This window comes from Castor canadensis, chromosome X (genome assembly GCF_047511655.1).
Source record: "Castor canadensis chromosome X, mCasCan1.hap1v2, whole genome shotgun sequence".
NCBI classification, from domain to species: domain Eukaryota; kingdom Metazoa; phylum Chordata; class Mammalia; order Rodentia; family Castoridae; genus Castor; species Castor canadensis.
In genome coordinates this window covers 19856617-20000795 of record NC_133405.1, presented here as the reverse complement: position 1 = coordinate 20000795, position 144179 = coordinate 19856617, and the positions used below count along the sequence as shown (strand labels likewise).

General features: G+C 40.6%; 2 protein-coding genes across 9 annotated transcripts in view; both read left to right on the top strand.

Annotated features, from left to right (window-relative positions):
• Nucleotides 1-9209, top strand: part of LOC109674374 (zinc finger protein 449-like) — a 15223-nt gene extending 6014 nt beyond the window's left edge. Inside the window, exons 5-6 of the mRNA XM_074062203.1 lie at nt 1554-1637; nt 8873-9209. Coding sequence (XP_073918304.1) covers nt 1554-1637; nt 8873-8877 — 89 coding nt within the window. The 3' untranslated portion in view covers nt 8878-9209. The remainder of the gene's footprint in view (nt 1-1553; nt 1638-8872) is intronic.
• A 70546-nt stretch (nt 9210-79755) lies between these two features.
• Nucleotides 79756-134963, top strand: LOC109695920 (integrator complex subunit 6-like). 8 transcript variants are annotated; one of them, XM_074063681.1, is made up of 18 exons: nt 79758-80252; nt 80383-80460; nt 99843-99992; nt 100781-100870; nt 101103-101286; nt 101542-101670; nt 104135-104298; nt 106793-106945; nt 109601-109733; nt 122156-122250; nt 123268-123378; nt 125607-125825; nt 126731-126854; nt 127928-128070; nt 129672-129906; nt 132305-132679; nt 133495-133588; nt 133938-134963. In XM_074063681.1, the coding sequence occupies exons 1-18, from the start codon at nt 80142-80144 to the stop codon at nt 134044-134046; spliced, it is 2697 nt and encodes an 898-aa protein (XP_073919782.1). In that variant the 5' UTR covers nt 79758-80141; the 3' UTR covers nt 134047-134963. The 8 variants fall into 8 exon arrangements, with proteins under 8 accessions (XP_073919788.1, XP_073919787.1, XP_073919782.1 ...); XM_074063683.1 differs by having other exon boundaries at nt 79759-80252; nt 129672-129774; XM_074063684.1 differs by lacking the exon at nt 99843-99992.
• Nucleotides 134964-144179: the final 9216 nt, after the last annotated feature.

Here is a 144179-nt window from a genome sequence, read left to right as displayed (position 1 = left end):
CACTGAAGAGAAACCATTTGCATGTGATCATTGTGAGAAAAGATATAGGCAGAGATCCAGCCTGATGGTTCACATGAGAATCCACACAGGGGAGAAGCCATACAAGTGTAGCCACTGTTCTAAAAGCTTCAGAAAGAAATCGGGCCTTATTGCACACCAAGCTGCACACTTTAGAGAAGAATTCCCTGAGCACGTCGAGGTACCTGGGTTCTGCACAGAGTGACAGTAACTCCTGAGAGCCCACCGTTGCGGTGGGCTGTCTTGGCAGAGCAGATTTGTTTGAGCTCATTGCAGAGAAGAGCTTTGCACTTAGCTATTTTTAAAACCCACCTTCCAAGGCATATAAATTCTCGAGCATTCGCCTACACTTGCCACCATCCTAGACTTGATTTTCTGGGCCTGGGCACCCTTTGATTAGCTGTTTCCAATGACAATGATTTTGTCCTGAGCCAGCCGCGTTCTAGGCGTAAGTAAGAAGCATGCACACGGTGCTGTTCCTTTCAGAGCTCTGGCCCCCATGCCAGTAACACCTGCTCTGCTGCTCTGTACTATTGGCACGGATAAAGTTCTGACCTGTAAAGGAAATACACACCCTCTTCCCGTTCCAGCCTCTTCAGTTCACTGTCTGAGCAATGGAGAGATGCCATGTTGAACCATGGAGACAAGCACTTTTCTTGATTCCTGCCACAGCACATGCCAGAGTCACTCACTGGCTTTGGTGCAGCCTTGGCACTCTGCTTTTGCATCTGCATCGTTTGATTCTTTAACACGGTCTATTTTGGACACGTGGACGATGTGACCAATTCCTAACTGCTATGAAGAGCAGCATACGGCACCCACAAATAAATACTGTGACCATTAAGTGGGAATGAGTTGACATATGGGCCCTGCTTTGGAGTAAGATTCCAGCAGATAGCAGCCTATTGTATTGCCTTTCTTTGACATTGGAAATAATGATAGCACTCAGAGTTTGTAGTTGTGACTTATGGCTAGGTTTTGTCACCTTCCATCAATGTGAGGTTATGTTGTTTGTGATTTTGCCTCGGCTTATTGTTGTACTTTTCATCTCATTCCCTCCTTTTTGCCTCGAGGGGCAGACAATGCTGAACTTTCCCTGTCAATTTTTGGCTATATTGCCTTTGGATGAATAAAGGAGGTTCCCTCTATTTCTGCCTTGTGGTCACCTTATATTTTTAAAACTCTCTTATTTGATAATGGACCAGGGAAAATAAGGGTGCTCTCACAGGACCCTTTTCAAATTAACTTACATGAAGACACTGAGCATGGTTTTGAGAAGAGGTGCAAGTGGCTCTCGTGAGCGCACACAGCTGGCCATGGCACCTCCCTGGCCACAGACGTTGGGGAAAAGTCTGCATTTCAGGCAGAGAGCAGCAATTAAAAACACGTTAGTGGACTTTAAGACAGGAAAGCCAGTGTGGCTGAAATAGAGTAGTTTAGGAAAACGGAAAGGAGCCAGACCACATAGTCAGCAAATGGAAAGTTCTTCCCAATTCACCTATTTTACAGTCCCTCCTCTTGTAACTGTCTTGTAGCTGTCTCTGAACTCCTTTGCTGTGGCCTCAGAACCCGAGTAGCAGGGATGGCAAAGGCATCTGGAGGAACTCAAAACCTGGCAGGTAAGAGTGTTCACCAGCACAACCACACCAGTTAACCAACAATATTGACAAAGACAAACATTTCATTACTCTATGACCCAGAAATAAATAAAGAATGATGGAATTACATGAGATAGATCTCGGATATATCTCTCTCGTTCCCTTCTTTCCTCCCTCTCTCCATCCCTCCTTCTCTCCCTCTCTCTGTCTCATCTATATACATTTGTTTGGTGTGGCTAGATACGATATCTATGGAGGACAACTTCAAAATGCATTTACCTCCAGATATAAGCAACCACAGATTCAATTGTCCATGTGCCTATGAAAATTTAACATGTCTAAAGCTGAGTTACTGTTGTAATTTTTCCCTTCTTAGTCTTTCACATCTCAAATTGGCAATGTCATCTTTCCTACTACACCTTGCCTCCAAGGTCTGCAGGGAAGGAGCTGCTTCCCCATTTGTCAAAGCTGACAGTCAGTCCTTCTGTCTCACTGCAGAAGCAGTGAGCTTCACCAGAACAGAGCACAGCATAGACATTCAAGAAGTTATATTCAAGTTGAACAGACTCATGAAATTAATATTTGAATAAATGTGGTTAATAAATGGAAACAAATAAACAAATAAAAAGAAGTTATAGTCAATTCCCAAGGGAGAGAGGAGGGAGGGTGAGGCTCCACTGTTTTCTCCTAAACCAGTCTGAGTTTTCCCATTGGTCTGCATTGGGAGAATGGGTCTCCAGTCTCCTTTCCCTTCAGTTGCCCATTGGGGCATAATGCTCATGCTGCATGTAGGTTGGGGATGAGGGAGTTACCTCCTGTGGGCAGTCATAGCATGAAGAAAGTGAGGCAAAAGAAGAAAGAAGACAGCAGAGGTGGCAGTTTTAAATATGGGGGCTTACCTCCTGGTTATGTCTTGGCTGGCTTTCCCAAAATGTTGCCGGGTGGGTAGTCTTTGAAGGATCTGGTAAGAAAACTTCTAGGCTTGTGCATCCTTCAAGAGAAGAATTCAGGCAAGATGTGAAAATGCAGAGAAAGTGACAGTAAAGTTTATTGAAGGTGAAGGGAAGGCACTGCAAGAAAAGGTAGCTGTGGGCCCTGGCCAGGTGGGATAGAAGCCTTTATAAATTGAAAGGCAAATGGTGGGAAAATTTTGGTTCGTTTTGCAGGATGGGCTATGGTGATTGACAGGTTTGATTGACAAGGTCTTGCCATACACCCTGCAGCACTCTGTGCATGCACTTAAGCTAGCTCTCAGGTATTTTAATTACATGTGTGAGGTGCAATCAGTATTCATGTTTTAAGCCTAAGGCTTTTGCCTGAGGTAACTGTGGGCAGAATATCCTTAAGGCTTCCCTGCTTACAATTTACAACTGCAAAGGACTCACAATTGAAAAGAAATTTGCAACTGCAAAGGGTAGCATTGGGCTGAGGTAAAGAGTTTAGCATGAATTGCACTGAGAAAAAGATTCCTGGCACCAGCCAGAGTCCCAAAATCCCTTTTGCTAGTCTGCCACAGTTCCACCAATTAATTTCAAAGCAAACAGCACTACAAGTAAGTCCTACCAGAGGAACATATGGTAGATAGCCACTTAACTCTAGAAATCGAGTGGTTCCGGTTTTAGATACAGATGACTAGCTATTTGCCCTCTCTTTCTTGTTGGTCTCCCTGCCTGGGTTATACATTGGCACAACAATACTAGCACCTCCCTCCTTGCACTGTTTGTGGGTACTAGCGGCATACACGCCTTAAAGCCCTTAGTACCATGCCTGGCCCAGACAAGCAATCAACACACATTAGAATTATTATAATTCAGCACACAGATACCACCCACTCAGCAAAGCATCTCATGTTTCATTGGCCTCCTACCCACCATGTGCAGGTCTTCACCTTCTCCCATCTCTGTGCGTCCCCAGAGAGCCAGACCTGGGGCAGGGTTCCAAGAAACAGTGAGCCAGTTAAATATGTCTCCTGCTCTCCCATGTAGGATAGATAGTCACTCTTTTCTGCATAAGAATAGATGGTAAGGAAAATTTGGGATGTGACCTCAGCAGGCTGCCTGCACAAAGGTTCCCCTCCCTTCCTCTAGGACCAGACATATGACTTGTCCACTGGCTTCAACTACAGGCCTGTTTGAGGTACAAGACCAAATTCAACCTCAAATTTAGGGTTTTTGTGTCTCCCAGAAGTTGAAAAAGGCCTCTCACAAGGGCAAAGGCAGGGTGATACAGACCACAAGGCTTTTTGCATCTAACTTCCGTGTGTTGGCAGGAATGGCTTCCTGATTTGGACCAACAGAGTTTGTGGCATGGATGGGTAGTAGCCTTACTCTTAGGGACTCAGAGACCCTTCCCCCACAGCAAAATGACTGCACCCTCCCTACCAGTCCCTGCAGTCTGGAGCACGGGTGAGGGGAGCAGAGCCCTTCTGAGGAGGCTCCTAAGCATGGAGGACAAGGCAACTCACCGGGTTGTACCTTGCAGTAGACTCTGCTGCCCTTCACTGGAGTCCCACCTTTTCCTCCTCTGGAAGAAGGCTAGAACCCGGCTCAGGAGCCTCAGCATGGTGCTGGCACCTGTGCCCTTGCAGCTGAAGCACAAGGCCCCTGCTGTCTAAACGCCCTCAGGTCATGGACCCCAGCCTGTTTGGATCCACCAGTCTGTCTGCAGCTCTTCCTGAGTCCCTCTGAGAAGGGACTTGGGACCAGACAGATAGGAGCACCTCACAGGACTTCCCCCATTAACCTTAAGTGCCCTCTCCTGAGAGGCAGGGCACAGGCTGCCCCTTTCCTCTGACCAGTGCTCACGTGGTCACCTATGGCCAATAAGAGATACAGGCAGGGAAATATAGCTCCTCCCATCAAAGCTGAGGGCATCAACAGCAAGGTCTCTAGAAAATGGCTTGGGGAATGAACCCCTGGTGTGCTCAGGCTGTTTTTTTTGGGGGGGTGGGCGTTGGGGATTTTCTGGGAAAGCAGAGGTCTGGGTTGGGAGGTGTGGCAGAGCCTGCCCCAGGCTGTATAAACAAAACTCCAGCATGATGCTCAGCATGAGGACCAGCCACACGGTGGGTGCTCACTACTCTTCAGGAGGGCTCTTATGGCGTCCTGTGGGCGGATCACATTTTAGGGACGTTGAGTACCTGTCTTTTGTACTAGGACTCCCTTTATAGACCCTACTAGTAATAAGTAGATAGATCGTCGCTATCACTTATCCATTGTTATTACGCCAGTTACTCTGCTGTATTTACTCACTTAGTAGATACTTGTTGGCTACTGACTATGAACCAGAGACACAGCTCTGGGCACTTGGAATTAGAGAATAAAACCAGAAATTAGCTTGGTCCTGCAGTGGCAATTTTTGCACAGCAGGTGGGGGAGGGTGGGAAGCACAGCCTCTCTGAAGGGAGAAAAGCATCACCACTAGTGACATACTTGGTATGTTGAAAGATAATGAACACAAGGGAACCATGACAGAGTGAGGAGTTCCAGGGGCTGCAGAGGGAGCTGGATTGCATTTTCAAATAGTGTGTCAGGGTAGGCATCCTTAGCGAGCAACAGAAAGAGGTCTTGCTTTAGCCAGGAGCCGTGTGGAGGAGGAACGCTCTGGAAATACGGAGCAGCCTGTGCACAGAATGTGAGGAGAGAGTTGTCTGATGCGTTCAAGGAAAAGCTGAGTGAGTGCAGCAGAGGAAGTGAGAGGTAGAAGAGTGGGAAATGTGAAGGTGGAGGCCGGCTGTAGGGAACCAGGCTGTGTAGGACACCGTAAGTTCTTTGGCTTTTCCTGTACATGATGTGTAAAGTCCCAGAAGGATTTGGAGTCCTAGAGGGGTCCCTCTGGCTCTTGGTGGAGAGAAGGCTCTAGGGGGCCCGAAACATGGAGCCAGGAGCCCTACTGGGAGGGACCTGCTGTTGCCTATGACTGCTGTGCGTCAAATCTGTAGGTCGCGTTTCTGCTGCAGGGAGAAGAGGACTCACAGGTGCAAACAGTGATCATCTGGTTGAGGCGTTGGAAAGGGAGGGGGCCCGATAACCAGGTGAGAGCGGAGCAGGACACCATGTGAGGTCCACAGGGAGGGGCTGAGGTGCCCTAGGCAATGGGTTGGAAGTGTCCTCTGATCACTGTAGGGGATCACTGAGGGTTGAAGGCATGGATTTGGGAGCAGTAGGTCACTTGGTGAGCAAAAAGAGGGTGGCCTGTGCTTTCAACAGGTGTCAGCATGAAAAACGTGAGAGAGGTGGTATTGGTAACAGCTACGACTTTAGAGTATATGCTTGGTGCTGGGCACTGTTCTCAGCCGATTACGTGTGAAAATAACGTAAGAGTGGGCTTATTATTGTTTCTTTTTTGGTAAATGAGGCCCCTTGTCTAAGGCAGAAATGGGATTTTTGGCCCCAACATCCTGTCTCTGTCACTGGTGCCCATAAGTACAGTACCACACTTAGTGGCCTGAGCCTGGCTACCTGTTCAGTGTAGACACTCATCCTTCTACTACTTTTTCCCTTCATTCAAGAAACACTCTCCATAGAGAGGTAAAGTCCCAGGGAGAAGGGTAATTAATGGATCAGGATGAGGCCAGATGTGTATCTGTGACCATTCAGAAACCTGATGGAAGGATGAGCTTCACACAGAGGGAGGTAACAAGGATCGTAATCAGGGCCCTAGAGTGCAATTCTGAGGGTCTATGAATTACACCAGACACAGTGTGGGTCAGAGATTTTCTGACAAGAGGGCTCACCTGCTTCATCAGATTTTCAAGGTCCACCTGCACCACAGGTCCGCAGAATGAAAGTGTGAACTTTCACTGCTCTGGGCACTGGGGACACGGTTACAACAGTGTATGAGAGGCAGCAAAATCTGTTGCTTAAAGGATGCTTTTAGAAAAATAACAGATAACACATCTATACCTCTTATAATAACTATTTGTAAAACTCATGGACAAAAGGCTTGTATCCTGAATATATACATATATAGTTACAATGCAATAAGAAGACAATTTAGTAAAATTGTGCAACAAATTTGAATAGGCACTCAACTGAAGAAAATACACACATGATAAACAATAATCTAAAAGTGTGTTCAGCCATCATTAGTTACTAGAGGAAAGGAAATATAAATGTCAAGGCCATACCACTCACTACAGGGCACTAAAAAGTATACAATTAAAAACCCCACTTTAGCAAGTGTTGGGAAGCAAGTCATACCCTGTTCTGGGGGGAACGTGAAATTACAGCCACCACGGAGACTGGTGTGCCAGACTCTTGAAAAGGTGAACAATCTCACAATATCCAGTCATTCCATTCCAATTTACCAAAAAGAAAAGAAAAATCATCACAGAGGCTTGCCCGTGAATAGTCAAAACTTTCCATGCTGGAAGAACACCTGAGTGGTAGATCAGTTTCCTAACTTGTGAGGCCCTGGGTTCAATTCCCAGCACCACAGAAAGGAACCAAAGCAGCTTTCCTTGTAATTGCCAAAAGTTGGAAGATACATCAATGTGCAAATAGGTGAATGGACTTACAAAGTACCGTACACCCATACCCTGGAACAGTATTCAGAGTTTATAGGAAAGAACCATTTGACAATTGCAACTAAGTATATGAATCGGAGCTCCTCAAGGAGACAACAGGCCTGTCCAGTGGTTTGAATGCAAATGGGGGTAGGCGCAGAGCACTGCAAGGGAGTTAGCAAAGCTGGGAGAACTGGAGGGGCATGAGGAGGCCAGAGACTTCAGGAGCTAGGGGAACACTGCCCAGAGGAGAAAATGACAAACTTTTTGCTGGTGAAGTGGGGCAGAGTGGGAAGCACAGCCTCTTAGAGTCTGCTCAGACCCAGTTACTTCCTGCCCCCTAGGACAGCGACATGTGTCTGCCCTAACATGGAGCCATTGCTTAACACAGACCCACCTGAGGCCACTTTACCAAGCCAGCAATCCAGAAGGAGGGAACATTTTGTGCCCCTAGCTTTCCTGTTCAGTCCGATACTGGAAATGCAAGCTGGTCACATGTTGTCTCTGCAGACAGCAGAGCACCCTGGGCTCCCCATGATGGGGATGGGGGGCAGGGAAAAGCATTGTCACCACAGCAGTCCTTGTGTACATGACCAAAACCCCTAACTATTTAATTTGAGGAATTAAGCGTTAACACCAGAAAAGGTGAGTTTATCCCAAGTAACAAGCAGAGACCTGAGGAGCAGAAAGGTCTTCTAACTTCACCTTTTTGGGAAGCTCAGCCATGCAGATAGATTTTTAGAGAGAGCTGTGACAGCCTTTTAGAGGATCATAAATAAGATCAGTGTTCAGAGGGCTGTCCCCAGAGCTGCCTGAGGTTAAGCCAGGACAGTAGACAGCAAGCAGGTCTCTCCTCAGTGGGATGGGGAGAGAAATGAATGCAGGAGACATGATGACTTGCCAGGGGCCAAAGATAGTGGCTCCCTGCTCCTTCTGCCTCTCCCAAGGTTCACCAAGGACACAAAGGCGACCAGTTCTAGGGCCCCAGGCCTCATGGGTGCAAGATTCCTCTCCCGTGTCTGGCACCTTGCTTACCACTTCTACTCCATCCATTCACTGTGCCAACCTTTGTAGAGGACACCTAGCTTCTGCCTTGGTCACACTGGGGGGTCAGTGTACAAGCTGTAGGGATAAGGAGGGCTAAGAGAACTTAGCTGAATTTCTGGTTCAACCCTTGGCTTCTGCTTGGGCACAGATCTGCACATGATCTCAAAGTCCCTGAGGACTTGAGGAACTGCAGTTGAGGAAATGCACTTAAAAACAAAACCCCTCCCAACCCAGGAAACCTCTCTACAAAGGTACCAGAGAAAGAAAACAATTTTCTTATTGCATATGCACCAGAGCAGAACGTGGGGTGCATCACAGGCCCTTCTACAGAGACGCAGATAGAAAGAAACCTGTTTTACACAGCTAAACTGAAGGATACAAACATTTCTTTGGGTAGCTTTTGAGCTTGGAGTCAGGTGAGTTCAGCCCATTCCTTCCCTGGGAGCTGGGGGACAGAGCTTTACCTTTCCTTACCGTTTCCAAATTTCAAAAGGCTGAACCCCAGGCCCTGCAGAAACCATTTCTGAGTTGAGAGCCTGCCAAGAGCTCTGCAAAAAAGTTGCATCCATTTGAAAGAAAGCCTGAAAGAAAAAGATAAGGTGGGGAGAAGCATCTTCTCTCATTTTCAACAGGGAGAATTAAGCCTCTCCATTTAAATTTGCATTTCCCCCTTCCCCTACACTTATTCCTTTTCCTGCTGCAGGATGAATGTCACATGTTTGATGGCTTCTTCAGTACAGGAGACTGAATGACCAGCTCCTCTCACCACCAAAACAAAGGAGATGGGCTCTCTAGTCACCTCTCAGAGAGGTGTGACTTGTTTGGGACCAGATTTGGATTGAGAGAGGGAGCACACTGAGAAGATGATGTGATCCAAAGGGCACTGGGTCAGGTGACAGAGTGGTGTCACTACCCTTCCCCATGACCACCTGAGCACTAAAAACAGCTGGTATCTTTACTCAGCCCACCTTCGGGGACAAGGCACACACCATCTGAACATTTGGTTCTTCCCGTTTTATAGACCTCTGAGAATTACATGGCTGTGGATTCAGGGGCTGATCTGTGAGTTCCAGGACATTTTGTGTTTTGGTGTTAATAAAGTTTACTGTCACTTCTGGCATTGACTCCAGCAATGTTTTCTGCTGTCTTTGGACCTGCAAATGCTCTCTGGCCTGTTCAACGACCCTAGATGAATAAGATGCAGAGTCCTCTGCGTGACGGGAGAGCCACCAATGGGGGAAAGAGGGTAGATACACTGACCCTAGGATTTCAGCTCCCTCAGAGAGCAGGAGGCAGTTCCCTTGGGAAAATGGGCGTAAAATCCAAGACCTGCAAGTTCACATATCAAGGGGACTCAGCAACCCGTGTCTTCAAACAGAGAAGAGCAGCTTTGCATGCGTTAAATATAAACGCAAGCACAATGTCCTGCAGGCTCATCCATGTCGTTGCAAATGGCAGGATTTCATTCTTGTCATGGCTGGGTAGCATGCTGTGTGTACAACTGCACATTCGCCCTGTGCATTCACCTGTCAGCGGCATTCAGATGCTTTCTCTACCTGGCTCTTGTGAATACTGCTCAACATGGAGTCCAGGTTCCGCCTCAGGATCCAGATTGCATTTCCTTAGGCTATATATCCAAAAGCGGATCATAAGGTCGTTCTGTTTTTAATTCTTTGAGGAGCTTTGATATTGTTTTCCATAATGGCTGCTTCCCACCAACAGCGTGCAAGGCTCCCTTTTCTCCACTTCCTGCCAACGCCCGTAATAGCTTGACTTTTTTGACTCTGGCCACCCTAACGTGTGTGAGGTGATGTCTCGCTGTGCTTTTGATTTGCATTTCTGATGTTGAGCACCTTCGCACATACCTGCTGCCATTTGTCTGTCTTTGGAAAACTGTCGTCTACTCAGGTACTTTGCCTATATTTACTTGTGTTGCTTCATTTTGTTGCTATTGTGTTATATCGGTAATTTATATATTTTTATAGTAACTTCTTATCAGATGTACGCATTGCAAACCTTTTCTCTCGTTCCCTAGGTTGCCTTTTTCGCTCTTTGGAGTTTTTTCTTTGCTGTGCAGAGGCTTTTAGTTTGGGGAAATCCCATTTGTCTACTTTTGCTTTTGTATGTTTTTAGGTTGACATAATCTCATTTGTCCAATTTTGCCTTTGTAGCACTGTTTGCTGCAAAAAGCAGACTGAAATCAACACGGTGAGTGTAGGAAGTGCTTTGCGGTCACGTTGATGAGTTAATTTCCTGGGCCAAAGTCAGGCAGCTTTTCACTCTGCTTTCTCCGAGGAGCTTTGTGGTTTCAGCTCTTATGTTTAAGTGTTTAATCCACTGAGTTGATTTTTGCACGTGGTATGAAATAAGGATCCAATTTCATGCTTCTGCTTGTGAACATTCAGTTTTCTCAACACCATTTATTGAAGAGACTGTTTCCCCATTGTGCCTTCTTTGTGGCCTTTCAATGATAGGTTGACTACAGAGGTACAGGTTTAGTTCCGGGCTTTCTGTCCTGTTCCACCGGTCTATGTGTCTGTTTTCATGACAATGTCATACTGTTTTGACTAGTGTAGCTTTGCAGTATTCTTTCAAATCAGGACATGTGATGCCTCCAGCTTTGTCCTGTTGATTTACATAGCAGTTCTTTAACAAGAAACTCTGCACAGATGAGTGAATGTTTGAAAAAAAGAAAGGAAGAAAGAAAGAAACATTGCCAAGAAAAGCTAGAGCTCTGTGAGCAATTAACTGTCTGAAGGGGGAATTACTCACAATGAGACTGTGGACAAGAACCGAATGGATCCTTTAGTACAAGAAATGCATGAGTGGGGCGGGGGGACGATGCTCACTACAGGATCCCAGCACCTCCTGGAGCAGTGCACCCATCCCCGCTTCCATTAGAGGGGCCACCGAAGGGAGGGGTGGGGGAGAGAGCACTGTAGCAGCACAACAGCTCTGTGTTCACAGGAAAGCAGACTCTCTTGTGTGTGACACGCATCCAACGTTTCATCGTCAGTCTCTTTAAGGAGAAGGCGCCCTCCCCCCCTCAGCATAGCAAGTGGCCTTCCCAACCTTAGGCCTGTGAGTGTGGCCCACCCCCAGTCATGTGACTGTGCAAATCCCAGGGATGAAGGGGCTCCAGGGCTGTGCTCACAACCAAAAGTTGGAAGGATTTTGTGCGTGTGTGTGTGTTGCTGGGGTTTGAACTCAGGGCTTCATGCTTGCGAGGCAGGTGCCCTACTTGAGCCGCACCTCCAGCCATTTTTGCTTCAGTTATTTTGGAGACAGGGTCTCACCTTTTTGCCAGGACAGCCTGGACCACAATTCCTCTTATTTTACACTTCCCACTGCCATTGGGGTGACAAGCATGTGCTGCCACATGCAGCTTTTTTCCATTGATATGGGGTCTCGCAAACGTCTTTGCCCAGGCTGGCCTGGAGCCATGATCATCCTGATCTCAGCCTCCCAAGAAGCTGGGATTACAGGCATGGATGACCAGGGCCCATGTGGAAGCTGTGTTTTGTACACTGGATGGTCAGGAGGCTGGGAAAGGGGACATAGGTGATGTAAGACACACAGCCTCTCTGCCTGGGATGCGTGGTCAGAGCATTCTCTAGAGCAGCATTCATGCAATCTTAGAGAGGTGACAAGGTGCAGCCACTCACCCAGTCCCAGCAACAAGGTCATATCAAAGCAGGGAGTGTCCTCTTGTCCTTGTCGGCCAACCTAACTCACTTGCGTTTTCCTCAACTTGGAGAGGGAAGAGCACACGGTGTGCGACCGCCAGACTGTGATGGCGACAGGACAAGCAAGTGGGTATTCCAGAGCAGAATAGAGGGCAACTCCCACCAGGGCCTCTAGAGAGGGGTAGACGCTAGCACTTTCCCTGTCAGCCAAGGTCCAGTGGACAGCAACCCTCTCCAGTGCAGGGCTGGGAGCAGCAGCAGGAGACAGAAGGTTCCAGCCAGCTACCCATCTTTTGAACAGAGGCTTGAGAGAGCGGCGAGCTGTTGTTTGTCTTGATCTGATACTAGGTTGGAAAGCAAGGGCAGGTGCCGTTCTCCATATCTGGATTGTTCTCAGCACCATGGCCAGACACACCCTTTAAAAATCCAGCTTGTTAGAACAAGACTCTCCTGGATCTGTCCTCATGGTGAGTTTTGGGTTTGGGTCAAGACTCATTCTTTAAAATATTTGCTGACACATAAAGTTTCACCCTTGGGCCTCTTGCGCAGGCAAACCTCTCTCCTGGCCCTCCACTGGACAAGCCTTCGCCTGCCCCTGTTGGACTGACAGCTCACAGCAGAAGCACAATGGCACACCCAGCCTTCTGCACTTTCTCCTGGGGTGGCTCAGACGGAGAGCGGGTATCTGGTGAATGACTGGGTCATCCAGGACCGATCCAGCCACAGTTTCCAGCTGCCCAGGGCAGAGCAGCACAGACTTCACCTTCCCCCTGGGCCTGGTGCTTGAGTGGGAAAACAGGATGCTCCTCTCTTCCCAGCAGGCCTGTTGGCTCTGACCCTGGACCTTCTCCTTGCATAAGGACGCCCTGGCCTTGTGAGGATATTGGATGCTGCCCACACATGAATGTACCCAACCTTGTCATCTCACAATGCAGCCATCTCCCTTTCCTCGCAGGGAAAGCAGGGGGTGACAAGGGCCCCAGGTGTGGAGAGCAACCAAAGGAGTGCAGTCACCTGCACTATGCTCCAAATGTCACCCAAATGGAGAGCTGACATTGAGTCCCCGGAGCAAGTGGCCAGACCTCAGGGATTCAGGGGACCAATCAGGGCTACAACTTGTTCCTTGGGCCTGAGACTGAGAAACAGTCTCCCTGCAGGTTGCACCTGACCAGCCTTCCTCTTCCTGTCATGCTGATAGTGGCCTGCACCAGTCACACACCCTGGCCACACACCAGTCACTGTTTTCCACTCAGCCACCTAGAACCAGGCTAGACCCTGAGTCCTCTCCCAGTTCTGAAGAACAGTTCCTGAGGCTCCAAGACCAGACTGACCCATGTCCTGCCACCAAGGTCACATCAGAAGACTACTGTTGTGACTGACGTGTCAGCACTCCCTCTCCCTGGCCACCAGAGTCCATCTGTAGCAACCCAGACCACTCTTCCACTAGCAATACCATCGCCCACAGAAATCAGGGGACCCTTCCCCCACATTTGCATGCCCTCCTCCACAGACATGCTGACTCATGCTCCATGTCCCCAGTGACTGGAAGTCAACAGTGCTCCAGAACAGGCTTCAGGACACTGTGAAAACGGGCTCCCAACCTATCTCTTGACTCCTTTCCACAGTCACCCTGAGGTGGGACCTGGGCACAGATTCCCCGGTGGGCCACTTAAAGGAGGAAGTCTCAGGGCACTCCAAGGGTTGTTAGAAGGCTCAACCAGAAGGCAGGTGACACTCCTACCACCAAGGAAATGGTTTGGGGTATTGGGTGGAATGGTCACCTCCAGGGCAACGTTAAATCAGAAGAACCTGACTGCCCAGACCAGCAGAGCTGCAAGATGGCCTCCCTGTTCCCAGAGGCCTGGGCCCAAGTTTCTTTGTTCAAATAACACACATTAAAAAGAGAGGTCAGGGCACCCAGAGGACATAAAGATAGGACTGGCAGGAAACTCCATTCAAAGTGTGTGGCACAAAATTCCGAGGATGTTTACAGGGGAGCAGCACAGCCCGTGTGAGCACATGTGAGCACAGCCGCTCTTCAGGCAGGTGTTCCAGCCGCAGTGTGGCATCTCCCATGCTTCTGTTCCCTTCCACTCCAGGCTTTTGCCTCTGGGAGCTCAGAGGCTGGCTGGGGTTCAGCTGCAATGCTGGGATCACTTTTCCCTGACGTCAAAATAAATAAAATGTCAGACCACCTCGGGAATTGCAGCAAAATGAAATAAAAACAGAGGCTCTGCAGCTTCACGCTGGCTCCTGCTTCCCTCCCTCCCTCCCCAGGCCCTGTCAAAGCCTGGGGCATAGCAATGACTGTCTCTAGCTGAAGGCCTCAGCAGCATCCTCCCTTGAGCCTTCAGCTGTAGTTCAAGGAGTCGCCAATAGATGTCGCGATTCTCTTTAGCACTGGGTGCACTTGTGAAGCAAGGAGCATTTGACCGAACAGCTCTGACAACGTTACTTTTCTGTAAACGAGTAAACCATCGAAAGAGACACATGGATTTTCAAAATTGACTCGAGGTGCAAGAGTTAGCTAAGCACTTGAGATGCAGTTACGTGCTTTTGATTCCTACACACTGCAACAGTGAGTTAAAGAACAATTGGGAGCAGAACCCCCAGGGGCAGCAAGGTCTTTTCAGAGCCCCACTAAGTCACTGGGAGATGGGCAGCTCATGACTGGAAGTAGGCTCAAGGCAGAGTAAGCAGGCTTCAGAGGAGGAAATCAGCTGGGTTTGAACCCTGGCTCTTCAGGTTATGAGCTGGTGACTTTGGTCAGGTCCCTCACGCTCACTGGATTTCACTTTCCTCATCTGAAAAATGATGAATAATTCCAGGTTTCAGAGGCACCAATGAAAGAACGCACGGCAGTAAGTGAACATGCAGCACAGTCGTGCCTGGACTGGTTTCCTAGGGCTGTGGTAAGAAATGACTACAAACCTGTGACTTGAAAGATGGAAATGTATTCTGTGAGTTCTGAGAACAGAGGTCTGAAACCAAGGTGTCCCTAGGGCCACGCTCCTTCTGAAGGCTGGAGGAGGGGCTCTTCCTTGCCTCTTCCAGCTTCTAGTGACTGCCAGCAGTCTTCTGCCTCTGTCACCACATGGCTTTCTTGGCTCTGAGCCGCCGTGACTTTGCTATTCTTATAAGACATAAGTTATGTTGGATTTAGGGCCCACCCTGATCCTGTATGATCTCATTTTAACTTAACTACTTATGTTTACAAAGACCCTATTTCCAAATAAGGTCATTAGTTTCATGTTCCAGGTTGGCATAGACTTGGGGAGGGGAGGCCTTCAGCCCGCTACAGTGCCTGGCACATGGAGGTAAATGAATGCTAGTCTTTATTAGCTATTAGCTGTATTCATGGCCCATTTAGAGGGTGTCTCGGACATTCAGAATGCAGCAGTGTAGCGGTGCTCTGGGGCAAAGCTTTGTCATTAAGTATAACGCTCTGCTCCTAATGAGATCGTGGGAGCATCACTGCACCTCTCTGAGTCTCAGACTCGTGACTGAAGGAATGAGAGTGTTTCACTCCCTCCTGCAGGCTGCTGGGATTAAACGCTGCTGCTCAGTAACAGCGCCTGCCACATAGGAAGGGCTGGCAATATGCAAAACAGAAGTGCCAGGCTGAGGGACCACTCTTCCCAACTACCACTCACCCCAACCTGTCTGCACTGGTGTCAGCCTAGGTCTCACCTGCTGCACTCAGATGCAGGCACTGAAGCCTCAAGAAAAAGAAGGGAGAAAAAAAAAACCACACGAAATAGGGGAGATTCTATCCATGGACATTTTTTCTGGTTTTGGGAAAAAAAGTCATTCTGGCTTCAGTGGTTGTCCTGCATCTTAGACAAGCAGGGCGGGGGAGGGGGGCCTCCCTGAGTCCTGCAGTCTGCCTGTGCTGGTCTCCAGTGCTGCTGGAAACCTCTGGAGTCCTGCTGTGCCTGAACCTTTGGCTTCCTGCAGCCTCTGGAGGAAGTCTTGGTGCTTAGTCTCCTCTTCTCACAAGGTCCTCCATATGAAAACTTAAGAAGGGCTTGGCCACACTTCTGCCCCAACTCTGTTCCTTCCTGTGATTCGGCCTTTTCCCCTGCCAGGGAGAAGGAGGCCTTGGATTGTTGTAAGCTGTTTCCTGTCCTTGCTTCCTGAGAGCTCTCCACACCAGGCCCACTTATTCCTCACTTGTATGTTCTGTCTTGCCAGTAAGGCTCTGGAGCTAGGCTTGTTTTAGTGCAAACAATTTTGAATCCCAGTATTTTAGAACCCAAAAATAATCTTTATTCCTTTTTTTCTTTGAGTTCTTATTAGTTTAATATGAAAGGAGAATCACAAAGTGGTGGTTCTTGTTGAAACTGGGTGGTAGTAGTGAGTAATGTAAATGGGAGCTTGTTATACTGTCCTTTTAGATATGGTGTGTGCTTGAGAATTTCCATAATGAAAATGGTTAACACACACACAGGGCCATAACCGAATGGTTTTCAAGCTCCTTAAAAAAACAAAAAAAAAAAAAGAAAGAAAGAAAAAGAAGAGGAAGAACAGCTGAGTGCTGGTGGCTCATGCTTATAATCCTAGCTACTTGAGGGACTGAGATCTGGAGGATCAAAGTTCAAAGCCAGCCCAGGGAAATCGTTGGTGAGGCACCCCCATCTCTAAAATAACCAGAGCAAAATGACTGGAGGCATGGCTCAAGAGATAGTGAACCTACCTAGCAAGTACAAGGCCCAACTTGCACACACATGTTTATTGCAGCACCATTTACAATAGTCAAGCTTTGGAAGCAGTCCAGATGTCCCACGACTGAAGAATGTTTTAAGAAAATTTGGCATATATACCAATGGCATTTTATTCAGCCATAAAGAAGAATGAAATTACGATGTTTGTAGGTAAATAGATAGAACTGGAGAACTTCTTGTTAAGCAAAGTAAGGCAGGCTCAAAAAGTCAAAGGTTGCATGTTTCCCCTCGTATGGGGAAGTTAGACCTATAAATTAAGTGTGTATATTGATAACATATATGATCATATATATAATACACATACTTATATATATTATTAGTGAGTCTGTCTGAGGAGACTACTGGAGGCAGGAGAGGTAAAGAAAATGTTAGACAATGATAAATACTGAAACGACCATCTATATATGAATATAATATAATGCACTGTACGGTAAGCTGTTGGATATTACAAGAGCACAGTGATAGAGAGTAAGTAATGGGGGAGGGGTTAATTTGAATAAAGCATGATACATACAGGCCTGAAGTACCAGGATGAGCCCCCCTTGGACTATCAGTATACACTTTAAAAAAATGAAATGCAGGAGGGAAAAGCAGATCTTTTCTGGGGGGTGGGTCCAGTGGGAGGTGGGTGGGCACAAAGAAAGGGAGAATGAGGGTGAATATGGTGGATGTACTTTGTACCCATATATGAAGATAGAAGAATTAAATTGTTCTAAGAAAGGGGCAAAGGAGAAGAAGGAGAAGAATGGAGGGGGTAAATCTAAGATACATTGTAAGCACATAGTAAATGTATACCCCTGTATAACTATTCTATGCTAACAAAGTATTGTTTAAAAAAATACAAGGCCTTGAGTTCAAACTGTAGTGATGCAAAAAAAAAGAAAGAAAAAGAGAAAAAGACTTTTTATTTAAAAAAAATCTTAGTTGGAACCATAGTATATACACCAAATCAAAGGCATACTGCTCCTGCTGAAACCAGGGAGAGATTGGTGACTAAATTCTTGCCCTGTGGCCTTGCATCCCCAAACAGCCACTTCTGTGGTTCTCTGTGCTTGCTTGGCACACAAAGAGTGGTTCAGGACCAGCAGCAGCAGCACCTGGAAGCTTGTGAGACATGCAGACTCTGAGGCCCTCACTGCAGATTTCCTTAGTTGGGATCTACATTTAGCTGTGATCAAGTACATATTAGAGTGTGAGAGGCATGGTTCTGTGCAAGCTTGGTGCTCCAGACGCTGAAACTCACTGACATAAGTGAACATCTTTATTTTACAAACGGCTATTGGTTGAATGTGATTTGTTCCCTCCAAAAACCCATGTAAGAGTTAAATCCCTGTTGTAGTGTTAAGAGAGTAAACACTTAATCCAACTATTAATGGGTAAGACCTTTGGTGGGAGGTAATTGGGATTAGATAAAGCCATTGGGATAGGAGTCCCCCATGACTGAATATTAGTGGCTTTGTAAGAATTAGACAAACAGAACCTGTGTATACGCCCTCTCTTTCTTTTTCTTCCTTCCTTTCTTTCTTTCTTTCTTTCTTTCTTTCTTTCTTTCTTTCTTTCTTTCTTTCTTTCTTTCTTCCCTTCCTTCCTTCCTTCCCTTCCTTCCTTCCTTCCTTCCTTCCTTCCTTCCTTCCTTCCTTCCTTTTCTCTCTCTCTCTCTCTCTCTCCCTTTCTTGTTTTGCTGGGGTGACTCCCTGTCTCTTACCATATAATGCCCTGTACCACCTGGGAATTCTGTCAGCACAAAGACCATTACCAGATGTGTTCCCTTGTACTTGGAGCAGAACTGTGAACCAAAACAAACTTCTTTTCTTTGTATTGATTTACCCAGCCTGCAGTATTCAGTTGTTAGCAGCAGGACATGAACTAATACACACATTCACTGAGGCTTACCATAATGAACATAAAGTCATACAGCTATTGAGTAGGCAAGCCAAGGTTGTAGCCAGGTTGCATGACTTTCAGTCCAGGAATTGTCATTTCTGTCAATTGCACTCCATGGCAGATTCCCCTTTGGTCCCAGAGGCCAGACTCATGCTTTGCTTCAGAGACCTAGCCCTGGCCTTATGCTTGCCTGGTGCCATGACAGAGCCCCTGTCTGATGTTTCTGCAGCTAAATGCATGACTTGTTTCCTTACTGTCTTAGTCAGCTCAGGCTGCTACAACAAATTACCAGAGATTAGGTGACATAATCAATAAGCACTTATTTCTTACAGTTCTGGAGGCTGGAAGTCTCATATCAGGCTATCAGCATGGTTGGTGCTGGGAAGAGCTCTCTGTCCATTTCATAGATGGCTGACTTCTTGCTATCATCACATGGTAGAGAGAGAGATAGAGAAAATGCTCTTCCATGTCTCTTATAATGGCACTAATACCATTCATGAGGGCTCCACCCTCACGATATAATCAATCACCTGCCAAAGGCCCCACCTCCTAATAGCGTGACATGGGGGGTTAGAATTTCAACATATAAATTGGAGAGAGTTGCAAATGCAAATATTCAGACTTTAGCACTTATTCAACACCAAGTTCCTCCAGAGCTGGGGTCCCCTCTGCTTACTTCTTCCTCAACACATTGCTCACCCTAGTTCTTGCTAGACTGCTTTTTTGATGAGTCTGACAGCTAATAGGAGAAAGTTAAGGAGAACGAGCATTTAGAATTGGGAAGTCCCAAGGTTAGCTGGAGCTCAAGGTTGGGATTCCAGTTCCTGGCAAGAACGAGGGTAAGCAATGTGGAGGCTGCTATCCGCTTTTGCTTTCTGGTTAGATTTCTCACAGGATATGTGATCACTACCTCCTTCTGCTTCTAGAAAAGCTGTCAGGCATGATGGCTGCCACTGACACCAGACATTCTAGCCTTGTTCTTCTAAAGACCATTTTAAAATATATCATTTTTAAATGGAAAAGCTTAGTTTCTTGATATCTGATCCCAGAATCACTGCCATTGAGGCTAAGAATGCTTGATATAGCCATAATCTTGGGTCACACCTGCCTGGTTATGTAAAACAAGGAGTAGAGGTTTACAGTGGCTGCAGCGTATCATAATTCAGGATTTCAAGAATGGAGGCCTCTATAAAGACCCGGTACCACGTAGCCAGCAGCAGGCTAGCACCAAATATTTAATTGGACTCTATGCTTATCTGAGATGCAATGGTCTGTCTACGGCCACACCACCCTGAACGCACCCGATCTCGTCTGATCTCGGAAGCTAAGCAGGGTCGGATCTGGTTAGTACTTGGATGGGAGATGCAATGGTCTACCAATCGATGGAGGTGAGGAGGAAGGAAATAAATCCTGGATCTTCCCTCTCCTGGGCTTCATTCTATGAAACCTAAACTTCTGAGTCCTGATTGCTTTGCCTGACAACTCTCAGAACCTACTAAGAGAGACTGAGAAGGAACCTAGGCATTTATCTCAGCATGAATGGGATACAGGTATGGATCTGAGGAGGAGCACCCTACATTTTGAGAAGATTTGAAGGTTTTTGTTTTTTGTTTTGCTGTGGTTTGCTGCAGATGAGTGATTTATACTAAAGAATTGCTGTGAGCATTTCCAAAGCTCAAGTACATGTGCGTCTCCAATGCTGGAAATAAAAATAGAAGGCTGACAGCTTTTGAATGTTTATGGGGTTCTTTCTTTTCCTTTAATGACCGCAATAATACAGAATCTGAGCATGCAAGATGAATTACTGTGCTGGGAAGTAAGGCTTGAAGGATTAACTGGGGTAAGTTCTTCCTAGCTACCAATCAGCTATCAATCAGCTATCAATCAGCAGAGTAAAACGCATCCATCTGCCCAGTAAGGTTTTAAAATTTTGAGATAAATCCTAAGAGATTTCAGATATCACTGTTAGGTTTAAGCACTGAAAGCAGAGTGTGACTTGGGAAGTAGACTGGTTAGAGTTGTTTGTGTCCCTTGATGTCTGTGTCAGGTTATTAAAATAACATGGAAGTGGTTGCCGAAATCTCTATAGCCCCTGGGTGAAGTTGAGAAATAGTGCTTCCTTAAGAATAATTTTTCCAGCCCTCTATAAATTATTTGGGGCCACTAGTATCCCAGGGATGTGATGGAGTAGTATGTGATATTCTGGAAAAATTCTTTCCTCACGACTGGAGCCCTACCCACTATGAAAGACTTCTTTTGGTTTCCATGGATCTGAAAAGGTATTTGTGAAAACTGACTCTGTTCTTGCAAAGCTTCTTAAATGTCTTAGATTAAGGATATCAGTTCTGAACTGGGGCTGTGGCAGGGGAGGGAGCTTGCCAAGAAGGACAAGGGTCAGGAGTGTGGGAATAGGTTAATTAGGTCCTCTGCTCTGGGTCTAAACCAGGGTGAAATCGAGTAGCTGGCCATGGCTGCAATTTTCATACGAAGCTCAAGATCTTCTAAGATCATCAGGTGTTGACAGAATTCATTTGCTTGAGGTCTTAGGAGTGAGGTGTCTGTTTTCTTGCTGGCTGTCATCCAGGGCTCACTCTCAGATCCTATAAGCCACCCACAGTTCCTGGTCACGTGGCCCACATATGCATTTGCATTAGGGTTGTCTGCTTCCTTCAAGACCTATAGGAACAAGTCTCTGAGTTTCCATATCTGCCCTTTTTTCTGTACATGATTTGAAGTCAGGGCCTCAAGTTTGCCAGGCAGGCACTCTGCCATTTGAGCTACATTCCAGCCCAAGTTTCAGGCCCACCTAGGATAATGTCCTTTGAAAAGGTTTTTATTTTCATATATTCATTATACAAAGGAATTTCATTGGATATTTCCATATATGGATGTAATGAACTGTGATAATATCCACCCCTTTATTACTCTTTCTCATTACCCCTCCCCCATTTTTTACAATATTTTTTGAGACAGGGTCTTGCTAAAAATAGCCCAAGCTGACCCAGAACTCATATTCTTCCTGCCTCAGCCTCTCAAGTGCTGGAATTACAGGTGTGCATCACCTTGCCCAGTTTTTTTTTCTTTTTCAGTACTAGAGATTGAACTTGGGGCCTTGAACTTGTTAGGCAAGTGCTCTACCACGTGACACATGCCCCTAGTCCTTCTCCTCCTTCTTCTTTTTTACAATTTTAATGTGTTTAATTATTCTATTTTCATATATACATATAATGTAATTTAATCACCCTCTCCTGTTGCCCTCCCTCCCCGTTGCTGGTCCCTCCAACAGCCCCCTTTTTATATTCATGTCATTTTTTCAGGCCTAAGTGGGCAAACATGATATATGTCTCTCTGAGCTGGCTTATTTCACTATCATGATGATCTCCATTTCCCTCCATTGATAATCTCCTCTTGATCAACTCAAGATCAACTGGTTAGTAACCTGATCACTGAGGTGAATCTCATATTCCCCAGTTTTTGTCCACACTCAAAGGGAGGAACTTACCCATGGTATGTACACCAGGGAGCAGAAATCTCAGGCACTTAGAATCCTCACAGCCTCACTGACCTAATCTAAATTTGGAACATTCTAAGAGCTAGGGAATGAATTGCTCCTTGCACCTCATGTAATACAAGAACGTTGTGATTTGTCAGTAAAGTTCCCATTTGCACAACAGCCTCAATGCTTCTAGTCAAATTATCTCAAAGGACTTGCAGATCCAGCCCTCAAATGGAGGAAAAGTTTTGTCCTGGGAAGCTGGGGAACTGCATACAACAGTTCCTCGTTCCTAACATTAACTAGAGTCTGCAAACCTAGGCCCCGTGCCTCCATAAGCACTCAAGCAAGAACAACGTGGGTACTGCACACTCTTACATGGCCGCTGTAAGCATCCTCAGTGATAGCTTAAAGCAAATATACAGAAAGACACTTTTTCTCTTCAGAGGAGTGGAAAGCCCTATTATCTTGTTGTTATGCCAAAATATATACCATGAACTTACGATTTAAACCATCTTGAAGAGTCCCATTTAATAGCATGAAGTACATTCACAATGTTGGGCAACCATCACTAGTTCCAGAATATTTTCATCACCCACAAAGGATATCCTGTATGCATGAGGCAGTCATTTCCCTTTCCCACCTCTAGCAACCACTAATCTGCTTTCTATCTCCATGGATTTGTTCATAAAAATAGAATCATACAATACGTATGTCCAGCTTCTTTCATTTGGGATCAGGTTTTCAAAGATTATCCATGTTATACCATATATCAGCACTCTGTTCCTTTTTGTGGCAGAATAATATTCTATCATATGGCTATATTACATTTCATTTATCCATTTATCTATTGATGGACCTTCTTTGGGATATTTCCACCTTTGGTTCTAGTAAATAGTGTCGCTATGAACATTCATGCTCATTGTTTTGTTTGATACTTATTTCCAATTCTTTGGGGTCTAAACCAAAGAGTGGAATTGCTTGGTCCTATAGTAACTCTATGCTTAATTTATTTAGGAATCACTAAATAGTTTTCCCCAACAACTTCAAACTTTTACACTCTACCACAATACATGAAGTTTCTAATTTCTCCACATTTTCTCCATCTCTTGTTAGGTTCCTTTTTAATGTCAATCCTGGTGAATGCGAAATGATATTTCCCTATGGTTTTGAGTCACATTTCCTTAATGATGAATGGCATGGAGCCTGTATACTTTTTGGTTATCTGTATATCTTCTTTAGATAAATATCTACTCATATTCATCACTCATTTCTTAATTAGTTGTTTGTCTTTTTTGTTGTTAAGTCGTAAGACTTCTTTCTATATTCTGGACAATAGACTATTCTCAGATCCACACTTTGCAAATACTTTATTTTGTGCTGTGGGTTGTTTTTTTACTTTATTGATGTTGTCTTTTGAAGCACAAGTTTTAAATTTTGACGAAGTTAAATTTATCCATTCTTCCATTTGTTGCCTATGCTTTTGTCCTAAAAAACCATTGCCAATCCAAGGTAATGAAGACTTACCCTATATTTTCTTCTAAGAGTTTTATGGTTTTAGCTCTAATGCTTGATCACTTTTGAATTATTTTTGTGTAGTTCTTAAAGCAGGTTTTCAGCTTGATAGTTTTGCAATGTGGACATTCAGGTGTCTCAACACAATTTTTTTGAAAAGAATACTCTTTCTCTATTGAATTGTCTTGCCATCTTATTGAAAAGCAATTGGTGAGGATTTATGGCTTTACTTCTGAACTCTGTATTTTACTCCCTGTGTCTATTCTTATGTGGTTACCACACTGGTTTAATTATTATTACTGTGTAATAAGTCATGAAAGTGTGAGTTCTTGAAATTTGGTCTTTTTTCAAGATTGTTTTGGTTGTTTGGGGGTATCTCTTGCAATTCCATAAATTCCTTTTATCTTAATGTATGTGAGCCTAGTAATTCATTTTAATGAGACAAGGTCTCACTAAATAGCCCAGGCAGGCCTCAAACTAGCAATCAGTCTCAGCCTCCCAAGTGCTGGGATTATAGGCATGTAGTACATGCCCTGCTAGTGATTCACTTTTGAATTAATTTACAAAACTATTTGTTTAAAACAGTCTGAAAATTGAAAAGCCTGACTCTTTGCCACAGGGAGTTTGTGGAAGTGCAGTGCTACTTAAGTGTGGTACTGGGGAGTCTGGGAAGCGACACTGTGATATTTTAGGCTTAGAAGAACGTGAATCCCAGTACCTTAGTGCTTTTTTTTTTCAATCCTAGTGAATTCTATGTTACCAACTTTTCATGACTAAATTTCTTAATGATTTTCAATCTATTCCACATTCACCTGTCTTCCTGGGCCCAAGCATTAAGTTCTTAATCTGTTTTGACCATCAGAGTTGTTCAGATTGTCATTCCACTGCCTCTGGAGGATTATGTATCCTTATAACTCAGCTGTCAATATGTGGCTTTTCTGTGCCTACCAATACTCTTTTCTCCCCTTATGTCCCAGATTGGCAAGTTCCAAAGACATTCAGAAAAACACACAACAAAAACTTTCCATCCTGCAAGTGAAATACTCATCTTCTACATCTGTACTTGTGAGTGTGACAGGTACCGGATGTAATAGAATTGGCTATTGGCATTTGATTCTTCAGCTATGGAGAAGTGTGCTAATGGCCACTGCACTCATGGAAGACTATGCCCTTGACACAATCTTTAGTTGTCTCAACACTGGGCAATGGTGGGATCAGCAGGCATTGTCAGCACCAGGAGACATGGACAGCCACGGTGAGTAGGAACTGGATCTGAAAAGAAAAACTGTTCTTTAGAGCACATGTGAGAAATCCCTGAGGCTCACCCAAAATTACTTAGGGGGCAATGGGGAGGGGATCTGGGGCATCATCAAAGCGCATGGAGGCTCAGACAGAGAAGTATTGCTTTGAGTTTATTAGTTCTATGACTCTATTTTTATCTCCATGTCAGTGTCCTGGGGAACACAGGTTACACTTTAAGAGATTAACTGGGTTGAAATATTTTAAGAAAGTCCTATTTTTTTCCATGCTTGCTCAGCTGCTGAACTTAGAATGGTGCCTTTGGAAACCTCTCACAAGCTGTAAAGGTATTGGAAGCACCATAAAGAAGTTTTTTTTTTTTTTTTTTTTGGTGGTACTGGGGTTGAACTCAGGGCCTCACGCTTGTTAGGCAGGTGCTCTACCATTCCACCAGCCCTTTTATGTGTTGGATATTTTCAAGATAGGGTTTTGCTTTCATTTTACCCCGGCTGCCTTTGAACTGCAATCTTCCTGATTTCTGCCTTCTAAGTAGCTAGGATTACAGGCATGAGCTACCTGCATGCAGCAAGAATGTTTTTGAGATTGCTTTGTTATTGTTATTTGGTAACTGGAGAGGTGCCTTTTATTGGATGTGTATAAGAGTTAAGTCAGGAGTTATCATCACTATTCTTAAGAGAGCATATCAAAAATTCTGGGTCACCACTTTTGGGGGGCTAAAAACACAATCAAGAATGGGATAGCAAGCAGACTAATGCTTACCTTAAAGGTGCTTATGTCCTAAACTCTGAACCCTGCGAATATGCTATATTATGTTATGTATAAAGGGGGAATTAAGATTACAAATGGGGTTTGGGATGTAGCTAAGTGGTAGAGTGCTTGTCTACAATGGCCTTGGGTTCCATCCCCAGCACAGAAGAAATAAAAAGAAGAAAAGAAAAGATTACAGATCTAGTTATGTTAATCACTGACTTTAAAATAGAGAGAGTATTCTGAACATTCTGGGACATTCCAATGAAATCACAAGATTTCTTAAAAGTAGAAGAAGGCCTGCCTTGGTGGTACACGTCTATAATCCCAGGTTCTTGGGAGGTGGAGATCAAGAGGATTATAGTTCCAAGCTAACTCAGGCAACAAGTTAGCAAGACCCCATCTCAACAAATAAGCCAGGTGTGGCAGTGCATACATGTCATCCCTGCTATGTAGGAAGTATAGGTAGAAGAATTGTCTGAGACTGGCCCAGAAGATAAAACATGAGATCCTATTTAAAAAAATAACTAAAGCAAAATAGACTGGGGCTCAAGTGGTAGAGCTTAGCAAGTGTGAGGCCCTGAATTCAAACTCCAGTACCTAAAAAAAAAATAGAAGAGATAGCTAAAGAAGCATCAATGTCAGAGTTCTGTGGTGTGAGAAAAGCTCAACTAGCCATTGCTAGCTTGGCAGATGGAAGTGAGCATTGAGCCAAGGAACACAGACAGCCTCTAGAAGCTAGAAAATGCGAGAGCCTCCAGAAAGGGATGTAGCCCAGCCAACACATTGATTTTAGCCCGGTGAGATTTGAATTAGACTTTTTACATTTATGTTGTTGTGAGCCGCTGAATTAGTAGTCATTTGTTTTAGAAGCAATAGAAGACTAATACAAATAGCAATTCCTTTGATTTGGGTTGGTGAGTTGCTTTATTTTTCCTGATATTTGATTTATTTTGCAATTTCAAATTCCATTAAAGGAGTACACCCAGTTTTGTGTGGTTTGCCCATCTTTTGAGAAGAATCAGGAAAGAAAGCATCAGAAGTTGGTCTGTAATTTAAGACATAGAAATGCTGAATTTTGGGGGGGAAGAAAAGAAGACTTTCCATGAGTTGGAGTGCAAGTCCATAGAAGACTGTATGGATAAATTAAGAATTTTAGCTTTTTCCTAGATACTTGGTACAATTCTATGAGAATTAGACTAATATTATTTGTGATGGTTCTGATGTGACAAATTGGCTGAGCTATAGTTTCCAGTTATTTCTTCAAACACTAACACTTCTATAAAGCAAATTGGTAAATGTAACTAAAGTCTGTAATCAGTTGACTATAGGTAAGGAAGATTATTTTAGTTAATTTGAGTTGATCTTATTCAATCTGCTGGAAGGCCTTAAAAGTAAGGTTGACACTCCTGGGTATAATCCAAAGGACATGAAATCAACATATCAAAGAGATACCTTTAGGCCCATGTTTATTGCAACACTGTTCACAATAGGTAAGACATGGTATCATCCTAGGCGTCCGTCAACAGATGAGTGAGTAAAAAAAATGTGGTGTATATACACAATGGATATTATTCAGCCATAAAGGAGAATGAAATCTTGTCATTTGCAGTAAAAATGGGTGGAACTGAAGGACATTATGTTAAGAGGAAAAAAATCCAGACAGAGAAAAACAAGTGTCACATGTTCTCTCTCATAGGTAGAGGATAAAATAGTTGATGTGAAAGTAGTATAGTTATTCGCAATGTTTGAGAGGGGTATAGAGAGGGGAGGAGAATAAAAAGAGGTGCACACTGTAGGCATGGCAGAAATATCATACAGAACTATATTCACCAAAGATTTTAAAAAGAATTTTCTAAAAAGCAGACCCGAGGCTTTCCTAAGAGGGAGAAGTAACTCTCTCCGTGGGCTTCAGCTTCAGCTCAGGCCTATGAATTCTAGCTTGCCTGCAATATTCCCTTCTTGACTACATGTCATACACACTAATTTAGCTAGACTTCACAATTTCCAAATCCATGCAGTAAATGTGATAGATAGGTAGATAAGTAAGTAGATAGATAAATAGATAGATATAGAGATATTAGTAATACAGAAATACTCCCTCTAACTCTGCTTTTCTGATTAGTCCTTACTGATATGCTCTGTGAAAAACAATTGAACAGTTGAATGCATGTTTGGAAAAATGAAAGCTAACAGGGAAAAATGAAAGCTACTAGCTTGTGGAATTCTTGAACCATGAGAGGCCAGGAGAAAAGACAACCTCATCTAGTACATTGATGCTGTAGAGGTCAGGGGATAAGGTTCTGGTAAAAGGAACGGACATAAGCAAATCAGATTCCCTTAGATCAAAGATCAAGTGGGAGCAAGAACTGTCCAAAACAGGGCTGGAGATGTGACTCAAGTGATAAGTATCTGCCTAGCAACCTCAAGGCATTGAGTTCAAACCCCAGTACCAGTAAAAGAACTGTCCAAAACAGAATACTTCTGTGGAAATGTAGATGACATCAGAATACTGAAGGATTCCTCAGTGTGTTATCAGGAGGAGGAAGTCTGCAAGTATTGGATGGGGTCCCATCCCATGAGCAGACGTTTAGGGCAAACACCTGGAGTGTTTAGGGAGGTACTATTGTGCTGCAACTGAATGTAGGTACAAATAATCTCTAGCCCATGGGAAAACTATCTTCTAGCACTTGAAAAGCTACCATGAACACAGACATCAGAGAATGGTCACAGAGCTTCTTTGAGTGGGGAAGCTTAGCCCTGAGAAGGATAGGCTCCACCCAGAATAGCTTTGTAGAAATCATAAAGTCTTACTTAACAAACTGCAAAGTTTGTCTGTATGTTGGGTGTATTGCAGTTTAGAATCACTTAGCTACCAGACCTCTGGACTATAGATAAACAGCTGCCACCAACACCAGGACACCATCTATATGGACAGGACTGATAAGGCATGCAGCCAAGAAATGGGCAATATGGTGTCCAATATGGTGACACTCATGCTAAGATGTCATGACATCTAGAGCAGCCTGCCACGGACCCCCCCACATAGGTTACACCCAAGGGTGTAATCAATCAGCAGAGGACTAAATGACATAAGAGGGGAACACCCTGGAGGAAAAAAGACCTGCCAAGGCCCCACCGTCCTCTGAGCCTAGTGAGCATTGTACACTAGCATCAAGGCACTCCCTCCTGTATGTGCCTCTCCTCGCCAGAGGCTCTCCCTCTCCTGAGTAAAAGAGGTCTTGCTGTGTAGTAGCTCTCCCTTCCAAGTGGATTGAACTCCCGGCATTCTCAGCCCAAAAGAACTGACCATTTGCTGGGGGTCCCTTGTGGAACGCAAGCCTTACCTGCTGCAGTGCCCTGTAAGGCGACCGACCGTGTGCTGTGACTCCCTCTTGGACCCTATAAGTGTGCATTTGAAGTGTGAATAACTGCTGTTGCATTGAGAGTGGTCTTTGAGGGGCATTGCTGTGGTTTCGTTGCCTCTACCCTAAGTCTGCCTTGGGCAATATCCCAATCCCACTGTAAGGATACTTGCCCGGCTTCAAGACATCCTCCATGTGGGAAGGAGGATGAAGTCCTGTTCAAGACAAGCTTCATGTCTCACCATGGATACTACGGAAGCCAAAATAGAATAAAGGTGCATAACGAATAGTAGTTACTATAATTGTCCACACTTTCTGTGAATAACCCTTGACCATGTCCATAGCCACTTGGTCACTAGGGGAGCAACTTTCTCCTCTAGCCTGTTTCCTTTTTAGTAAAACAGAGAACAGTATCTTTGTTTCCTAGGAAAGTGATCATGGTTCTACCAGAGGATGAAAAGTGCCTCAGCCAACTGCTTACACTGCACGAAGCATATTTGACGCTTCCAACTTCCATGTCTTTACTGGCTGTTCCTTCTGCATAAAGAGATGGGCTTCCCACATCTGGCCTCAACCTTCTCAGACCCAAGTAGAAAATTCTTCAGCATATTTCAAGACTGAACTCAAAGGTCCTCCCTCTGTGAGCCTTTCCTCAATGGCTAGAGGCAGAGCTGACCACTCTCATTTTGTAAACAGTCAAATAAGCTTCTAGCAACATCTTGGGGGAAAAGACTCTCTCTCCTCCATTTCCTGGTGCTCTAAAAGCCATAATCAAATGCAAAATACACTACATGTAGCATTTAAGTATAGGTCAGAAAAATCCCAGCATGGATCCCTGAGGAATTGATCAGCTGAGGCTTCTATTTTGCATCTTGTGAAAGCTTTTCAGACTGCAGCAGCCTCCTGAGCAGCATTTGCTGAAAGAATTTAAAGGCCAATATACTAGCCATAGCTGCCTGGAGATAGGAGCAACAGAGAGGGCAAGAAGCAGAAGAACCAAAAAGACTGAGAAGTAAGAGGCTGCAAAAGGAGACACATGAGGGAATAAGGGCTTTGAAAAGGTCCCAAGTATACTGAGGACTCTAGAAAGCCATATCCCATGTGGATGCATTCCGGCAGGATATGTAGATGTAACAAGGGTGATAAAAAATTTATTAAAGTTTAGGGGAAAAGTGACAAACAGCCATGATGGGCCAGATATGACACTGAAGCAGAGAAAGGGCTCTTCCTGTACCCAGGTGCTTTTAAAACCTGAGCTAACCTATAAGAGGGGAAAAAACCTGGGTGGTTCTTGATCACCAATAATTGATGGCTGGGGAGGGGTTTGTGTGGTCCCTGGGCATGCATGGTGGTTTGAGCTGTTCCTGGGCTAGGGTGTGAACAACATGCACATATTTGCAACTGAAAGGGGCCTTGTCAGCCATTAAAAATGTTTGCAATTGAAAGAGAGGTTCAGAGAGTGAGAAAAAAAATATCCAATCAAAAATATAATATTAAATCATAATAGTCCCGGTCTCTCCCTATCTTAGCCTGCTTCAAGAGGACCCTGGGCTTTTACTTCTGGGTGACCTTTAAGCTCTGAGCCAGCAGACAGTGAATAGTGCTGTAAAGTGCCTGGAGAGTCACTCTGCAAAGACTAGGAAAACATTTTTAATTCTGTCTCCAAGCAGGTAAGGAAATCTGTGTCCAATTAATTAGTGAACCACAAAAGTAATAGAACAAAGACTCCAATGATCACACACAACAAAAAGTACAGTCTTGAACAAAAGTAGTTTCCAGAAGTCAACAGACAAAAACCCTGCAGCCCACATGAGACAGCAACAACAACCTGGGGAGTGGGAGAATCTGATCTATGGAGTTTCACACAATTTTAAATGTCCAGTTTTCAACAAAAAATATGATGCATGCCAAGAAACAAAAAAGTGTGACTTGTCCACAGAAAAAAGAAATAGAAACTTTCCCTGATGACGTCTAGACATTTTACTTACTAAACAAAGATGTTAAGTCAACTGTGCCTCAGTGGTGCTTCTGAAGACTTTATGCCCCACTACCCAAAATTGATCTGTCTTTGAGTCTCTTTCCTTTAAAAACACTCTCTGCTTTCTAATCCACTGGAAGCTTAACCTGATCTTTATACTTCTTGTAGGCCCCAAAGTGACCACGCGGAGAAGGAGTGATCTGGCCAAGAGATTCTTTATTGCCGGCCAGGTGAGGAGCGAGCCAGGTGGGAGGGGGGGCGGGGGGGGGGGGAGGCAGGGTCTTAAATACCCCTCAGTGAGACTCAGCATGATCTGATTGGTTAGGATCTTATGGTTCATGCTGATTGGAGGTTAGGGCAGAAGGGGAATTCAAGCTAGACTTGAGGCAGGACCGTGACCCTGGAAAACAGAAGCTTAAGGGTACAGTAAGAACCATTATTGCCAACACTTCTCACTAAAAGTTGGTTAGCATTTTAGTTTGCCAGTGAGTTTGACAAATGTCAAACTAGTGTATATGTGGTTGAAAAGCTGAGGCTCAGTTTTTCATAGTAACCAGGCAGGTTCAAATCATACATCTAACTGCCTATGGTACACTCAACTGTTCAGACTCAAAATGTTACAAGTTAAACTTGTCTTTTCTTTAAAAAAAAAAAACCTCTCATCTTCCTTAGTTTCCCTTTTTGAGTGTTGTCACCACAACCTACCTAGGAAGCCAGAAGGCATCTGAGTCTCCCTGTCCCTTTCCATCATGAACACAGTAAGGTTCTGCTTCCTGTGGTTTCAGAAATCCATCCCCTCTCTGCATCATTGAGGCAGGCTAAGACAGGGAGAGATGGGGAACTCTTTTAACTTAATCATGTTTTAGGTGGAACATTTTCTTTCCTTTTTCTCTGAACCTTTCAAAATTGTTAAAAAAAAATAGCTGCCAAGGCTCCTTTCAATTACAAACATGCATAGATTGTTCACATCTTAGACTTCTATTACTGTCTCCCTGTTTCTAAGTTTTCATTCTCAGTCTCATCAGTGCTAAACTCGTCCTCTTCATCCTGGGTAAAATGACCTACGGAAAGTGTGATTGTGACTACACTATTCTTTTCTCCAACACTCTTCACCAAATACCCATTTTTTTACAGTCAAGTTCAAATTCTGTGGCCCTTAAATACATAGCTGCTACCTTTGCACCACTTGTTCTCCTTCCCACAAACCCAATTCAATCTCTACTCCTCACGTAGTGATAGGTTCTCCACACACTCTTAACTGTATCCTCCCTCTTTTAGTCTTTCTTCTCATCATAAACATATCCTTATCTCACCTACTGTCTTCAGGACAAAGTTTGAATTCATTTAGCCCTCTAATATTCTTGTTTTCTACGTCTCCAACTTAGTCAGGGTGTAGATATGGTCACAAAGGCAGGTACAGAAAGACACACTTAACAAACGTAGGAAATGCGCCAGTCATTAAATGTAAGGCAGACTCTGGCAGTAGAGCAAGAAAAGAGTATAGATAATTGCAATCTACATACTTCCCAGAACAGCAGTAGGCAAAAAAGAAAGCAGATTCATAACAGATGGGAACTAACTGGTGGTGAGGCGATTAAACTACAACAAAAAAAGCAGAGAAGTTATCAAAACCCTAAGCTAAGATTAGCTAGTGAACTGAAACTGTTAATGGCGCTGGTTCAGTCTGTGATCAGAAGACTTTCCTGTGCGAAAGAATCCATGGCAGGACACGTGGGTGTAAATAGAATTTATAAAATTTACTTGTACTTTAATAAATTAGGGAAGAGAAATACAAAGGGAAGCATGGTGATATCCAGGTAGAAGCTAGAAGTCAAGAGAGCATGTCTGTGCTCTTCCGGTGCTTTTAAAACCCGTGATAATCTATGGGAAGGGAAGAACAAGGGGATTGCCATCCAATAATCAATGAGTGGAGGGGCACGGGTGGTTCCCAGCCAAGTGGGGGTGGTCTGGGCCGTCCCTGGGCAACCTATATATAAGCCCCGAATTTTCCCTTCTTCTAGCCTGCTTCAAAGCCATTACGTTCACAACCATAAAGCATAACGCTTTGAAGTTAATGGCATAAAGTAACAATTCATAAGAATTAATATTATATACCACATTAGCATATACTAGTTCTAGTATGAATAATTAATACATAAAGATCATCTTCAGTCATCAAAAAAGGGTACATTGTTTTCAAGGCACTTAGTTTAAGAAGCAAACACTATATGTAATACTCTAAATTCCCATGAAAGAAATATTAAAAGTTTGCATGCAGGGCTAGCAGAGTGGCTCAAGCTGTAAGAGCACCTGCCTAGCAAGCATGAGGTCCTGAGTTCAAACCCCACTGCTGACATTAAAAAAAAATGTTTGAATGCACAAAGCTGACACCAACATGTAAAGTATATTTGTGTATCACCACTAGTCTCCAAAGATTGTGGGTATATGCAACTAAGAAACTTAAAGTGTTTGTTGGCTATTTGCTATCTGTAAGGTCCTGTGCCAAAAGCTCACTGTCTTTGATAGCCTTTGATTTTTTCACCTTCACAAGGTGAGGTGGTCTTTGTCACTACCATTCATTCATAAGACAAGATTGCCTATCTGCTCATGATCACAATTCCAGTATGTGATGGAGATAGGATCCACATCGAGGTCAGCTGGACTCCAAAGCTGTGACACCCTCATTTCTTAGGCCATAAATTGGCAGAAGATGACAGAGAACATTTTAAAAGGGGAAAATATGAAAATCTTGGATAGTGGTAGGAAGTCGGAAATGGCTGAGTGAGGCCCTCCATAGGCTTGTTCCTCCTTAACAGGAGGAATTGGTGAAAATACTGGTACCAATGATCAAAGTCAACTTTCCCAGTCTCTGGAAATTAGTCAAAATCTTGCAACAATCTAAGGAGCTTTTATTTATTTATTTATTTATTTATCTATTTATTTATTTAAAAACCTGCTTTATCTCAGTAAGGACAGCAAGGATTATGTCTTTCTAACTTGGACTACTCCCATCCTCTTTGCCTTAGCCTCAATGGAATCTTAAACTCCAGCAGCCTCAAAAATAACAATAGATGTGGAAAATATCAGTCTGAAAAATTAAGCCCCATTTAAAACACCAAAATGTAAATGATCCAAACGTCCTTCAATTAATAGTGGTTATCTCTGAGTGGGGACTAAGATTTGAGACTTTTGCTTTTTCCTGTGTAATACTTGTATACAATTAAATTATTAGAAAGAAAACATTAATAAAGATAAAAACAGGAAGAGGAACTTTCTGAAAACACTAGCTACTAAGGAATGATAGGTGGAATTTGCACAGAACTGTTTTGGACTATTTCTAATTTTAAAAGTATATGAAGTATTGATGGGGATTTTTTTTAGCATTTCTTTATGTACTGTATTTTGAAATCTGATATTTAAAAGAATAGTCAGATTAAAATAGAAATGCATTAGCACATGAAATGTATAAAGTTGAAAAAATGAACACCTAATTCATTTATATGAGAATTATTTGGAAGTATTGATGGGGATTTTGTTGATATATAGTCTTTAACATTGCATTTTAGTGAAATACAAAAAAAATATTTTCTAAGAGGTTTTTATACATGCTCAGTTTGACTTTTGGCTCCTGATTCTACTTTGCCTGTAACATTCCAAGTTCGTCAACTGTAAATTCTCTTACTGTGATGGTTTTTAGGGACTTAACCATAGCAAGTAGAGAGAGACTACAGAGTAGAGCTGTGTTTGGCAAGCTTGCTCTGTTACTCTTGGTAAAAATAACAGAGAATTAACTCAGCTATCATCTTAAAAGCTAACTAGAAGCCATCATAAGCTTTTTGTTCCCAATGGTATGGCTTAACCTGGAGCCTGAAATTCTTTCAACTGTGTAGAAAAATACATCCTGTAACCCAGGGTACATTAGCAGGGTCACTTTAGGTAGCTGCTTAGTGCATGTAACATTCCTACAGTTATTCAGGAAGCCTAGAAATTATGAATGAGCTTAGGAAGAGACCTGCTGTGGGAAGACTTCCTCTACCTCCCACTCCAGATACAATTAAGCATATTTTGAGGCAAAGCAGTGACCTGCATCAGCAAATTCCTACCATTAGTCAATGCTTAAGACCAGGAAGTAACCACTGTGATAAAATCCCCCACATTTATCAGTTGACCATAATTCAGATAGTCTTTGAAGGCCTGGCCCTGAAATTGTAGGTCTAATTTGTGTGAACGTGGATTTCAGAGAGTGTCTGTTGCTTTCATCAGTTTCCTAAGGTGACTTGTGGCAAAAAGGAATGTAAAATCCCTCAATTTAAGGATTTCACAGATTGATACCAGGAAGTGACTGGTAAAAGATAGGCCTTCACCTTCACCTTCCCTGATTCTTCAAACACACCTCTGAGTCTGGACTCATCTCTGGGCCTGAAGTTTCTTTGACAGTATATCCAAGCACAGGATGGACTGAGGGGAAGTCTGAGGGCAGAAAAACAGAAGGGTATTTCCAAGTTCCCAGCTTTGAGAGTAACCCAGGCTTACCAAGGCTGAGGGGTCCAGAGGAGCAGGAAACTGGATGCAGTGAGCATCTGCCATGCTAAGAACTGCCATAAATATGATTTCTAGTCAGATTCAGGGGAATTGTCCCTGGATCCCAGCCAAGACAAGGCCAAGGGATTATCTGCTCAACCTAGAATAAAACAGGCAGCATAATACAAACAGAGAACTGAGTAGCCTCACAAGTCCCAAAGTCTTGATTTTAGTCTCAGCTCTGTAGCTAGCTGTGTGCACGTAGGCAAGGGCCTTAACATTTTAGGATCTCATTTCCTTCTCTGCACACTGTGAAGTTTAGACTAACGACAAGTACAAGCATGTGTTCTTTACAGTTTCAGGTCTCAAGTCTTTGTTTATGTTTCCAAAACTCAGAAAATCCTGATTTAGGAGCTAATTCTAGCCTTGTAAGATATCATTCTTTCATTAATTTATATTAATTGACAAATAAATATTATATGTATTTATGGTATACATGATGTTATGAAGTAAACATTGTAGAATGCCTAAGTCAAGCTAACTAGCATATGCAGCATCACCACACATATTTATTGTATTATAAGAGCTTCAAATAAATGTTTAAGGGGGAAATAACCACACTCCTCATACTGAAATGCTGTGGTTGTCAAAACTCAGAGCAGAGATGGAGACTGGGCTCTGGCCCTACAGAATTTAAACTTTTCAACTCCCTTCATCTCTTCTCTTGAGTCAATACCTTAAAACTCTCTCTCTCTCTCTCTCTCTCTCACCCTCCCTCCTTCCCTCCTTTCCTCTTTCCCTCTATCTCTCCCTCCTTCTCCCTCTCCATCCCTCTCTATTGGCTCTGCTTCTGAGAACCCTGGATAGCATCAAGGACTGAGCTAGAGTTGAAGACCATGAATTTGTAGTGTCTGGCACCCATCCACATGATGGTAAGATCTCCTCTTACAGTACTCCTCAGCTGTAGATTAAGAAGACAGGAGCAATTGTATTCATCCAGGATTGGATTTTTCCATTGAGTAGAATGGATGTGTAAGGGGAGTGGAGTCATGGAATGGTATACCAGAGATCTGGTCTGGATTGAGAAGGACTGAAGACAGAAAAAGGTTATTTGATCAGCACAATGTAGAAGGGTCAAGACACTAAAGTCTGGTGAGGTGAAAAAGTCATATCAAGCAGGATGTGGCAAGACTCACCTGTAATCTCAGTGTGGCATGAAGACAAGGAGGGGAAGAAAGATTAATGAGTGCTACAGCAAAACAAAGGAAAACTGGAGTTGGGGAATGTTACCTGGAGACCAGAGGAGGGTCACCTCGCCCCAGAGGTTAAAACAGCCAATGAAATAACATGTGATTATGTATGGGACAAGTTATACCCCTCCCCCCATTTCTGTAACCTGCTGTAAATGGTATATGAGGAAAGCCCCCTTTGTTCTCGGTGCTCAGCCTTTGGACATGAGTTTGTTGAGGTGCTGCCAGCTTGCTTAATAAACTTGCTTCCTGAAAGCTTTGGTGCCCTCTCAGTCTCTGTCTGAGCCCTTCTGCAACATTTCTGGGGGCCTTGTCTGGGGTTTGAAGGGTGGTGTTTTCACCTCCTTATAACTGGCTCAACATCCCTGGCCCACCAGGAGGGCTGCCCCTGCCAGGTGCCACTGGACCATGTTGATCTGGAGGAGGGAGCCTCTCTCCTGGTGAGCTGAAGAGGTGAGTTCTGGTTGCACAAAGGAACCTGGAAAGGCTCGGGAACCAACCTGGGAACCCTGCTCATTAGACTGGTAAGAACCCAGGTTCAAATTCAGGCCTGTCTCAGGAGGCAGAAGGGGAGTCTGATCAACTCTCAAAAGGCATCCAAGTAATGCCCTTTTTGGAAGTGAAACCGTGTCTTTCAGATTCAGGGAGTGGGGTGGAAGTACTGTGCTGTGTGAGTGTGTGAAAGTGTGACCTCGAGACATAGCCTAGTTATAAAGTGAGCATGGAGGCCTGACTGCAGGTCTGTGGTGAATTCGTATGGTCTTGGGTGAACCCTAACAGGGCCTCTGGTCAGGGGATTATATGGACTCACTATGGCCAAGTGATGCCTAAATCCCCACGAGGAGAGCAGCTGGAGATGGACAAAGTGAGTGGTATTATTTGTTTCCCCTGTGTGCCAAAGAGGAGGATCCCTTACCTCCTCTCCAGAGCCCTCATCCATCTGTCTTTGTCTCCATCTAGATGTCTGACAAATGGGAGGAATGGGAGGAGGTCAGAATAAGAACACCGCCCTACAACTTTAAGAGGGGATTTAATGAAGATTACAGGGTCAAATTGACTCCTGACAAGCTTAGGACTTTCTATGAAATAAACTGGCCTGCTTTTGGTGTAGGATGGCCCTTGGAGGAGTCATTAGATAAGGTCATAGTCAATAGAGATTTTTTAAGTGTTTGTAGAGGAGCCTAAAACACCAGATGGTTCCTTATATTGACTGCTGACAGGACGCACACCTCAGTCAGCCCACATGGCTAAAGCCCCACCTAGAGAAGCATGTAAGATTATGGTAGCCAGGGCAACAGCAGCTTCCAAGTACAGGGAAAAATGCAAAAAGCAAAAAAAAAAAAACCCATATTAGTGGGGGACCCCAAGGAGTCCCTACTTCCCTTCTGTGCCACTGCACAGATTAGAGAATTTTTAGGAGCTGCAGGTTTCTGCTGGATCTGGATCCCCAATTACTCTCTCTTGGCAAAACTTTTTTATAAAACCACAAAGAGGGGAGAACAAAAACCCACAGTACAGGAGAAAAGCAAAAAAAAAAAAAAAAGGCCTTTAAAGAATTAAGAGGGCACTCACAAACATCCCTGCTCTGGGCCTGTCATTTATGATAAATCCCTTCTTCCTATATGTACATGACAGACTGGGAGCTATAGGAATCTTGACCCAGCTGCTAGGTTCCTGGTACCACCTGGTGGCCTATTTATCAAAACAACTTGATGCAGTTTCCCCTGGCTGGCTGCCCTGCCTGTGTGCCCTGGCAGCTATTGCCATCATGGCAGCTAAAGCAGATAAACTTACTTTGAGACAAAAACACAGTGTGAGTTCCCCACTCTGTTTTAACTCTCATAAAATATCACAAAAATTATTGGTTAACAAATTCCCAAATGGTCAAATATCAAAACACTTTATGTAAAAACCTGCATGTCCAGCTAGAGGTTGTTAAAACTCTAAACCCAGTCACCCTATCACAGGTTAATTCAGGCCCACTGGAGCATGACTGTTTAGAGATTATGGAAGAGGTGCTCTCTAGTTGGCCAGGCTTGACCGACCAGCCCATTAGTCATCCAGACATTGAATGTTTCACAGATGGCAACAGCTTTGTCTGAAAAGACACATGTTTTGCTGGATATGCAGTAGTGACTCTGGACACTGTCATTAAAAACACAACCATTGCAAGTCGGGACTTCTAACTTGGAAAAAAAGTATGAAATATGGACAAAAAATTCTAAAATTACTAAAAGCTGTATGGGGCCCTATGGGAGAAGTGGTCATGCACTGCCAAGGGTACCAGATGGGGAGACAACAGCTGTTTGGGGAAATGGAAAGGCTGATAGGAAAGCCAAGCAAGCAGCCCTCACAGGAGGACAAACCTCGGCCTCACTGGCAGCTGCCTTGTTTCTGTGTTCTTTATCTGAATGGAATCCATGGTATACTTCACAAGACAGGCTTGGTTTGAGACTGAAGGAGAAAATCTTCTACCAGACGGATGGTGGAAGTGTACTGATGGCCACAGTGTCATACCTGAGTCACTGGCTCCCACATTTGTCAAACAGTTCCATGAAGGAACTCACTGAAGACACCTTGGCCCAGCATTTGTTTTATTTTAATTTTATTCATATGTGCATACAATGTTTGGGTCATTTCTCCCCCCTTCCCCTTGCCCCTCCCTTACCCCCCCTTACCCCTCGCTACCTGGCAGAAACTATTTTGCCCTTATCTCTAATTTTGTTGAAGAGAGAGTATAAGCAATAATAGGAAGGAACAAGGGTTTTTGCTGGTTGAGATAAGGATATCTATACAGGGAGTTGACTCGCATTGATTTCCTGTGCATGTGTGTTACCTTCTAAGTTAATTCTTCTCGAACTAACCTTTTCTCTAGTTCCTGGTCCCCTTCTCCTATTGGCCTCAGTCGCTTTAAAGTATCTGCATTAGTTTCTCTGCGTTGAGGGCAACAAATGCTATCTAGTTTTGGCCCAGAATTTTTATGTTCTCAAGCTCTCCAGCATAAGTAAGACAGTATGTGAAAGGTACAGCCTTTGTGCCAGAAACAATCCCTGATATTTACTGGTGTTTATCTACACCTTCTCGGGATGGATAAAAGCCTTCCCCATTTGGACTGAGAAAGCCCCAAAAATGGCTAAGTGCCTATTAAAGAAAATCATCCCTCGATATGGAATATCTGTGTCTATTGGGCCAGACAATGGGCTGGCCTTTGTGACTGAACTGGCACAGTTGATGGCTAAGAGATTAAAAATAATTTAAAAGCTACATGTGGGCTACTGCCCCCAGAGTTCAAGAAAAATAAAACGTATACACAGAACTCTAAAAAAATTACAATTAAAAAAATACTATGCCAGGAGACCCACCTACTATGGGATCAACTACTGCCCACAGCCTTGCTCAGGATTAGTTCAAGCCCCACCAGACAGATGGGTCTCTCCCCTTTTAAAATGCTTTTTTGGCATCCACCCCCTTTAGTCAAAGGCCTAAAAGGGGACCTTAAAAAAATAGGGGAACTCACCCTGAGACAACAGATACAGGCTCTTGATTTGACTCCCTCAAAAATCAGTGACTGGGTAAGAGAGAGACTCCTGTTAGCCTGACAACTCCCATGCACCCTTCTAAACCAGGGGATGCTGTTTGGGTAAAGAAATGGAATGTTCAACCATAAAGCCCCACTGGAGGGGACCTTTTGTTGTTGTTTTGTCCACCCCCACAGCAGTTAAGGTAGCAGAGATCGTTCCCTGGATCCCCCACAGCTGAGTGAAGCCAGTTTCCCTCAAATGGGAGTGCATCCCTGACCCAGTCTCACCATACAAGATCACCTTCAAAACACTAGCACCCTTCCCCGACAGGATCCTGCTTCCCAGGAGACAACAGGAGACCATGGACGACAAAACATCAGCCCTGCTTTAGTCACTATGGAAGCTGACTAGTCTATGCATGGCAGAAGCTTGAGGAATCACCCATTTCACCTTTGAGGATAAGTCCGTTCTGTGTATTCTTGCTTATCTTGGTCAGCTCTCTACCTGGGGACCCCCAGGCTTTGGACTGTGACTCATGTATGCACACTACCAGAGTGGGTAGTGCTGTTACCAAAACTCTGATTTTCCATATTTATTATTCTTGTGCAGGCGCCATTGTTGGGTCATACACCCACAGCCATACCACCTACTCAGTGTGCTTTCATGATAGTCAGAATATCTGTTTTAACCCCATCTACCACCCTCGAGAACAATGGCTAGAGGTCCGAAGCTTCACCAGCACTGGGAAGCTGGTTAACCACACCCAGGTTAATGACCCCAACAAACCTGTGTCCATATACTGTGATGTGTGTGCTGAAATAGCTAAAAACACCAGGCCTTAGGGCAACTGTGGGGGGCTAGCCTGGGACAGGACCTACGGGTAAAATGACAAGTAAATATGCCCAAAAGATAATAGTGGGACATCCGGTTGTGCGTCCTATAAACAGCTCTACTGCCCTTTTTGGCGTTATGAAAGGTGGGTAACTTGGCTAAAAGGGGAAATCCATACCTCACATGGAACAGCCGCTCTTTTACAAAAAGGAAAGCAACCCCCGACTGCACTCTTGGTGCCTGTAACCCTGTAAATTTCACTATTTTCAACCTCAATGAAACAGGCTGGGAAGTTGGGAAAAAGATTGACATTTTAATCTATAAAAATGCGACAGACCCCAGTACTTTGCTGTATTTTCAACTCATCATGATCACTCATGAGAGCTCCTTATACCGGGCCTTTCACTCCTTTTATGAGGAGATACAAAGTGAGTTTCCCATCTCAGTTACAACCAAAAACCTGTTCCTCTCACTAGCTGAGTCCATAGCACAAACTCTGAATGTAACTTCGTGTTATGTTTGTGCATGAACAAATATGAGAGACCGTTGGCCATGGGAGGCAAAAAAGCTAAACCCACAAGAGCCCTTTAATGAAACCACTCTCCCTAGCCTTGAGGAGACAATTTGGCTCTTAAAAACCTCTATTATTGGGAATTACTGTATCTCCCATCCAAAAGGCCAATTCTCCATCCTAGTAGGGGACTTGATCTGCTTGGGACAAAAGTTTTACAATGATTCCTCTCAGGAGACTCAGTGGTGGGGGACTCCCAATCACACAGAGCCCCAAACTTACCTGCTGGCTACAATAGCCTAGAATAATCTCAATCTGAGTAACTGCTGTTTTACAGATTGATGATGAGAAAAAGGTAATTAAAGAGATTACCGACAAGATACAAAAGCTTGCCCATGTCCCTGTACAGACCTGAAATGGATAAAGTCCCAATGATCTATTGGGGGCTGGTTCTCAACGTAGGTAGGTTCAAGAGCTTGACAGGGACAATGTTCCTTGTTTTAAGAACACACCAGATATTACCCTGCCTAATCCCCCGGTGCTGCGGTCTTCATCAAGATGATGCTCTTTAACCCAGAAGTGGATCCGGCATCAAAGGGGGGAATGTGGCAGGAAGGCAGGGAGGGGGAAGAGAGATTAATGAGTGCTACAGTAAAACAAAGGAAAACCAGAGTTGGGGAATGTCACCTGGAGACCACAGGAGGGTCACCTTGCTACAGAGGTGAAAACAGACAATGAAATAACATGTGACTATGTATGGGACAAGCTGTACCCCCCCCCCGATTTCTGTAACCTGCTCTAAATGGTATATAAGGAAACCCCCCTTTGTTCTCGGTGCTCAGCCTTTGGACATGATCTGCTGTGTTGCTGCCAGCTTGCTTAATAAATTTGCTTCCTGAAAGCTTTGGTGCCCTCTCAGCCTCTGTCTCAGCCATCCTGCAAGAGCAGCACTAGGAAGGTGGAGGCAGGAAGATCAAGAGTTCCTCCTGGGCTTGCCTGGGATACATACCAAGACCTTGTCTCAAAAACAAAACAAAACAAAAGAAAAATGAAAGTCAAGCCTAAGTAGAAACAGCTATATTATAGGCAGAATTGTGCCCCCACCAAAAGGTTATATTTGAAGCCTCAATTTTCAGTACCTCAGGATGTGACCTTACTTGGGAATAAGCTCTTTACAGTGGTAATCCAGTTTAAAAAAGGTCATTAGTATGGGCTCAAATACAATGTGACTTTATATAGCCTTATAAAAAGGAAAAGGCACAGACACAGAGGGAAGACAATGTGAAGACATTCGCCGGAGAATGCCACGTGAAGACAGAAGGTTGGAGTGACACATCTGCAAAGAATGACAAAAGTTACTGGCGAAATTCAAAAGCTAGAAGAGAAGCAAGGACAGAATCCCGTAGAGGTTTCAGAGGGAATAAGACACTACTCACTTACAGATTTCTAGCTTCCAGAAGAGTGAGACAATAAATTTTTGCTATTTTATTTTTGATGGGACAGAGTTTGAACTCAGGGCATCACACCTACAAAGCAGGCACTCTACCACTTGAGCCACACTTTCAGTCCATTTTGTTCTGGTTATTTTGGAGATGAGGGTCTTACAAACTAATTTTTGCCCAGGCTGTCCTTGAAACATGATCCTCCTGAGCTCAGACTCCTAACTAGCTAGGATTACAGGCATGAGCCACTGGTGCCCGGCCAATATTTGCTATTTTAATCCACCACTTTGTGGTTCTTTGTTATGGTAACCTTAGAAAACTAACCCAAAGTATATGAAGATTAATGTGCAGTTAAAGAGCCTGAGGTCCTCTTCAGTTGATGAGAGGACAGACTATTAACTAAATCCAGACTCCTGAAGCAGTTAGGAAATCTTTAGGGGGTGTACAGAGTAAGTAGTTCCCCCAGAGGTTCTGAAAAACCCTGATTTGTAGAAGGTGATGCCAAGCAGCTGGCGGGGATTCATTGGAGCCCCTGGACCTTTTCTTATCTCAACCCAAATTTTGCTAGTAGTCCTAGGGAACTGCAGAGCAAATCCAAGGTTCAGCATGTAGGATTTCCCCAAGGTAACCATTTGAGATCAAATGAGCACTATAATGCTCTCACCAAGCATTGCTACAGGCCCTTTTGTGTGAAACCGTAATGACAAACAGACTCGCTGTACGCCATAGGGTGACTTCCTTTGGCCGTCACTAGACAACAAATCAAGATGGATCCATCTGTAGCCAATTACATGCTCTCTAGAAAACACTTTCTTTAGGAAGCAAACCTAAAAGTCCTTACAACACCATACCCACAGTAGAAATCCTTTACTTTGCTAAAAACATGTTCACCTTTTAAGAGCTCTTCAAAGCAAAGGTCAAAATTTCATGGCACAAATTGGGATAGAAGTGAATTTAAGACACTCAGTGTATGTGAGGTATTAGGTTTTGTTTTATAAAGTTATAGTGACAGGTGACTCATTTCACTAACCTACTTTTAGTCTAAATAGAAAATGTGAACTAAAAATGACCTCGTGCCAGTCAAAATCCATATATTAAGAAAAAAACATTACTTCAAACTTCCTTATAAGTAACAATTCATTTCTTTTTTTTTTTTTGCGTGGCACTGGGGTTTCAACTCAGGGTCCCATGCCTGCTAGCCTTGCACTCTTACCATTTGAGCCATTCCACCAGCCTAACAATGTACTTCAATTAAACATGGACTCTAAAGTGAATAGGACACAGTTTCTGCCCCAGTAGCATGTGTTACGATATAGTTGGGAAGACAGTGTATGTACATAAAAACATAGCGATGTGAGGTAGTGTAAGGGTTATCCCATTTAATCCCCCCAACAATTTTATGAGGAAGTACTACTTTATGGTTATTTTCAGATGAGGAAATCAAGTCACGGAGAAGTTAAGTAAATTTCCTAAGACAACATAGCTATCAAGCAGTACATCCAGTATTTGAGTCCAGGTAGTCTGGTTCCAGAAACCACACTTGTAATACGATACAGTAAAACTGAATGACTCTGAACAGCAGCTTCCCAGATGTTATAAATCTTGAAGTATGACCAGAAGAGGAATGTTTGAGAGAGAAAATGTCTTTTTGAACATAATTTCACATCAGATCCACAGTGGCTAAATAATATGGATAGCTTTTTCAAAGAATACTGGAAGGTTAGTCAGGCCATTTGTGGTGGCTCAAGCCTATAATCTTAGCTACTCAAGAAGCAGAGATCAGGAGGATTGCAGTTTGGGGCGAGTACTGGTAAAAAAAATTCTTAAGACCCCATTTCAACCAGTGGGTGGGCATAGTGGCACATGTCTGTCATCTCAGCTACATGGGGAAGGTCAAATAGGAAGACTGCAGTCCAGGTCGGCCTGGACATAGAGTAAGACCCTATCTCAAAAATACCCAATGCAGAAAGGACTAAGATGTGGCTCAAGTGGTAGAGCAACTGCCTAGCAAGCACAAGGTCCTGAGTTCAATCCTCAGTACTGCCAAGAAAAAAAAGGTCAGATGGTGCCAATCAATAGTAAAAATCCTCAGACACAGGCAAGCCTGGTGAAGGTTCTAGTTCATCTGTACTTCAGTAGAAATGCTCCTCCTCTCTGGATTTGTGGCTTACTTGTCCCCATCACCATATTCTGAAACTGCTGTGGAGTTCTTCCATCTGGCTAGTTGAGAAAATACTAAGGATGCACGACTTTACATTTACATTTAAAGAATAACAGCTACGTTGTATTTGCAGTATCATAAAGCAGACCTTGTAGCTATCATCTCAATCTTTATTTTAAATGCCATTGCTATTATCCTTACCTACATTTGACATCTGACAGAACTGAGGCAGATAGAGGTTCCAGTACCCAAAATTACATAGCTAAAAGCGATGGCTGGCACTTGAACTAGGCCTGAGTAGTGACAGAATCTATTTGAATGAGTTCTATATAATATTGAATGAAAAAAGTAAGTTACATGTAAATTAGCTCTGTTGTTTCACCTGATAATGTTTATATGTCCACTCTAGAAACATCTTACTTATTTTGATTAACATTGTTGTAGGACTCACCATCCTACATCAGAAAAACAAGAATTCCGCTATTTCTACATTGGTAAACTTTTCTAATCTAGAAAAGTCCATTCGATCCATCCGCTCCTTCTATGTAGGTGTGTGTACCTGCAGGTATGCACATTCAGGTGTGTGTGTCTGCATATCTGTACATGTGTCCATTGTGTATTAATCAACTATTTAGCTCAGGATATCTATGAAATGAAGGAGCCTCTGTAACAGTCTTGCATTTCTAGATACTATTGCTCACAGAGAAGTGTTACACACACACACACACACACACACACACACACACACACACACACAAGTTGTATCAAGTCAACAGAATCAACCTTACATTGGGGTCAACTGGGGAGGTAGCTTTGGGAGCCCCAGTATAATTGGGGCTCATGGAAAGGGGGTCAGAGACTAAGAGAAGAAATGTTTCCAGTATTAAAAAATAAAAGTGACTTGAGCCTCATAAAGTGAGACTTTGAAGTAGTGAGACTGGTTTCCCTGGCAGCCACATTCGATCGCCCTAATCTTGACTGCATTCCCCATAAAATTATCTTGACACATATGTTAACTTGATTTTATTTGGATTTGAGCAATGGATTGTGATCATCAGAGAGGGCATTCTGAGATGATTTTCCTAGGCTACTGTTGGTGAATATTTAAATAATTTCTAACACCATTTAGTCTTCTCCAGTTCCCCGCCTCCAACCTAGCCCAGGCCTTCATTTTCTCCTGCTTGAATCAGGTCACGAGCTGGCCTGGATAATCATAACGACTCCCCACATACTGATACCAGAGTACTGGTCCTTGAACTTACTCCCCTATGCTAAATTTTTCGATAACCCTCACCCTCAAATTTCCAAGAGCAGAAAATCTAAGCTCCCCATCAGGACCCCTCCCATTGTCCACCCATTCTTATTTCCCATACCTCCTAACATGATTCTACTTCTACTCTGGTCAGGACTGCTCTGTCCCTGTCCCAAGAACCCAGCAAGCTCTTTCATCCATAAGTCGTCATATAATAAAATGCTGTGTTCTTTTCACTCACAAATATATTTTAGGCCTATTCTGTGCCAGGATCTTGGTAAGATGTTAGATCATATAAGTGATCTAGGCAGTCCCTAGCCATTTGGTAGAGGCAACAGACAGCTAACAGGAAATTATTTTGCAGCATGGTAAGAGTTGTGATGAATGAGGTCCAGGTAGCTATGAAGAGGCACCTAATCCAGACTTGGTAGAGCAAGGAAAAATTCAAGAAGAAATGGTATCATAATCTTTAGACACAGAGGATGAATTAATAGCTAGCCAAAGAGCCAGAAAGAGGAAGTGACATTTCCAGCACAAAGAGCTGCATTGACAAAGTCTTGGAGAGAGATTCTGACCTGTTCATAGAACTGTCAGTGGTTTGGCTCAGCTGAAATGTTGAGGGGGAAAAAGGAGGTGAACTGTTATGAGAACAAACAACGAAGACTATCATTTAATTCTGCCCATTGGAAAGGGGAAACCAAAGAAGACATCGGAGATAATGAGAGTTTGAATGTATTTCAAACACTTTTCATTGTCTATACAACTGCTTCTCTCCTGGGTACATAATAAGCACCCAGGAATTATTAGTTGCCCACTCTGTCTCTTCACAAGGTAGACCACTAACAGGTTCATTTTGGCCAAGGAATGCTGTATTCATTTTTCTGTGGTTACAAGCTGCCAAAAAATCTCAATAAAATTTAATTTTTGGGCTGGCAGAAGGGCTCAAGCAGGTAGAGTTCCTGCCTAGCAAGGGTGAAGCCCTGAGTTCAAACCCCAGTACCACCAAAAAAAATTTAATTTCTTGCTCTCATAAAATCTATTTCAAGTCCAGGTGACATTTTGGGGTGGTGCTCTTCTGTGTAGTGATTCGGCAATATCTGCCACTTTGATTTTGTGTCACCTGCATCTCCATATGTGCTTCTATAAATCACTGTGGAAGCAGGAAGAAAGACTGGAGGGTCTCATTCAGGCAATTAAATACTCTAGTCATAGGGGCTGTGGTTATACCTCAGTGGTAGAGTGCTTTCCTAGCATGCATGAGGCCCAGGTTTCAATTCCCAGCATCAAAAAGAAAAGAGAAGAAAAAAAAGCTAAAAAATTTTTTTTACTGACTGGGGGTGTAGCTCCAGTGGCAGAGTGCTGGTCTAGCATGTGCAAGGCTTTAAGTTCCATACTGAGCATAGAAGAAAGAAGAAAGAAAAAGAAAGAAAGAACTCTCCAGTCCTAAAATACATCATTTTGTTGTGTAATTCCTTGGTTCAAGCAAGTCACGGACCTATCCCAACAGCAAAGAGGAATGGGAAATGGAATCCTCAAATATACTCATAAAGAGAAAAGAATCACCTTTGAGATTTCAATTAAACTGATTTATTTATGCTGTAGACCGAATGTCTTCCCAAATTCATATGGTGAAACCAAATCACCAATGTGGTGATATTATAAGGTCTTTGGACAGTTATTAAGTCATTGAGGGCTCTGTCCTCAAGAATGGTGTTAGTGCCATTATGAAAGAGGCCCTAGAGAGCTGCCTTGACCTATCAGGTGAAGATACATCCAAAGTGCCATCTATGAGGAACAGACCCTTAACCAACACCATTTTGGTCTTGTACCTACCAGCCTCCAGACCTGTAAGCATTAAATTCTTATTGTTTATAAATTACATAGTCTCAAGTATTTTGTTATGGCAGCTCAAATGAACTAAGAATTTATGATTATTGTTTGCTAAGTTGGTCTGTTGGCTTTTTGTGTTCAGAAAGACAAGTATGCAAATGCTTGGGCTGGTATGGTTTTGTTACAGTTGTTGCTTTTCCTCACCGGAAACTATGCCATCATCTATTCTTGGGTTCCAGCCAAGAATACTAAATCATCTGGCAAGACACTTACATTAGTTGAGCCAGTGTATTAGCAGTACTGTTGTCACCATTTGGAAAATGTGGTTTGTCCATAGTGTGAATGAAATGAAACAAGTGGTTGGCCCAGGACAGACCCAGTGCCCTCTGCAGATCTTCGTTGTCTGTTCAAGATTTTCTTTCTCAGTGTCCTTTGATGAGTAATTTGTCTATTTCCTTGAATCAAGTTAGTATGAAGACTAAGTCACACCTATTAACCATTTTTATGTATATTTCGTACATACAAACTCTACAAAGTTAAATACCAGACATATGTCCTAATATGTGTTCCCAGAGTGGGGTATCTAATATAGCAGATCCCAAGAAATGGCCCTAAGAATTTTTTTAGAGTATTTCCATGGTATATGGAAGAATGATAGGGGCTGGTTAACATTACCTTCCCATCTCACCCCAGATATGGATGCTTAATATATACTAATTGGTTCAAGAGGTAGAGTGCCTGCCTAGAGAACATGAAGTCCTGAGTTCAAATCCCAGTACCGCCATATATATGCATGGATATGTATATATTATGTGTGTGTATATATAACAATTATTGAAACAGTAAGGTATCTTTTCTTGTCCATCCTAGTATAAAATGTTCAAAAGTCTAACAGTATCAAAAAGGGTGTGGACAAGTCAGTACACTCTTGCTTAAACTTTAAATGGATATACTACCCTCACCAAGCAATTTGGTAGTATCTATTAAAAGATAACTTTTCAGATCCTAAGATCCAACAGTTCTACTACTAGAAATTTATCTTATAGAAATATTTTCCAAAATGTACAAAGATATATGTACAAAGATATTTATTGCAGCATTGAAAGCAACCCAAAAGTTTAGCCAGAGAGGAAATGAGAAAATATATCATTGTGCATTTTTGTTTGTTTGTTTTGGTTTTTGTTTTTTTGCAGTACTGGGGTTTGAACTAAGGCCCTTCACCTTGAGCCACTCTACCAGCCTTTTTTTTGTGATTTTTTTTTCTGCAATAGGGTCTCACAAACTATTTGCCTGGGCTGTCTTCGAACCGCAATCCTCCTGATCTCTGCCTCCCGAGTAGCTAAAATTATAGGCGTGAGCCACTGGTGCCCAGCTCATAGCCCATTTTTAAAATGAGTATGTCTACATGTATTGATATGGAAAGATGACTCATAGTATATAGGTCAATGAAGAAAGCAAGTTTTAATATATCATGAACTTGGGAAGCTGAAGCAAAAAGATCACAAGTTTGAGGTCAGCTTGGGCTATATAGCTAGTTCTAGGCCAAGTCTGGGCTACATAGTGAGACTACCTCAAACAAACAAACAAAAGAGAATACCATGAATAGTTTGCTTTAAAAATTGTTTTGTCTTAGCTGGGTGCTGGTGGCTTATGCCTGTGAGCTACTTGGGAGACTGAGAACAGGGGGTATGTGGTTTAAGACATGCCTGGGCAAAAAAAGTTTGTAAGAACTCCATCTCAAAAAAAAAACTTGGCATAGTGGCACACACCTGACAGCCCAGCAACAGGGGGAAGCTTAAAATAAGAGGATCACAGTCCAGGGATGCCTGGGCAAAAAGTGAGACCCTATCTCCAAAATAACCAGAGCAAATGGCTGGTGGTGTGGCTCGACTAGTAAATCGCCTGCCTATTAAATGTGAAGCCCTGAGTTCAAGCCCCAGTACTGCACACACAAAAAAATTGTTTTGTCTTAATAAATTCTGCCATGCACACCAGAAAAAAAAAGTTTGGAAGAATGAATACAATTTAACAGCAGTTATCTCTGTAGGGCTGGAATTAGGGGAAATTTTCATTTCCTATAATACTTGTTTTGTTAGTCTGTTCCTATGGCTATAACAAAATACCTTAAACTGGGCAATTTATAAGCAATAGAATTTTTCTTGAGGCTTGGAAGTCCAAGATCAAGGCACCAGTGGATTGAGAGTCTAGTGTGGACTTGTGCCTTCTTATTGAGTCCTCACATGGCAAAGGGAATGGAAGAGCAGAAAAGGGTGTCACTAGTTCCCTGCAGTGCTTTAATAAGGTCACTAACCCCATTCACGAGGGCTCTGCTCAGATGCTTTAATCACCTCCTAAAGGCCATGTTAATACTATCACATTGGCAATTAAAATATCAACATATGAATTTTGAGGGACACATTCAGACCACAGCAGTTGTATAGTTCCATAATGTTAGAAAAGTTTGAATTGGGAAATAGCATTCAATTAGGAAAAAAAGTAAAAACCTTCCTCCAAGAAATATACAATGAGATTCTTTGAATGAAGAAGGAAGGCTGACTTCTGAGAAAGTTCTGGTCTACTATAGAACTCATGGAATAGATTTCATAGCTCTTAACTTGACCATCCAAGTGTAACAGAGTGGAGCTTAGAAAAAGCTGAGCTATTCAAGCTGCAGAATGATTGATTAGCAGCCATCAGAGCTCTTGATGGAGCCCAGTCCTTTCCAATGCCACCTTTGTTCTGCTTTCCAGCCCTAATGTTCAAAGTGACATGCAATTTGGGGATCACTCTCTTCAAGACCATCCATGGCTACCAGCTGCCTACAGAATAAATCAAAATAATTTCATATGGCATTCAAGGCCCTTATGCTGGTTCTCAAGTTTAAATCCCAATGTAGTCAAAGGATGTATACAATGTAATGTACAAGAATTTAGACTCTAACTCTTTAATGTAGGATTGAATTCTCTGCTTCATCTACATTTCAGAAAATCCTAAAATATTTGTCCTCTAAAGCCAAATTCCCCTGTCTGTTCTTATCCCTGCCAGAAAACATTAAAACTATCCTTTTAATACTGTGTCAATAGTGCTGTGTGGCACTTATACTTTCTAAGTAGCTTGTTTTTTATCATGACCTCTCTGCAAAAATGTCTGCCACATGAAGATGGGACTGTCCTCAACTCCCAGCATATTGCTTGCTCATGTCAGGCTGATAGTGAATATTTGTGGAATTGAATAAAGAAGTGAGCTAATGAGTCTCCCTTTTCACAACTGCCCTGCTAATTTACAGAGGTTTCCAGCAAGTGTCAGCAGTTTCTTGGCTCTTCTATTGCTCGGCACACTGCTGTTCATCAGATCCTGAAACCGTACTACAAGTACAGCAATTCCCAGTGTAAAGTAGCTTGGCAGAATTGAAAGTGCTGAAGTCTGAGTCAGGTAATCTGAGCTTTTTGCCCTAGATTTGTTACTAACTAGATATATGTGACCATTAAGCCAGGTTCTTCAGTTTCTGGACTTTTTCTAGGTCTGAAAAATGAAGAAGTAGTGTGGAATAATTTCTAGAATCAGACATTCTAGACTCTAGATTCTAGAGTATGATCTTCATACTCTGCAAACTGAAAATAGCTAGAGGTATGAAATCCTTGACTAGTTGCCAGCATCATTTCTCATCTTTTCAGGGATGTACTTAGGATAACGACATGAACAGAGCTATTTTCTTACAAATTCTCTCCAAATGCTCTTTCCTTATATAATAGGAGGAGACACAAAGCACATGACCATCCAAATTCTTTCTTTCTCTCTCTCTCTCTCTTCCTCTCTAATCTTGACTGTGAAACTGGTTAGTGATCCTTAGAGATGAGGGGGAAACGAGGAGGAGGGGAGGAAATTCAGTTCAAGAACCATGAGCTCAGCCAAAGTGGGAAGAATGGGGATCAGCTAATAGTGGGAAAGAACACTGTTGTGTTTATTTTGAAACCTCTGCTTTTCTTCTACGCAAATTTTTTTAAGTTATATTTTGGGGGAAAGGAATAATTACTTTTAATAGTTGCTATGATAATTAAGCTATTTAGATAGTTTTCAACCACAGTTCTTTCCTCACCAATAAGACACTTGTCCCTGGCCTCCCAGTTGAGAAGTAGACAGCTGAAGAGACATGACTTTCTGTCAAGGACAGGACACGGGAAGCCAGAAATTGAAGCAAAATGGCACAGCCAAAGTTTAGAGGCCAGGGTAAGATCAGGTATACACAAGGAAAAGAGTGATACGGTCAAGGTTCAAGTTTTAAAGTCAAGAAGGGATAGGGAGGCTCAAAGTGGTAGAGCACCTGCTTTGCAAAGTATAAAGTCCTGAGTTAAAACTCCAGTCCCACCGAGAAAAAAGAAAAAGAGAGGGGGTGCTGCAAGTTACTTAGAAAAAAACTACATAGCTAGGAATTTATATTTGGATAACAGATGTGATGGGTATTGAATTTACAGTTTAGGTATTTAGAAGTTTGTAACAAAAAGATTTTTTGAGACAAAATCTCACTATATAGCCCACGTGGCCTCAAACTTACGATCCTGCCTCAGCCTGAGTTCTGGGAATACAGGTGTCTGCCATCATACCTGGCTTATTATTTTGGTAAAGAGTTGAATTTCATGTAGAATCTGATTCTAGCTGCAAGGGAACATCTTCACCTTTTCCCTATTTTCTAATGGTAGAGAGAGTAAGTTGTAAGAACAATAATGACATTTGGAATAAGAATCTTTTCTAAAACAGAAACTAATGGGGGAGATTTTCTTCCTATAAGGACAACAAATTCATCTTTAGCTTTATCAATAATATTAATGCATTTAAAGAACACATGTTTGTGGGGAAGGACACAGATTGATTTTTGTCTGTGCATATGTAGTATCGTCTAAAGGGGAGAAAATTAATCTAATAGTAAAATGCTACTTTGATAAACCAGATTAAATCTTTGTAAGTTTTGACATGATTCACAACCTTTAATTATAATCTATATGCATAGAAAAATGAACAAAAGAAAATACACAAAATATATTCATAGTATTTATGAGAGAATTATACACAATAAACAATTTTTATTTTACTCTCTATGATTTCCTGTATCTTCCCAGTTTTCTATGGAACATGTAGAACTTTTATAATGGCAAAAGAAAAATTAATGTCAAGGCCTATTATGTTAATGAAAAAGTAGGTATGATAAAGTTTCTCTGGATCCTTGAAGCCCACCCTCATCAACAGATTCCCAAGAATAGGATGTAATTACAAAGATGCCCCATAAAAGAACCTACTTATTACTGAATCACTAAGTACTTATGCATACTGGTAAGATGGCCTGCACTATGTGTGGGTTGAAAAACCTCTTTTGCACATAGAGATTAAGGAAACTTACAGTAGAGGTAGGCTTAAGGAGGTATTAAGATTGGCCTGCATTTTCTCCCTTGGTCTACCTTGGTTTCCTTTTTGGAAAGGCCAAGGGCCCCTGGATTGTCTTGTTACACTAGCCAGATGAGTTGTGAAGGTTAAATAAGGGAGAACATGGGCAGAACTTGTATCACACCTCAGAAATAAGCCTCAGACTTGTTCTAACTCAAATCACTTTGCTATTACCAGACAAAGTTCCAACTTCTTGTAGAGGACATGAAGGGGAGAAGCCTGTCCTTCCCCTAAGGCAGGGGCTGTCAAACTTTGACAACCCCAGTACACACATACCATGTACTCCTGCACACATTTGAAGTAAAACTTTGACAAACAATACTTATATCAGGGTCTTCTTCCTAGGCATATGACCCATACATCATTCAGAACATGCTCAGAAGAACCCATGCTTGATTTAATGCTCTGCTGCTACCATTTAGAAACTGTTAATAATTTCACTTGTGGAATTGTGCTTTGTAAGTGAAGTCAGATGCAGCAGCTGTGTGCGCATAGGAAAGGAGGAAATGTAATATGTGTGTATCTTGCTGTTTCTTGCTGCCCTGTTTGCTTGTAGTGTTTGTGGTGTCCCAGGAACTCAGGACTTCAGTGGACCTCAAATGCTTAGGAGCTCAGCTAGACTGAAAAGGAATGCAATGTTAGTGAGTCCCATCTACCACTTAGTAAGGCGGGGCTCAGGGTAGTGGTGATGGTGCTGCACCAAATAGGCCACACTTTCCTTTTGAACCAGAGCTTGTTTCCAAAGTAGAAAGAATGCAATGGAGTTCTAAGAAACATGAAAACCAAGGAACCCTATCCAGTTACAGTAGTGTTCCCTCAGTTTCCTCTAGTCAACCATGATTCAAAAGTATTCAACAGAAGATTCCAGAAATAAATAATTCTTAAATTTTAAATGATGTGCCACTTTGAGCAGTGTGATGAAATCTTGCATTGTTCTGTATGTTTTCCTAGAATGCAAATCCCTTTGTTCAGCTACCTGCTCATTTGTCACCTAGTAGCTTTCTAGATTATCAGATAGACTATTAGGGTATCCAGTGTTTGTTTTCAAATAACCCTTATTTTATTTAATAATGGCCCCCAAACACAAGAGTAATGTTGCTGACAACTTTATTACAGCATATTGTTATAATTGTTCTATTTTATTAGTAGTTGTTCATTTCTCACAGTGCATAATTTATAAATTAAACTTTGTATATGAAGAAAGAAAACATAGTATATATAGGGTTCACTATTAATTAGCCTTAGTTTCAGGCATCCACTTGGGAGGTCTTGGAATGTATCCCCTGAAGAAACATCATGTCCAGATCTCCTGGACATGATGACATAGAAGTAAAGGGAAAGATAAACCAACCCTTTTCCTGGCATCCTTCCCTACTTGTCAGTAATATGTTTGTAGAATACTTATGAAGAAGTGAAATAAAAACAGTTGTGTTAGTTTTATGCAGTGTTTCCATTGCTCTGATAAGAGCAATACTAGTTGTGTAGTTTTGATGATTCTGCACATAAATTAAATATTCTCACATTTGCTTTTTAAACAGGCCTTACAAAACATAAAGTGAGTGGTAAAATTCATGTTGATATCAAATTTTAATTTTTTTTACTTAATGTGACAAAAATTGGCAAATGGAAAATACAATGCCAAGTCAAGAAAAAGATTGAGGAAAGCTTTGTATTTTTTCCTGCTCTATGATCAAGAGGCCCCACATTTCCATTTTGTACTAGGCCCTACTTATGTGTGAGGTGCCTGACGCTTTCTATGGTGGTCTTCTCTGTTTCTAAATCACGTTCATGATCCACTGAATTGATTTCATGACCTCTAATGGGTTGTGACAGCCAGTTGGCAGAACACTTAGAGGTTAGAGTGCACGGTTAATGTCCCTTTAAATATTTTTCTCCTCAAATAAACCAGCAAAGCTTGGGGGTCAATCAGAGCTGCTATTATTCCCCCTTGAGAAAGACAATCAGATGTATCAGCAAAGTCCTTCTCCAAGGCTGCTTGACTAATTATATCCAGGGCTTCCAGAACCAATGAAATGGATAATTTGGTCCCTCAAGGCCTTATTCAAAAGTCTCTTTGATCTTGCCTCAGAAGTCTTTGTAATCCATCAAAGTAATACTTCAATTAAGCTTATCCCGAGGCTATCCCAGGTACTAGGTCAAGAAGTCACCCCTTATTCTAGTTCTCATCTAAAATTAAGCTCAACTCAGTTATCCCAATAGGGTTACTAGACAGGATTGTATAATGTGTGCCAGATATTATCATACCACAGAGGAAACTACACTTCTAACAAAATTAATACTGTGGAGTTCAGAGAATAAGCTTGGGAGTCAGTTAGATCAGATAATAATCCTAGCTCTGCTCCTCTCTTGGGCATGTAACTTAACCTTTTTAAGTATTGTTTTCCTCAGAGTGTTGCTGTGAGGATTAATGTTTGCAAAAAACTAGCAACAGTTAGTAAATTATAGTTGTTATTGTTATTTCTAACAAATATACTTAAGAAAAATTATCTACAAAAATGTTTTCCTACACAACTCTGTTCCTGTACTGTTTGATCCAGCCAGAGTTTCTTTCTTTAGTGCCTGGCTCAGTGATTCTCAACTGGGAGCGATTTTGCCCACTGGGCAAAATTTGACAATGTCTGGAAATATCTTTTGTTGCCACAACCCTGGGGGCCAGTGCTACCAGTATCTAGTGGGTAGAGGTCATGATGCTTCTAAATATCCTATAATGCACAATATCCCCACACAAACATCAAGGATACAGTCTGGAATGTCAATACACCCAACGCTGAGAACCCCTCATTTGGTTGAAACCTTGATCGGCACCTATGAAAGTACATAGCTTTTTCACACTCCAAAATTGAATTATTCCAACTGCATGACTCCTACTTTCCAGAGTCCCCAGAGCTATCAGAATATGTGGTAAGGCCAGAGCAAATTTTGATGCTTTCATATTGCAGAATACAAGGAAGCCATAAAAAGAATGTCATAGAGCATTGGCATAATAACTGACATTTATTCAGGATCTCATTTAGTTCTTTCTTACAGCATTATGAGGTAAGTGTTATTATGACCCCTCCCCCCCCATTTCACAGATAAGGAATCTGGACATCAAAGTGGTATGCAATAGTGGGTGTTAATTTCTTTAAATTTGAGAATTTATTTTTGTTAATCACAGATAAACAGCTGTGGTATGGTGTAGTTCAATTGTGGTTACCAATTAACTAGTTTAATATAATTTTAAAGGCTTGTGATTTACTTACTTTAAGATCTTATGTTGGAATCACCTCAAAATGGATCAAAGACCTTAATGTAAGACCTGAAACTTTGAAATTACTAGAGGAAACAAAGGGAAAACACTGCAAGGCATAGGTATAGGCAATGACATTCTGAACAGGATGCCAATAGCTCAGGATATAATAATAGCAATAATTGACAAATAGGAAGGCATCAAATTGAAAAGTTTCTGTACAGCAAAGGAAACAATTACCAGAGCAAAGAGACAGCCTACAGAATGGGAGAAAAATCTTTGCCCACTATTCATCTGATAGGGAATTAATATCCAGAATACATAAAGAGCTCAAAAAATTAAACAACAAATAATCCAACCAATAAATGGGAAATCAGCTGAACAGATAGTTCTCAAAAGATGAAGTACAAATTGCCAATAAATATATGAAGAAATGTTCAACATCTTTAGTCATAAAGGATCAAAATGACACTGGGATTCTATCGCAAACCAGTCAGAGTGGCAATCATTAAGAAAATAAACAACCACAAATCCTGATAAGGATGTGGGTGAAAAAGAACTCTTATACATGGTAGGTGGGAGTGTAAATTAGTTCAGCCACTTTAGAAAGCAGTATGGAGGTTCCTCAAAAAACTAAAAATAGAACTTCCACATGATCAGCTATTCCACTCCTGGCTATATACCAAAAGGAATCAAAGTCAGCACACAACAGAGATACCTGCACACCTATGTTTATCACAGCACTGTTCACAATAAACAAGATCTATCTAGGTGCCCATCAACTGATGAATGGATAAAGAAAATATGGTATATATACACAATGGAGTTTTACTCAGACATAAAGAAGAATGAAATTATGTTGTTTGTAACAAAATGGATGGAACCGTGGATGGAACCGGAGATCCATCAGGTGAAATGAAATAAGCCAGGCTTGGAAAAACAAATGTTGCATGTTTTCTGCCATGTGAGGAATCTAGGTTTTCAAAAAAAAAAAAAATGAAAGTAGAAAGAGGACTATTTGGGAAAAGGAAGGGGACCAGGAGGAGAGGAGGACAAGAAAAAATAATGAGGGGTAATATGATCACAGTACATTATATGCATATATGAAATAAAACCTGTTATTTGCATAATTAATATATGCAATTTTAAATGACAGAATCTTATTTTGGACAGAAATTCTCCTTATTGAATTTCTAATTATTTTAATTTTTTATATAGTCACTGGAGCATCCTGAGTGCAGGTACCATGGAATGTAAATGGAATTCAGTCACTTGAATACTTATTTTTGTACATAATGCAGTGGTCTCAAAGTGTGGCCTATGGGCTCCTAAGATCCCCTGACATGCTTTCAGGGGTCCACAAAGTCACTACTAAGATGATGAAATCAAAGCATTATTTGCTTTTTTCACTAGGTTGAAGTTTGCACTGATAACAGTGGTGAATAAGTGTCGGTCCCCAAGAACTAATGAAGACAGTGGAATTAAACTACTAGCTGTCACTGTGTCTCTCATTGCCACACTCTCAGAGTTTTAATTTAACAAAGTATCCTTTAAGAATGCTTTTAGTGAAAGAGCATAACTTATTAGTTTTAAGTCCCAATATTTTCATGCTCTGAAGTGATGAAATGAAGTTATAAAGTACTTTTGCTTTGTACTGACATGTGACGGTTGTCTCCATGGAAAGTGGTTGTCCAATTTAGTTGAAAGCTGAATGCAAAAATCCATTGATACGGTTTCCTATTCCACGTTACAACTAACTGACGACACTACCAAGTCAAATGACTTGACTGGTGAATTCATCACTCACTTAAAAAATAAATACTATGACTACTACATAAACTCTTCCAAAACATTGAAGGCAATGTATACTTCCCAATTCATTTTTGGGAATCCACATTTCCCTGACACTGCCAAAACTATAAAAGAATTCGGAAGACTTACATTCCAATTTTAGTAATTATTATAAAGTTATAGTAATCAAATGGTGTTCTATTGGCATGAAAACAAACAACAGATAGATGAGACTGAAGAGAGTGTCTGTAAATAAGCACACTCCCTAATGGTTAATTGATTTTCAATAAAGTTACCATGGCAATTCGATAAGGAAATAAAATATTTTCCAAAAAATGGTCTTAACTTATGGATATCCACATGTAAAAAATAAGTCTTAACCATTATCTCACATTACACAAAATTTACTAAAATGGAAATGGACCTAAATGTAGGAGCTAAAACTATAAAATTTCTATAAGGAAAATTGGGAAGAACATAATGATCTTGGGAGGATATAGCAAATATCTCAAGTTTGCAACTAAAAGCATGAGTCATAAAAGAAAATACATCAATAAGTTTCACATAAGAATTAAAATCTTTTGCTCTTAAAAATTCTATTATGAAAATGAAAACACAAGTCACAGAAAATCTTGACAAAACATATATTTGACAAGTAATTAGATTGTCAATTGTATTAATTAGAATACATAAGGAATTCTTACAATTCAATAGTAAAGACAATCCCATTTTTAAAGGGAAAATATTTTAACAGAATAAATGAGGTATATAGATAACAAATAAGTACATGCAAAGATTCTCAAAAACCCTTAGTCATTAGGACACCTAATATAACGAGTAGTAGTGCACACTCACTAGAATAGCTAAAATTAAGAAGATGGCCTTTCCAAGTGTTGGCAACTGTCTTACTGCTGGTGGAAATTTAATATGGTATAAATACTTTGGAAAACTGTTTTTCAGTCTCTTCAAAACATATACCCACCATATTACTTAGTCATTCCACGTTTAGGCCCAAGAGAAATAAAATCAGATGTCCATACGAAAACTGGCAGTCTTTCTTTGCAACTTTATTGGCAATATCCTCAAACCGGAAACCACCTAAGTGTCTATCAACAGGAAACTGAATAAACAAATTCTTGTACATCTTTACTACATGGCAATAAAAAGGAATTAACTATCCATACTGCAGCATCAAGAATCTCAAAATAAGTATGCTGAATGGAAGAAGACAAATAAGAGAGTTCATAAATTATGACTTAATTTACAGAAAACGAGAATGACTCTATAGTGACAGTGGTTGCTTGGAGTAGGTAGGGAGCAGGGAGAGGAAGAGGTAGTGGTTATAAAAGGGCATGGGAAAGCTTTGGTGGATGATGATTATATTCATTATCTGGATATATATGTGGATATACAGTGAGCTTTCCCCATCTGTGGATCCATACTGGGAGATTCGACCATTTACAGAATGAAAACATTTTTAATAACTTCCCAAAAATGTACACACTTTTTTGGTGGTGCTGGGGATCAGACTCAAGATCTTATGCATGCTAGGCAAGCACTATACCACTGAGCTATATCCCCTGCCCCAGACCTTTTTTCTTGTTCTTATTCTCTAAAAAATATAGTGTAATTATTTTCATACCATTTACATTTTGTTACGTATTACAAGTAATCTAGAGGTGGTTTAATGTTTTCAGGAGGATATGTGTGTTTTATATACAAATGCTATGTTATTTTATGTATCAGAGAAACACCCACTGTTTTTCTCATATTAACTGACATGGAAAAGCCGAAAAACTATACATATTAATGGAGTATATCAGTATATTGTGTAATGTTTAAACATTCATATCTCCTCAAACATTTATTCTTTTTATGGAAAAAACATTCAGTCCTTTCTTCTAGCTTTTTGAATACATTATAGTTATTTATAGACACACAATCGGGCAGTAACCCACCAGAACTTCTTACTCCTATCTATTCCTTAGAACCTATTGATCAACCTTTCCCCATTCTTCCCTTCCCTCTACTCTCTCCAGCCACTGGTGATACCATTCTACTCAACTTTTATGACATGAACTTTTGTATATATTCCACATATGAGTGTGCTCATGCAGTACATGTCTTTCTGTGTCTGGCTTATTTCACTTAACAATAATGTCCTCTTGTTTCACCCAAGTTGTTGCAAATGACAGGATTTCGTTCTTTTTTATGGCTGAATAGCATTCCATTGTGTATATCTTTATCCATTCATCACTTGATAGACACTTAGGTTGTTTCTATTTCTTGGTTATTATGAATACTGCTGCAATTAACATGGGAGTGAAGATGTCTCTTCAGCATACTGACTTCATTTCCTGTGGATAGTGGGATTGCTGGATCGTATAGTAGTTCAATTCTAATTCTTAGGAACCCCCAGACTGATTTCCATAACGACTGTACTAATTTACATTCCCACCCGCAGTGTGTACGATTCCCTTTTCTCCACGTCTTCACCAGCACTTGTTATATTTTGTCTTTCTTTTTTTTTTGGTGGTGGTGGTACTGGGGTTTAAACTCAGGGCTTTGTGATTTCTAGGCAGGTGCTTTACCCCTTGAGCCATGGCCCCAGTCTGATAATAGCCTTTCTTACTGAAATATTGTAATATCTCATTGTCACTATAATCTGATTTGCATTTCCCTGATGATTAGTGTTATTGAGCAATTTTGCATATACCTATTGACCATTTGTATGTCTTCTTTTGAGAAATGTCTATTTGGGTCTATTGCCTATTGTTAAATCAGATTATTGGGGTTTTTGCTATTGAGTTTTTGGAGTTTCTTATGTATTCTGGATATCAATCCTTTGTCAGGTATTTAATTAGTAAACATTTTCTCCTAGTCTCTTTCCTCTGTTAATTGTTTGCTTGGCTGTATGCAGGCTTTTTAGTTTGATGTTATTCAGTTGGTCTATTTTTGCTTTCATTTCCTGTATTTTTAGTCTTATCCCAAAATCCTTGTTCACACCAACACACTGACGTGTTTCTCTTATGTTCTCTTCTAATACTTTTATTGTCTCAGGTCATAAATTTAAGCCTTTAATCTACTTTGAATTGATTTTTGTAACATTCTTCTGCATATGGATATCTGATATCTAATTTTCACAGCCCACACATTTAGTGGAAGAATGTTGTCTATGATGCATGCTCTTAGCTCCTTTGTTGAGAATTGATTGACTATAGATGCATGGGGTTATTTCTGAGTACTCAGTTCTCTTCCATTGGTCTGCTTGTTTTTAATGGCAATACCATGCTGTTTTATTATTATAGGTTTATAATATATTTGGAAGTCAGATAGTGTAATGCCTCCAACTTTGTTGTTTTTGCTCAAGATTATTTCACTCATTGATTTTTTATATCCTTAAGGGTCCTAGAACGAATCCTTGGTGGATGCTGAGGGACAAATGCAGTGGTTTAAAGAATATGCTCACAACTTCTTTGATAACACTTGTCTTCAAGAGTTGCGGCCTACTTCTCCTGCTTGTACAGGCTGGTATTAGCAACTGATAATAGAATGTGGCAGAATTTATTGTGTGTTGCTTTCAAAATTAAGTCTTAAAGTGCAGCTTCCTTGGTGTACTGTCTCCTGAATCCCTCCCTCACTCTGGGGGAATCCAGCTACTACAGCCTAAGAGCACTCAGACAGCCCTGTAGAGGCCCGTATGATAAGGAACTAAAGCTTTATTTCCATAGTGATGCAACAGAGCCATCTTAGAAGCAAATCCTCCATCCTCAGCATGCCTTCAGAGGCAGCCCTCATCAAGGTTATGACCTCAACTTCACGAGAGACTAGGGGCCAGAACCACCCACCCAGCTAAGCCACCCCTGGATTACTGCTCCACAGAAACTGTGTAAGATAATAAATGTTTGTTGTTTTAAGCCACTAGCTTTGGGTAATTTGTTAGACAAAAATATACATATATAAAAATTGTTATGTAATATGTATAATACACACAATAACATATGTAATATATATTTATATATACATTTATCAAATAGTGCTATTTAAATATATATAGTTTATTGCACATCATGTATACTTCAATGAACTTATAACAAGAAAAAAAGAAGCTACCACTTGTTGAGTTTTGGTGTAGTATCAAAAGAAAACATCCATAATTGTCTGCAGAGTTATTAAAATATTCCTCTTTTTTCCAACCACATATCTATGTGGGCCCTGATTCTCTTCCATATACTGTAAGCAAAGCAACATGTGGCAACTGGTTGAACTCCGAAGAAGATATGAGAACCCAACTTTCTTTTATTATAGCAGACACCAAAGAGATTTGCAAAAATGATGCCAGTTTTCTCATTACTCTTTCATTTTGGGAAATGCAGGGTTTTAAAATCTCATTTATCAGTTTTGAGAAATCAAAATTCAATATGAAAATAAAATTACAAGTTGGAAACTTCCCTCATCACCTCTCTGGATTTCTGTTACATCTATGAGTCATCATTCTGAAAGGGAATGTATTCTAAATGATAACATAACTCACTCTTATCATCTGTTTTTTAAGAGATAGATACAGCTATAGTCAGAATATGAGGACTTCTGGAAAATGTGTAACTAGAATTGTTTTGGATAGAAGCAAGAGAGTTCCCATTGAAAAGGTTAGCAATGTTAAAGAAGGCAATTGATGGATAGAAAAATAAGTATACAAGAATGGCTGGTGGAAATGTGAAGAAAATGATGGGGAGTAGTTAAAAAGTAAAATGTGAATCCAAGCTGTGTCTTAGTGTACTAATGAAATGAGTCAGACTGAAAGTTAACCAATGGGAAACTGTTCAAATGCCTGTCAACAGGAAGTGGGATAAACAAATTAGGGTATATTCATACAATGGAGTGCCACTCAGTAACAGAAAGGAATGGACTCCTGACAATACACACTGGATGAATCTTAGCAACACTGTGAGGAGTGAAACAAGCCAGACACAAAGGAATACATACAATATGATTCCACCACAGCTGGGGGTGCAAGGCCATGCGTTTGATTCCCAGCACTGCAAATATACATTTGTGTGGTGGCTGTGGGGTCCATTTATGTAAAGTTCATGAAAAGGCAAAAATAACTGATGGTGATGTAATTCAGAACAAGAGTAGGGCCTATGAGGGATTATAATGAGACACAAGAGGACCTTCTGGGGTTATTTGGATAATAGTAACATGAATGTGTACATTTCTCAAAGAATATAATTGTGTATACTTAAGGTCTGTGCCTTGAACTACGGGTGTAGCTCAGGACTAGTGTACTTGCCTAGTATGGTAAGGCCCTGATTTGCATTTCCAGCAAAGCAGAAAGAGAGACAGAGATTGAGAGAGAGGGCCCCTGATTTGCATTTCTAGTACAGCAGGGAGAGAGAGAGAGAGAGGTTTGTGCCATACTGAATTAAATTATACCAAAAAACATAAACCAAAAGTTAATGAACCAATGGATCTATGATACTTGAAGAATCTGCTTGTCATTGGTTTAACCCAAGATGCTTCTTTCTTTCCAACTGAAATGTTTGAAATGAGGTTGCCCAACACCTATAGTGAAGAACACCCATTTTGGGGGCAAAACTTCCTGAATCCACCCACTCTTCCCTTACCACCACTCCTCCACCGGATCTTCCCATGTGGACTCCCTCCTTCCAGTCATGTCCTGCTGCCATCCTTTCTCTGCACAGCTGCTATGTCAATCAGATCACAGCATTCCCCTGTTTAAGCCTTCCAGTGCTTCCCTAGCACATTTAGAAAGAAATGCAAGTTCTTTCTTTTGTCCTACAAAACCTGCATGAATAGGTCCTGCCCTCCTCGCCAGTCACTCTGCCACTTTTTCCTGTGCTCTAGTTACTCTGGTTTTCTTTCAGATCAAAAGCACCAAGCTCTTCCTGACTTTGGACACTGACTGCTCATAAAGCTCTTCCCTGCCCCTCGTCAACTGATTAACTGTCACACATTCTGCGAATACACCGGCATGCTCTTTTCTCAGAAAGGACTTTCAGCTTCTCCAGTTGATTAGGTTCTCCTGTTAGTCATTCTTACAGCATATCAAGTTATATTCTTTCATGGATTGTGGCATGATTCATGTTCGTATGTTCACCTGTTTATTGTCTGTGTTCTCTACTAACATGCTGCTTCTTCAGGGCCTAGCACTTACTCACGAATAAATATTTGGTGAACAAATGAATGAATGAATGAATGTGCTCTTCCTGGTAACTAGTTTGAAAGAGCTTAAAAATGGAATATTTTGGAGGATGCTATGAAAACTGGCCTAATGAGATAGAAAAGGGAACATTAGTGGGACTACTCTGGACAGAGTAGAAAGAAGAGCAGTCTTGGGACAGTGAAGGCATCCATTGCTTGAGTGACTATCCCACGTGATTCTAAAGCAGATGGTTCCAAAATGGGACTCATTCAAGTATTTGATTAGCACTGGATACTAGGGAGACGGGAGAAGACAGGCAGTTCCTGCCCTCACGGAGTTCACATTCTAGTGAAAGATGAGTGAAAATAAACAAATTAAGCAAAGTACTATATAATACACTATCACGTTTGCAATGAAAACCTAGGGCTCAACCTGTATCAGTGGCTCTACCTATTCCGTTTTCCATTCCCACACTTAAAAGCCCAAGAAGGACTTCCCTAGCCCGATCGCTGTGCTTTTTTTTTTCCTTCTCACTATGTACACTGAGTCATGATCGGGCCACTGCGCTTCTGGTTTTCACTGTGGTTTGCAACCATGTCATGGATACACAATGGAATCGTTTGGGAAGCTTTTAAAAATACTGATAGCTTGTGCTCTCTTCTCCCTGGAGATTCTGATTTAATTGTTCTGGCAGGTGGTCTGGACAAACAGCTTTTTTGTAAGTTCCCCCAGGATTTTCACATCTAGCCAAGGTTCAGGAAGGCTTTGGACACCTGTGATTTTCAACAAGCCCTTACTGTAACTTGGCTGAACACTTCTGTGGTAGCCAGAGGTTCTCAAAGTGTGATATTCCCTATACCTAAATCTGCTGGAGGTGGGGCGTGTTAAATGCAGCATCCTCCGTGACGCTGAGACACATGGCAGTGGGAGATCCTCAGGTTCTAGGGATTGGTTACTCCCACCAACCAGGAGTAAAGGGATATAGTACGTTATATCTACTATAGTAAATCAAGGCCCTTACAGCCTGGTAGGGGTAAGGAAAGTCAAACATTAATAACTGCCCTAGGAGGTACACTGGGACTCCTTGTCACAGTTCACTGAAGGTGGAAGTCTAGGCATCCCACAAGGGCTTTACTGGCACGGGAGGGTTGGCCTGGAGTACAGCAGTTATTATTTCAAAGTTTTCTTTCACTCTTGCTAGGTTGTCTATTTCTTGTCCATTAGCTACACAGAGCAGAATTTTCTTGGGACTTTTTTGTAATTTTGACTTCCCAGTTTCCCCAGCAACCAGTTTGGGATGTATAAAGCAAAAAGATATCTGAGGAACACCACTACGGTGTGATGCCTTGGGTCCCAAGGTCCCTTCCCCATCTGACACTTTCTCTGCACCTTTGAGTGTCTTCTTCATCTTTTATTGTTTTTGGTGGCTCTAGGGGTTGAACTCAGGGCCTGGTGTTTGCCAGGCAGGCAGTCTACCACTTGAGCCACACTTGAGTCACACCCCCGGCCCTTTTTGTTTTAGCTACTTTTTGAATAGGGTCTCACATTTATGCCAGGCCAGCCTGGACCACAGTCCTCCTGTTTATGCTTTCTCTGTAGCTGGGATGATAGATCACAGCACCATATCCAGTTTTTATTGGTTGAGATGAGGTCTCACAAACTTTTTTCCAGGGCTGGCCTGGAAATGCAAGCCTCTGATATCAATTTCCAGTGTAGCTAAGATTACAGGCATGAGGCACTATGCTTGCCCAGTATTTTCTTATGTTTGTTTTATTTCTAAAAATCTAGAGATTTTTAGCTATACGCAGTGGGGAGGGAGGAGATAGTGGGGATGGAAGTACACTGACTACATTTTTCTGGAAATAAAAGTCTCTGCAACATATTAGATGTAGTTTGTACCCCAAAGGTCCATGAGCTGGAGGCTTGGTCCTCAGTGTGGTGATGTGAGATGTGGTAGAACCTTTATGAGTTAGGCCTAGCAGAAGGTCGTTGGAGGCCCTGCCTTCAGAAGGGATTAGATAGTTTGCATGGGACACTGAGTTAATTCTCCCAAGAGGATTGTTATAAAAGGAGTAAGCCTGACTATGCCCAGCTATCTGGCTAGAAAGCCAGATGTGATCTCTCCACCACACATGCTCCCAGCATTAAACCCTCACCAGAGGCCAAATCAATGGGGCTGCCCAAAATCTTGGACTTTCGGCCTCCAAAACAGTGAGCTAGGTTAACCTGGTTATTTAAACATTTTATATTTGAAATTTCATATATTAATACTATGGGGGGATTTTGTTGTGATAATTCCATACATATCTAGGGTGTACCTTGAACAAGTTTACCTCCTTCATTATATTCCCATTCTCCCTCCTTCTTCCCCCCTTTTTCAAACAGTGTTTGGTGGGTTTCATTATGCTGTTTTCATATGTATATATTTAGTACTTCCATCCTCTTCACCTCTCACCTTCCCTCTCCCACTCCCCTTTCCTGCTGATTCCCTCCCCCAGACTGTCTGTTTTCTTTGTAAAGTTACTCACCTTTAGGAATTTTGTTATAGTAACAAAAATAAACTAATGCTACCCTCAAATGTATTTTGAAATTCAGAATTTGGGGGATTTTAAGATGGTAATGTAATACACAGTAGTTCTCAAACTTGAGTGTGCCTCCAAATTGCCTGAAGGGCTAGAACAGATTTCTGGACTTATAGATTTCTGAGCTCAAGAAATTGGGTAAATGTAGGGTGGAATTTGGGAAGTTTGCATTCCTAACAAATCCTAATCAATGATGCTGGTTCAGTATCACATTTTAAGACCACTGCCTTAAGACATTTGACCCAATTATTCTCAACTGGCTGCTCACTATAATCACGTGGTAAGCTTAATTAAAAAAAATAAGATTGCTCGGGCACTACCTAGCCCCCACTCCCCAGATATTTTTATCCCATTGGTCTGGAATGGGACCTGGAAATTCACCAGTGAATTTTCATAGAAGCGTTATTAATAACAACCCCAAATTAGAAGCCAACTAAATACATATCCACTGACGAATACGTGATCAACGTGTTCATATAGCCACACAATGGGATAGTACTCATCCGTGAAGGGAATGAAATATTGACACATGATACAATATGGATGAACCTTCAAATATTTTGTAAAGTGAAAGAAGCCAATCACAAAAGGCCACATATCATACGATTCCATTTACATGAAATATCTAGAATTGGCAAATCTATAGAGCCAGAACTTAGTGATATTTAGCGCTGTTGAAGTTGGGGGTATGTAGGGAGTGACTGCTAATGGCTCCGGGATTTCTTTTTGGAAGTGATGAAATGTTCTGGAATTAGATTGTGATGGTTATATAAACTTGTGAATATACTAAGTGTCATTCAATTTTACTCTTTAAAAGGATGCATTTTAGGGCTAGGGATGTAGCTCAGTAGTAAAGTGTTTGCTTAGCGTGCACGAGGCCCTGGGTGCCAATCCCAGGACCACAAATAAAGATGAATTTTATAGTCTATGAATCCTATAGCAACAAAAAATTCTTACCAGGTGAGGCCCAATATATTCTGATAACTAGCACTAGAATGAATGGTGCCTGTTCTGTGTTCTTTGAACATTACCTGGAGTGATTTTGATGTTCAAGCAAGTGTAGGAAATAGCCCTAGGTGATGAAGAGCCACTAAAGGCTCTTCCCTTGCAAATGAAAATTGTTATTTCCTGAAATGTTTTGGTGGTTTATTAGGATATGATTAATTTAATCAGAATTTTAATTTTATCACACATGTTTGTCAAAGAGCAACTAAATATCTTTATTATTTCAGCTGTTTTTAAGCCATGGGACATGGTCTATGTATTTGTAAATTCCATTTGCTGTTAATTGTAATTATGGCTCTGTAGCTGGTTCCTGCAGTTAACAAATATGAATTTGTGTCAACTATAGATTTCTAAATGCTTTCTTATTGTTGGCCCCACCTTATTCCTTTTTCCTTTTATCTGCATATAGTACATTTCTAACATTTACATTATTTATGCAAGGTTTTGCAAAGTGGAAAAATCTCTCTCCTCTTGGTAGTATTTTTTTAAAATTCAAGCAATCTTCCAGGTGCAGTGGTTCATGCTTGTAATCCTAGCTACTTGGGAGTTGGTGATTTGGAGAACTGTAGTTCGAGGCCACCCTACACAGAAAGTTCTTGACACTCCATCTCAACCAGTGAAGGCTGGGTGTGGTAGATTTTCCTGTCATCCCAGCTACACTGGACGCATAAATAAGAGGATTGGGGTCCACGCCAGCCTTGGCATAAAAATAAGACCCTGTTCAAAACCTACCTAAAGCCAACAGTGTTGGGAGTATGGTTTAAGTGGTAGAACATCTTCCTAGCAAGCAAGCAAGCACAAGATCCTGAGTTCAAAAGCCAAGTACTGAAAACTTCAAACGTAAAGAAAAAAGTAAAGTTCTCCTTAGACTCTCCTGCTTCCCAGAAATAACTTACGTTATCATTGGGATGCATATGCTTTCAGATATTTTATGCATATATCCAAAAATGGATTCACACTATACCTTCTGTATTTTCATTTAATATGGTGAACTTCTTTTCATTTGAAACTTTGAAGATCTATCTTATCTATATATTGTAATAACTATGTACTTCATCTTTATCGTATATATACATACACATTATAATTTATGTAATCAGTACTCTTTTGAAAGAGTTCAGTTGCAATCCATTTTGTTACTGCTGGGTTTTTGCCTTCAGAATAAAGATTTACGTGTTTAAAAAATAAAACCATGAATGTATTAGGAGAAAATATAGTACATATTTATGTCCATGGATTAGGGAGAGCATCTTAAACCACAATAAGAAATCCAGAAGCTGTAAAGAATATGCCAACTAAACTTGATGGCAGAAACCTTAAAAGTTTAAGCTGACACCAATAACAAGGTTAAAGCCCATATTAAGAGACTGGATTAAATAGTTACAACACACCAGAGGTAATAGTGTTACTATACAGCAAGTTCGTGAAAAGTATTAAGAAAAATTCAAACTTCGACAGCAAAGTGGATAAAAGAGTCACTTCATAGCAAGTGAAATACAAGTGGCTTATAAACTTATAAAAAGCAGTTCAACTGCTCTAATTAAATAAATACTAATTAAAACAACAATGCAATAGCATTTTGCCTGTTAGCTTTGCAAAATTTAAAAATAATCGTAACCTGTTTGGGCTTGAGTGTAGGAAATGGGGACTCACTCACTGTTATGAGGGTGAAAATTGATATAACTACATCAAAATGACAATTTTGCATTCCCTATCAGTATTTAGAATGCCCACCCTCTATGATCTAGGGGTAGCATTTTGAGAACTCTAACTTGTAGAGAAAACTTGGTTACATAAAGACATATATACACAATAATGCTTATTGCAGTCATGTTTGATAGCAAAGTATAGAAACAACCAAATGTTTTTCAATAGGGAAATGATTAAATAAATGATGCTGCAAAGCTATGCAACTTTTAATTAAAATGAATGAAGTAGATCAGTATGTGCTATCATGAAAAGATATCTAGGAAGGAAAATTAAGTGGAAAAATTGCAGAAAAATGTGTGCTATGATCCTATTTTTGTAAGAATGTTTCTTAACTATATCTACTATATATGTATAAATATATGTAACTCTATGTGTGTGTCACACACACATACACACATACAGGCAAATACCTAGAATACATACACCTAGAAGAATGTTTGCAATGGAACACCAAATGTTACTGTTAAGTAACTACCTGAGGTGAGTTAGACATTCACTTTTCTGTTAGGTCTCTGTAGTAACGAATAAGAATGTGCTACTAAAGAAGCAAAGTGTTATTTCTATGAATACATACATATTTAAGATATATTTTATACCTATAGTATATATGAAATTTCATCTGAGCATTGTGCTTTTGTGAAAATTGATAGTTTTAGAGAAGGGGTATATGTACAATTATAGTTTAAACTGGAGAGAGACAAGTACCAAAGAAAAGGATAGATGGCAGAGACAGTGTGGAATGGAAAGTTCATAAAACCTGACAACTAATTACATGCAAGTGGAGAGATAAGAATGAGTTAAAAATAGCTCAGACACTGAAAGAACTTTGGAGATAGTTTTATCCTGGGTAGAGAAGTTAGAGAAGTAATTTTGAGAGGGGAAATCATGACTCCAGAATCTAACAGATGTATTAGTTAAATAAATTACTCCCAAATTTAGTGACTTAAAATAACAGTTTATTATTTCTATGGTCTCTGTGGAACAAGAATTCAGACTTAGGCACTGTAAAGAAAACGTGTTTCTTTACAGATCCATTGATCTCGTTGTCCTCAGCCTGGAATCCTTGGATGGCTCTGATAGCCTTTTCACTCATGCATCTGACAACTGATGTTTGGTCTCAGCTAGAGGTCTAGCTGTGACTGTTGATGAAAACACCAACATGCAACCTCTTTGTGTGGCCTGGCTTCCTCACAACATGGTGGCTGGGTTCCAAGAGAAAGATCATCCTGAGAAAGAGAGGAGAGTGAGGAGAGAGATCCAGGTGGAAGCCCTTGTCTTGGCCATCACGTAGCATTTATGTACTATGTGCCATTGGCCAAGGCTGTCACAAGCACCCTAGCCCAGATTCAAAGGTGGGAAACCTAGACCCCAACTTCCACTGGGGCTTTGGCTTGGATCCCCAAAACTGTGAAGCAAGAATGACACCACGGAGGTGATCGCATTCTGAGGCAAGGGGCATGGCAGGCAGTCATTAGCTGCAGGTTGTGCCCATATGGCTGCTATGTCTGAGGACAATTTTTCAGAGAAGATGAAGCAGTCCACATTTGTAGCAGCTGTGGGAATGGATGCACTGACCAGCAAAGTGGTCCTAGGCAGGCAACTAGCAGGGGCCATTGTACACATGAATCAGTTTCATAAGCCTCAGACCCTGACTCCTACTAGTTCTCAATTCTGGGAGATAATTGCCTTTCTTTTGGGGTCAAGTTCAGGTACCACCTCTTCCAGGAGGCTGTGCTTGATAACTGCTCAACTATGCCCTACACTTCTGTGCTCATGTAGAACCTCTCTCTCTCTCTCTCTCTCTCTCTCTCTCTCTCTACACACACACACACACACACACACACACACACACACTGTATTTAAAACATCTGCCTCTATATCAGCCTTCCCAGTGGAGTAGAAGTTCACCAAGGCAGGAACCATGTCCTGTTTGTCTTTTTTACCTCAGGCACGTAGCAAAATGCCAAGCAAAGCAAGCCCAAGTACACATCTGATGAACTGAACACCACATAAGTGGCTCTGTGGCCATGTGAGGCCAGCTACTTTGCTGCCAAGAGCTCTTCCATTTCTGTGCGGGAAGGGGGACAACGGAAAGACTAGCAATTCATTTGGGAGAGATTAAGTGATTTATGACAAATGAATGGTTGTTGGGGTTCCTGTTACACCTAAGTAAAGATTCTACTATTTGTTAGATTTTAAATGATATAGTCTGACATGATTTTAATGCCATCAGTTTTTAAAATAGCCTTAAGGAAAAAAAGGAATGATGAAACCTATGCTCTAGCAGGGATCAAAAAGTTTTTTGGGGTATTTTTTTTTTTTTTTGGTTTTGGTTTTGGTGGTACTGGGGTTTGAACTCAGGCAGGTGCTCTACCACTTGAGCCACTCTACCAGCCCAAAAGGTTGTTTTTTTTTTAATTAGTGAAAAGGGTTTGGTATAAAAGCTGGTTAAGAACTTTTCATACCACTGATCCTCCCCATAAGTTAAAATGGAAGCCAAAGGTATGTCAACACTATGGACTAAATAAGATACAAAAGACCCAAAAGCAAGTATTATGGTTTGGATATTATATGTCCCCCAAAAGCTCATGGATTAAATGCTTGGTCTCTAATGAAGCAGTATTCAGAGGTGGGGTCTTTGAGAAGTTATTGGATCATAAAGACTTTGACCTCATGAATGGATTAATCCATTTGTGGATTCATAGCTTATTGGGTTTGCGGGGAGGGGCTATGTTAGAAAAGTGATTTCACTCTCGTTGTTTCTTGCTCTCCATGGGGTGAGCAGGTTTCCTTCAGCATGCACTCCTGTGGTATGTACTGCTTCACCACAGGTCTAAAAACAATTAGGCCAAGTGACCATGGGATAAAACTTCTGAAACCATGAGCCAAAATAATCCTCTGCTCCTTTAGGTTGATTCCTCTCAGGTATTTTGTCACAGTGATACAAATCTGATTAGCACCCCAAAGGAAAATCAGAGGGGATGAATTCAAGTAAAATTTAAAAGTTAAAAACTTGACAGAACTTAATGGCCTGATGGATATGAGGGAAGGGCAAATTGAAAGAAGGTTCTAGATTTCTGGAGACAAGAGGGGCTGAGGCTGTGACAGGTTTTCCCCACCACTTTGTTTAGAATCATTCTTTGTGTCATGTGCACCCTTAGGGTGCCACCCCCAGAATAATGTTGTCTGTAAGTTCCTGCCATTCCTCACTACAGGGGGTATGGGGCAGTGGCCTCAGAGTCCTGAGGTAGAAGGAAGAGAACACCACAGAAGATAGAATGGGGAAGGATGGAGATTTCAAGCTTCAGTCCAGAGGCTTCTACAGCCTGACTTATAACAGGAAGCTACCCAAGTGGCAAAACCCGCTGGGGCACTTGTGTTGGGACTGCCCTGGGCCAAGTTTCATCACCAGCTATTTTTACTTTCAGCCTATGCCACCTCTCAGAGTAACCAGGTCTATAAATGTCCATACGGCTTGCTGTGCATTGGCCCCAAAGGGAACAGCTAAAAAAAGGATTGGGCTAGGCCTTGTGCTGGGCACTTGGCTGCCCTTGTCTAGAAGATGCCTGGATCTCACTTCAATTTTCTGGGCTTCCTACCATCATCATTACCTCTCTCTAGGCCTCTTCCCATCAGGTTTCAAAAAAAGGGTTCCCGGGGCACAAGCAGATCAGTAGGTGTCAGCTGGCAGATCTCAGCAAACCCAGGTCCCACACAGTCCTAGAAGATGGGTTACCCAAGACCAGTCTTTTGGGGAATGAAGGAAGGCAGTCTCCAGCCTGTGGTGCTACCTAGAGCTGGTTGACTCATGCCCTTCTCTCTCTGACCCCTCTGTATCCTGCTGTACTGGTTTCCTGGGCTTCTCTGCTGGTGAGCTGGCTCCACGCTCCGCTTTTTCTTATGTGTGTCTGGGCTCTCGGTTACCCATTACGTACGCTTTCATCTGCTGTTGTTCTTGGAGCAAGGAGCAGGAGAACTGGGGCTTGGGGTCAGGCAACTAACCAGGTGAGAGACTTCAGTCTCCTCACCATCACCTGGGGAGAAAAGGCCTATCATGTAGAGCTATTGACCTGAGATAAGATATACAAAGTGCCTTGCACATAGATATGCTTAAGAAATGAAATGCTTACAACCCTCGATTTATCTCCTTCAAAATCTGCCCAGATAGCCTCTCCCCCTTCTGAGCTTATTATTTTGCTTTACTATGCCAGCTTGCTTCCTGCTTATGTCTACTTGGTTAGCTCATAAGCACCTCAAACTCACTTTGTTCCCTTACGTGCAGACTGACTCTTTAGCTTACTTTATTTTTCTTTAGACTTACCACCATCTGACATACTTGATATCTACTTGTTTATTATCTGTCCTCAGAGGTTTTGGCCTGTCTTGCTTGCCAATTTATATCTAGCTCCTAGAACAATGCCTGGCAAATAGTTGAAGCTTAATAAATATTTGTTGAATGAATTCTCTCTCTCTATGCATGTTTTCCCTTGTCCCCTGCCTCAGCCCACAACTTCCCTGTTACCCAAGCCAGAATACTGGCTGTCATTCCTCCTTTTTCCTCACACCCCATGTTTAGTCCATGGCTAAGACTTGACTATTCCCTACCTGAGTGCACCTGGTATCTACACTCTTCTCTCTATTCATTAGTCACCAGTACGATTCAGCTCACCTAGATTATAGAAAAAGACTCCTCAGTTGTCTTCTGGATTCCATTTTGCTCTCATCTGATCCATTCTCCATGCTTTGGGCAGAATGGTGTGTTCCCAAAACATGATCTGTTCAGAGTCCTTCTGTGGTTCCTTATTAGTGGTAGGATAAAATTCAGCTCCTTACAGGGCCAGCTAGTCCCTGCTCACCTCTCCAAGTTCATCTCTAGCCACCTCACCCCATCCTACTCCCTCCCCCCAGCTCCGCAACACCCCAGGCACACAGAAATTCTTTCTTTCTTTCTTTCTTTTTTTTGGCAGCACTGGGGTTTGAGTTCAGGGCACTTTACCACTTGAGCCATTCCACCAGTCCAGAAATTTCCTTTTTTCTAAGGGGTCTCTTTCAATCACCCCTATCGTCTCACCCACTCCACTATTCCCTGCCTGGAACACTCAGCCTCCTTCCTTGTCCCATTCCTCACCTACCAACTCTTTCTCATCAGACTAATTCCTAGGTTCCTGCAAGTGACAGCCTCAAAGTCAGATCCATCAGGAAACCTTCTCTATTTGCAAATGCTATCTCCCACCTCTCCACTCCCTCTAGAATATAGGCTCCTTCTCAGTGCTTCCACAACACCCTGAATTTCCTCTTTCATAGCACTTAATATCGTATCTGCTCTTTTGCTTATTCCTCTGCTAGAATGCAGTATGAGCTTTACAAGGGCATGGGCTATATCTATTCTTATTTTTATTTAACTCTTATATAGAGCTTACTCTTTGATGAGCACTTCTAAAAGCTTGTTACAAATATTAATTCATGTAATCCTCATAACAATCCTCGGATACCATAATTATTACCGTTACTTTAAATGGTGAAGCGAGAGCAGAGAAAATATAAGTAACTGGTCCAAGGTCTCATGCTGGTAAGTGGCAAAGGATTTATTTATTTATTTGTATATCTATATATATCTATAGATATAGATATAGATCTATATATATATATATAAAATGATGCTATGGATGGCTTTGTACATGGTATGCAAGCACTCTACCAATGAGATACATCCCCAGCCAGAATTGGGATTTGAACCCCCAAATCCAAGCTCTTAACCACTAAATTATACTGTATCCCTTGTTTCCCAATGTATCCTTATTGCCTGTCATATGGAAGGCCCATCCAAGAAATATTTGAATGAAATAAAGTAAGAATGGCTAAAGGAATAAAGATTATGGAAATAACACAGTCCTTTTGGGGGTCAGTGGGAGGAAAAGAGGTAGTCACAGAATATGATAGAAGGTTTAGGAGTTGGTGAAGGTGAAAAAAAATAATCCAAAGGGTAGGAAGACCCAAGAAGAAACAGCAGGTGATGAAAGACAAAGTAGGTGGAGGTGGGAGGAGCTCAGGAAGGCAAATGACAAATAGCTCTTCAGTCAGCAAAGGAGAATAGAACAGACCTTTGGACTTGGCCAAGAGAAGGCAAGTGGGGACATCCAAGCAGTTTCCATGGACAGCTGGAGAAAGAAACCGTATTACATGGGTTTGAGGAGGGAGAGCAAGTAGAGAAGCATGCAGAAAGCAAGCTTACTGGAGCCAAAATCCAAAAGTCCTGGCTCCATAGGGACAGGGAGCTGGGCTTACTACCCTGCTCAGAAGTGGGATGGCAGGCAAGGACAAACAAGGCAGGGCTGGGCAGCCCAAAGAAAGGAGTTATAGGATAATACCCAAGCACCTGGGAAGATGATGAAAGAACGAAAACCACAATGTATCCGACAATTTCTTTTAACAACCATTTATTGAGCAGCTACTTTGCACTAGGCACTGGTTACAGGCTCTGGGTAGTCTCTAGAAGTTTACAGTCCAGCAAGAGAGATGAGTCTATCCATGGACCAAATGACCTACAGCACAGTGGAGCTGGTGTTCTGTAGTAGAGAAAGATGTAGAAAAAGTTCTTGAGTTTTAGTGTGATGTGTGCCAAAGAAACACATGTGGAAAAGGCCTAAACACAGTCTAGCATAAAACAGAGTTTACTTTCTCCCAGAAAAGGAAGAAGAGTGGCTTCATATGGAGGAAGCCACTTGAGATTTGGTTTGATCTTAATAAGTACATGAATCCACTAAGCTGTTATTTTTTTGTATTTGTCACTTTTGTATTTTATAATGAGACATGGATATTTTTCAGATTCTGTGTTTACATCATTCCATTTACATTTGAGCTTATGCCAAAAAATAATAAATAACATGCCTTGTTAGTAAAAAAAAAATCTAATACTTTGAAAGGCATTTGCCTGCCTGGGGAGAATATCTTTTCCCCAGAGGTCCACCCTATGGGACCTGCATGTCTTCAACCACCAGAGGATTGTGTACTGGAACTATTTGTGCTTCAGTAATGCTGAAAGATGTTTTTGAAAACTGTTTCCATGGTATTCACCTTGGAGGGACTTTTTCGACTATTTCACATGTAATTTTTTAACATAGTTTCGTTTCTGATTATAAAAGTAGGACACATTGTAGAAAAGTTGGGAGGAAAGTATAGAGGAGATTTTTAGAAGTCATTTTAAAATACAATTGATGAACCGGGGCATACCATGGCTCAGCAGTCCTTTATTCACATGCATATGTGTATATAAGATCATAACAAAATATAAACGATTAATAAGAAATCTTAAGGACTGGAGGTGTGGCTAAAAAGTGGTAGAGCACCTGTTTTGCAAGTGTGGCATCCTGAGTTCAAACCCCAGTCCCACCAAAACAAAACAAAACAAATCTTATAAGTCTTCAACCAAAGGATATCTTAGCAACCAAGCAATACAATGCATTTATTTAGTAGGCTGAAAGTGGTATATTACTCCAAATTGACTTTAGCAAAAACTGTAAGCGATGCAAAGTTTGTGTCTAGGTAACAATCCCCTCCCCACTTGATGTTCAGCACAGTTCTCAGATGGACCCCATGATCTCCACCCGTCCTGGGTAATCTTGTTTCTTCTAAGCCTGGGTGGACCAGTGACTTGCTTGTAGTCAACAGAATATGGCGAAGGCAATGGATGTCACTCTTGCGATTATTTTACATTATATAAGGTTCCACGTTAGCAGACTGGAGTGAGAGCTTTCCTCGCTGGCCCTGAAGAAGCAGTTGTGGTGTGAACTGGCAATGGAGAGGGCCTTGTGGCAGGGGACTGCAACAGCAGGTGGACCGTTGGTGGCCTACAGCCTCCATACATATAGCTACAAGGAAATGAATTCTGCCTACAGTCTGCATGAGCGTCAAAGCTGATTCTTTCTCAGTTGATCCTCCAGGTGAAAATGCAACCTGGTCGATAACCTTGATTGCAGATTTATGAGCCTGCCCAGAGAATCCAGCTAAACCCAGACTCCTGACTCACGGAAACCATGAGATAATAAATACAAGTGCTGTTCTAAGCTGCTGCATTTATGGTAATTTGTTATGCAGCAATAGAAAACTAATATACCAGCACCCATGAGTACTAAATTTTCAGCACCCTAAGGTATTGCCATTCTCCAGTAATATTTATATCAGAATGGAAATGGGGGCTTCTAGGGTCTTAATACTATGGTTTTTTTTTTTTTTTGGTGGCACTGGGGTTTGAACTTCTAGGGTCTTTTACATCCTATTTCCTCATTAATTTCCTGCGTTTCAACACACTAGCCTGAAATGTATCATGCATAGTACTATTTCTGGCTAAACTTTTGTTCACACCCTTCTTTCCAACCTACATTCCCTCTCTTCCCATTTTGTTCCTCATCCATGAAACCTTCTGACCTTTTAGACTCCTTAGAACTTTTTATTTGCATCACTTGTTTGTCCTTGATTCATAGATTACCATGAGATCTCTTTTGGAATTGTGTTTCTCTGAAAATCTTATTCAATGTGTATATAGAATATATATGCACATACGTAGGATGTCGCTATAGAATATATAAATGTATGTAATCATCTCCCCTCATTGAAAGTACAAACTCCTTGATGCCCAGGATTCTAAGGTGTGTATAGCATATTTCTAGAAATACTCTGTATTACTATTATTATTAGTTTTTGCGGTGCTGGGGATCAAACCCAGGGTCTGGCATATGCATATGCTAGGCAAGCACTCTACCACTGGGCTACATCCCCAACCCAGAAATAGCCTTATTTAAAAACTGTGTCACATGAAGTAGTCAACCAAGCGTGATTAGCCACTTATTTACTTATTAAGCCCTTACAAGGAGCCAGATCTGACGTCTGTCATTGTTACCCTAACCTGAAATTTCCTTTACTGAAAATCTAGTAGAGCTCTATCTACCATAAATATTTCAAAGATTAAATGAGTCTGCCATAGGTGCCTGCCACCTCATGTGTGTTCAATAAATGAGAGTTGAAGCAGACTATAGGTTGGCATACCTCCCATGTACAAAGCCTACACAAACACAACAGAGGTGGAATGATCACATGCTGGCCGATGCTACAAAGAGCTCAATGAAACTGAGGAAGCCTGTGTATACAAAAGGCCAGTTTAGGGTAGCTGTTTCAGTTTCCTTTCTAAGTAGATATATATGGAATACAAGGCCAAAAACCACACAGAAAATACTGATCAGGCAAGGGAGGAAGCTAAAGGAATGCGAGAAGTCTAGCCAGGAAAAAAGTCTGCTGCTTCTGAAATGTTTTGGTTTTAGCCACTGACAGGATTGATGGATTGCAGTTAGCAAAGCGTTTTCTCTGCAGCCTGTCCAAGCATTTACTTCTGTACTTCTGCACAACTGTTGCTCAATTCACTCTTCCCTCTTCCTTTCGAATCTCCATCTTCGAAGCAAGAAAAAAATCCACCCAAACCACCTAAACGAATCGTCCTCATGGCTTCCAAGTCCTTTAAAGGAGAATCTGAGCCTAGGGAGGGTCCTTAACATTTCTCCTAATCCCCTGCCTGGGTTCAAACTTCAACTCAGAGCCTTCGCACAAGTCCCTCCCTTTGCTCTGTCATCTGATGAATATGCAAATGTCACATAACTGGCAGCCAATGGGGTGGGATCTGGTCACATGGTGCCAATGGTAGGTGAGCAGACAGAAGTTGTGTGTCAGTGAACAGAGAGGCTCTCAGTCTGGGGCAAGCGCTCTAGTGAGCGCGGATGGATGCTTAGGCAGTAGTCCTGGCAGCAGCAGAGGCGGCAGTAGTGGTGGCAGAAGAGGGCAAAGGAGAGGGCCCAGAGGGCTGCACACGCTCACACTTTCAAGTTCCCTTGGAAGGAGAGGAGTTGGGGCTGCAGAAAGAAAAGGCCAGGAGCGGTCCCATCTGTCCCGTCCTGTCTCCCCCTCTTCCTCTCTGCCCCCTGGCTCCTTGAGAGTGGAGGGTTCGGGTGGTCGTACGTGGCAGTGAGGGCAAGAGGGCCAGGAGAGTGGGGAGCAGAACCAGGGTGCGGGAGAAGATGCCCATCCTGCTGTTCCTCATAGACACGTCCGCCTCCATGAACCAGCGCACTGACCTGGGCACCTCCTATTTGGACATTGCCAAAGGCGCTGTGGAGTTATTCTTGAAGGTAAAGGGAGGGGAGGAGAGAGATGGGACTCATTCCGAGGGATTGGGAGGTGGGCTTAGGTGCTTCTGTAACGTCTGTATCCCTCCCCCTCTTTCCCTCCGCGACCCCTCCGTCACCCCTCGCCCCGCAGCTGCGCGCCCGGGACCCAGCCAGTCGCGGAGACAGGTACATGCTGGTCACCTACGATGAACCTCCGTACTGCATCAAGGTAAGCCGGCCATCGAGGGAGTGGTGGGCGGGAAGCAGGGGCAAATCCGCGGGCTGCTCGCTCCCCGTTGCCCCCGCCCGCGCCGATCCTGCGTCGCCCAGCGGGACGTGCGGGCAGGGGGTGGGGGGCGCAGAGGGCGGGCGGAGCGGGGCTGTCCGCCGCTTCTGAGGATCTGCGGCGCTCCGAGGTGGGGGAGAGGGGATGGGGGAGGGGAAGCCCCAGGGAGAAACCGCAGGAGGGCCGAGCTCGTGGCGCGACGACTGCGGCCGCCTCCGAAGATGGCGGACATTTTGCTTTTGTATTAGGCAGCAAGAGGGAGACTGAGGGCACTGCTGAGATGGAAAGGAGGGAGGGGAGGGAGGACGAGGAAGGAGGGCCCGCGTCCTGGAGGGAGGCTGCGAGGCTGGCCCGCCCCTTCGGGGCGCACCGCGCGTGGACGCAGCCCCGTGGGTGCGCGGATGGAGCCTCCGAGTTGGCCAGGAGACGCTGCGGTCTGGCGCGCGGGCTTTCCTGGCGCCCAGGCTCCTCCTCTGGCCCCGCCTCCCTCCGCCTCGCCCCGCCTCTTCCCCGGGCTCCTCCCCCTTCCCCTTCTCCCTGGCTTCCTCTAGTCCCCTCCCCTTCCTGCTGAGAGCGTGGCAGCGCCAGCTCCAGCCTGCCAGGGCGCACTGCAGCTTTTGCACTCCTTGGCCTCGGACCCGCCCCGCCCAATCGGAAATGGGTCCGCCGAGGCAGCTCCCAACCCCCAGACCCGTTTTTACTGTGGTCTTGGTCAGGTTGAGCCATGCTCCCAGTTACCTTAGCTACTGTTGCTGTTTCTTTGGAGCCACGACGCGGGGCGCGGGGCGGGGGGGGGTGATGCCAAAACAGAACCTGTTAAGGAACTTGGATGAAAAGGGGCACAGCTTTTTTAGGGACCTGGACGACCTATTTGTCCAGGGGCAAGCAAGGAAGGAAGGGGAAGACTCGACTGTGAGCACATACATTAGTCAGATTCCATGATTTGATTCCCAGGGTCTGAGGCACAGGAGGAAAGTGGGAAGGGCTTAACCTCTGGGTTAGTTCATGTATGTTCTCACAGTGAGGAGATAAAGAACGCCTTTGCCTTCAGTAACCAGGTAAAACAGAACACAAAACTGCGAAATCAACCTGCATTAGCGTGCTTGCATGTAGAAAAATTTTAGTTATTACCATCCTTGACATCTTTCACTGGACTTTTTTTTCCCCCCGTCGAAATTATCTTAATAGTGCTGGCGAGGTGCTGTCTGCATATGTTGCAATCAGTTTCAGCAGAGAGATGTTTTAATGAAAGGTGCCTACCAAACTGAGTTGGCCAAAGAATTTATTCACACATAAGGAAACCAAAGGGAGACTTTAATTTGGTAATTTGTAGCTTCCGGTAACAATTTAATTAGTAGACTCCTTTTAACATTGTTCTGGTTTTGTTGCTCTGTTTTCAGTTTATTTACCTACTTAGAGAAAAATTAAGCAAATAGACATCTTTCAAAATTCCATAAGCATTTTAGAAAATGCCAGTCTCCTAAGTGTGACCAGTTTTGTACTTAGAAATGGTATTTGGGCTGGGTGTGGTGGGAGCTCGTCTGTAATCCCAGCACTCTGGAGGCTGAGGCAGGAGGATGGCAAATTCAAGGCCAACCTGTGCTACATTGTAAGACCCTGTCTCAAAAAACCAAGTGCTAGGGATGTTGCTGAGAAGTAGAGAGTTCGTGTCATGTGTAAGGCCCTGGGTTCCATTCCCAGCATTCAACACACAGAAAGAGCCAGAGTTTCTGTATCTACACCCTTTGACTACTAATAACCTCAAGGTTCCACCATTTGTGGTGTGGCTATTTGAAGGCATAGGCGTACTCCTTAATTGGAAGTGGTAAAAAGAACAGACTACAAAGCAGTGTGCCTATTTTTGTCATTAAAAGGAAAACTTAGCATTTTTTCAAATGTTGGGACGGTTTTAAAATAGTTCTTGGTCTATAAGAATTTCATGACATTATTTACAGAATCCTTACCCTTGGAGGGGAAAAGGTGCTTTATCCCACTCTAACAACTGTCATAATATGTATTACTTTCGTTTTTGCATTGCTGGGGGATCAACCCAGGCTCTTGAGCATGCTAGGCAAGTGTCCTCCCACTGAGCTCTCTTCCCCCCAGCTCCTCCGTATATTACTTTGTAGTCTGCTTTTTCCTTTTATTTTATCCCGTGAGTTATTTTGGGTTGCCAGAGTCTTCATATTTAAAATTTTTAGTGGCTATGTATGTTACCCATATTTTTTTAGAAGCTCTGGATGGTTCTATAGAACAGAGGGGGAAAAGCTAGATTTTATTTTTAGTGGAAATTTCATGTTAGCTCTTTTAATGTTGCCATTTTACATAATCTACTACATGTTTTCCTAAGGCCAAAAACATTCTTCTGAATTTGATTTTTCTATGTGCGAAGATACTTTGTATAATATGTTTAATTAATCAGTGATTATCTTCATCTTAGTATTTACGCTTTTCCAAAGTTTTTCTCAGGTTCTTCATTTTACTCTTAGGTGCTAACTACATATTCTAGGGAAAGCTTAAACCATCTAATGATATTCTTGTCATTTTGCTTTCTATACCAGAATTACTGATGACATGCCATATTTTAGTAACACTTTCTTTTTCAGAGTCTCTTTTTTGGTCATTCTCTTCTACTTGCCTCTAGCCCTCTGTCAGCATGTGATAACTATTTGTTCTTTTGCTTTTAGGATCTAGCCTGCTTGGAAGGTCAGGAAATTTTAGAGCACCTGGTGATTTTTTTTTTTCTCAATAGCTAGGGGCTGTGAATGTCTGGTTTCTGTCACACTGATTATCAGATAGGCCTGACTTTGTTGTCAACAGGTATCTGAGTTCCTACTTAAAACTTCACTCTTCATTAGCCTGAGGTCCTTTCAGAAAGCCTTGTTGGTAGTTTAGTCTTCTGCAGAATAACGGGAGTGTATTTTTCAATTTCTCTGAGGTTAGAGAAATTTATATTTGGTATTGTAACAGGCATGAGTTGTGCATTTGGTTGGGAGTTTTTTTTTTTCTTAACAGGCATGCAACTATTCTCAGTATATCCGCTTACAAACTCTGACAATAAATCTTGTGAAAAGTTACTATGACTGGAATTTTTCACTAATGTTTACCATCCAATATATAAATATAGTATTTCACCAAAGACTTTATACCTTTTTACTGCATACTTCTTCGCATATAGCTGGGTGCTCTTTTAAAGTTAGTCATACCTTTACTTGCAGTCAGCTTTGCGTGGATGGAATTAAGCTTGATTTGGAGACCCTATAAAAAGCGTATGAAATGCGTGTGCTACATCTGTTTTAAGTATTGCTTTGTAGACAAGTTTTATACACAGTGTTACAGGTATTAACACTACAATTATGCAATTGTCTCTTTAGTATATACAGCTAGGATGAAATCCTGATGAATATTTTATAATTTCTAGGGTACCCTTATAAGGTTAATACAGTACATGGCTTTTAAAAATGTGTGAGGGTTCTTTGCATAATAGTTCTTAATAGTTTTGGCTGAAGTTCTGCTGTCTTGTATGTTTTTGTTATGAATCATAGATTCCCTTTTATCTGGTGACTAGGAAAGGCAGGCCTGTTGAAGGCCATTAGACTGGGATACATACTAGCACAAGTATTCCAAATGATTTCATGTGTGAAGCTCCTTTCTTAAAATTATTTTTGATCTAGGGAACATATTTTTAACATAACACAGTTATTTTTCTAGAAATAGTTGAAGCACATGTATAAACGGTGGTCAGAAGGTTTTTTGATGTCTTTGTAAATAGGAAGAGATAATATCTCAAAGAAATATCCTAAGCCAATAATTTGAAAGCACACAACATTTGAAAAAGTGAAATATTTTCTTGAATGGTGCTTTTTAACATTCAGTAGCTAGCTTTGCTTACTGGTGTTGCTTGCCTTTGTTAATACATGTAAGAAAAAGGTAGATTTTTGGATTACAGACTGAGGAAGTAAGCTCAAGGTTTTAAAATGTTATGTGTTACCTTTATTGGAATTTTAACTAAGGCATCAAAGGAGCAACTTTTAGGGGAGTCTTTCATTGCAGTTAGGAAGCCGTGGAAGCACTTTCAAGTGAAATAGTAGCAACACAGCCCGTGAGAACAAGCTTAGACAACGTGAGATGCTTTTGCAACTCAAAATACTCAAAAACAGTGCATTAACTTTTAAGATGAATTGTTTTTCCTATGATTTTGCTTGCTTTTTCACCTTCCTTACTGACCATTTGCAGATATGACAATTGTTTTGAAATAAGAAAAGGGGAGAATTAATTATAGAAGACTAGATCTTTGGGTCAAGGTGCAAGTATACTCTTCAGACCAGGAACCAGCTGGCAGATCCTGAGGAAACTGATGAAATTATGAAGCCTATCTATTCTGTATTCTGAATCTCTCTTGTATCCATTTATTCTTATTTGCACAATCTTTCAACCTTCATCATTTCTTACCTGAGTCATTGTCGCAGCAGCCACTTAACTGGCAGCCAGACTTGCTCTCCACTGAGTCCCTGTCATTGCTATCAGGTGATAGTCATTAAACACAACGAACTAGCCATGCCTTATGAAAAATGCTTCAGGACTCCCACTGCATTTGAGAATAAAGTCGGAACACCTTGGCCTGATCTTCAAAGGTCCTTCATGGTCTGGACCTGTGTTACCTTTCCAACAATGTCTCTTCACTTCTTATGGGTCCAGGCACCAATCACAAGGAGAAATTATTTCCTCTCCTCCAAACTTCACTACTCCTCTTGCTACGTTGCATTACTTATGCCGTTCCCTCTACCTGGGACATAATAGTTGGCCTGACATACCTCAACTCTTTTTTTTTTTTTTTGCTTCATTTTGTTTTTGAGGCAGGGTCTTGCTGTGTAGCCCAGGCTAGCCTTGAATGTGAGATATCCTGCCCTGGTCCTCCTGAGTTCTGGGATTACAGTTGTACGTCCTCTAAAGTGACCTCCCTCCTCTTCTTCCAGAGTGTGTGTGTGTGTGTGTGTGTGTGTGTGCAGAGAGAGAGTGAGAGAAAGGGAGAAAGGGAGAGAGAGTGAGTTAGTTGCTGGAGATGGAACCCAGGGCCTTGTGCGTGCTAGGCAAGTGCTCTTCCACTGATCTGCATCCCATAGTCCTTGGCATGTTACATGGTATTAGTGTTCACATCGGCTGCCATAATGTGAGCTTTTTAACGGCATATAGTCATACCTCTAGTACCTAAGGGATTGTCTAGATTTTTGTAGGTACTCAATAACTGGGAAAAAAGATTTCAAGCAATATGTGAATGCAAAAGCTACTTGGCTTCTCTCCCCCTCCCATTTCCATGACTTTTCCCCAAAGGGTTATTACCATTAACAATTTGATATACTTAATGTTTATTGTAGCTACCATTTTCATATATGTTCAGGCTTATAATATAGTGGAATTGTGCTTTTCATAAAAATAAATGTATACACCTTCCCTTTCTTCCTTTTGCTTATCAAAGCATGCTTTGAATCCTAATTACTTGATACATTTTTATATTTATACATTCTTAGAACCACTACCCTAGGCCAAAATAGAGAACATTTCCATCAGTTCAAAATCTGCTTCTCACATCTTCCTGCAATTCATCCCTCCCCCCCGCCTTGCAGGTAAATACTAGTCTATCTTTTATCACTATTGTGCTGATACAATCAGAGTGGTGGTTTCCAAGGATAGTCTGACAGCGGATTGCTACTGCAGCAGTCTAGGCACTCACTTACATGTTTATTGAGCGCTCCCTGTGTACCAGGCCAAAGAATTAGACAAAGGATGCACAGCACTCTGAGAGTTCAGCTTACCTGGTCAAAATTATGAGTAGTTCAGACTAGACAACAAAAGGGCTTTAGAACTATAAGCTAGAGTTTGTACATTTCTTCTGATATGAAGAGCTTTTGTGTGAATTTGAAGAGAAATAGGGCAAAGTTCGTTGTCTCTGTGCTTGTTTGGTTATTATTGTACAGTATTCCCTGAAGTGGGCTGGGGGAAGGAGGGATTGAAAGGTGGATTTTAGTTGAAGTTGCCTAGTTTTGCATTAGTGCTGCCTACTTGCAAGTAGTTGGTCTTGGTATTGGGATGGGAGGGGGGCAGCACAAAGAGCAGGGTGCAGTTGAGGAGAGGGCAAATATTTTCCTTTTCAATTTGCCTTTGCTTTGGGAAGATAATTTGAACTGCTTAGAACACAGGATTCTCAGTTTCAGAGTGACAAAACAAGGCAGCTGTTTCTACTTCGCAATGAAAAATGTCCTTTCTGGGGAAGGTCAGACTAAAGGACCCTTAAATGAGATATGGGGGTGGTGAAGAAAGGAACTTACTCATATTTTTTAGGTCCTTTAATGAGAACCTCTGTCAATATGGTCTCCCAAGAGACTGTAAATGAGAGGTATAGTCAGATCCTATGTATGTGTGCTGGGAGCTTGGAACTCATTATCCCCTGGATAAAGGCTGGAAATGATGGGCCCTTTTAACCCAGAATGGTCACTTAGCCATACAACTATTGTGTTTATTGTTTCTACTGGCAAATGGGTTTGGGTTTCCAAGTTGAGTTGTTACACATCTTCCCCCTCCTTCCTCACAACTCCCTGTGGTCTGGTTCTTCCAGTGAGGGATGAGGGTACCAAAAGGCTCCAACAAAGAGAGTGAGGGGCTGTAGTGGCAGTGGAGGTCGGCATGGTTCTTCACATTTGCCATTTCTTCATATTTGAAGATTAGCTGTATTTTCTCTGTTCATTGCAGCGTCCATGAGCCATGTGTGGTCATGAGCACTTGAAAGGTGGTGGTCTGTGCGTGTACCAAGCAATACAAAATATAATATTTTGGGTACTTTGAGTTAAATAAATTGTATTATTAATTTTGCCAGTTTCTTTTTTTAACTTTTTTGTTGTTGTTGAGTTGGGGTCTCCCTATGTTGTCCAGGCTAGCCTCAAATTCCTGAGCTCCAGTGATCTTCCTGCAGCTGCCTCCCTGTTTACCTGGGACTACAGGCAATGCCACCACACTTGGCTTTTGCTTTGTAACATGTATGGTTGGAACTATAAAGTTAATGGATGTAGCTTTCACTGTATTTCTAGTAGCAGTTTTGTTCTATATTCTTTCTGGAGATACTTGCTGATGTTCATGCTCTAGAAATTGTTTTTGAAGGAGGATCCTTTCTCTCAAAGTTCTGTTTCAAATGTACACTACCATAAAAGACTCATTTATGCATGAAAGGTTATCATGCAGTTCAGAGTCCATGGCTTGATAATTCTTGGCCTTGGGGCAAAATATGAAAGCATCCTATTCTTGTTTGTTCCGAAAGCCAGTTTGGTTGCCGAGACTTTCGGATGCAGTTGCAGATCCAACTGGTTGGGTTAGAAGGTTTTTCCCTGGGCTAAATACAACAGAATATGTGTGTAAACTAATCTTACTGCAGTAGTTCAGAATTCTGTTTATAGCATGTGTTCGTTGATGGCACTAAATGTTGCAGGATTTTGGCATTATTAAAAATATGTACCGTGCCCCTTGTTAGACTTACATGGCTACTTGATCCCAGAATTCCTAAGAAAAGGAGAATAAAGAATAAAATCTCCAGCAAGATTCTTACCACTGGCTGTAGTGAACTTTCTAGTGGGGCTTCCAGGGGTGTCTGATTGTATTTTTTGTTACTATAATGGATCCAAGTTAAATAAATACCATTGTCTAATTGTGAGGCTGGATGGAAGTACAGATATAAATAGCATGTATAAGAGAAGCTAGGGACTGGAGTGTGGCTCAGTGGTAGAACCCTTGCCTAGTATATGCAAAGCCCTTTGTCCTTCCCCAGCATGCAAAAAATTGAAAAGAGGTGGTACCATTTTGTACCTCTAGTTTTGTGTCCTCCTAAATCCTATCTTACAGTCAACGGTATTATCTGGCTTTTATAGCATACCCTATATTTCAGATATGAGTTGACTTATATCTGCTTCCTTGTTATAATGAACAATCACACAATTGCTTTCTAATAATAGCAGCTGACATTTAGCGAGTAATGCTTTATGTACAGGCAATGTGCCAATGAATATAAAGTGTTTATTTAGTTTATCTTCCCAGTCAGCCTATGTCATAGGTACTATTATTATCACCATTTGATAGACAAGTAAGGGGCCTTATCTGGGGCCTAGAGAGGTTAAGTAACACAGTCGATAACAAGCTAGGTCTGTCTTTATCCAAGAGTCTTAAGAAATTAACCAGTTCCCTTTCCTATCAATTCTGATAGAACACTCCTTTTGATAACTTTTCACAGGCATTTTCTCATTATGATACATGTCCTGGCACTATAATTTTTCAGACAGAATCATCATGCTATTATTTATAGATGTCTTTAATATAATAGTGCTTGGTATTGTAGCACACATCCAATGAATGAAAATTGTTATTGCTAGCGTTATTTTTATTATTTCTATGGCTATTTCTGGATGAATGCCATTGTGCATTGTTTGACAAACACTTCTGACCTTGATATCCACAGTGAAGCCCCTACTGGGATCAGGTGTGGAGTTGTCAAGATTATGAGTTGGTTGAGCTAAGTTTGAGTAGGCCCTGTAGGAACACTGGCAGGGCTGGTAAAAGCATCAGAGTAGTCTTTGGCTATCTAGTGGCTGCCAGAAATTGCTATATAGTCTTCACTTTACCAATCTCGTGATAAACGTTTATCATGAGGAAAAGAAAGGCATTTGATGTGCTTCTCAGTGGCCATTTGGTTTCTTCTAATCCACAACCTGCAGTTAAGGCGGAAATGTTTTGTAAAAAGGCCTAGATGTACCACGGTGCTTTTTAGAATTTTGTTTCTCTGTCTGTGCCTCATCTGCTGGTGCAGTCCTTACTTTTATCCAGATTTATTTTCCTCAAGCTGTGGCCAAATAGCTATCTTGTCTCCTGTTTAGTTAGATGGCTTAACTAGACCCTTAGTTAAGACCTAAGGGTCTTAACTAGAGAAACATTACAGAAAGGCTTTTGTGGTGATGTGGTCACATATTCATAGAAAAAGTAGAGTTTTGTATCTTAAACCATATTTACCTGGTTATATTATTCATTAATGCCTGTTGCTCTTTTCCTTACTTGTGTCCTGCCTGCTCTGTGGATTTGAATGCTGTCAAACAACAGACTCAAAACTTTTTTGTTTGTGCAACTGAGGATTAGTACTATTGAGAAAAGTAAGTGACTTACTGAGGTCTTAGGTTGTACTGTAGAGCTACTCAGATGGCTTTACTAAGGGTTCTTTTCCTTAACCTTGACTACATTTGAAAGCTGCTACCTCTTCTTCCAGAAACTTGTCACCTCCTCTATTTTGTTTCTCCACTTCTCTCTAATAATTCTTGACCTGTCTTCTAAACTCTTTCCCTTGGTGAATACATCCTATCCCATTCATGATTTCAAATATTCTGCTCATCTACATTGATGCTTCACCATCTTCAGCTTTTCACCCATGGTGACAATAATAGGACATCTCCACTTGCTGTCTGTCCTAACATCAGCTCACAGTTAGATTTCATGTCTCTAAAACCTGCCATCTCTTCTATATCCCCCATCCAGTAGTCACCCAGGATCAAAAGCAAGTCACTATTCAGCTTTGATTCTTCCCTTCAATCTTCTTCTAAGGCCTATCTGTCATCCCTTTGAAATGCCTCCTACTTACATTCCTTCAGATCAATTTCTACGGCTGATACTTCAATCTAGGTCATCAAGTTTTTATGCTTTGACTGACTTCTAATTGTCCTCCCAAATTCCTGCTCTGCACTCAAACCAGCTGTTCACTTTCTTCAAAAGCTGGTTTTATCACAGCCCCTCCCCACAAACTCTCAATGATTCTCCATGCAAATGGGGTGAAGTCTAAATTACTCAGCCTGCCATATTTTGGGATCTGCTTCATATGTCTGTGTAAACTTATTCCCCATCATTTCTGGCCCTATATTTGTAAAGCCAGACCTATCTCTTCTACCTGATGAGTGTGTCTCTTCACTCCAATGACAGCCCTTAGAACACAAGTTAACAAAGGAAGAAGAGTTCCAGAGCCAGGCAGCTGAAGGCCTGGGGGAGGAAAGGAAGTGAACTGAAAGCACCCCATTAAGGGTGTGATTTGAGGGGAATGATGTGACAGAAGGTGCTTTAAAATGCTATTATAATGATGAGTAGTTGCAGAAGGACTGGGGGAGGAAGCTGGAGCCTAACCTTTAGTGGTTGATTAGCCTGAACCAGACCAAGATGGTTTGATTTAAATTGGCCTGAAGTTGCCCAGATGCACTGCTGTTTACTGAGAAGCCCCAGCCTCTCTTCATTTCTGTCTTTACAGAAGAGAACCCATATAACTAGGCAGTAGACTGTAGGATATTTAGCCTTTAATATAGACATGACTTTGGAAAGTTAGGGCTGTCTTCTGTTTTATTTCTTGAATAAGAATGCTGATGTTTCATTCTTTTTTTTCTTGAAATCTTATATAGGTGTATTGACATTGTAAACTCCATTTCATAGTGATGCTTTTGAGCTGTGTGTTTGAAGTAGACTTAGACAATTTCTAGGTACTTTTATAAGAATCAGATTTTTTTAAAGCGTTCATAGTATATCCTGTCTGCTAGATCATACCTTCTGCCTGCTGGGTCGTATGGTCTCCTTGGTTGCTCTGTAAAGACTGCTGAAGTGGAAGCCAGGAGACCCAGTTCTTACCCCCAAGTCTGCTACCAATTATACACATGACCCCAGGCAAGTCACTTAACCTTTTATGGTGTCAGTTTCCTCATCTGTTAAATGAAAGGATTAGATTGGAGTATTTCCAGAATTCATTCAGGAAAAAGTATAGGAGAGAATTGTATAAGTGAAAGGCAGAAAGTAGAATAGTTGAGGATTGAATTCAGGGTGATTTCAAAACTACTTTAAATATTAAAAAACAGCTCCTAGGTGTGCTTAATGTTCTGCGTTGCACACTGAGTTAAATTGGCAAATGTCTTGTCATCTTATTGATGTTGTTTCTGTTTGTTGCCAGTGGTTTAATGTTCATGACAGAGTCCTATTAATGGTTTCTTTGGAATACTGGCAATGAGGGTTTGGTGAACAGATACACTAATTTTGTATTTCTCTTGGGATTTTCAACAGTTAATGTGTGTTACTTTTTTAATCTAAAAAACAACTCATAAAAGTTTAGAATTTTTTAAAAAGAATTAATCTAGGGGAAAGAGATGCTATGTAATCTTTAGAAAGTCATAAATGGCCGTTCTGATAAGTTTTATGATCAACTCTTCTTTGCAATATTTGGGTGGCTTAGTCTCATTCCTTTGCATGTGTGTTTTCTCCTAGGCCACCTTTGTTAATTTTTATTTTATATACGTGTCCACAAGAAAGTCTCATATTAGAGTCTGGCATGGTGGCACATATGCCTGTGGTTCTAGCACTTGGGAAGCAGAGGCAAGAAAATCACAAGTTTGAGACCAGCCTGGACTATATGTTGAGATCCTGTCTCAAAACAACAACAAAAAGTCTCAAATTAGCCAAAATTTGAACAAAGGTTCATGTGATCCATACAATAGCATTTTTTTTTCTGCTAGCAGGTATTGACTGATAGCTATAGTTGCAATTATCTGAGTCTGAAAAAAGGAAATCTCCCCACCCCTTGTGCTGGGGGGTGTCTAACTCAAGAGCTTTGAGCACACTAGGCAAGACTACACCCCTAGTCCTAGGGAAAAGGAAACTTCTAACATTTAAATGTGACCACGTTTGGTTAAATTCTAAGACATTTCTGCTCCCGCAACAGACTCTTGGACAGAGGAGAAAAGTTTCTAAAATCTATTCCTTTCTACATGTTACCATCCACTGATGAAGATCAAATTTCTTTTTATCTTGTCATACTTTCCATTGAACTTTTCTTTTTCACTTGGTGTGCTGGGGCTTTAACAATTCCCTTCCCCCCATGCTAGGCAAATGCTCTACCACCTAGCTACACCCTTGCCCTCCAGTGATTTTTTGAGAGGTGTCCTGCTTCCTAATTTTACCCTAATTCCCCGGGGTAAGAATCAAAAACTTCATAAATGTGTTTTGCAAATTTACTACATTAATTCTTATGATTGTTTAGTTACTAAAAAAAAGTCACACTAAGTATTTAAAAGAGACTGATAATAGAATGGTGAACTGTGTCAGTGGAAACAAATGTGAATCAGATTTTTGCCCTGTTCATTAAACTATGTGGTCCTCTGAGTCTTCAACTGCCTATGAAAAAACAATTCAGCAGGCCACAGACTGTCAAATACGTTTCTGCTATATATTAGAGAGATAATTTCTTAACAACTTAATTTTAAAAATAGCAGATTCAAGTAAGCTAGACTTTTATGCGATGGTGACAAGATAGAAATTGATAGATTGAAGCACAGAATGAAGTGAAATGGACTTTGCATGTTTTAACACATTCAGGATACTAAAAATGGCCATGAGGAAGTAACTTTTAACAAAAAGGAATTCAGGAGAACTGCACATTCTTAAAGCAAATATTTTGTAAGAAAAAGTTATCCTACTTCATATAAATCACAGAATAATAAAATACATCCTTTGAGCCTAAAAATATATCAGTATTTTGAGTCAAATGAGAAAATGACAAAAAGGAAGCCAGGCCAAATTGCCACAGTTTTAAAGGAAATAATCGTGTCAGACTAGGTAAGAAAACTTAATGTACAAAGGGAGTTTTAGAAGGAGGTACAGGAAGCAAGACACTTTCATTCTTATAATGATGTAGCATCTTCCTAATGTGTACTTCCTAATTTTAACAGCCTCCTTTATAGGTGTGCTAGCTCTAAACATAACTTGAGAAGATATTTTAACCTTTTAAGGTGATACAGCTGACACAGTGTTCTATTATTGATAGCTAGATCTTTTATCTATCAGAATTGGAGTCCATATTAAAGGTGAGAAGAAAATCCTTGACATTGAAAAATTTTCACTTGCATAATAAGTATTCTGTATAAAGCCAAGGGCAAAGACCAAGAGAAGTTATTTGTCTCCTGGGGAGGCAGAGATGATTGGAAAAGCAGGGCTTCTTGTTTCCCACATCATTCTGCCCCACTGAACAGTTTACCAACACAGGAAGTTTGTGATGACAACGGTGATAGAATGTTAACTTCAAGGAGTTAAATAAGTTTGTGAAAAATACTGTGGAAATTGCTTTATTCCAATCGTCTGGGTTGTTGCAGAGCAAATTTTCCCCAAACTTATGGAGAGCAGATGGAAAAAGGAAAGTAGTTTATCTTTCAACAAGAGAATTGCTGGCCCTGCTAAATTTAGACTCTTTGGCTTTAACTTGGGACATCTGGGAAAATACTCAAATCTGTTAATCATCTAGTTTGTGACCATATACAAAGAAGCTCAGGGTTCGGAACAGCCCTCTGACATGGACTTAGGAAGGGCAAATATTCTCAGGCTGGTTTCATTTCCTTTAGGAAAAGATAAAGCCTGTGGAGAAGGAAAGCAACATACATTGTCTCTGGATATTATTCATTCATTGTGAAGGTCTTGCTAACAAGCTAGGAAGACTTGGGTCTGACTTTACTACTGTTCTGGGGGATGTCCAAATAGTTTGAGGGTTGAGTGGACCCAAAATAGGTCAGTACAGTGGTTCAGCACCAGGTTGAGACATGGGAAGTGGTGCCTTTCTGGTGAGAAGTTCTCTCGCTGCCTGAGAGAGCCTGGCTAATGACAATCTGTAATATACAAGATTTCTTTTTTGCCAGTCCCTTTAAGTAGCTGCCATTCCAGATGATCTTAATTATTTAATTAATTTTTGATATAAAAATATTTAATTTATATACACTTTGTGAAGGGCACTTCCTGTATGGAAAGTTAAGTGTAGGTGCCTTAAATGTCTTTAATAGCTACCTTGGATGGAGAAATTAATGCTATGTTTACTAAACTTGCGAATTAGACTAAGTCAAGCAAGGTCACTAATACTTGGGAAAAGGATTACAAATGACCTTTCGAGAGAGAGAGCAGGAGCTTTCCTAAAGGTCTCCAACACCACTCCCACATCCCCTTCAAGGATAATTGATCTGCTTTTATCTCTTATAGTTGTTTATACTTCCTGGCAAGATTTTGATGGATGACAGAGTTCCCCTATTTTGAAAAGTGAAAAATCAATGAATCAGAGAAATGGTCTGGCCAGACAGGAATAATGTTCAGGAAGTACAAGTACTGGCATGTTGAGATTTTGGGGAGCCACTGAGTAATACCTCCTGCTTTGCCTCCATTTGAAACTGATGGAGAAATATGACACAAGAACAAGCCAGAATTCTAAGTAACAGCTTTATTCCTGATAAAAGCTAGATTTGAGGATACAGTCTAGATGTATGTTCCTGTAAAACTTCCAAGTAGTTTACATACTGACAGACATCCCTTGTGGTTCTGTCATAGGGACAGAGCCTACATCTTAAGTACCACATGTCAGAGAACATATCAGACAATTACAAAGAACTTCAGCAACAGGCCTAGAGAGAAATGTCAGCTTCCTGTTCCCAAACCTGACAGTCAGGTTAGAAGGTAGAGATGGGGATACAGATGGTAGGAGTAAATACTTCTTTTAGGCTGTACTCTTCTGAGGACAGGAGTGCAAATTCTCCTCGTTGTGTGATGTATGATTAAGGAGTAAATGGCTAGTGGCTACCCAGACAGAGCTGAGAGCAGAACCCAGGTCGTTGATAGACTGAAATTCCCATGTTTTTCTTTCTGTTGGTGTGAAAAGACATTTTTTACTTGACTCTGCAAATTTAACCAAGGCCTGGATTAACATTTTCTAAGACAGTAGATATTTTCTAAGTCAATTTTATTTAAAGGATTATTACAAGGTATAGAATTATAGGGCACATAACTTTGATTTATATAAAGGATTGTTATGAGGTATGGAATTATAGGATATGAAAACCAGAAGGGAACTTAGAGTTGTTTTTTCAGCCCTTTCATTCTTTGCGTGAGGAAACAGAGCTCCAGAAGGATTAAGTGACTTACTTTGGATTCTTTCCAAGTTAGTTTGTGACAGCCAGAAATAGACCAAGGGTCTTCTAATTCAGAACTCACTGCTCTCTACACTCAATTGTTCTGTATGTAGCCATCATAGAAAGTAGGTTTAAATTAAATGAAATTTGGAAACTGCTAAATTTAAGTACTTTTAAGCTAATCTAATGAGGCATGCCCACGAGGTGAATATGTGGAATACGTGGAAGAGTGTGTGGTATAGTGTTTTAAATGGTGGAAGGGGAGACTCTGAAGTTAGGCAATCGGAATTTAAATACTGGCTGTGCCAGTTACTAGTTGTTGGACCTGAACAAGTTGCTTAGCCTTGTTGAACGTCAGCAGCCTTGTCTATAAAACAGGCATAATAATAGCACCCATTTGGAGTGTGGTTGTGAGGCTCAGATAAGAAGGTTGTATATAAGATACTTGCTTCATACGAGTTTCTAGCACCTAGGATCTATCATTATTCAACATCTTAGTTATCATTTTACCCGAGAGACTGAAAACTTGACCTGTGAAGACAATAAGCCCTTAATTTAGGCTTTTAACCCATCCCAGGTTATTCCTTTGCCCCAAACCTCCCTTCTTCAGGTTTCCCATGATAGGGCTTTGTAGTCATCTTTCACGCTCTCTCTCTTTTAGGCCTGTGCTCAGTCACCTGTTCTATGTTGTTTGTTTCCACCGTTTCTCAACTCTTTCTTTATCTCCATCCTAACCCAGGTAGGCCTGGATTACTATTCAACCCTCCTACTTTCTTTTTCTGACCACAGTTTCTCCTCCCTCTTGTCTGTCTTATTTGTTGCTGCCAGACTGCTTTTCTCTGCCTTGAAATCTGTAATGAGTCTTGTCTGCTGCCACAAGGCTACATTTTTTTGCCTGACCTCCAGGTCCCTCTAGAACATCACTGACTAACAAAAATAATGTCAGCCATACATTGATAAGTTAAAATAGCCACATTAGAAAGTAAAATGAAACAGGTAAAACTACTTTTACTAGTATATTTTATTTAACAGAAAAAGTGTTTATAAAATAGTACCGTTTCAACACGTAATTGATATAAAAATGAATCATAAAAATAGTTTACATCATTTTTGAGGGGTCTGTGTCCTCAAAGCTCTATATGTAGAGCTGGAGGTTAGCTCAGTGGTTGAGCACTTGCCTAGCATGTGTGGAACCCTGGGTTCAAATCTCAGCCCCACAAAAACATCTCATGTTTATTCTACCCTTGATTTAGACAAGCCACATTTTCAAGTACTCAATAGCCACATGTGGCTAAGGGCTATTGTGCCAGATGGTATATTTATAGAATGTGACTTGTCATCATTGTCACTCTCACAAACAAAATATACCTAAATCTCACTTTTTCCTTGTTTGTTAAAATAAAATAGGGCTGTATTATGCCTATTTTACAGGGTTGTCTTAAGCCACTGTGAAGTGTGAAAGTGCTTTGTAAGCTGTAGTTCTGCAAAAATGTATGGACGTTATTATCAGTAACAAAGGTTTTACTGACATGAGAGTAGGCTATCTTGGAAGTGAAGTAATTTGAAAGGTAAGACCGTGTTAAGATGGCTGGGGATGTAGCTTAGTGGTAGAACATGTACTTAGCATGTGAGAAACATTACCTTCAAGCAATGAATGGGGAGTATAAATGTGTACTTTCTCCTGCTACTTCTTTATAATGGTCTTTTGGGAAGATATGTGTTACATTAATAAGGTTCTCTACTCTAAATATTTTAATCTGTGGAGCTTTTTTTCCTTCAGCATTTTGAAAAATTGATATAGGGGTATTTAGTTTTTCTCTTGAAATAGGAACTGGACTACTACAAAGAAATTCATTCCTTTTGGTAGGAAATGTAGCTTACAATGTTTTGTAGGTACTGAGGTAGGAATGATATTAAATTTTTCTCATGTACAATTCATTGCAGAGGATCAGAATTGACCTAAAAGTAGAATTTCAGAGATTTAGATGTTGAAACTTTGCACAATGTTTTCAATCTGTGTTGTCATTGTTGTTATTATTATTATTACTTGGCAGTACAGGGGTTTGAACCCAAGGCATTGTGCTTGCAAAGCAGGTACTCTACCTCTTGAGCCACACCTCGAGCCCTCAATGCATTATTTAAGGAAAATTTTAAGAGTAGTTATCCTGACAGATTGATGAATAAGATTACCAGTAATAAGGGCACATTATTTTAAAGATTGACAAGTCATTTTCCTCAGTGTTGGAAATGGAACCCAGGGCCTTGCATATGCTAGACAAGCCTACCACTGAGCCACATCCCCAACCCTTGATTTTTTTTGAGACAGAGTCTCATTTTGTAGCTCAGTTGTACTTGAACTTGCTTTGTAGCCCAGGCTGGCCCAGAGCTTTTGATCTTCCTGCCTCTGCTTCCCAAGTGTTGGGATTATAAGCATGTACCACCACACATAGCAATATTAATGAGTTTTAAAGTAATTTCTAAATCTTATTCCCTTACTTTACCAAATAGCCCACTCATCTTTCTTTAGTCATACTCTGAACTATCACATGGATCTTCAGGAGTTTAATACATAATTTAGATGTAACCATAGAAGTTTGCAGTCTGGAAGGAAGATTGCTAAATGAAGTAACTCAAAAGTCAACTTTATAAAGTGGCTTCTGGTTAAAGGACTCCACCACTCAAACGTTTTCCCAAGCCGAAAACCCCAACTAAATGCATGACCCGTTCTCTCTCACCCATCCCTCTAATTTGCTACTGAATTCTTACAACTCCACCTCTTGAAATACTTCTTTAATCTGCAACCTCCTCTCCATCCTCGCTGCCCTAGCTCAGGCTTTCATCACTTTTCTCATAAGCTATTGCAACAGTCTCCAAACCAGTTTCTCTGCCTCAAGCCTCAGCCTCCCCTCCACCCTGCAATTTAACCTACAACAACTCCCAAAAGAATGATCTTGTGAAAATACGGATCTGATCACACCACTACCCTAATTTAAAAAAAAATGCTGTGTTCTTCCCAGGGCCACTGAGCATGGTGTACAAAGCACTTTACAGTCAGAACCCAAATTATCTAGTTATCCTTGCCTCCTGCCATATACTCAGAGCAATGATAATCAGATTACTCGTGGTTCTCTGTAAGTCTTACCTTTTATGAACTCTGTTCTGTTGGATGGTCCCCTCCACCCCTCATATCAGTGAGGCACATCATCCTTAGGCTTCTTCAAATGTCCCATCTTCTACTTGTTTTTTTAGCCTCCATCTCTCATGGTGCTTTGGGAGACCGTGAAACTAGAAGAGCATATGCTGTAGTTGTATGGCGAATGGACAGAGTATACCTTCATGAAATTTAAGTCATTTACTTCATCTCTGTATTATTTCCTCTTGCTTTCCACACTCCAGCTGTACTGGCCTGATTGGCATACCTTCAGCATTCACCATATCACCTGTCATCTTGAGGCTTCTTCATCTTGAGGCTTAGGTGGCCGTCCAGTCCATCATGTTACCAAGCTGTGCTAGCCATCATCACCCTTTCTGGCCCAATCCTCTGTGACTTACTGAGAGCTACCATCTTCTTTTGGCTTCTCTTCATTTTGTGATGCTTTGTTTTTATAGCCATCACTGACCAGGTAGCATGAGCCTGTCCTTCCTTCTGTTCTACAAACCAGTCAATCAGAGCATGTTGTTTGTTGACCTTGGCTCTTTGGTTCTTTGCTGCTATTCATAGCTTCTTGGGGTGCCTAGAGGATGCTGCTTCTTTGTCAGTACTTTTTGTTTCTTTTCTTTCTCCCCTTATTATAGATTTTGGAGCTTTCTGAATGCTTGACAGCGCCAAAAGGGTTGTCTCCAAATAAGTGTGGCTCTATTCCTATAATTCCCTCTTATTCTCATTTAAAAATGAAAATATCGCTTGGGAAGAAGAATCTTGGTTAGCAGAATTCATGTGGAACTTTCAGTAGCTAATTATTTGTCTCCATGAAGAGTAACACATTTAAAAATAACCACACCTCACTCTTTCCTCACTCCACACTCCTCATCAATGTCAAGCTAAGGTAACTGAGGTGTTTTTGAAAGTTTGGTTGAGCCAAAATAGAAAACTGGACCTCTTGAGACAAAGCCCTCCTTCCATAATGAGTGAATGTATTGTTTGCTTGAGTTCTTTGCTCTTGATCATTAAAGCTAGTAGATCTTTGTGAAACTGATTGTTCGATCAGTCAAGATGCAGAATAGAATTAGGTTAAGGAGTGATCGATTTGTTGATACTTGGCTATTTAGTGCTTGTTTGCAGTTTATATAATGTTCATTGTATAATCGGGAATTTCTTTGTAAATGTTTGGTTTTCAGGCTGGTTGGAAGGAAAATCACGCAACATTCATGAGCGAACTAAAAAATCTTCAGGCTTCTGGACTGACTACTCTTGGTCAGGCTCTAAGATCCTCATTTGATTTGTTAAATCTCAATAGATTAATATCTGGAATAGACAATTATGGACAGGTAAAAAAAACTTTGAGTGAGTACAGCTAATTTATTTTGGTGACTTGGGGTAAGAATTCAAAATTGGGCCTGATTACCAAGATTTCAACTATTTTCATATTCTCCCAAAAGAGGTTCATATGTCTTTTAAATTTACACTTTAAAGAACACCCTCTTTTTTGGTCCTTGTATGTGGCTTGGTTACAAAATAGCTAAAATTGTATATATCAGATCACCAGATATTTGAGAATGAGGTAAATAAATTGTTGAGAAATACTGGAACACTTGGAAAGAATCATTCCATGTCTTTAAACTGCCCCCCCCCAAATCTGAAGAAAAGTCTAGAAAAAGAGAAAGGAAAAAAAAAGAGAGAGAGAAAGGCAAAAAACCATCTGCTGCTGATACCATTGCCCTTTTCTACCTTAAACCTCTGCTCACAATCTTCAGAGTCACCCTCCAGGTAACAAGAAATGCCATTAGTGTCCCCCAATCTGTGCCAGGATGGTGAATGGATTCATGAGCGTGGTTGATACTGCCAGTATAATCCCTTTAATATCACTTTGTGATTAGTTGGGAAGCAGAGAGAGGTGTTTTGAATGCTATGGTTTGAGGAGTTCCTGAATCATAAGAATTTCTCAGTTAGTACAAATATTTTGATTCCCTCTCATTTCAGTCCTTAATCTTTTTCTTCTTATTCATCCAGGCAAATTTTATCATTTATTTGAGAGCTCATTGGCAAGGCAAATGTAAAAGTTTAAATACGATTTTATTATTTTATACAGCTCTAATGCTTTTTAAATGTATTTTAGGGGAGAAATCCATTTTTTTTAGAACCGTCTATTTTAATTACCATCACAGATGGAAACAAGTTAACAAGTACTGCTAGCGTTCAAGAAGAGGTGAGATTTAATTTTTTTTAATTTCATTTAAATGGCAGAGAACATGCAGCTATTTCTGTGGGAGGCATGCATTTCTAATTAAGAATAAAGTTTGGACAAACCTCCTAACATTGGTAATCCCTGAGATGGCTTGATTTTATAGAGTTTCGTGAAAGAAAAGTGAATCCTTTAACTCTTTCTTCATTTTTATATGGGTTGTAATGATGAACCTTTTCAAATTTTGCCTTATCAGCTTCATCTTCCTTTGAATTCTCCTCTGCCTGGAAGTGAACTAACCAAAGAACCTTTTCGTTGGGATCAAAGGTTATTTGCCCTGGTGTTGCGTTTGCCTGGAGTGGCTTCTACTGAACCAGAGCAACTAGGGAGTGTACCAACTGATCAGTCAGCCATCACACAGATGTGTGAAGTCACAGGAGGTATTGGCAATAGTTCACATTTCTGAAGGAAGACTTTGGGGCCCTAGAACATAGTTTCCGTTAGATGCAAGAGCTAGTCTTTGCTTGTTTTCCTTATAAAACTTTTAAAATTCTATTTAAGCTCAGCATTGGTACCAAGTTCCTGCCAATGTAGTAATGATTATTCCAAATTATATTTTAGGATTTCAAGTGCTTATATTATGAAATACCATTTTATTTATTTGACCATGCTCTTTGTTTTTCTCTCTGGGATAGGTCGCTCCTACTGTGTTAGAACACAAAGAATGTTGAATCAATGTTTAGAATCTCTAGTACAAAAAGTTCAGAGTGGTGTCGTTATTAATTTTGAAAAAACAGGACCAGATCCACTACCTGTCGGAGAAGGTACAGTAGATAACCTTTTAATGCTAAAGTATTGTATAGAATGATCTGAGATGGAGAAGACATTAAGCAAATGACAATAGATAGTTTTCATTATCCACATTCATCACATGGTTACACACACCCATCTAAACAACTGTCGTACTGTTATCGCTTATGTATATGTGTCAGGTGGCTAAATCTAACAACTTTAATTTCATTGTGAATATTGTTAAGAAAGTCCTCCTTTTCCTGGCCCCAGTATTGGGATGACACTGACTCATTCACCTCTATGTGCACAAAATATCTGACATTCATTTTGGTGAGATACTTGAGTAGTGATCTGATTTGGGACTTCTGAGCACCAAATACGCTGAACTGTCTTTATGAAATCTGTGTTAGTTACCAACCAACAGCAAGAGATTGAACTTATAATATTCTAAAAGGTCCTGGTATTTTCCTGGTCACTTTTTCACTATAGAACCTTTCTATTCAAGTGAGATTTTACAGAAAGTCCAACATCTAAAAATAAATACAAGCAGAGCTGCTTTTGCATAGGGGAAGTTAAAACATAGTGAATGTCCAGATGCCTTTTTTTTTTGGCAAAACTATGTTGGGGGGTTTTGTCATCTCTCTCTCTCTCTCAATCTCTCTCTCTCTCTCACACACACACACGCGCATTATTGGCATATATTAAATCGTACATAGTAAGGGGTTTCATCATGACATTTCCATACATGCATGTGATGTTCTTTGATCATAGTCAACCCCTGTGGATGTTTCTAACTACTCAAGTGCAAATGAATTTCAAAGGGATTGGGGGAGCTAAATGGCACCATAGTAGGGCATTGCAAGACTTCCTTAGAACTCTGTTCTGCGTTATTGCTTCTCCTCATTTCTGTCAGTTCATACACATATACGTGTGCATACAAAGACTCATTATTACCGTGGCGCAATGTCTGATGTTCTCTGTACATTTTAATTGTGAGCCACACATTTTAATGCCTTGGCCAAGGCCAAAGGGGCCAAATGCACAGGGCAGAAGCTACACACTTCTGTCTGAAGCAGTGGATTTTTGGTTCCTGACTTTTTTTTCTCTTTAGTTCCTGGATCTCTTCGAGAAACTATTAGAAAAATACAGACTCCTTTCCCTAGAAAAAAGGACATAGGGCACACATACACACACACACAATTTTATTGCAACTTTAGGAGTTTCTTGGACTCCTAAGTTAGTAACACCTGTTATAGAAGATACAGGCCTTAGAGCATGTTTTAAATTCATTGTATAGGAAGGGCATGCTATATTGCTACCAATTAACTGCCCAGATCATAATTTTGTGTTTCATACCTTAATGTGAATTGGGAACTTTCATAAGGAAATTCTAATTGGATTTGGTGTCATGTAAATTACTCAGATTTTCTTTCTAGCTCCAGTTCTGCTTTGTCCAGAGTTCTTAACCTTTCAGATTCTGATGAAAGCAAAATTCTTTCCTCAGCAAAATGCCCACCCCCAACATGTGAGCTCAACTTCAGAGGGATCCTCCAAGGCCATAACCTGTTTTCCCTGGAGTCCACTAAACCCTAGTAAATCTCCTGGTCTAAAGTAATTGCTAGTTTAAAGTAATGCTGAAATAAGTGAATCGAATGGCCTGTAATTTAAGAAAAATGAGACCTAAGTAATTTAAACATATGTTTTATAAATGTAATTTAGACTAACAAATCATGACTTGAAGGGTTGTTACTCTGCTTGGTTTTTTTTTTAAGTAAGCTAGTTTAAGTAATTAAAATGCATTCATGATACATTACTGAGGTTTATACAATGCCCACTTTCCATGGAATTTTAATGGTGGATGGAGACACTAGAGTGAATTAGCCCACAATAACCTTGCTGCACTTGTTTCATGTTCTCTATACCCCAACTACATACATACATACATACATACGTACTTCTACCTTCAAGTGAATTTGGATAATTTTTATTTTGCCTTTGTGGTCATTGGCTCTATCTGTTCAGTAAAGAATATTTTTTTCCAGTTGGACACAGAAAGAATATACAAATGGAATTCATGATCTATTTTGTCCAACACCAAAAATGTAAAAACTATATCAGGGAAAAATGATTTAATTTGCCTAATTTGGTAATTAAATCCTTTAAAGATGACTGTAGTGTTTTGGTGTGTTCATGTGTCCAAGTCTCAAATTTAAAACTAGTTTTACAATAATTTTCCATCTATCTACATATTCTCAGAGTCGTTTAAGGATAGTGGGGGTGTTCAATTAGAGGGGATGGATTAGATGAAAAGAATTGCTAGAGAACAATTAGAAATCCTAGTAACTGTCACTTTTTTCTTCTTCCATTTTTCATGAGTTATTTTTGCTTTTTGTTTTGTACTTTGCCTTTAGTTGAGAAATTTGTACAAGAAGATTAACAGCTATACTGTCTTTTGTTTAACTTTTTTTTATGTTTTCTTTTTTGTTTAACTTTTAGATGGACTTATGGATTCATCTAGGCCAAGCAATTCATTTGCTCCTCAACCGTGGCATAGTTGTCATAAACTTATTTATGTACGACCTAACTCTAAAACAGGTGTTCCTGTTGGACATTGGCCAATTCCAGAATCTTTTTGGCCAGAACAGAATTTACCTTCACTAGTAAGTGTTATAAAACAAAAGTAAACCTTCTAGGTTTTTTATTTGCTGATTACAGTGAACCATTTAGAACAGAGTTGATTGAGGCTTTTAAGCTGTTCCATGGGTAAGTGTACCTATCTTCCTTCTGTGCCTTTTGTCTCTAACTAGAAGTCTAGCTAATGCCTTAAAACAAAGGAGGACTTCCTTTATTTTATAGCACTTTTCAGTCTTTCTTTCAGTTGCCTTTGTCACTTGGGGATGTTAAGGCATTGTCATTTTCCATGTTGTCATCGGTGACTTGGTTTTATTTCAGAGTTCTGACTTGATTTTACTTGGTAAATGCAATGTCTAAAAGCACCAGCATTGATTTTCATGTATAGCCTCAGAAAATTTGAACCTAGTTTATACTTTGTGTAGGTCCTAGAGACATATTCAAATTATCTTCAAAGTTCTCCCTTCATTAGACATGCAATGAAACTTGGTGAACCTACTTTTCATCTGTTATAATAAATGGCTTTCTGTTCTATAGCAATTCACTTTTTAATGATGGACAATTAAGCAATATTTTAAAAATGATCTCTAAATGAAGGCTTGTCTTTTGGTCACTGAATTTGGTACAAGAGGGGTTGCTATTATAATTACTCCTTGTATCAGATGAATTAGCTTTGGCGGAGGTGGGGGGGGCGCATCTAGTAATAAAGGAGATTGTATGAAACCTATTCTCTCCCCTACCATGCAATGCAACAAGGACTGAGTAATCCATCTTGTGATGGCTAGGGATGGGGATGGGGAACACAAACATATCACTGCTCCTCTAGTTTACCACCTTCCTGGTTCAGCTAACCTATATAGTTTAAGTTATAGAAATTTCCACAGTGAGCTACATTTTCTCCTGGATTGCTATTTTTAGGCTCCTGCATTTTTTGCAGGAGTGGTTATGGGACACTTGAATGTAAGAACTGAAGAGCCCTTTTGGCCCCATCTGTGGGTGAGGACAAGGTCTTATTACCCCAGTCCCCCGCCACCAAGGCTCCAAAGGGTAAAACCTGTCAAATCTCAGACCCTTCAAACCTCCAAGTAAATGTTTCTATGACAGATTTACTTCATTATTGCTAGTGATGGGGCTTTACTCATGTGTCTATTGCTTTTTTTTTTAACGTGTTCAAATCTAAGAAGTCAGAAATAGCTCACAAGGTTAATTAAAACTGAAATCAGGGGCTGGCAGAGTGGCTTAAGTGGTAGAATGCCTGTCTAGCAAGCACGAAGGCCCTGAGTTCAAACATCAGTACCACCAAAAACAAACAAAAAAACCCCAAATCAGGAAAAACTAGAATAAAGGAAATTCCAGGTAATCTACACACAGTTCATATTAGCATTCCTTCATCTTTTTTCTTTCTTTTTTTTTTTGGTGGGGGTGGTGTTGGGGTTTGAACTCAGGTTCTTGTGCTTGCTAGGCAAACGCTCTGCCACATCTCCAGCCCTTTGTGTTTAGGTTATTTTTTAGGTAGAGTCTCACTTTTTGTCCAGGCCAGCATTGGGCTGCAGTCCTCCAACCTATGCCTCCTGCATAGCTGGGGTTACAGGTGTGTACCACCACACCCAGTTGTTCGTTAAGATGATCTTGCTAACATTTTTACCCCAGCTGGCCTTGAACCATGATTCTCCTGATCTCCACCTCCCAAGTAGCTGGGATCACAAGTGTGAATCACCATGCCCAGCCCCATTCCTTCCTCTTTAAAAGCTCATTTGAGAGCTATTTTCTTAACCCTCAAACATCTTGTAGGTTTTTAAATGATAAAGGCATATGGATGTGGTTTTCTCTTTTATAAAGGATGCAAAGAAGGCTGGGGTGTAGCTCAGTGGTAGAGTGCTTGCCTGGCATACACAAGGCCCTGGGTTCCACCCCCAGCACAAAAAATGAAGGAATGCAAAGATTTTTATGATACTCATATTAACCTTCCATGTCTGTCAGCCCCTGCTGTCCCTCTTACCTCTCTATTGCTCTCCAGTCTCACAAGCTAAATCTGATAATAAAATAGCTTCACCATTAATATTGTGATACCCCAGTTACACAGGCTTTTGCATCCCTACCTAAAGCATCTCCAGCTGCAGCTATTCAAGGCAAGCATGTGGGTATTTACTATAAAACTCCATCTAGACTCTGGAGTTGTGTCTGGCTCATTGTCAGTCTGTGTCTTGCCCTTTCCATACCTTTACTAGTTTTCATCTTCTTAGTGGCTCAAGCTGTGCCATTACCTCATTACAAAGTTTGAAGGATTCTTCCCCATTAGTATGTAATTTACCATTCCTTTTCTCAATGTTAAGTAGATGGTAAAAATAAAGACTGAGTCCCCTCCCCTCCATGGAAGCCATTGGTGATTCCTGGATATGTAGTAACTCTCAAAACACTATTCTTTGTCTCAGTGATGATTTGACAATGTATAAAAATGGTTGCAAAACTGTCAAATGTAAGCTTGCTTAATACCCAATCATATTTTCCTTTTCTTTTTTTTAGCCTCCACGAACATCTCATCCTGTTGTGAGGTTCTCTTGTGTAGATTGTGAACCAATGGTAATAGACAAACTGCCCTTTGACAAATATGAACTTGAACCTTCTCCCTTAACTCAGTACATCTTGGAAAGGAAGTCTCCCCATACCTGCTGGCAGGTATTTATCTTTACCTGTTAGTCAAATCTCTTTAACTAATCTGGGATCTGGGAATTGATTTAAGAAGTTTCAAAGGGTAATCTGGAAATATTGGACTGTGTCTTTTTCTTATAGATGCTATCAAATAAGCAACAGGGCCAATAATTTTAGACTGGTATGACTCATTAACCTGCTGTACATTGCCATTTAAGGCAGTAGACTCTGATGAAACCTATATACTTGGGGTTTGAGGGGAACCCCTTAAAATCCATGGAATCTGTAACCCAGAGGATATAATTCTATTTAGACATGGCTTTTGCAGCTGAAGCAAGGTTCTCAGTTCTTAGTTTAAACTTGACGGATTGGAAACAGGACTTTTTGGGCAGAGAATCTTAGCCCTGAAAATAGCTTCTGTATTAGTGTAATGTAATAAAACCTTTCTTCTTGTAGTAGAGACCACACTGAGGTGTGTAGTAGGATTTTACTTAAGTGATAACAAATACCAAGACATCATAAACTGACTCTTCCAAGTGTTATGCTTCAGGCCAGAAGGACTTGCTGATTGGTTAATAGAGTCACCTATGAAGTTTGAGTTGAAAAAATCCAGACATGGCAATCACAGTCTTCTTATTTGGATGCAACAGAAAAGTCCTACACTGTAAGGATGTTTGTTCTATTACTAGACAATATAGCAGTCAGTAATTGACTCTACTGCTACAAAGAACACTTTCAGACTTCCATCTATTTCATTGTAAAATGTGAGATTTTTGCAACTAGCTCTCTGTAAGCTATGTTAATTCTCCCAGTATACTAAAGCCAGTTAGAAAAAGAAACAACTTTGAATTAAGGTTGTAAAAGGGCAAAAAACAGAACAAATTCAAAAACATAATATTGAGTGAAAGACAGCAGATGGAAAAGATTACATATAATATAATTCCACCTTAAATACATTCAAAGCAGGGTAAAGCTCCTTTACTCTGTTAGAAGTCAGGACACTGGTTCCTTGTGGGGAATTGTAGTCATGTCTGTTTCTTGTCCTGGGTACTGTTTACATATGTACATCTACTTTGTGAGCATTCATTTAGCCATGTACTTAGAATCCTCCCAAATGCTAGAAATGTAGAGATATGGATAATAGAATACTAACTTAAAGATAGACGGTTTGAATTTATATGTTGAAAAGCATGTTTGCAACAATAGTAAATAAAATTTCAAATTATACTTTTTCTCTAAAATAAACCTTCTTTTTGTTGTCTTTGGTGGTACTGGGATTTGAACTCAGGGCCTTGAGCTTGCTAGGCAGGCACTCTACCACTTGACATTCCCCCAGCCCTTAAACCCTCTTTTCTATGTATCATTCCTTGTAAATCTTCTCCAAAGGAATTAAAGGAATCCTGTCTTCACTCTTGTAAAACACCTTAAATATGCCATAGTCGTTTGTCCAGACCTTATGTTACTTTGTTTTAGATTAATTTAATGTGATTAATTAGTGGAGGTGAAAAATAATAAAATGAATCCGGAGGCTAGAAATCTTTTATGATGAATTTTTCCCCTCTTCTAATACATACACTTAAGAAATAAGATACAGCCCTTTTATTAAAGTTATCTGTTTATATTAAGATTTAAATTGCAATCCAAAGTCTAGTAGAATCATGTTTTAGCACAACTATTGTTTTTATAGAGTCATAAATTATGTAGCAAAGATTTATTTTTAGTAATAACTAAATATAACAAGAATTTAGTGATATTGCTGATATCAAGAAATAACAAGGTAAATGAATGTTGTTAAACATAAGGATTCATTTTCTGTCTTAAGTAATCCTGCCAAAGGACTTTGGAAAAGTAAAAGTCTAGGTCTCTAAAAGTATATACTGGTATCCTGATGTGAACCTGAGTCTGAACATGAAACACGGTAGCTGGAGGACTCCAGCACAGCACATCAAGTGTACAGAGGCTGACAATATCATATATATCAATTCAGGAATATCAATAAGGAATAAGAAGATAGTCATATGGAATAAGATTAATGAATCTTTATCAAATGTTTGATATAGCAATGTATCTTACAAGAAAAACTGCCTTCCAGATTGAACCAAATCATTTCCTTGCTGCCTCAAAATAATTTGCAACAGTTCCTGTCTGAGCAAATATTTACTGAGTGAAAAATGAATAAATGGGGAGGAGAACAAGATGACAAAGGGAAATAGAGTTAGACACATGAGGACTGTCTATAAAAATCCCTTAAATGGACTTTGCTTTTGTACTTTGCTTTTTGTACTCACTTTAGGCATGGTTCCATGCTTAAAGTAATTCTACTCTGATCATTCCATGTTTTGAGAAGTTTATTTTAATGACCGATATCATTTAATGGTATTTCAGCTTTATTTTCCATTGTACTAACCAAGTAAATATTTGGATATTGTTGATATGGCCTATGGTGTCTGAGTGATTATTGCATCATATAATTACATTTAGATACAACTAATGGAAAAATTACAATCTGAACATTCATATTTTAGTATGTTGTATTTTGATGTACCTATAGGGGAAAAGTACTATTCCTGTTTTTTAAATATAATTAAATTGTGCCACAGATGTTGCTACTAAATGTTGCTGTGAATTTGGTTTTACATAAAATCATTGTCATAACTGTACATTATTTCATGTTCCTCTCAGGTATTTGTTACTAGTAGTGGAAAATACAATGAACTTGGATATCCATTTGGTTATTTAAAAGCCAGTACGACTTTAACTTGTGTAAACCTCTTTGTGATGCCTTACAACTACCCAGTTTTACTTCCTCTTTTAGGTGAGTAATATATGTGCCATTTAATCATCTTTAAAATACAGCAAAAACAAAAAGTAGATAATGTGAATCAAGTATTTTAAATGTAATCAAAGAATAATTGCTGCCAAATAGATATAAGTATAAAGTAATTTGAAAATACAGAATGTGCATATTTTCTATTTCATTTTTATTGCTTGTACATCAAACAACTATCAAACTCAATAAATATTTACTTAGTAACCTATCATAAGGCAGGAACAGTTGCAGATTATTTTGAGACAGTGAGCAGATACTTTTGTTCAATCTTGAAAACATGAAGCTTGACCTTTGGTGGATGATTCTGTTCTTTGGGTTGCAAACTCTAATGAGCACCCCTCCCCATTTTTGAAGTACACTTGGTTTTTTGTAGTTTAATTTGAATCCCAAAACTAGGGGTTTTATTGGAATTAACTTTTCAGGAGTTTCATGGTTTTCTTCAGAAAGTAGGCCTTTGGGGGTTAATGGTTTGTGCTTCTTTTTCTCCAGAATATTAAGTGTTCTTGAGACATCTGTTTTAGACAGGGTGGGTGGTTAAGGTAATATTTGCAAGGTCAATTCTTTAATAACTACGGTTATAGAAGCTATGGCATCCATGGCAAAATTCTAAAAGAAACCTCTGAAGCAGCTGTTACCCAAACAGTACTAAAAATGTGTGTGAAGATATTTTTTCTCATCTGGAGAGTCATATCTGTTTAGAATAGTGTACACTGCATGGTTTTCCTCTAGTTGTAGAGTTCTATTTAGGAAGTTACTGCTTATGCCTATATGTTGTGGTGTATTCCTTACTCTTTCCTAAAGTAGTTTCAAAGTTTCAGGACTTATATTAAGGCCTTTGTTCCATTTTGAATTGATATTTGTATAGGGTGAAAGACAGGGATCTAGTTTCAGTCTTCTACATGCAGATATTCGGCTTTCCCAGCAACATTTGTTGACGAGGCTGTCTTGGGCACCTTTGTCAAAAATCAGGTAGCTGTGTAGATTTATGTATGGGTCTTCTATTTTGTTCCATTTGTTTTTCATGTCTGTTTTTGTGCCAGTGCCATGATGTTTCATTGCTATGGCTCTGTAGTATAGTTTAAAGTTAGACATTGTGATACCTCCACTGTTGCTCTTTTTGCTCAGTATTGCCTTGGCTATTCAAGGTCTTTGGTGTTTCCAAGTGAACTTTACAATTGATTTTTTTCACTCTCAGTGGGGAATGTCATTGGAATTTTGATGGGAATTGCATTGAATATGCAGATTTTCTTGGTAATAAGGCAATTATCACTATATTAATTTTGTGAATCTATGAACATGGGAGATCTTTCCATCTTCTGATGTCTTTAATTTTTTCTTTGTAAGTTTATAGTTTTCATTGTAGAAGTCTGTCACTTCCTTTGTTAGGCTTATTCCTAGGTATTTTATGTTTTTGAGATTATTATAAAATGGAATTATTTTCCTAAATTTTTTTTCAGTCTCTTCATTGTTGGTATATAGAAAAGCTATTGATTTTTGTATATTGATTTTGTATCTGATACACAGAAACTTTTGAGTTTGATATTATCCCATTTGTCTATTTTTGCTGTTACTTCTTGTTCTTTGAGGGTCTTGTTCCAAAAAAAAAAAATTTAATGTCCTGAAGCATTTCCTGTACATTTTCTTCTAGTAATTTCATAGTTTCAGGGCTTATATGTAAGTATTTGATCAGTTTTAGATTGTTGTTTGTAACTGGTGAAAGAAAAGGATCTAGTTTAATTCTTCTGCATGTAGATATCCAATTATCCCAGAATCATTTATTAGAAAGAGTGTCCTTTCTACACTATATGTTCCTTAGCATCTTATAGGAAATCAGTTAGGTAGCTGTAGATGTATGGACTTACTTCTAGGTTCTTTTATTTATGTATTTATTTTATGGTGGTGGTACTGGTATTTGAACTCAGGGCTTTGTGCTTGTTTAGGTAGGCACTCTACCACTTGGCCAGGCCTCTAGTTCTTTTAGCTCTGGACATTTTGGAGATCGGGTCTCTCTAGTTGCCCAGTCCACCCTGGACTGTGATCCGCCTACTTCACGCTTCCTGTCATAGTTGAAATGACAGGCACACACCACCACACCCAGCTTTTTTCCATTGAGATGGGGTCTTGAAAACTTTTTTTGCCCTGACTGGCTTGGAACCACAGTTCTCTTGATCTTAGCACCCCCTGTAGTTTGTAATGATGGCTGTTTGCCACTGCACCCAGCTCTTGGTTGAAATGGTGTCTTGTGAACTTTTTGCCTGGGCCAAGCAAATGATCCTCTTGATCTCTACCTCCCAAGTAGCTAGAATCACAAATATAAGCCACAAGTGTCCAGATAGGCTCTCTCTTTTGATGCAGTGGTCTCTTGTATTTATGCCAACACCATGCTGATTGGATTTCTATAGCTTGCAGTATATTTTGAAGTCAAGTACTTTGTTTGTTTGTTTGTTTTTTTCTTTTTGCTCAAGATTGCTTTGACTATTTGGGATTTTTTGTGGTTTCACACAAATTTTAGAATTGCTTTTTCTGGTTCTGTAAAGAATGTAATTGGTATCTTGATAGAAATTGCATTGAATCTGTAGATTACTTTGGGTAGAATGGAGATTTTAATAATATTGATTCTTCTAATCCATGAACACAAGATGTCTTCCCATTTTTTTATGTGCATCTTCTTCAGTTTCTTTCTTTTTTTATAGCTTTCATTGTAGAAATCTTTCCTTCTTTGGTTAAATTTGCTGGAGAAGTTTTTTTAGCAATTGTAAATGGAATTGCTTTCTAGTTAAGATGATTGGCCATTAGCATATAGCAACACTGCTGATTTTTGTATGTTGATTTTATGTCTGAAACTTTTTTAATGAATTTGTTTATTAGTTCTAGTAGTTTTTTGGTAGAGTCTTTCAGGTTTTTTAGATATGAGATCGTGTCCTAACAGTGACAGTTTGATTCCCTCTTTTCCAATTTGTTTGCCCCCCTCCCTTTTTTTACTCTTAATTAATTGCTCTGGCTAGGACTTCCAGTGGTCATTCTTGTCTTATACCAAATCTTAAAGAGAAAGCTTTTATCTTTTCCCTACTTGGTGTGATGTTAGCTGTTGACTTATCATATACAGCCTTTATTATGTTGAAGTATGTTCCATCTATGCCTAATTTGTCCAGCATTTTTTTTGTGAAAGGATGTTGAATTTTATCAAGGGCATTTTCTGTATCTATTGAGGTGATCATATGGTTTTTGTCCTTCATTCTGTTGATATGCTCTGTCATATTTATTGATTTCCATATGTGAAACCATCCTTGCATCCCTTGAACAAATCCCATTTGATCATGATGAGTAATATTTTTAAACACTGTTGGATTCAGTTTGCTAGTATATTTTTTTCCTTAGCATATAATAGTTGTAGAGGAGGATACATTGTGATATTTACATATGTGTTTACAATATATCTTAGTTAGATTTACCCCCTCTATCATTCTTCTTTGTCCTCCCTCACCCCCTTCTTAGAACAATTTCAACAGGTTTCATTATTTTGTTTTCATATATGGATACAAAATATATCCACCACATTCCCCCTCATTCCCCCTTTCCTTATGCCCTCCCCCCTCCCACTGGTTTCCATCCCTGGAAAACACCTGTTTTACCTTCCTGTCCTTCATTTTTTAAGAGTGTATTGATAGTCCAAGGAGTTTTGCCCTGGCATTTCAGACAAGTACATATTGTGCTTTAATCAGATTAGCCCCCTCCCCTTACTTACTCTTTCTCTATCACCCTGCTCCCTTATTACTCAACAGCTTGCAGTATATTACTTTATGTTATATTCATATAGAGATGTTTCAATATTTTTCACTAACATTCTTTTTCCCTCTCCCACCTGCTGTAGTCCCCTCAGACAGATCCACTAATACAATATTGTTCTCTCGCTCACTATGTAAATATATATATATGCATAAAAGGTCATATATATATATTCATGTGTTTATTGAATTTATAAATCTAGCTTCCACTTATGAGGGAAAACATGACACCTTTGACCTTTTAGTTTGCTGGTATGTTGTTGAGGATTTTTGCATCTATGTTCATCAGAGACATTGGCCTATTTTCTTTTTGTTGTGTCTTTGCTTGCTTTTGGCATCAGGCTGATTCTGGCCTTGTACAATGTGTTTGAAGAGCCCCTTATACCTCAATCTTTTGGAATAATTTTTAAATTATTGGTATTAATTTCTTCTTTAAATGTTTGGAAGGGCTGGTGGAGTGGGTCAAGTGGTAGAGCACCTGCTTAGTAAGCATGAGGCCCTGAGTTCTAACCCCAGTACTGCCAAAAAACAAATGTTTGGTAGATCTCAGCAGTGAAGCCATCTGGTCCTGAACTTTTCTTCGATTGGAGAATTTTTATGACTAATTCATTCTCCTCACTTGTTATTGGTCTATTCAGGTTTTGTGTTTCTTCATTATCTAATCTTAGTAAGGTATATGTGTCCAGGAATTTGTTTCTTTTATATTATCAAATTTGTCAGTACATAGTTGTCCGTAACAATCTCCAATGATCCTTTGTATTTCCTTTATGTCAGTTGCAGTGTCTCCCTCCCATATGGTTTATTTTTTCCCTCTTATATGTTAAGTATGGATATAATTTTTCCACAAAATATTTTTGACCTGCAGTTGATCGAATTCATTGGATGTAGATCCCAAAAGAGTGCCAGTTTATACTAGCTTTAGAAAATGATTGGCAAATGTTCCTCCTATTTTATAGAAGAGAAGGTATATAATTAGTGTTATATTATTATTCTTTAAACATTTGATAGGATTTTTCAGTGAAACTATTTGGACCTGTATATTCCATACAGGCACTTTTAAATTATTAATTCAATTTCTTTTATCGTTATAGGGTTTTTCAAATTACGTATTTACTCTTATATATCATAATTCTTTGTGCTCTTACAGAATGAGTCCATTTCATCTAAATTGTCAAATTTATGTGCATATGGTTGTCCTTAATAATCTGTTATTATCTTTTTGATGCATGTAGTATATAGGGATATTGCTTATTTCATTCCTGATATTAATAATATGGTCTGTGTCTTCTGTTTTCTTCATCAGCCTTGCTAGAGGCTTGTGCTTTTATTCATCTTGTCAAAGAAACAGCTCTTGGGTTTAGTTTTCTTATCTTTTTTTGATTGTTGCGATAGAATCTCAGATGAATGGTTTGAGAATTTTTGCTAATGTAAGTATGTAGTGTCTAAGTTTCTCTCATCACTGATGTAGCTGCTTCCTATAAATTTTACTGTGTTGTATTTTACTTTCATTCACTTCAGTATATCTTTTGATGTCTCTTGAGACTTCCTCTTGGACCCATGTATAATTTAGCAATGTATTTTTTGATTCCCAAGTATTGTGAAATTTATCTGTTATCTCTCTGTTACTAGTTTCTAGGTTTATTCCAGTTTGGTCAGAGAATACATTCTGTATATATGATGCCTATTTTGTGACCAGAGATATTGTCTCCTTTAGTATATTTTACATTAGTGCTTGAGAATAATGTGTGGTGTGCTGTTTTAAGGGCACTAGTTGTTAATTCGTTCCTGTTGGTTAATGTTGTGCTATCTTTGTTGATGTCCTATATACTTGTTCTACCAGTTGTTGAGAGAGGGAGAGGTGTTGAAGTCTTCAGCTTTAATTATAGATATGTCTATTTCTCTTTCAGTTTCATCAATTCTTTTTTTTTTTGAGGGATACTGGGGCTTGAACTCAGGGCCTACATCTTGAGCCATTCCACCAACCCTATTTTTGTGAAGAGTTTTTTGAGATAGGGTCTTGCAAACTATTTGCCTGGGCTGGCTTTGAACCATGATCCTCCTGATCTCTGCCTCCTGAGTAGCTAGGATTACAGGCGTGAGCCAGTGGCACCCAGCTCCATCAATTTTTTTGCTTTACATGTTTTGCAGCTCTGTTGGTTGGTACATGCACCTTTAGGATTGCTGGGTACTTTTCCTGTGTTGATATTATGTAATGTATGTCTGCTAATTTTCCTTGCTCTTAAATCTGTTTTATTTGATATTAATTTTATATTAATATAGCCACCTCTGCTTTTCTTTGATTAATGTGTTCATGATAGAGCTTTTCCTTCATTTTATTTTTAACTTGCCTGTTAACTATAAGTTTTAACTGAGTTTCTTATAGACACTTCATTTTGAGTTCAAGTTTTATAATCCACTCCACCAATCTTAGCCTTTTCATTGGTGTATTTAGCTATTACACTTAAGGTCATTATTGTTATGATAGGACTGAAGTCTGCCTTTTTGTATTTTCATTTTCTCTTTGTTCTCTCTGTTTCTCATTTCTGAATTTCAGTTTTCCCAGCTTGTTTGTGGTTACTTGAACAATCTTCAGAATTCTGTCTTCATTTATCTGTAGTGGTTTTGAGTGTACCTTTTTGGAAGATTTTAAGGGATTATTCTAGATGTTATGTGTATATAATTCATAGAGTCTTCCGGTTCCATTTTATTAATTTGAGTGACATATTGAAACTTTACGTTTCTTTACTCTTTCTCACTTATAATCAATCAAGGTTTCTTAAGTATTCTGTATACGTTTAGAAATACATGAAGTAGGGTTACAACTTTTGTTTCAACTGTCAAACATAATTTAGAAAACTCAAGAGAAGGAAAGCCTATTATATTTAACCCATGTTTTCACTTATATTCTTTCTTCCTTCCTAATATTCCAGCGTTCATTCTTTTATTGTTTCATTTCTGTTTAAAGACTTTCCAATAGCATCATTTTTTGTTTCATTTTGTTTTTAGGGCAGGCCTACTGGTGACAAATTCTCTTATTTCTCCTTCATTCCTGAAAGATATTTTTGCTGGATATAGGGTTCTGGGTTAACAGTACTTTTATTTCAACACTTGAAAAAATTTGTTCCACTTCCTTCTGTTCTGTTTGGTTTTTAATAACAAATCCACTTTCATTCTGATTGTTTTTCCTCTGTTACAAGCAAGGTATTTTTTTTCTGCTTTCAAGATTTACTTTTGTCTCAAATTTTTAGATATTTAATTATGCTCTCCCTTTGCTTATATTTCTTTGAATTTATTCTGTTTGGGATTCACTCAGCTTCTTAAACCTGTCTGTGTATGTGTCTTTCCATTTGGTATGTTTTCAGTCATTATTACATTGAGTACTTTTTCTTCTTTCTCCTTTCCTTCTAGAATTTCAGTGACATGAATATTCAATTTTTTTAGACACGATCTCACTATGTAGCCTAGGTTGGTCTCAAACTTGCCATACTCCTGCCTCAGCCTCCCGAGTGCTGGGATTGCAGGCATGCCCTGCTGCACACAGCATCTTTTTTTCATAGTCTCACAGATTCCTGAGGATCTGTTCGTTTTTTCCAGTCTGTTTTCCCTGTTATTAAGGTGAGGCAATTTTTATTATTCTCCTTTCTAGTTCAGTAATTAGTCCCTCTGTCTTCTATTCTGCTGTTGTAGAATCCACTGAACCTTTTATTCTGGTTATTTTTTATTTTTGTATTTTTTGGTTCTAAATTTTATAGTTGGTGTTCTTTTCATCTTCTATGTGTTGTTGCTGTGTGTGGGTTGGAGTTCTGGATCCTTACTAGAATGATGCCTCCTGGTTTGGAGAAATAGGAGTGCTTCATTCCTCTTCCCCACTTTACCAGTGACATCATGTGGGTGGAGGTGGCCTCATTACCACAGAGAAATGGTGAACTTCTTTATGGAACTATTATGGGCTGGATTTCAGGGTCCCATCTTTGATCCAAACTCTGCCAACCTTCCAAATTATTACATGAAAATGCCCCTAACTGCAGCATCTACTATCCCACTAGAAACTGAGATGCATAGCAGTTTATAATACCAAGACCCACCCTCTCACTTGGCCTTTGCTGTTCTTACAGGTGCTGGAGGTCAAATGTGGATATGACATCATGGTTAAGAGGAAGAACTATGGTGTGATTGAGCATTCAGTTCTTCTTTTGCCTAAAACTTTCTGTGCCTTAGTAGCCACATGTTGCCCAACCCCAGACACCATTTTTCTGATCACATCTTAGTCAGCACCACTCTATTCCCCAAATACCACCCTTCTCTTTTAGTCTGAAATGTCTTCTGTCACTAGTGAGTCATATAAGGCACCTGTCACTGGACTTCCTTAGCCTACAACACTGAAAATCTAGCCCTACCTAGAGCATGGTTACCTAAAGAATTTCAGCTGCCCAATGGCCTTCTGGATGTTGTAAGGGTAACTTGAAACCAAGCAGAGCTTCTTAGCCCACCTTTACCCTGTTCTTCCTCCTCTCCCCAGTCTAGTTAGTGGCATCGCCATCAACCTCTGCAACTGTCCCAAATCAGAAACCCTGGGGGCATCTATGACTCCTTCCTTCCCTAATCCTACACATCCAGTCAAGGGCCATCCCCCTCTTGACTCAGTTCCCATTCTGCCCCCTGGCTTCAATATCTATCTCCAGGCTTTTGTGCAACCTGTATCTTTTAAGGAGCATAGGGTTTCTCTTATGCTTTGAGGCTAGAAACCCTTCTGCTCCTGAGTCACAAATTCACCATTTCTACCATGACTTCATTCTCTGCGTAGTATAACATTCAGTGATTAACAGTAGGGGATGTAGGGCATTTCTGCCTAAGTATGAATTCTGGCTCTGCTACTTGAGAGGTTTGTGACCTTGAGTGAGATATTTAACCTCTCTGTGACTCAGTTTCTTCATCTGAGAATGAAATGGAATAATGTCAGTACCTAACTCAAAGGTATTTAATTGGATTTAAATGACTAAATACAGCTAAATTGCTTAGAGCTTACCTGGGAAAAAGTAAGTACTCAATAAATGCTATTAATATTGTTGTCATTATTAATAGCTACATAATCTTAGTAGCTCTTAAGAGCACTGCTATTCCATACAAACATGCTATAAGAATATAATGTGTTTTTCAATTGTGGTGAATAGTGGCATTTAATAAAAAGGCAAGTTAATCCACACACACTTCATGTGCCCAGAAATGTCACTGTATTGCTGCATAGAATAATTGTCAGTAATGGTGATCCCTGCTTCCTCTTTATTAATCCAAGATTTCCACCCAAAATAGCTAACAGAAGTTTGATTGTTTAAGTACCTACAATTACCTGAAAATATAAAACATAGTCACTCCACAGATAATAAAATCCTCACATGCTCAAGTCCCTTACATAAAAGTGGCATCGTATTTGCATGTAACCTATACACATCTTCCTACATACTTTTAAATCATTTCTAGAGTACTTATAATAGCTAATACAATGTAAATGCTATGTAAATAGTTGTTATACTCTTTTAGGAAACAATGAAAAGAAAAAGTATACATGTTCAGTTCAGCTGCAATTTTTTTCTAATATTTTTTATCCAGAGTTGGTTAAATCCACAGATGGGCACCCACAAATACAGAAAGCCAGCTGCATCTCATTTTATGGAATAGATAAGTGAGATTTGGTTTGATCAATGAGCTACCAGAAGAATCAAGAGGAAGGTCACCAAATTGTCATAGTTGGCAAAAGATGCTCTTCTAATTAGGAAATGATTTATTTCTATTGAGGACCAATAACTACAAACATTAGGGCATTTCTAACAGCTTCAATTCATTTAGTTTTTTTTTTTAATTAAGGAAGGCCCGAGAACTTCTTTAAAAAATAAAATTCAGCTCCATATTAAAACAAGTTTTGATCAGGAGGAAAGGAAGATGTGTCAGAAGAGAGACTAAAAGGAGGATAATTTGATGTATATCAGTGTTATGTATCTAGTGCTTGACAGCTTTCATTTGTTTGCTTGCTTTCATATATCATCTAGCTCCTCAGTGGATCAGAATCAGTATTTTAACATATTTTTTGTAACTTTGCATATGAAAGAGAAATAGCTTAAAATTTTGCTTCATTTTCTAGAAAAATACAATACAGGTGCTCCTCAATTGACAATAGGGTTAAGTCTGATAAAGCCATTATGAAGTTAAAAATGCATCTAATACCCCTAACCTACCAATCATTACAACCTAGCAACACAGCACAGTGCACAGTGTCAAAAGTCCTGTGGTACTGGTGGAGTGGCTCAACTGGTAAGAGCACCTGCCTAGCAAGCTCTAAGCTCTAAGTTCAAACCTCAGTGCTGACAAAACAGTGCTGTGGTAAGACAACTATCATTTAACCCACTTTATAGATAAAATGGAGTCCTTCAAAGGTGAAGTGATTAATCCAAACTCACTCGGCTAAGGAAGTTACTGAGCTTGGATTCAAACCCAGTCTACCCTCTCTTTAGATAAGGACATGGAACAGAACTGGAAGAGAAAATATAAGTACCTTTGAGGTGTTTGTTGGCAGTATCATTTTACTCCTGTACTCTCATCTCCTCTTTCGAATGTGGATCAGTGAATTGTTTTAGTCTTTCCTGTACTGTCCTGGAGAGCCCATGTGAATGGACATCTAAAGACATTGAAATCATTTCCTGAGCTATAGAGGTAGAGACTAAAACACTGTCACCCTAAGAGTGTTCTGCCATTAATCTAGACTATGGAACATTTTCTTCTTTTCTCTAACCTCTGTTTAAAAACTCTTGAAAAGAAATAACTAGACTAAGCCAGCTCCTGAAGGAAAATCATTGCACTTGACATCGTTAGAAATATTAAGCATATTGTTGACTCTGGTTGTCTGTCTATTTATATCTAAAAGTCTCTCCAGTGTTTGCATTTGTCAGTTTCTAAAAATCTGCCTAATTCTGAACAGATGTCCTATAAAGGCACAGTAGTACGGGCTATTATACAGTGTTTTACTTTTTTTTTGTCGAGTTATGAATGGTCTGTAAAAGACCTGCATCCCGCAATGAACTAGCAATTCCTTCAGATCTCTTGCTTTCTTCCTTCTACCCTGAACTAAAGAACAAAAGACCTGCATTTTATGGCTATGTAAATTCACTTCAGTGTGTTTCAGCAAGAGTGAATAATTTATTATAGCAATAAAAGGAGAAAAATATGTGGCTGCTTTTCTTAACTAAGATAATTCAGAATTTCAAAGGATAGCCCTTGTTTGTACAGAGCTTATACGTGGTTTTATCTCTGGAAGTAAAACATTTGTTTTGTTAAAAAAAAAAAGAATAAAACCTGAAGAAATAAAATAGAGGATGAATTTATGTTATCTTTGGTATTTGTAGTATGTGTGGCAGGTTCATACTGATGGCTGGGGATACCAATTTTGAAATATGTTAAAATGCTTTTCTTACACTTGGAAGGAAATAAAAAGGTATGAAGGAAATAATGAGCTGTTTTAGAAATTTTCATGCAGTATATATGTATCTAGATTATTAAGATAATTAAAGTGTAAAAAGATAGGGAATGTCTGCCTATATAAGGTAAATGTCTTCAGTTACATTGATGTAGACGGCATACAGGAAACCTGTTTAGCTGTACAGAATTTTCAACTTCAGCGTACTAGTTCTACATGCCTTCACTATCACCCAATAACTAATATTGGGTGCCACTCAAAATGCTTGAACACAGAACACAGAAATCAAAGAAATGAACTGGGAAGAAATATGGTTAAACAGTATTAGCCAATTGAGGAGAATCCAAATATAATTAGAGTTTGCTCAACCTTGCCTAGACATTTGAAGCTTAGATTTTGTTCTCATTATGTCTCTTTGCCTTAACCTTTCAGCAAAAATAACATCCTTTATGTTTAAATGAAAGAAATGATATGCCATTAGCCAGTGACTGTGGATCCTCCCCTCATGTGAAAAATTACTACAATAGAAATACTAATACAAAATAAATCAGGAAACTTTCAAATAGATCATAAGTATTTTATTTTAATATTATATTTTATGTAGCTTTGCAGAGGGAAGAGGAATATGTAACTTGAAATTTTACTTCGTGTTCTAGAAAATACATTGCAGGTGCTCCTCAACTTACAGTGAGATTAAGTATGATCAACCCATTCTCCGTCAAAAATGCATCTAATACTACTAACCTACTGAGCACAAGAGCTTTAGCAACATAGCACAGTGCAGTGTGCTGGTTATTTCCCCTCGTGACGGCGGGACTGACTGGAAGCAGCGCCTCACTGCTGCTGCCCTGCATTGTGAGAAAGTAGTGTACTGGGAAGAGATCAAAATTTAGATTTTGAAGTTTGTTTTCTACTGGATGTGTACTGCTTTCCCACCACCATAAAGTTGAGAAATCACTAAGTGGAAATATTTGTAAGTCAGGGATCACCTATATATAATTTTGGTAAATACAACCACCAGGAAAGACAAATAACCTTCAATAAAATATTCATGTAATATAAGTAAAATCTGAGATTTCTAAATATGAGTTGCTTGATTTATATCTAAGAATTCAGGGCTGGAATAATGTGATATTTTGTTTGGTTTTCTGTTACAGATGACTTGTTTAAAGTTCACAAGCTTAAGCCAAATCTGAAGTGGCGACAGGCTTTTGACAGCTACTTAAAAACCCTGCCTCCATACTACTTATTAGTATGTATTTATATGTATATATGTATTAACTGCAGTGATGATTCTTGTCATAAGAAATAATGTATCAAAAAGCTTTACTTCTGCAACAAGATAATTGTCTTTTTATTTTATGGACATTTGTGTCATCACTGTCTTCTCAAGCCATGTATATATGAGTTTAGAGATGTCATGATGGCACAAAAGAGCACTGTTTTCTCTGTTTCAGTTCTTTTAACTGCCATGGTTATTCTTATGGAGCACATCTATGTTTCTCTTCTTAAAATTAACCTTATGAAATTATATTTTGGAATATAAGAATCAATAGGTCTCAATTTGTTTGTTATACCAACTTCCCTTTTTAACTCTAGAAATTCTCAATATGGGGTTTGTCTCTGAAAACGAAATTCTGAAGACATTTTAGTTTTTTATTGCCTGTTAAATGTGTCCTAAACATAGTATGAAGTGGGGGCACTGGTACTGGGGAGAGGATCCAAAAAGAGTAAAACATTCATTATATGTGGCCTCATTTTTCTTCTATAGTTTGAAGAAAGCATTCATGATGATTCTGAACTGATAATATAATCTGAATCAAAATTATCAAAGCCATTTCAGAGGTTGATGTGGTCATTGAAAGCCAAGTTTCTAGAGGTGAAAAGGCAGAATCTTCAATGGGACCACTGGTGTCACTGGGAGGAGAAATTGGGGTGTGGGTATTTTACCATGGCAGGAATGGGATATGCAATACAGTGCAGTGTAAAATGATTTTATGACTTGGGAATTAAAACTGAAAGCATTTTACCTGTTTGAATTTGCTGTTACTTGCTCTTCTTAACCCACTCTCTTCTGATTATTATTTTTTTTACTTTCTGCTCCTTCTCTGCTATTTTCATTGTCACTTTTTAATGTTCCATGTTTGGTTTTATGTGCAGCACCTTGACTTCTAAGAAATGAATCATTTCCCTTTGCCCCTTATAACTGAACTTTAAGTATTTTAAGATTTATTCTATTCTTACTGTTGTGTATTTTGTTTCCTTATAGCCATTAAAGAAAGCACTAAGGATGATGGGAGCTCCAAATCTGATATCAGATAATTTAGATTGTGGACTTAGTTACAGTGTTATCTCTTACCTTAAAAAACTCAGCCAACAGGTAGTATTGGTAAAAACAAACAAACAAAAATCCTTTGCCCTCAGAAGTGCATTTCCTTATTCTTTAGTGTAATTGTAATTTTTCAAATTAAGTGTGTATATATCTCTACACTTTATGGATTAGTAATAATGTGATTCTCTATGGCTTCTAGCTTCACCATTCAACTGCAGTTAAGGGTCTGTCAGTATCATTTGATGCTGTACCATTTCTCCTTCTGCCTGCCAGTTTGTCCTGCCCACAAGCTGCCTGATGTTTTGTGGCTTAAGAGGGGCAGAGGCTTAATAGAATTCTCTCATGGATCACATTCTGTCTGTCCTCAACTTAGTTGCTCCTCATTCCCCTTTTGTAGGTCAGCACACTGACCTCCTGGCCTGGTGTAATTAAATGACTTGCCTGAAATTTTTCAGGCCAGCACGGGAAGGACTTATGCTTATATGCTAGCCCTTGGATAAATAGCTGGTTTTCCCTGGAGAGGGGGGATATGAGACCAGTGTTCCTCAACCTGGAAGATGATAGGCCCCAGAGGGACCTAAAGAGTGGAGTTCAGCCTCCTCTCTTCTTGCCCTCCATCTGTTCCTTTATACCCCACCTCATTCACCATTATTCACCTTGTCCCTTGCCTGCCCCTCTCTATTAGTACTTCATCCTCCACTTACCCCTCCTTATCATACTTCTTGCCTCTACCTAGCCCATTCTTATAGGACAGAAATGTTTGGGAACTATTAAGTTAGATTTCTACTGCCATACAATTGTTGTGTGACAAATTAATGCAACAGCTTTACTATCTTATTTACAAATATATTCATAGGTAGGAAACAGTAATAGCATTTGCAGTAACTACAGTGCTTCAAGTCAAATATGTTTGGAAGTTATGCCTTTAGAGAACAGAGACCAGTAATCAAAGTGTCAGATTTCACTAAAGGACCTAAAGAACTCCACAATTTGGATGCTGGTACACCTTGCTAGGACCTGCAAAAACTTAAGTAAGGTCTGGAGCTTACTAGCTCCTACTAGCCTAGTGTGCTCATAAGTGCAAAAGAAAGTAAAGGCAAACCAAGATTTCTGATCAACTAAGTATCCCACCATCCCCAATTCCTCTCTGCAAATAGGTTTTTTTGTGTTGTAAATGCTTTGGTTTGCTTATTTATCCATTGATTTATTTATCTATTTATTTGGTGTTTACTTTAGGCCTTTAAGGCTGTGTCAGCAGGGTATGGCCACAAGGAAGAAAAGTGAGCAGAGTTGAAGCTGATGCAAGTTTTGGGACCTTCTGGGACACATTGCTTGTATAGTTTTATAAATGAGCTTTCAGGGTCATTTAAAGAAACATGTCTTGTCTCATTTCATGACTTAAGAACTTTTTAGAGCTCAGAAATATATACATAATTCCAATAATTAGGAAAAATAAATACCTCTGACCAAGCCATAAGAAGTCAAAAATTATTTGAGGCTTATTAGACTTTGGTGGAATTTTATCTTTTAAAGAAAAAAAGAAAAGATTGTTACTAATTTATAATTTCTTTAATTATTAATCTAATACATATGTCATCAGTGTTCCTTGAACCATCTCAGATATATGTAAAACAGAAAATATGCCAAATGCCCTGCTACAATGCACTCAGGCACAATTAATTAATATGTTACACTAATGTTTATTAAGAGGATTTTTCAGTGTTTGTTAGTGAGAAACTTACTGAGTACACATTGCAAATTACTTACTTGGTAATGTTTATCAAATTAAGCCTTACCATATGAGACCTTTTAATCTAGCTCAGTATTAGAAATCAGCAGTTTAATTTTTCAGATATAAAGTCAGTCTATGTAATCTGAATTTTAGCACTAATTTACATGCATAAATGCAGAGTCTTAAACCTTTATGTCTGGTTCCAAAGAGAATATGTCGATTCAGGGTAGATTTTCCCATAGCAAAATGTGCTTTTGAATGCCTATGAATGAAATTGTCATCTGCAGTCTCCATTCTCTCCACAATTCAGTCATAATTTTAACACTAGACAAGAAAAAATTTGCATAAAGTTATTTGTCTTTTCAGCCCCTCTGTGTTTGCTGTGGTAGTACAGAGAAGCATAGAAAAATGTTTAATTATGTTTTTCTGCGGTTCACAATTCAAAATTGTTCCATGGGGTTCTTAAAGTATTGTCTTTCTTAAGTAATAAAATGACAACAATAAGGTAGATATTTTCATAACATACTATGTATTTTCATTTTAGACTAAACTAGAGTCAGAGCGGATACTAGCATCAGTGGGGAAGAAACCACCCCAGGAAACTGGTATCAAAGTGAAAAATCATTCTGGAGGTGGCGTGCCCATGGCTCACCATAAAAATTTTAGAAAACTATTGAAAGAAATCACAGGGGAAACTGTACTGAGACTGACAGAATTGAATCCCAAAGAATTTGCTGGCTTCCAAGTAGGGCTCTTAAACAAGGTAAGTTGTGACATAACTTGTTCTTATGTTATTCATATTACGTTACTCATATTGCTTTAGTTTTGAAATAATGACAGTCCTATTTTGAAGTTAGTAGTTGTTAATGGAGCAGTTTTGGAATTGTCCTGCTGGCAGATGCCAATATGGAATTATATGTACAAGATGTGTTTGGGGGCTAAGACCCATGAGAGACAAAGGGGAGGGAGCCTGAGCAGACAGGCAGAGCCTCCAGGGCACCACGCTGACCTAGCACCTGTGAGGGATGGGTGGGAAGGAGAATCAGGGATAAGGAGACTCAGACGTTGGTGCAGCTTGGAGAGAGTCTGGATCAGGCCAAGGGGCACCTTTGGCACCGAGCTTTCTCATGGAGGAGGTCCACGTGGGCAGAGCTGGCCAGGCCCTACCACTCTTCCCGTCTCAGTCCCTGGCCACGGGCTGCCTGGAAGGAACATGGCCTCAGTGCAAAGGCACTGCAGCTGAAAACTCAGCCAACTACGCTCCCGGTGGGGGTGGCCATTTGTCCTATAGGGCGATTCCAGCAGCCCACCTCCATGGCTGCCGGAGGAATAAATCTAGGTTCCAACCAGTGGTCCTAGAAGACCCCTGAGGTATAAATCTCAGGATTTGGAGTTCTAAATGATGTGCTTGAAAAAGGATATCCCCAGCGGCTTTAATAACTTGGGGGTGTGGTAGGCTTCAGAACAATGAGTAGAAGTTTTCCAGGGAAAATTCTGCAATCACTACTTTTATTGAATATCACTCTCTTGATAAAAGTGCATTATATGCATGTATAAAAATAGAATAATGAAACAATGCTCTCTTCAATAAGATTAAGAGGGTTAGTGTGACATTTCTATATTAAAAGCCTCAAGAGTAATTGAAGTCATTTGCTTCATTTCAAATAGGATTTGAAACCTCAGACATACAGAAATGCTTATGACATTCCACGTAGATGTCTTTTAGACCAGTTGACCAGAATGAGATCCAATCTACTGAAAACACACAAGTTTATTGTTGGACAAGATGAAGGTAAATGAACAATGGGATTTTTCATTAGGAAAATGGCAGGCATGACTTACACGAAAGTATCTATTGCATAGTGAGTTGATTATTTTGTAATACATTAATGTTTAGAACTATATCTTCCCAGATAGTGTTATTTTTCTTAAGTTTAAAGACAAGTGTGCATTAGTCAGCATATACACCACTCTCAACATGCTTCTGTGTATTTTTATTGCTGGTTTTTGAGACAGGGCCTCCTATGTAGTCCAGGTTGTCCTCAAAATCTGTCCTTCTGCCTCAGCCACCCAGAGTGAGTGCCAGCAGAACCAGCCTGGTTCTTACAAGCCTCAAATACCCCCAGGAGACAGATACCATTTCTATGCCCAGTTTATAGGCACTGAAACTGGGAGTGAGCATTTTATTAGTTTACCTGGGTTTAGCCAATTGGAAAGCGATGGACTATTAGATTTCCTAACCTGTACACCCAGACAATATGCCACCCAGCCTTCTGTGAAAAATTCAGTAGAGAAAATAATGAACCAGATAGTGTCCAGGACAATAGTGACTGCAATTTCCCTTTACTCTATTTTGTTAATTTAAAATGTGGTCCCTGTCCATTAAAATGAGCAAATCTTAGTCTGGCCAGCCTTCTGAAATTACACACAATTTTGTGTGTAGGGGACTTTTCTAGGAAGAGATCCTACATATTTAATCAAATCCTCAGAGTTGAAGACCCACTAACCAAGATTTTCTGCATGATAAGAGAACACCATGGAGCCTAGGCACTTCGAAATGCAGAAGCTATATGGTGTTTTGAATTGGAGTGGTGGTGTAAGGGGAGGTCAGCCCATTCTCAAGCATGGTTTGAAGGTAAGGGAGTTGTGTGGTCCTTGTTATCTGAGCCTGTAGGCAGTAGTACTGTAGACAAAGTACTAATTGGGATGAAGAGAGATGATGCTAGATCCTAGAATGCTAGACTTGAAATTTAGACTGTATTTGATGCTAAGATACACATTACTAAACCAGACAATGACCATGTCCTCTCAAAAGGACCACATACTTCAGCTGTGGCATCAAATTCTTTGCTGGTGATTTTACAGATTCCCTTCATAGTGTTCCTGTTGCACAAATGGGTAACTATCAGGAATATCTAAAGACATTGGCTTCTCCACTACGAGAGATTGATCCAGATCAACCAAAAAGACTGCATACTTTTGGCAATCCATTTAAACAAGATAAGAAGGTAGGATACTTATTTCTGTGTCTCCCTAAATTGTGATATTCTTGCTATAATTTTCTTTTTGGCAAGTCGAATATAAATCAGAGATAAATGTGACAGTAGAGCTCTTTGTGGATGGAAAAGTGGAGACCTTTTAATGCAAGAGTGTGTTGCTTGACTAAATTAATAGCTGCCATGTATTGAGTTCATAATAGAAACTGGTGTTTTATCTGTTTATTTTGTGGGACTGGGGTTTGAACTCAGGGCTTTGCACTTGCAAAGCACGTGCTTTACTGCTTGAGCTATTCCTCCAGAGCCAGTGTTTTAAATGATTACATCTTATGCTCATAACCATTTCTGCACGGTCAATGTTCCTGCCTGCCCTTCAGTAAGAAGAAATCAAGCTTTACAGTAGTCAAAGGTGAAAATACTGTGGCATAGCTGAGTAGATCCAGGACTTGAACTCACATCTTTCAGACTTCACAGTCTATATTCATTCCCACCACCATACACTAACTCCTTTAAAATTGAGATCACCAGTCATTTCCCTATTTCCATGATTCAGGTCTGTACTGCTCTAGTGAGACAGCGATGAGTGTGCCCCTTGAAATAGGAGGTAATAGATGATGTTACTTTATTTGAATTGTCCTACCATTTAAGCATGAAAACAAATAGGATTATGTCTGCACTCATTGGGAAGAACATTGATATTATGCCACAGACCATATAATACCTCTTTTGTAACAAAACTGGACTCAAAGGTATTCCAACTCACTTCCTTCCTTGATTAACTGGAGTTGTTCATCTTTCTGTACCATGGTCTCTTCCTCTGTATTATTGCGTCTCACAGAGCTCTGTGGAAAATTAGGTGAGTTAGTTCATGTGCACTGAGCGTTTACTGAGCAAGTATTAAATGTTCTGTGACAATGTTTCCCCCTTTGTGGCTTAAGTGGGAAAATCCTTGGAGAAAGTTATTCGTCATGATTTTGCTCAAATAGTAGGGTACATATTCTTGGGTTATCCTTGTACGAGAACGGCTTTTAACTAATCTTCTATACTGCTGTCTCCCATCTTTAAATCTGCCCCCAAGAGTAAAAAGCTTCCTTACTCACTGACTAGAACCAAGGTGGACATATTTAAACCTGTATTTGAGGTTCTGAGTGGGGAATTATACTTTCCATCTGCCTGCCTTTCACCAGCTACAGAGTGTAGCATTCTGTGCAGTGACAATCAGTGTTTCTTAATGGTAAGTTTAAGCACAAAAGTACCAAAAGGAAAAATTATTTCCCATACCAAGGACTAATGCAAAGTGGTCTACACTGCTCCAAAACGGTGACCAGATTTATACCATTTGGGCTGATTAGGTTTTCTGATTAATCATTATTGTAGTATGTTTGGCACCTTGCATATTAGTTTCCTCCTTTCTCCCCTTAGACTGGGTTAAAATTAGATTTCATTTTCTGAGAACAGAGTTAGTGTGGAGTGTGATAAATCTTTGGTCTATGATTAAGACATTAAGTGATAGAATGCATTATTGATTATATATGTTTATGAAGAGTGTTTGCAGTTTTTTGATAGTTGAACTTTTGTCTTTAATGGAATATGTTCATTGATTTTTTTTTTAGGGAATGATGATTGATGAAGCAGATGAATTTGTAGCAGGGCCACAAAACAAAGTGAAACGTCCTGGGGAACCCAACAGTCCTTTGTCATCTAAGAGAAGGCGGAGTATGTCCCTGCTGTTGAGGAAACCACAAACACCGCCTACTGTAACTAACCATGTGGACAGAAAGGGACCACTCTCAGCCTCGTGGTTCCCATCTTGTCCAAACCTCATAAAACCCACCCTTGTACATCCAGGTATAGAGTAGTGGTTGTGATTTCCTTATGGCTCCTAGAGGACTAAGACACTAAACAATTTTCTCTTCCTTTGTATTCCTCTTTTTTGGGTTCAATTTTTGTTCATTAAGTAAACCATTATTAAACCATATATGTGGTAGGTACAGCAGGCCCCATAGGGACCAGAGACCCTGTTTCAAGGATCTCAGTGTAAAGGAGAGAAAATATCCATAGTTACATAGTAATTAGCACATGGTATTAGCATAGTAATTAATTAGTAAATAACACAGAAATTAATGAAGAAATGAATAGTTATGAGCAACCATTTGGAGCAGCAGCATCGTAGGAAGATAAAACACGTTTCTGAGGCAGTAGGAACAAGTGGGCTCACACTTGTAAAAGAATGGACCAGCTCTTACTCTGTCACTTCCTATTCGTGCCCTAACAGGCTGGTGTCTGCCTCCTTGACCCCACTGAAACCATTCCCAAGGTCATCAGTGTCTGCTGCCATTTCTTTCAACAGCATTTAGCACTGATGTTCACTCCCTCCTCTGTAGAAACTTTCTTGGTTCACAGACACCCATCCCATTCTCTTTTCCTGTTTCTCTCTTCCTTTCCTACCTCTAAATATTATAGATTCTCAAAGTTCCATCTCAGGATCTCTTCTCCTCACTGCACTTTGTCTTTAGGTGATGCCATGCAGTCCTGGGCCTTTAAATTTGATTTGTATTTCAACAACTTCAGTATTTACACCTCTAGACTATGACTCACTCCTCAATTCCAGACTCTGATGTAACCATGGGCATGACAGCTCCACTTAGGTGTATAATATGCATATAATTCAGCCCATCTTTGCACCTCTCCAAAACAGTTCTGCTGACATCTTCTGCATGGCAGATAATGACATCATTCAGTGACGTGCTGGTTGAACTATGGCACCTGTAGGGGTTGATAGGGTAGAGAATCTCTAGATTGTAATGTTTGCAGATTTCCCTAGTGTAAATAATCCTAATATTACTGATGCCAGTCTATCAACCTGAAATCACTGAATCAGAGTCAGGAAGAAGAGAGTACAGTCTACCCTCAAGAGCAGTAGTTTGCTGAATCCTGCACACTCCTGGCACTGTTATTTACCCAGTGGTTCAGGTGACAAATCCTAAGAGTCACTGTTATTTTTCTTCTATTCTTCTCTTCCTTCCATCTGTTTAGCAAGTCTGGGAAACTTGACATTCAATGTAATCCCTGTATCTCACCTTTTCTCTTCATCCATTGCCTCCATGCTGCTATGATCCCTCATGAAGCTATGAGGATAGCTTCTTTTCTGATCAGTCTGCTTTCCATTCTTTCTCCTAACTCATTCCTTGCCCTACAGCCAGAGTGATAAAGTTAGCAGGTAAATGAGACCATGCCATATCATGCTAAAACCCCATCCTCCTCATTCCTAAGCACTCAAAACAACTCTGCATGGCCTGGACCCACCATCCTTTCCTCACTTGGGTTCTAGCAGTCTCCTCACTCTCTTTGCCTCTGTCCTTCACTTCTTGGTCCCTGGTTTATTCTCTCTGTGCCTCCTGCCCTTGTCCTTACCATAGCCTGGCAATCTCCCTCTGTACATGCACAGGCTGGCTCTGTCTCCTCCCTGGGCTCTGCTCAGAGAACACCTCTTTGAAGCCCCTGCTACCACACCATGATCCTGGAGATTCCCTCTGCTTCTGTCTCACATCCGTGCTTGGTTCTTCCCTGATATGATTCCAGCTGTGTTTTTCTGCCCATTGTGCATTTCCTGTGTGACCTCCCCATAGCAGGGACTTATTCACTGCTGATCCCCAGCTTCTGACCTGGTGACTGGCACGGCAGGGGATGAGTAAATAACATACAGATGTCAGACTTGGAGTGACAAGCAACCCACTTTGACACAGAAAGGAAGGACGAGCAGAATCTTCTATGGATAGGGATTTTGGATGATGGAGATAGAGTGTTTAGCACCACGGGCTCCTGTTTTCTCAGAATACTTGTCGACAAGAGTCAGAAGGTGGTATATGCAAGTTGTCTGGCTTCGAGATCAGTAAAGCATGGCAGTTTATATATGACTTTGAGAAGTTATGACATCAAGTAAAACTTGCTTCTTTTCACCTTATAAAGCAAAACAAGCTGACACTAAGCCATGAGTACCAGGGGTGTGTGAACATTTGTTAGTTGTATTATCTTGGTTTCTATATGTATTCATAGTGACAAGAGGGAAGAAGGTGGTCTTATATTATCTTCCTGAGCTCAATTTGAGGGGGGTCTTAGTTCTCCACCTGTTACATCCTCCTGTTTTATGAAATAAATTCCTCGAAACTGAGGAACATGGGGATATACCTGTGGGGTTGACATAGTGCTCCTGCTTCACAGCTTAACTCCCTAATTTGCTTTCCAGATGTCCCTGTCACTCATGATGTCCATGAGGAGAAGATGGAAAATGAGCAAAGCCCACCTGATGGCTTCTTGTCAAACTGTGCTCCAACAGAGCTTATGAATGTGACAGGAGATGGTATTCCACCCAACCAATTGGATTCTCTGTCTGATGACTTCACTGGTCTTAGGAAAGATGGGCTGATTCACAAACCTGGTAATAATGCACTTATAGAAGGAGCCAAAAGCTGCAATCTCTCTGTAGATGACCAAAAACTCGCAGTAACATCTACTTTAGAAACTGTGCCAAATTCATTGCAAATCACTCCAGCGATGGCACAAGGAATCAATGCTGATATAAAACATCAATTAATGAAGGAAGTTCGAAAGTTTGGACGAAGTAAGTAGTGAAGGAACATCTACCAATAATGCAGTGGGGGTGCATCTCATTCTATGATTCAGAATAGATTTAGACTGCCTCTTAAGGTGCATTTGGGGGCAATATTGGATTTTCGCAGAAAGCAATTTCTCTGGCTTGGTGGTATAGTTTCCTTTGGCTACTACAACAAGTTATCACAAAATTTTATGTTTCAAACAATACAAATTTATTATCTTGCAATTCTGAAAGGTAGTATTCTGAAGATATTTTCATCAGCCTAAAATGAAGGTATTGATTGGCCAACATTCTTTCTGAGAGACCTAGGAAGAATCTGGTTTTTTGCCTTTTCCAGCTTCTAAAGACTGCCTGTATTCCATGGACTGTAGCCCCTTCTTCCATCTTCAAGTCAGCAGTATTAACAGTTTTGCTCCTCCTTGACCTCTATCCTTAACATCTTTTCTTTCTGACTGTTACTCTTCTGTCTTATAAAGATACTTGTGATTACATTGGAGCTACGTGCATAAACCTGGATAGTCTCCCCATCTCGACGTTCTTAACTTAATTCTATCTACAAATAAGGTATATAAGGTAACATTTTTCACAAGCTCCAGGGATTAGAGACATTTGGGGCAGCCATTATGGAGCCAAGCACATTTGGTTAGTATTTACAAGTTTTCCTTAGTAGGTATGCGCAGACATTTTGATGTGTTTACAATATCAATTGTGTCTAAATTTCTACCCATAAGGAAAAATGACTGAGGATTTACAATGATTTATTTTTATTTCCTATTCATATCATGTTTTTGAAAACTTACTGAAGTTTTTAATACCTTTAGAATATGAACGAATTTTCATCTTGCTTGAAGAAGTGCAAGGGCCCCTGGAGATGAAGAAGCAGTTTGTTGAATTCACCATCAAGGAAGCTTCAAGGTGGGTATTAACAGGAACTCTGTGGTTTGTTTGTCTTGTTTTGTTTTGTTTCAGCAGTAGGGCCCAATGCAAGACAAAGAAAGAAATAGGCTCTGCCTTCATTTTCACAAGTGCTAGTCCTCTTAACTCCTAGTTAAGGCTGTTTCCAGAGGTGTTTAGATTGATATTATCTGAGTCCAACTAATTCAACCTAGACCAATTTGACTTTGGGCCCTCAATTGTTATTCTTAGTATTCTTTAAACCATATCTTTCCATAAAAACAAATTTTATATTCTCACTGTGTATCCTGCACAGTGCCTTGCATGTCATAACAGCTTTAAGTATCTTTAAATTTCTCTTTATTTTCAGGTTTAAAAGACGAGTCTTAATTCAGTACCTTGAGAATGTACTAGAAAAAATAGATTCCCATCACCTTCTCAATAATGTTAACCACATCAACAGCAGATCATCATGTTAATGAAAACACCAGTACAAAAAAGGACAAGTTTTCTGTGCTATAGGATGGAACAGGATATTGTTGAAGCCTGTAGCCTTCCAGAGGCTAAGAAAAAGCACTAGAGCTTTTTATTTTGTGATTATCTAGCAGTAAAAGTTGGGCTTTTACCTTAAGAATTGTTGAAAGTATTAACTTTTTGTTTTGCTGTTTCTTTTCCAAATTGAGAAAAGAGATGTTGTTAATTCAACAGGCTGAAATTCATAAGACACTGTTGCCCCTACCATAAGTAATAAGGGTTCACTCATTTGGACTTCGCCATTTTAGGCATTTTCAGAGTGATTGGGGCCACCCGCAAGTGGAGCACTATTTGGTTTTCTTATTACGTCCTTTAGAAAGAGTAAGCGTATAGAATTGAAGTGGTAAACTTACGTGCTGAGCAAAGTTTTCATTAATTCCTGGTTGTGCCTTTTAAACCATGTAATGTTCAGGAGTAAAAAGCTGCTATTTGGGTAACTTATTTCTCTCTGGGAGGGGCAAGAAGAGTCACCAAACAAATCTACCTCCAACTCTCTGCCCTCTTGTCTAGAGACATTACAAAGGGCACCTGAGTCTGTGCTAACCTCTGACATTTGTTCTTGCATATGACAACAGACAGTCTTCAGGTGGACTTGTACATTCTGTGCTTTGGAAGCACTAAAGAAAAAATAATGTATATATTTCTTTTAATGTTTATACAAAAGTTTATATGGAGCAGTATTGTTATGTTTGTATTACTTTGTAAAAATATAAGTGTTTAAAGAGATTTTGACTTTGCATATACGAAATAAATCATTTTATTGATTTTTCAAAAATTCATTAATGATAGAGAAATCTCTAGTTGTATGTCTCTTGTGACTTGTTATTGCTTTCAGAATAAACAAATTAGGATGTTAACTTAAGCAGTTTAATTTTCAAATATTACTCATTGGACTGAGTGATGTTAGTGGAAGGGTACTGTGGGGGCCAGCCCTTCCCAGAAGACACTGAAGGGGGAAAACCTACCAGAATCAAGGTTATTGGAACTCTGGAATATAGTCAAAAGTTTACAGCAACCAAGTGAATGCTGAGTCATGAGAAAAACCATTGAAACACAGTATAGGAATGCTTTTGAAGATGGCAGCTTGCATTCCAAGTAGGGGTCCCTTCTTGGAATGGGAGGGGGAGAGTGGGCCTTATTTCCAAAGTAATTGTGTTTGTATGTTTAAATCTGTCTGGGAGGAGCTCCCTGCACTGACAAAAGGGAGGGATTAATTGCCTTTGGTTCACATAACTTCAAATTCTCTCAGTGGGGAGCAGCTATGTGGAGGATATTCCTCAAAAACTTATCAAATGAACAAACTTGTACCTAGGGCAAACCATAGACATGCCACAGCTCTGGAGGAAACGGTAGGGAAAAAGATACTTTGGAGAATGAGGGCTTTTAAAATTCTCCAGGCATTTGAAGAAACCTCTGAACCACTAGCTGACCTGTGAGGTGAGGGAGCACAAACTTCAAAGACTATGCATGACAAAGGATACAGGCCTTACAAAAATAGTTAGAAAAGTTGATACACAAACCATGATAACCCACAGCAAGCAGCAACAATAAATCCTGAGAGGAGTCCAAATTTTCAGAGTCATCATATCATAGTGTTCAAAATGTCTAACTTTCAATAGAAAATTAGGAGTTACTCAAAGAAACAAGACCATAGGGCCAATAATGGGGAGAAGTAATTAAAGGAAACTGCTCCTCAGAAGGTATATTAATTGGATTTAATAGAAAACAAAGACAACCGTCTCAGATATCAAAGAGCTAAAGGACACCATGGGTGACACCAGTAGAATGATGTATGAACAGAGAGAATATGAATAGAGGTAGAAATAATAAAGGAAAACAGATAGACCTGAAAAATACACTAACTGGAAATGGAAATTTCCTTAAAAGGGTTCAACGACAGACCTGAACAGACAGAAGAAGGAATCCACGAACTTGATTATCTACTGTGAGGAGCAGAAAGAAAATGGGATTAAGAAAAATGAACAGAGCCTAAAACAACCTTAGCGTAAGGGACACCATCAAGCACAACAACATATACACAATAGGATCCCTGGAAGGAGAGAGGAGAAAGTGGCATAAATACATTAAAGGCTACCCAGGAGGCAGAGATCAGGAGGATCATGGTTCAAGGCCAGCCTGGGCAAAAAGTTACCGAGACCCCATCTCAACAAATAAGCCAGATATGGTGATCCATGCCCTTGATCCCAACTACATCAGAGGCATAGGTAGGAGGATTGTGGTCCAAGGCCAGCCTAGGAGAAAAAGCAAGACCTCATGTGAAAAATAATTAAAGTAAAAAGGGCTGGGTGTGTGGCTCAAGTGATAGCGCTCTACATAGCAAGGGCCAGGCCCTGAGTCCACCCTCCATACAGCTCTCCCCAATCCAAAATGGTTTATACTTGTACAAATTACATTTCTAGATTTCACTCATATATTAAGCACACATATAAAACAGAATTTTGAGTATGTTTTTCAAATCTGTTTTGCTTTCACACTGTCTTACTAGTATCAAGAGTTGAACAGAAATTCTCAATTTATTTAATATGACTACACTTTGTGGCTAGTGTTTCTATTCTGTTCTTAAAATCTGCCTGTATTTAACCCACAAAGATCCCAATATTCTTCTAGTTCTCCCATGAAGTAGGGAGTGAAGGTATGATGTTTTACTGTCTATATGAAGTGGACTTACTACTAAAAGAACTGTCACCCCGTAATGCTTTGCTGCCCTGGTGTCATAAATCTAGCTATTTTGCATTTGTCTATTTGTTTCCACACTCTCTGTCCTGTTCCACTCGTATGGCCCATCCTCGCTCTGACTCCATGGTGTTTCATTACTTTGCCTTTTCCAGTAAATCTCATATCTGCTTCTGTGTATCTCTTAACTTTTGAAAAATACTTCGGATATTCTAAGCCCCATGATTTTCATAGATTTTATTATCAGATTGCTAATTTTCAAAAAAATTAATGTGGGACTTTAAACTAGACTACTATAATGATTCTGGAGGGAGAGGCACCTGCACACCCATGTTTATTGTGGCACTATTCACAATAGCCAAGTTATGGAAACAGCCAAGATGCCCCACTACTGATGAATGGATTAAGAAAATGCGGTATTTATACACAATGGAATTTTATGCAGCCATGAAGAAGAACGAAATGTTATCATTTGCTGGTAAATGGATGGACTTGGAGAACATCATTCTAAGTGAGGTTAGCCTGGCCCAAAAGACCAAAAATCGTATGTTCTCCCTCATATGTGGACATTTGATCAAGGGCAAACACAACAATGGGATTGGACTTTGACATGATCAAAGTGAGAGCACACAAGGGAGGGGTGAGGATAGGTAAGACACCTAAAAAACTAGCTAGCATTTGTTGCCCTCAACGCAGAGAAACTAAAGCAGATACCTTAAAAGCAACTGAGGCCAATAGGAAAAGGGGACCAGGAACTAGAGAAAAGGTTAGATCAAAAAGAATTAACCTAGAAGGTAACACACACGCACAGGAAATCAATGTGAGTCAATGCCCTGTATAGCTATCCTTTTCTCAACTAGCAAAAACTCTTGTTCCTTCCTGTTATTGCCTATACTCTCTCTACAACAAAATTAGAGATAAGGGCAAAATAGTTTCTGCTGGGTATTGAGGGGGGTAGGGGGGAGAGGGAAGGGGCGGAGTGGGTGGTAAGGGAGGGGGTGGGGGCAGAGGGGAGAAATGACCCAAGCCTTGTATGCACATATGAATAATAAAAAAAATAAGGATTCTGGAGGGAATTAACAGTAATGAGTCTTAATAACGACTCCTCCAATCCATGGAAAGAATGTTCTTCATTTTGCTGAGGCCTTGAGTCTCTGAGTGATGACTGGTGCATTCTGTGGCACACCTCATTATATTTATTACCAGGTATTCAGTGTTTGGGACACATTTTGAATGGTACTTTAAATTTTATTTTCTGATTATTTGTCGTTACTACACAAAAATGCAGGTGGCTTATGAATATTTTCTCTAGGTCCAGAAGCTTGGCTATCGTCACTTACAGGCTTCAGTTGTCTATCTACACAGAAATGTCATCTGTGAATAGTGACAATTTTTCATTAATAAATAATAATCAAGGGCTTTGCAGTTGCTAGGCAGGCATGCTACCACTTGAGCCATGCCTGCTGCTCAAGTTTGTTAATCTTTTATTTAGGATTTTTGTCTCTTTTCAAGAAATATCATGGTCCATATCTGTCTTTTCTTTTAATGGCCTTGTTCTATGTTGGCATCAGGTTTATATTAACCTTATAAAATGAGTTTGGAGCTAGTCCCTCATTCCTATTATACAAAATTGCCTTGTAAGACACATTTCTCTATTGAATGTTTTGAAGGCTCCTCAGCAGAAGCCTTCTGGATACTAATGTGTGTGTGTGTGTGTTTTTTTTTTTTTTTGGTGGTACTGGGGTTTGAACTCAGGACCTCAGGCTTGCTAAGCAAGTGCTCTACTACCTCCAACCCTTTAGGTGTTTGTATATTCTGTATGTTAATCCCACATGGAAGGAATAACAGGCAAGATTTCCTCCCATTGTGTGGGCCCTGTCTTCGCTCTGGAAATTGTTTCTCTGCTGTGCAGAAGCTTCTTAATTTGGTGCAATTCCATTTGTCAGTTCTTGCTGTGATTTCCTGGGCTATTGGAATCCCATTCAGAAAGTCACTGCCTGTGCCTGTTATGCAGTAATGTTTCCCCTAGGTTTTCCTTTAGCAGTTTCAAAGATTCAGGTCGTACATTAAGGTCTTTGGTCCATTTAAAGTTGATTTTGGGGGTTTTCTGTATGTGGATAGCCAGTTTCCCACCACCATTTGTTTTTATGAGCCTATATTTTCTCTGACATGTTTTTGGCATCTTTGTCAAGAATCACGCTGGCGCCAGTGTTTCACACCTATAATCCTGCATACTCAGAAGGCAGAGATCAGGAGGATCGTGGTTCAAAGCCAGAATGGGCAAATAGTGCCGCAAGACCCTATTTTGAAAAAACCCTTCACAAAGAAAGGGCTGGTGGAGTGGCTCAAGGTGTAGGCCCTGAGTTCAAGCCCCAGTACTGCCAAAAAAAAAATAGTATCAGATTGCTGCCTCTGTGTGGGCTTATTTCTGGATCTTTATTGCAATCATCTAAGTGTCTGTGTTTGTGCCAGTAACAATCTGTTTTTGTTGCTATGGCTCTGCAGTATAGTGTGACATTAGGTGTTATGAAGGCAGAAAACAGTTCCCACTCCTTTTACTCAATTAGATATTCTGTAATATAACAACAACAAAAAAGAAGACTGTCACTTTTCCTTTTCCTTTTCTTTTTTTCTTTTTTTTGGTCTTTGAGGCGGGGAATTCCTAGGCCGACCACAAGCTTATGATCCCACTGCCTCAGCTTCTCGAGTGCAGGGATTGCAGGAGTGTACCACCTTGCCCAGCAATTTTGCCTGTGTACCTGTGATTCTTCAGTGCCATCTTTTACGGCTTTTAGAGTTCACAGTCCCTAATGACTCCTATTCGCAATCTTTCCTGTGGAAAAATGACTGCCATAGTAAACTGCTCACTGACAGAGTTCCTGGAAACATAGCTGTTTGCTATTATTTAAGAGGGACTCCATTTGGGCATTCTGGGTAGATCACCAACAGGACTTCCTGGGGGGCATGTTGTAGCTTCCAGCCTGAAGAGGCCTAGGAGCTTGACGATTCAGCACTTTCTAGAATTTGGAAGCCAAGGCACAATAGTGAAGAGTGCAGCCCCAAGCACAGTCGCCATCAGTACACAGATGTGCGTGCATTCGCTGAGTTTCTGACACGAATCCTGGGTCAAAGCTGAGCCCTTATTGTGTGCGTGGTTTCCGAGGTTTCACATCTACCTTGTCAGCAATGCCACAGAAGTGAGACTGGCAGTCTAAGTCCCGAGAGAGAACATCCCAGTCACGTGAACTCAGGGTATTCTTGCTGCTGTCATACCTACACTTTGGGAAGATGATGGTGAAGGGAGAAAAGTTCTGTGTATTAAACCAAAGTGACACTATGTTGCAACAAGCCACCATTCAGTTGTTCTTTGCACTGACGCTATGTGCCAGACTGAAGCAGAACAAAGCCATTGTCCCATGGTGTGACTGTTACTGAGGCCTTCAGAACTTCTGATAAGGACAAAGATGGAGTGCACACAAGCACACGGTACCTCTTCAGGTCTGTCTGCTTCTCGCCTCTGGTGAGTGCTGCCTAAACTCAGCTCTGTGAAATAGGAGCTTGGGTGGGGGGACTTTGCTCAGTGTAGCCGCCATAAGCTGTGCAATGCTCAGTAAGTCACCCCTAATAAACACACCAGGCAGAAGTTTTGCAGTCATTCCCACTTGGAGGCAGGCGTTTCTCATATGTCTTCCCAGGAAATTCACATGACAAATAGTGCCCGAACAGGGACTGCACAGACCCAAACATGAGTCACAGGGAAGCATCGATGGGGGATCCATGTACACACCGCATAGATATGGTGGACACCAGGGCACTGTGCACCCTAATTACCCCAAGCATACAGGGCTCTAGACAACTGTACATAAGTATGAAGATAAAACAGTAAAAAGAAAAACCAGCACAAGTGAAAAAAACTGAGCTTAGTCTTGGGGTAAGCAACTATCACTCCTGCCTGTCATTGTCTATGATGCTCCCCTGCAAGGCAGCAACTAGGGGTGGATGTGATTCAGAGGCACACCACACTGGGGACATTTCTCCTGAGGGCACAAGTGATAAAGGCTGTGAAATATGGCTGGAAAGAATGAGTGCAGGTGAAGCTGCCTGTCCCATCCAGGGAACCAAAGAGTATGAACTGCAAGGGAAGAGAAAGAAATCACTGCCACCATCCAACCAAGGAAAAATCATCCGCCCAGCCAAGTCCCTTGAGCAGCCCAGTATGGCCAGTAAAGAAGCTAGACGTCTCCTAGAAATGACAGTGGGTAACAGAGAGCTAAATAAGGTAGTGTCTCCTATGCACGCCACTGTAGCCAGCATTGCTGTCTGACAGGACAGCTGATACAAGTGACAGCATCAGTCAGGCTGTTTTGGATCTCACCAGTGCTTTCCTTAACGTTGCTTTAGCCGAGTACTCCCAGGGCCAGGTTGCATTGACCTGGAACGGACAGCAATGGAGCCGCAGAGTACTCTCCCCACGTGACCTACACAGTCCCACGACTGATATGGAGAGGTAGCTTGAGACCTTGATTAAACGTTTATGCTGCCCAGCCACTGAAAAACTGTTTCATTATATAGATGACATCCTGGTAACCTCTGAGTGTCTTACAGAATTAACACCCGAAAGACATAGGAGCACCCTGAAGGAGGGGAGTGGATGAGTCCGCCACAAGGTGCAAGAGCCTGGCACAGCTGAAAATGCTGGGGAGTTTTAAGACTGGGTAAACTCGCACCGCACCTACAACAATCATTAATTTTCCCGCAGCCTGTACCGAGAACGTGAAGCAAGTGCAGGGGTTTCCAGGACTCCCGGAGCATTGCCGCATATTTATTCCCCACCTTGCTCAGGTTGACCAAGCTTTGCACACCTGATAAGGAGGGCCACATGGAACTGGGACAAAAAAAGCTTGAGAGCCTCTCAAACAAGGAGAGACTCTTGTAGGGCAGGCTAAGCAGTTGTGTACCCCATGGCCCCAGTGGTCTTTGTTTTGGAGTTTATCAGGAGCACTGAGGGGTAAAACTGGGGGCTGTGGCAGAACAAATGAAAATCTCCACCAGGGTTTTGTACCAGTCATGGAAAGGGGGAGATAGACAGCACCAGAGCACCAATTGCTAGCCATAGATAAAGCCCTACAGCGAGGGGAGTCCACCTCTGGATCTACTTCAGTACATAAAAACAACATCCAATAAAGGGCTGGCTGAAGGCCTTTTTGGCACAAACTCAGACTCAAGGGCTGAGGATGGGGCTCAAGGATAGAGCAGATGCCTAGCAAGCACAGAGCACTGAGTTCAAAACCAAGTACTCCTCCAAAAGCATCACACTGTACAGAAGAGGCATGGATAATACAGCAGTGTGGAGTTTTAACTGCTGGCCGTGTGACAAATGCTGTGGAGGGATATTGAGACTGCTATTTTTCAAACCACTCCCAGTGATCAGACCAACAGCCAGGCCAGTTAAAGGTCCAAGGGGTCTGCCAATCTCTGAGACCCTTGGTACTGATGGCACTGGCTAAGACGCATTATAAGACTTGGTGGCAGAAGCTATACAAATAAATAGATACGCTCTGTTTACAAAGCAGAAAAGAGCAGCCGATGGACTAAACTAAGAGCAATGCAGGTAGTGGTGACTCGTGAGAAGTGGCCACTGACTCGCCACACAGATAGTTGGGTCATGGTGAGCGGTGTGACACAGTACTCCCTTTTCACAGTGAAAAAGGAGTACTGCAAGAGCTTGGTGAGCCAGTAGGGGCACAATAAATATGACTTAAAATTATTAAAAAATAAAAATAGGCCATGCATGCTAGTACAGTTTGTGATCCCAGCAAGGAAGAGCCAGAGGCAAGAGGATCATGAGTTCAAGGCCAGCCTGAGTTACAAGTCAAGTTCCAGGTCACTCTGGGCTAAGGGACTTATCTGAAAGAAACAAAAAACTTACAAAGTAATCAGAGCCACCCACATCCTACTAAGCTCCACTGCAGAACAAAGAGGCAGATGTCTCAAAGTGTGAGCCATGTGCCCCAGACATCTGAGGAAGATTCCCATTGGCTGCATGTGAAATCAAGGCACAGAGCATCAGCACTGGCTGGAAAATAGCGCTGGCTGAAGTCATTCTGATAAAATATTCTGACATTTTCATGCTGTGCAATCATCTATGGAGGCTTGTTTCCAACGACAGCCTGATGGACAGATATGCAGCTAATCAAGTATAGAAATCAACATGCCTGGTAAGGGATTGACAGGGAGGTTCCATAGAGCCATGACCATGAGTGAGGGAAGCAAGTATGCCCTTACTGTGTGGGCCCTGCCACAGGCCTCCTGGAAGTCTTCCTCTGTAAACGGGCCACTGGTAAAAGTACCAACAGAGGTCTCACCAAGCTCAGTGTGGTATATAGGCAACAACAAAAGATGAAGGTAAAAAGTCCAGCCTTGTTACCTGTGCTTTGGTGGCCCACCTGTAGTTGCATGAGGCCAGCAAAGACTCAGACACAGTCATGTAGCCTTTGCCAGCTCTGGGGCCATATCCAAGATGGCTGCTTGCAGATGGCACAATCACCTGTGTCAGTTGTTCCTGACACTTGAAGTGAGTTCTTTATAAGCACACAGATTTCTCTGTCTGACAGCAGAAGAGGAAGTCAGATCTCCAAAGACAAAAAATCTCTGACATGGCTCTCCTTTCTGAAGATGTAGGGGGCCACATGAGAAGTTGAGGGACGTAGGAGATGAGAACGGGCCCTAGCTGACACCCAGCGAGGAAGTAGGGACTCATTTCTACAACCTTAAGGACATGAATGGATCCTCTGCGAAAACAGCCATTACGGAAACGGACACCAAACCAGAGTGAGAGGCCATGTCACATCGCTGGGATTAGCAAGTTTAACGAGTGCTGGGGAGTGGGTGAAGAGACTGGAACCCTCACACATGGCTGCTGGGAACGTAAAATGGTGCAACTTCATAGACTAGAGTCTGGCATGTCACCAAACATGAGGTGTGGCTCAAGGGCTCAGGCAGTAGAGTGCCTGCTTTGCAAGAGACCGCTTTGCACACACAAAGTCCTGAGTTCAAACCCCAGTCCCAACAACAACAGGAAATAAAAACTGGTTGTGTGTAAACCACCCTGTGTGTGGTATTTTCTTATGACGGCCCTCCCTGATTCAGACAGGGGTCACGGTACACAGATTCATCGCAATGGCACCATCTATTGCAATATTCAGTATGGCATCTCTCCTGGTCAGTGCACTAACATCCTCCACAGAGACCCTACACGTTTGTGAACACAATTTGCTTTGCAGCTCAGCCGCTCACATGATTGGATGGCGCATTCGTTGCCCGTATGCTGGCCTCGTGGCTAGGGAAAATAATGGTGTCTCCCAGGTGTTTTTTCTGGACTTGG

Coding starts and splice junctions, on each gene's coding strand:
- LOC109695920 (XM_074063681.1), top strand. CDS start 80,142: ATGCCCATCCTGCTGTTCCTCATAGACACGTCCGCCTCCATGAACCAG. Junction 101,287..101,541: donor GATGTGTGAAGTCACAGGAG/GTATTGGCAATA, acceptor TCTCTGGGATAG/GTCGCTCCTACTGTGTTAGA. Junction 125,826..126,730: donor AAGTAGGGCTCTTAAACAAG/GTAAGTTGTGAC, acceptor CATTTCAAATAG/GATTTGAAACCTCAGACATA.